Source organism: Anoplopoma fimbria, chromosome 7, assembly GCF_027596085.1.
Source record: "Anoplopoma fimbria isolate UVic2021 breed Golden Eagle Sablefish chromosome 7, Afim_UVic_2022, whole genome shotgun sequence".
Taxonomy (NCBI): Eukaryota; Metazoa; Chordata; class Actinopteri; order Perciformes; family Anoplopomatidae; genus Anoplopoma; species Anoplopoma fimbria.
Genome location: NC_072455.1, coordinates 9,332,330 through 9,447,330, shown reverse-complemented (window position 1 = coordinate 9,447,330; position 115,001 = coordinate 9,332,330). Strand labels below are relative to the sequence as shown.

Sequence of the window (115,001 nt, the reverse complement as noted above, 5' to 3'; positions counted from 1 at the left end):
GTGCATAGTGACACTGGGCCTTGACTCCTGCCATGCTGTTCATGTGGGAAGGAAACAAAGCAAACATCCGCATGACAACACAATGACAACGTTAATGCCCCAAAACACACCAGGAAGCGGCAACCGCAACTTCTTTTGCAAAGTAAATCAACACGTCACGGGACTCTGGTTTTATTCACTGTCTCATTCGGCTCCAAAAGGAAAACTATCCCCAACTTTTAGTTTGGCTGCAGAACCAAAACGCCAGCAGCTCGATGAGCTTGGAGCGGCTGCCGCAGCTCTCCATAGACATCGAGTGGAAGCTCTCCGCGAACCGCACTTTGCCGCTGCTCTGGTGTGTTTTTCGGCGCACAAATAGGCCAGACACTTAATCAATAATCCTTTTTATTTGGGCTTCCACTATTGCACTTTTGTTTACTTGTGTCCTGTGTATAATTGTTTAAAGTATGTTTGAATTTACAAATGGTTTGGTTTCCAAGAGATGGGGATGTCAGGAAATGTGTCTTTGTTAGGAACACTTTGCCGCTTTGACATGGACAATTTTCAAGTCTAAATGTCAGTTTTTCTCACGTATTTCATCTCAGAATATAACTACAATTCGTAGGTTATTTTTTCATCCGATTCCACACAAGAATTTTATTATGTTAGTTCCACTTTGACAACGGATATGAGTCCAGCTTCAGTCTTAAGCCACAATCAGATATTGTCACTATTTTGTGTTTGGTAAATCCTGTGTATCAGTATCCTCTCAAGGCATGGATTCAGTAAGGTGCTGGAAACCTTCCCGGGAGATTTGATCCGTGTTGACTCATTAGTATCGTACCGTTACTGCAGTCTTTTCAGCTGTTCGTGCTACTCATGTCTGAATGTTCTGCTGTGCATTTCCATGTGCTTGTGTACACCACTGTTGAGCTGTTAGCCTGTTAACCACACGGAATGAGCTTCTCTGCTAATCACTAGACTCTGTATTTCTGTGTATCTCACCATTCTATTAACCCTTTACACTTTGGCGCATGAATCCATCATGAGATACTGGAATCCATGTTCGGCACCAGCTAACGTAGATCCTCCTTTCCCCCTAGAGAATAATTTTGGTTTACAACAACAAATTGACGTAGTTATGTGGACGTCACCCATTGGTTTGTGCTCTTCCATTTTGAAATCTCGAGATAGGCGTTTTTGCCGCCGCCATCTTGTTTTTTTGGTCATTGCCATCTTGTTTTTTAGAAACCAGAAGTGATGCGACCGAAATGTTAAAGCAAACTTTCTTGAACTAAAAATACACCCCCCAAAAAAAACCTGACAACTACCAGACCGGGCAATGCCGTGGTAGCGACCTGTCAATCACAAGGTAGCCCCGCCCTAAAGCATACCCTGCTTTATGGTCTATTTGACTCTAAATGGAGCATAATTTACTAAATGAACATCATGCTGTATTGAAGAAGACTTGACACGAGAGATTAACTCAAGTTTACAATGTTTACTGAGGTAATCAGTGAAAATTATTTTCTCATAGACTTCTATACAATCAGACTTCTTTTTGCAACCAGAGGGGTGAGGTTTAATGCAGGTTTAAGACACTAAAGCATTTCACTTTTCAGAACCCGGAGGTTGCCACCTGTTCGTTTCATAGTTTGAACAATTTCTAATCACTGTGTCACTTTGGTTTTTTTCTGGTTGAAATCTGACTTGAGATTGGAGTGATATTGAGCGGGTCATCCTGGAGGGGCTTCCAGCGGAGGGAACTACAACAACAGTGGGAAGCACCCCACTGCTCCTAACTGCTTAGGATGGGTTAAAATGCAAATCAAATTTCATGTATTGTATACATTGTATACATTTCATGCATACAATACATTTATGAAATTTGATTTGCATGTTATTCTATCCTAAGCAGTTAAGGAGCAGTTAACAAAAATGTTAAAATAAAGGCTGCAACATATTATTAGAAAGATGTCTCACCAATAATATACGTTCAATGTATTAACCCTAAACCATGACTGCAATAATAACTTACACTTTTTATACAATTCTTTCCTAACAAAACCAGGTTTTTGTGCCTGTGCGCTTTTTTCTATCTCATGGACCATGCTGTCATGTGATACAAGATGAGCTTGTTACGCCAGTCAAACTTTAAGAAAAATATACAGGAAATATACAGTATGTAAAGAAAAAGGCAAACAACATAGAAAAAATCATACTGTTTGATATTGAATAAAAAATTTGAGAACACGTGTCATTAACGTCTGTGACTCATATTTTACAAACATTACACAAAGATCACGTTTTAAAGTTGAAGAAATATCCCAAAATAATTCTAGATTAACTGGTACAGATGTACACTGATGTCAGTATGACTGGCATGACAGCATCGCTATTGAATTACGCTATGTAGCACGACTACCGATAAAATGGTAGTGAAAATATTCACACATTTCAAATGTTACATCGTGTCATGACTGGTGAGTACAGGCAAAAAGTTAAGGACTTAAATGTAGATGTGGCACTTGGTGATTGAGAAGACAGGGAAATATTAATATTTCATGTTTCAACAGGTAAACTGACTATAAACAGAACCCTGGTACAATATAAGTACACTTGAGTAAAGCCGTAGTAAATGTAACATGCAGATACATTGAATTTGATTGTAGCCGGGAATGAGTTTTGCTGAGCTTCTGTTTTCAAAATGGCGGCGCTGATTGAAATAATTCTGCTAACTGAGCTAAAAGACAGTCCGGTTCTGTGTGAGCTACAGTTAGTTATACGTTTTAAATATTTATCTTTTGTAATGACTGTGAAAAATGTAACTGAATTGAGGGATTGTTTATAGCAACGTAGCTTAGGAGAGAGCCATTGTCAAGCAGGCTGGAGAGCTAATTACATGTACAGCTATGCTAATGCTAATCCCTGCCAGCATGCTAATGTTATAGCTTATGCTATTACTAGCTGTATGCTATCCCTCCAAACTCACTGGGTGAGACAATGTGACTTTTAAGTTGTTAACATCTGTCTGACAGCATTAAATGTCTACGTTTAAGCAGTTTACCAGTAAATGTCTGTACGGGTAGTCGCAGGGAACTACAACGTGCTTAATGACGCAACACAAAAAGGAGTTGCACTTTGTCAGTGCGGTCAGCTGGTAAAGTCAGCGTTGATCTAGACTCACTGTTGGAGAGTTTAACCCAATTCTGCTCACTACTAATGTGTTTTAGATGGCACCTAATATGGCGACCCGCCACACGAACGCACTGGCAGAATGGAAGTAGAACAGAGAGGGTGTAGGGGCCGGACAGGAACCGGGCCCGTGTCTAGACCTTGGTTTAATAGCTTTAGTAGCCATAAAGCAGAGAAGGTTGTGTTTCCCATAACCCTTAAAGTGCATGTGTAGAGGTGTGAGTGTCATTCATCCCAAGAAGCCCCTTCCTCACTGACGAGACGGCGCAGGTGCTCATCCAGGCTCTGGTCATCTCCCGCCTGGACTACTGCAACTCACTACTTGCCGGAGCCCCGGCGTCGGCCATCAGACCTCTGGAGCTTGTCCAGAAAGCTGCAGCTCGTCTGGTGTTCAATCGCCCCAAGTTCTCCCACACAACTTCCCTTTCCGTAAGAGCTCGCATCCAGTTTAAGACTCTGGTGCTAGCCTACAGGGCAGTGAAAGGAACAGCTCCTTCCTATCTCCAGGCCATGGTCAAGCCCTACACCCCCGCCCGACCACTTCGCTCTGCTGCCTCGGGGCGATTGGTTGCCCCGTCGCTCAGAGGTCCCTGCGGCCGATCGACCCGGTCACAGCTTTTTTCTGTCCTGGCCCCACAGTGGTGGAATGAACTCCCCACTGACCTCAGGACAGCAGAGTCACTGCCCATCTTTCGGCGCAGGCTGAAAACTCACCTCTTCAAGAAGTACTACCCTGAGCCTTTCTCGTAGCACTTATTGCATTCGAAATAGTTTGTTGCACTTATTGTATTCGTACCAGTTCGTTGCACTTATTGTATTCGTATTAGTTTGTTGCACTTATTGTTTTCGTAGTAATTTGCTTCTGCACTATACTTTTGCTCTGGTTTATGCTTTTAGATGCTTGTTTAAGAAAGGAGATGCACTTATGACTTCTGGTGACTAGTAGTTCTCTTGAATACCTATGTTGAATACACTTCCTGTAAGTCGCTTTGGATAAAAACGTCTGCTAAATGACTGTAATGTAATGTAATGTAAAAGAAGTGTGTATGCTGCAAGGAAAGACTTAACTGTTGGTGCATACAGTTGATGTCTATTTTGGACTGGAAGCAATACCGTATTAAGTTTTTATGCAATGTGACAATTTAATTCTGTTAATGTTTGGCATCTGTCAGCAGCTGTGATGGCCGACATTTAATTATGGGAGAGTTAGACAGTTGAGAGAAGTAATGTTCACTTTTGAAGGGAAAGAGTGATCTCAGATGGTTTCCCCTGAGACCGCCCACTGACCAAAAGTATGTACCAAGAATGGAAGAATACTAAAACCGTTAAACGTGGATTTCATCAGCAAAATCTCTTTCACACTGTGTGGCATTTAATTCATAGCCACACAAACATCGGAAAGGAGCTAAACATAACGTAGAGAGAAAAAGGTCCGTCCACTATCCTATCTATTTTATCAGATCACTGATCCAGAGATTCAGTTAGGTAAGAGCACCCTCTAATGGTTTAAATATTCCTCTGATCTGAGAGGCACAATATTAACCAGAGTGGACTCACAGTCTTCAGTCTGCATAATGTCCTAGTTTTATAGTCATTATAGTTCACCTGTTTCTGTCTTGGTCAGGATTTGGAAGGTGGAAGAGCACATTGCTACATCTGAGACACTTAACGGAAGGGGCACTACGCCCATCTTTGAAATAAATCCTGTTATTCCTGTGGTCGAAGACAGTCCAAAAATATGAATAGACATGAACAGCTAGTGGATAGCATTGTCATCTCACATATAGAGGGGCCCGGGTTCGATCCTGGACTGGACGGCCCCCTTCTGTGTGGAGTTTGTCTGTGTCTGCGGGGCTTCCTCACACAGTCCAAAAACATGCAGCTTAGGCTAATTGAAGACTCAAAACTCAGACTGAAGATAAATTGTCTCTCTATGTGGCCCAGTGATAGTCTGTCGACCTGTCAAGGGTGTACACTGTCTTCACCCAATGTCAGCTGTGATCGGCTCCACCCCCCCTCCACCCTGAAAAGGATAAGCCGTAACAGATAGTGGGTGGATGGATGAACAACTCTCTCCCAAATACATTAGTAAATGTAATAATAGTAGAATAATAACAGTACTTTTGAAAGGAACCCTTGGTGTCCCCTTCAAGAGTTGAGATTTCTTCTAATGGTTATTGTTCATTGAGCCACTGGAGGGCAGTCAACCCCCACATTCACACTCCCACCACCATGCTGAAGTATTAAAACTCTTTGACTTTACACCAAAACTAAAGTCATGGCTATCAACAATACAATACATTCTGGACATGGAAAAACGATTGGAGACCATTTAACGAAATGTAATTAGATTTGTCCCAAAGATAGTCTCTGTAAAATAATATTTTTATTATTATTTTTATTCTTATAATTTATTTAAATTATTATTATTATTATTATTAGAGATTTGGTTGAGTTTTGTATGTATTTATAAATGTAACTAATAATAAATGTAAAAATTAAAATGTGCAATGGAAATAAACAACTGTCTGGAAGATGTTGAATGTAACAATACATAAAGTAAAAGGTTGAGATGTACACAGTTTGTGGTTATGTTGAGACTTATCACAGGATGTTCCACCTCTTTCCAGAGTCCCTTCCAAGATTCCCCGTCTGTTTCCACACCAGCTCTACTTGCAGGATCATCTGTGGAGAAGAATAACATTGATGAACGATGAAGTTGTGATTAAATCTGGGCTATACATCTTTGTTTCTTCATAATAAAAAAATGTTTCACTACCAAAACAGTTCGGTCACGCACAATTAAAACATTAAACATGTTTTTCTGGGTTGACATTAACTTGGCTGAAAAACCATTTGATAAACTTTTTGTGTTAAGTTTTAACTTCTTACCAAGAATGTTCGTAGGGCAAATGAGCAGTTAGCCTGCAGCATTTTGCTGTATTTTGAACTGTTTTGGAATGGAAATATTGGAGGTTGGCATCACTTAATTTCCCTGAAATTCTACAAGGCATATTGGGTCAACTCATTCTCGCTCTGGCTTTTTTCATACAGCGTTCCAATCTTTGCCTATGAAAAATGAATGCACGGTAATTCGTAGATATCCCACGAAAGCATATCATATGAAGACTCCGTGATTGTTAACCAGTAAGTATTAAACAATATTATTCTAAACCTAACCAAGTTGTTTCCTGTGAAGACAGAAATTTATTTTTGAAAAACCGCATGCAAGTAACAAGAAGAAATTGACATGTTGCTGGACTTTTGTAGGAAAACACAATAAAGAGCAGTAACATTTTGTAAGATATCGTACGGACCGTTGTATGTGGATACGTCGTCACATACCCAACTCGTCAAACACCGACTCTTGGTCAGTGCTCCTCAGCGTCTGATACCAACGCATCAAGGCACCTTTTAGTGTCTGTATGAGACACAACAGGTTTTCAATCAGGCGGTTGTAAACATGAGTTTATGGTCCCAATATCTAGTTTCAAGTCTTCATAAATACAGCATGATGTTCATTTAGTAAATTATGGTCCATTTAGAATAAAATACACCATAAACTGGAGTATGTTTTAGTGCGGGCTTATTGTGATCGACAGGTTGCTGCCACTACCAGAGGCGTCTCAATGTCACTCCTCCTGGTAACTTCAGTTCATCGGTTGAGTAAAAGACAATATGCCAACAGTCGTAATCCATGATGATGAAATCACCAAACTCGAGGCTTCAAAACGGCAGTCCACAAACCAATGGGTGACGTCACAATGTCTACTTCTTATGTACAGTTTATGCTTTCAACCAACTCCAATGTAAACCCAACCACGTCCTTGTTAGACATCCAGAGTCCCCAGAGGGGTGGTTGGGTCAAACAAACATGGGGTGCCCCTTTCACCCAGGAGACTGATTTTTGTGTCCCGTGTGAAACCATGTCTACTTTGACTTGCTTTACCTCACATTTGTTATGTAACGTACGTACGTATCTAACGCTAAATACATCAGTTAAATAATAAACATACCTATTTTAAACCAAAACCACATCAGATCTCTGTGGGGTACAACAACATATTAAAGCATGTTAATATGTTGAACCTGAAAGTGAACATGATATGTCCCCTTTAAATCAGCTCCCTTGTTGGAGGGAATAGAGAGAGAGGAGCAAAAACAATAGCAGGGTGTCAGGAAGACATGAGCAGAGGAGCCCTGACGATGCCTTCTGAACCACAGGACGCAGTCATTATACTTCTCAGAATAAAAAAAAGGTAAATAAATTATTGAGGAGTTGATGCCCTCGCAGTGAAAAGCAACTAATTAGCTAGTCATCATTAGTGGAAGTGGTCAGTGTGTGACAGTTGCGAAGCCCATTGATTGCACCCGGCGATTTGGTTCGACAATCCCTGGAGGTTAATCATTGACAGGATGGAGGGGTCAACCTCTCCATGGCTCAAGGCGCACAGGGTCGGTCAATAACCCTTCATCTGGAACCGGTTGAGAATTTGTCTCAAGAGCCGCCACTCCTCAAAATCGCCAATAGTTCCCAACTTTATGAAGAGATTAAAAACATGGAAGGTGTGGGTTCAGGAGAGCGATGCGCTGTCTGAAAACTATTGAGAAAATAAAAACAATAGAATACAGGATATCCTGACTAGACATGTCTGTCATCTTCTTTAAGATACAAATGTGTAATCCCTAGGCACCTGCTCCAAAGAAACGATATGAAATTTACAGTCATCAGTAATAAAAAAAATTCCACAAAAAGCTCAACAGCTAGGCCAGAGTAATTTGAACAAACTGCTAAAACTCTGAGCCGCTCAAAAAGAAAAACAACTGCTATTTTATAATCTTCATGTTGCCCTATTGAGTATCATTGTATTAGTGTCGGTTAGAATTGTTATTGAAATGCTTAATTTATGTTCTGCATTTTCTCCATGCTTAAAAAGGGCATCTTTAATGTTAAAGATTTATACAGTGACGCTATGTTTTCAAACTTTGATGATCAAAATGTAGCTCAAATCTATTCTAATATTTCCAGGTTTGCCACTTTGCTCCGCCCAATAACCCTGATTTATCCAAGGTTCCTGCAAGATCAAATCTGTCCTAGAAAAACTCCTTACTCTGGCTCCACAAATGTAGTGCTCAATTGATTAAGTGTTCTTCAAATTTAGTACTCCACCAATTTAGTGCTCCACCAATTTACTACTCCACCAATTTAGTGCTCCACCGATTTAGTACTCCACCAATTTAGTGCTCCACCGATTTAGTGCTCCACCGATTTAGTGCTCCACCGATTTAGTACTCCACCAATTTAGTGCTCCACCGATTTAGTACTCCACCAATTTTTCCACCGATTTAGTACTCCACCGATTTAGTGCTCCACCGATTTAGTACTCCACCAATTTAGTGCTCCACCGATTTAGACTCCACCAATTTAGTACTCCACCGATTTAGTACTCCACCAATTTAGTGCTCCACCGATTTAGTGCTCCACCGATTTAGTACTCCAGCAATTTAGTACTCCAGCAATTTAGGACTCCACCGATTTAATGAAGAACAACTGACCACTGAATTAGACAGTGACCAAAATGGGTTTTCTGTGATGGAGTAAAGAGATCTGAGTTTTGATGAGTTAAGCAACGCAATATATATTTTGTTATTATCATCTCCGCCAGGAGAATCATGCGATGGTCGCATGTTAGCGTTCGTCCGTGAGTGGGAGTGTACCTCTGTGTCTGTCCGCGATAACACAGCTGAGTGCATTGCCGACCCCCAGGCGCTATGCTGCAACCAGAGACACTGTAGGGAGAAAAAAAATGTCTCCCTCTTTTTACGGTGCGCTTGGCTAACAGTTAACGGAACTACCAGAACACACACTGCTGAGTTCTTCTCAGCCGCTGCTCTGCAGCCAGAGACACAGTATGGGAAAACAGTCGGCTCATTGCTATCTTTTTGTTTTGGCAGTTTGTTTGGATAACCGCTAACAGCCATTCGATTTACCAGTACACACTCTGCTTTACCTCTTCGCAACTCAGCCGGTGTGAAGAGGGCAGACAGCTTGCTGAGCTTAATTTTGTTTTTGGCAAGATTGAATGAAGTGTATTTTGTGACGACTTGGAGCCGATTGCTTGCATACATTGCTGCTTGTCCTTGAGTTTGAATGAAGTGTGTCTTACGACGCCTTACTGCGCATTGGTGTAGACCGGGGGTTAGAATATTGTAGGTTCTATTCATTCAATCACACGATACATCAGTTGTCGATGCAGACACACCTGGCTGAGATCTACACTCTTCTGAGGGCACCTTTCTAGATTCTTCAGTATTCACTGTAATTGTTTCTTTGATTAAAAAACATTTTCAAAAAAAAAAGAGAAAGAAAGGCATGATGTCTTAATTTATAATCTATGGTTCGCACAAGAAAATGGGACAGGGCCATGAGTCAGAAGGCACTTGTCTTCCCTGCCCATCCCATCTACCAGCCCAGTGTTTTTATGTTTCCATTTCCAAGTAGCTGGTCAATATCACTGATCATTATTGACCTTCACATCTGCTCTGCTTTTTCTTCCTCTTGTATACATCTTCCTTTCTCCCCCCCACGCCGATAAATCCATTCACTCAAAGCCATGTGTTCGACTGAATGTTTATGCGGTTTCTTTATTGTCTTATTGAGGTAGTGCTATGCACAATGTATAATGTTCACCAACCTAAGTACCGCAGAGAAAGGTGTAGGGCAAAAAACCCCGGAAATATTATGTCAATACAACTTTCTCATAATGCACAGCGGGTCTCACCTTCAGGTCTGTATGTAACTGTGACAGGCAGCACCTCAGTCTGTACCATCAGCTGCTCCAGTGAAGCCCTCTGAACCTCCACTAGGTGAAGCTGTTCTCCAGCACACTGTCATTGTATGCCTGCTTACATGCACTCCAGGGCTACTCCAAACCTTCAAGTTAACCAACTATGTATAGAGTTAGATTGACTGTTAGCAATTAAACTTACTAATGACCATTTGTGCAGAGCAGAGGGTTTTACAAAGTCTGACAATGTGGGCCTTTCATCAGACAAACCTTGGAAAACATGCTTAGTTACTCTCAATTCTTGGATGCCTCTGATTATAATATTTGATTGATCCCATTGGCAAACACTCCAAGATAGCCTAATATTGCCGTTTCACACAACTTCAGACAACACCAAATACATAAAAATTGTTGTATGGCATTTTTTTATTTCTGAATCTGCAGGATAAAAAATACAATTCCCCCAAACTACTGTATCTCTTTAATCAAATCACGCACATTTAGACTATTATATGTGATCTTCTTTTAATAACTAATTTATTACTAATGTAATAAAAATAGAATCCCTTTAACAAATAAAAAGATGGCACCTTTTGGTGCATGCCTGGAAATATGTGTTGTATGTTTTATAGGGAGTTAATGGACAACCCATTTATTCCTCATCAGCTGACCAAGTACAAGTCTCACCGCTCTACCTCACCCTTTTTATTATTAAAACTTTGCTCCTACAATAGGCTACCATCATACCAATACTCAAAGTCTGTTACAGTACAAAGCAAGGATACGGTCCCTCAACTGATGAGACGGACTGCAATGCTTGATGGTCATGTCGAGGTTCAAACTTAGACACATTCAATTCAGTCAACCCCATAATAGTTTCCCCCCAAAACGTCCTGATTTTAAAGTAACTTAAAAAACCACGGAAAAAAAATAAGAATAAATTAACTTGCAAAGATCATCACAGTGTCCCTCTATTGTGAAGGACAAATAAATTACAAACAACTTACTGAAGATCACATTCCTTAGATTAACATTCAACATAAAACTGAATATGGAGGCCTTTATTGATGTAATTTTGAGTCTTTACAGAGAGGGAAAAGATCACTTTTGCATGAATGATGAAAAGTTTCTCGAGACCCACTTGTCCTAATGTTCTACCCAGACCCTTATAATCACATCATAATGCATTATGATGTGACTCTTTACTGAAGAAGACTTTTATTCTGAGACTGAAAGAACACTTAGATTAAATACTTTCGGACAAATATTCAGTTGTGTGTACTCAAAGAAGGGAGAGGCTCTGTCACTGAAAGCACAAAGCTGTAGGTAAAACTCTTCTTATTGTCATTATTCTTCTATTAGTACTAGTAGTTGTCAAACAAACGCCTATAGCTCAGGTTAATGTTGGAAAACCCTTTAAAATGGAGCTCAGACTGCTTCTTTGACGTGAGAGAACCAGTGCTGACCCTGCTGAATGATAATTGATTTGCTTCAGACAAATGATATATCCTACTTCACAGTAAGCCTTAATTGTAGGGTCACTGTGGTAAAAGGCAGCCAATTGTAGGGTTCCAAGAAATTGTGTTTACGCTGCAGCTCCGACATGGACATGGTTATTCACTTAAAAACATTTTCAAAAGTGAATATGTGATTTAAAGTGCTTTGCTTTGGGATACCATTAGGGTTCACAAAAACAACAGTGGAAAGAGGTGTTGTATGGAGTCATTGTATGGACATAATAAAGAATAATGCTGTAAAAGAATGAGAAAATGAATGTGGTAATATAAAGAGAGTTAATAAAATGTAATATAAGCACATCAATAAATATGGTAAGATTGAGAAGAATAAATAACAATAAATAAAAGTTTGGAAATATAAAGAGAAAAAATAAAAGAATAAATAAATGTTGAAATATAAAAAAAATAAACAATAAAAGAATAATTACAGTATAAGCTTTTCCCTCATTTTCAGATTTATTTGTACATTTGTTTTTGTCTTTATATATTTACATATTTAAAAAAATACATTAAATGTTTTTCAATTATTTTTGCTTTTTCCTTATTACCTTTGCTATTCCTTCAACTGCTGTCAATCAACTGCTGTTTGAGAAGGATCTTTCTGCAGTCTTGCAGGCTTGTCTTGCACACGCCCACTTTACTACACGACCCGCCACCTGAGGTTACTTCTGGGACTCACATACATACTTTGGCTCAAACCATGATGTTTACCTAAACCCAACCAAATAGGTTTGTCGCCCAATAGTTATGGTGCGTAAACCTCACTGAACTGTAGCCGTTTCGAGGGGCGTCTCACTTAGGAGGTGTGTCCTGTAGTACTGTGGAACCGCGGATAGCCTTACTTGGATGCTTTGGTGCAAGCTTTTAAGCTCTGATAACAGGAAGTAAATGCGACACGGACTTCAAGTTATTATGAGTTCTTCTTTCAACACAGGCGTATTTCCGTGGTGACAATTTGAATCACTTGAGCAGGCCTGTTCACATTCCGACAACTTTTTAGAGTTGTACATGTAAAAGGTCCGTAGAGTGTAAAACCTGAAGTCCACTCCTAAAAGGAGTTACCCTCCCCCTTAGAATCACTGCTCCTGAGCTGCCTGAAACGGCTCCATTGAATTCTCTCCTTCACTTCTGTAACTTTATGAGGTCATAATGTTACAGAAGTGACGTAAAACTCCTTCCGGCTAATTTGGCCCTCAAACAACAAAAGAGAGAGATGGAGCTGAAGCTCCGGAGGAAGAGTTTTTTGAAAAGTGAAATGTTGACCATTCACAACACAGCGGGCTAGCTGACCAATCAGGGCAGACTTTGCTTTCTGGAGGGAGGAGCAAGCGCTACAACGGAGCGTTTCAGAGAGAGGGTGAGAAGAGGTGCTGCAGGACAGCCAGGATGAGAAAAACAAGGAGGATTATGAACATTAACGCATGTAAACATGTTGTAACTGTAACTTGAGATAAAAATATGCACCCAATAAAGAACATAATAGGGCCTGTTTAAGTATTAGATATATATTTTACGATGGACCTGACAGCAGCAAAGCTGGCTGTGCAGTAGTGGGTGTAATCTCAGCTATGCAGAAACTGTGGCTGTGTGACAGTCAGCGGGGGACAGGTGTCCTTTTTCTCTCCATCTGAAACCATACATGAAACGTAACATGAGGCGTCTCTCTACCCTCCGAGGTCAAGATAGCGCCCCCGAACATAACAAAATACAGGTGAAAGGTTCCAGTGGGGTCGACTGGAATTCAAACACAAAATTTGGCAACCATTAATTATCCGTACTGTTTTATACAGAGGTTGGTTGATTGTTGATATCTCTGGGGGCGGCAGAGCATTGTGTTTAATGCTGCAAATCAATGAGCCAGACTGCTACATGCCAATATTGGATATTTATATGATTTTGCATCAGTGTGATAAAGAAGCCTGCATGATTTCAGATAAGATGGAACTTTATTTATCGCAAAGGAAATCCTTGAATTTCTGTTATTTCTCAGGCAGGATTAGGCAGAAACAGACATGACGCCCATGTGTATAATGCACAATAAACAAATTGATATACTTCATATCTGCTTGTCACTCACTGACATTGTGTTCGCTCTTAAAGGATCATATAACATTATAATTCCTATAGTTTTAATGAAAACTTATTGTTTAATCAATGCAAAAAGAACGCACAAAAGTTGTTAATTTAATGGTCGACCAAACGATCACTTACAGTGACTTATAATCACATCATAATGCATTATTAGATCGATTATGATGCATTACATAAAGATTGTAATGTATAGCAACTATAGGAATGATAATACAGTGCAAAATAATATCAGTGTGTGAACAGAAATTAAGAAATATTATGATACTTGAATTTATAATATAATTGTAATAATATAATGCTTTATAATGCGTTAAGATTATGCACTGAAGCATTTTGAATGTTTATAAGAATATTTATACAGTCCCATGAACAGATTTTAACACATTATAAGTACGTTTATAATGCATTGGGGTCACTGATGTTTTTAAGAACTCCCTATAAATAAAAATAAAGCTAACCAAATGACATTTTTATTATTTGTTATTATCATTATTATTATTATATTATGATAAAAATCGATTAATGGTTCTCAAATGACTTTACAGGACATTTACTTTATTACTGTAGATGTATACTGTAATGACATATACCATGATAGGGAAATATACTCCTGTTTACATTATGATATACATATGTAGCTGTAATGTTATGCCATTAAGAAGTTTCTATTTTTTTATTTATTTTTACATAACTATAAGTTAGGTCTCGTCCACTTCAACCAAAGCAGCGTGTATATGAAGACAGTCCCGCGGTCCGGTCGTCGTTTACTGTCGGACGTTGAGCGTCTCCCCCGCCGGCTCTCTCACTGTATTCCTCCGTATTGACGTGTTGTTAGCAGATGGAGCAGGAGGGGTGGGGGTGTGGGTGTCGGGGGCTGATCTCTGCCTCCAGAGGTCATTCTCACTACAGTTGCCACTTGTTGCCAAAGCGGCGCGGGGCTCCACCATACAACACCCGAAAAAACCCCCATTTCAAGTCATTTTAATTCCGCCAGCTATCGGAAGACCTACATGTCTGGATGTTGAATGCGGAACGTTACCAGGACTGAAGGAAGACTCGCGTGTGATCCGGTTGACAGATACTTTCGGCGCATCTTGACGGAGAGAAGCATGGTTGATAACGCGAGTATAGCTACTAAATCTGCTTTGGTAAGCCTCCAGTGGATGTTTTATTATTATTTATTTACTTTACAGTGAGGGTTGTTCTCTTTCTTAAACACTTTTAACATTTTTCTCACAATGTCGCAAACTTAGAAACTTCGTATTTGGACAGTTTAACCGGGTTTTAGGCATTTCGCGCAAGTTTCTCACGCTAGCTTCTTGGCTATATTTGAAATATTTAACACTATTTATTTAGCGCTAAAAGTCAGACGCCGAGTGTGTGTGTAATGAGGCTAATTGGTAAAGCGTGTGTTTAATCTCATAACGTGCCGGTGATAACCACTACCCAACCATCCTCTCGCTCCCCTTCGCAGCAAGGTTCGTTCTCGTCCGCCGGCAGCCTTCTCCCCCTCCAGGCTCCCTCCGCCTCCTCCCACAGCCCGTTCCCCGGCGCACAGTCCCAGCAGCAGCAGCAGCAGCCAGCCAGCGGCGGCATGAAGCTCGAAGCCGTCATGGAGAACCTGCAGCGGCAACAGGCGGCGCGGCTGGCCCTGGAGGAGAAGCTCCGGCAGGCGGAGACGGAGAAGGACCTCCGCTCCATGGTGGAGTCCCAGATACACCAACAGGCGCTGGCTTTCCGCCACTACCAGGCGGCGATGCGCGGCGCCCTAGCCGCCGGAGTCGCCAACTCGTCCGAGGTCCGCAGAGCCGACGAGGACGGGAGCTCCCCCGGACCGGGCGGCGGCGACGACAGGGAGCGGTACGAGGAGGCGGACGACATGGAGGAGCAGGAGATGGTGGACGAAGAAGACGAGGAGGAGGGCGAAGACGACGTTGGGTTGAACCACTACCAGGACCGGCAGCTCCACGGAGCCTGTCTGCCTCCGAAGGGCACCCCGGTGCATCTCCTGGCCAGGGTCCCGGCGGCCTTCACCCCGGCCCGCCGCGCAGACTCCCCCTCGGCGCACCCTCAGCCCCAGCACCACGACTGGACCTACGAGGAGCAGTTCAAACAGGTAAGACAGCACTTTTTGTCCACCGGGAGTTGACGTCCCATAAAAACAAAAGCTCTTTATTTGAAACTTTTTTGTTGTTGTTGTGTTGTTGCCATATTCACATTTTGACATTGCCTACATTGGTGACAACATCACCTGATATATAGCGGAATTGTGGGATACTTTCTGTCCACGAAGACTCTGTCCCTGTGCCTTTCCTGTCAGTGGACACACATTTATTTGCATAAATGAGGAGTTTTTTTAAGATGCTGCAGTAAAAAGTTGAAAATGGACTGGAACTTGGGTGCAAGTTAAAATGAGGCAGTATAAACTGTAACTAATAGCTGTATTAATCAATAATAGGTCATTTAGGAAAGCTATAAGATTAATAAGAAACTTACAAACACTTTACCTTCTAAAGGATCAGCAGAGGATCTGGATCAAAGTCCATTATTAACAAGCTTTCTTTGACGGGGTTACAAATACTTGCAACTGCATTACTATGGACGAGAAAGCAAATCTATACCATATTTAAAAACACATTTCTTGATGCCTGGTTGTTAAAAATAGGCTTTGGCTTGTGCCCATCTTTTCAATATGTTAATAATGCAGTTATAAATGTAGTAAAAAGTTATTAATGAATGGATTTGCTTCTAACCCATTTCAAGAATCATCAGTTGGGATTTTTTTCTCTCACAAAAGTTGTTTCTATTAATGGTTTATATCTAGAAAGCTATAGTTAGTTATATGTTAATTAAGCCTTTATAAACCCTTAACAACGGGATCCTTATCTGCTCCATTCCTTAATGACAGCATTGTTTGATTGATGCTGTCTGTATGTTTCCAGCCTGCAAGCAGGCGGATCCATATAGTCTCTACTGTGGATGTCATCTCTTATTTATGATGGATCATTTGCAGACTCCCCCAAATGCAATGTGTACATTAGTGACTGCATTAGCGCCGCACATTAAGAAGCAACCCGATGCATGGAAATGCAATTTAAATGGGGGGGGGGGGGGGGGGGGGATGAAACCCGTAGGCTCGACACAGAGACAGAGACGCTGTCCAATTATGTGTTTTTCTCTCTGATTCGTTTATGATGGCGTTTTGGGGAATTATTGTTGTGCGTGTCAGCTCGCGTGGCGTCTTCCACCATGGGATGTGATGCAAGTGTTCCTCGCTCAAGTTAATAGATCTTATGAGCGACGGGAAAAGCTTCAGTGGATGGATTTAAAATCCATCATTTTCGGGAAAAAAAAGCCTTTACGTGTTACTCAAAACTCTTTTCAATTATGACAAAATTCTCCCGTGGCCCGTACACGCAACATCATGGCTGCACGCTTCAAAGATTCCTCAGGATGTCCATTTATCGTGTGTGTGTGTGTGTGTGTGTGTGTGTGTGTGTTTGGGGGGGGGGGGGTCATTTGTATGTAGCCATTCAGCGTAATGGTCACGGGGACAATAAAAGGATGCTTATGGCTGCTAGGCAGACAGAGTGGAGCCGGCATGCTAAGCGTGCTCAGAGCTGCAAAACAAAACCACATTTGAGGGCAGTAAATGCATCTTTGGAAAATAGGAACAAGATGTGGGCTAAATATATATAAAAAAGGGGCCTCACCGGGGCGGAGGAGTCCTTAATCTGATCTGGACCAAGTGGGACCGGCCGGTGTTTACAGTTGCTCCTAAATCATTTCTGTGGACCTCAGGGACAACAGGGGAGGGCATATATATATATATATATATATATATATATATATATATATATATATATCAATAATAATAATACGTCAGATTTATATAGAGAGCTTTTCAAAGCTCTCAAAGACACTTTACATACTGTAGAAAAAAAGATTGAATAAAAACAAGCAGAAAAACTCTTTAATTCAGATGGAAAAAATGTAAAATATAAGCTGATATCAAAATGGTGGCGACTAGGAAATAAAAGCATGTGAAGGAGGGTGGATTTAGCCGGGGTATTACATACAATATATATGTATAAATCATAACAAAAAAAACCACTTTTGAATTCCTAAATGGAATTAAAAGGTAGCCGTGACCCAAATATTTAGTGCAAAGAATGATGACAGGCAGCTGGTGGAACTCATTGTCCTTGACCCGGCAGGAGGAAACAACGCACGGTGGAATCTGAAGAGATGAGAGTGTAAAACATTGGAAAGAAATTCTTGGCGGTGACAGAAAAAAGATGCTGAGCGTACAGGATGAAAGAAAGACCCTAGGCGGAGAGAGAGTGAAGTAAAGAGAGAGAGAGATGGAGGCAGAGAGAGAGAGATGGAGGCAGAGAGAGAGGGAGGGAGGGAGGAGCGGTTGCGTGTAGTTCTGGCAGCGGCTCAGGAAACGCAGGAAACTGGATCTGGTGGCATTCCCGCCTGGCTCACACCCAAAAAAATGCTGGGATCTCCCCGTCTGGCAGCGTGTGTGTGTGTGTGTGTGTGTGTGTGTGTGTGTGTGTGTGTGTGTGTGTGTGTGTGTGTGTGTGTGTGTGTGTTTGTGGCTGGGAGTCGGCTCGGTGCCAAACTATTACGAAACAGAATTCGTGCGCCACGCCACGCCTCCTCCGTTACACACACACACACACACACACACACACACACACACACACACACACACACACACACACACACACACTGTTTTACAGTAGTGTTGGCACGGATACAAGAGCCTGCAGGCATTAGCATAAACAGACGTGATAGTAAACTGGAAGAGAATTATCTGTAGGAGGAAGAAAACCACATGAAAATGGATATGTGCATTAGCTCTGGTCTGCTGTTTAAAGGACACTACAGAACATTCTTTGAATTGCTTTTAGTGTCGTCAAAGTTCTGTTGCCGGATGTGAAGACGGATCAGAAAAGTCTGCAAAGCTTTACCGCAGAACAGATCAGCCAAAGCAGACACAGCGTTAGCAGTGGTGGATTACTTTTCAAGTCCCTGCAAGTTGATTTCCAAAGTGTAACCCGAATAGAAAAAACGCTGTGCTTCAAATAAAAGGTTCTGCGGGGATCCGTACATGTGTTCAGACGTAGAAGGTCTGGTAGAACGTGCACAAACTGCTGCCTAGTTTTTGTTTTATCATTTTTAAAAGCGTTGCATTGATCCACTGAAATATGAAAGGATCCTTAGTGGACTAGAACTGCAGTTGAAGGGACTTTTTTTCTTTAATCTGCACAATCTTTTTTTTTTATATAAAAAAATGCATACAGGACAAAACACTACAAATCCAGTAAACAATGCATACACAAGAGTGAAAACACAGATAATCCATAGATAAATTGGGTTCTACATAAACATTTACAAAATGTAAAGTCCTGATCATTGTCCCTGGTGTTTTCACTGTACACCAGCTTTTTTTATCACGACAGAGACACAAGTGGCAATTCCAGTTTCCCACACAAAGAAACCGGCTTCAAGTATTCCCTGCAGTCGAGTGTTATTCCCTTAATTATAGTGCAGTGCTCTCACTCTGTTGTTTCAAGATACAGACATTTAGCTTCCTGTAATTATGGGCTGTATGTGAGAGGTGTTGATGTCAGCATGTGGAACACTACAGGTGAATAGGTAGAATATTTAACTACTAGATATCACTATGAAACTTCATCAGTTGATTGCTTGCATTAAGACAATATTGTTGAGGATTTTTACAAATGATGCAATGTCTATTAAATATAGGCTAATTTGCATCCATTTCGTAGAACATAAATGTGAACATTGAATAAAGTCAGGTTCAATATTCTTGTTTTATTTTGTTGACATTGATATTAGACTCAAAGGTTTTTACAGAGGGCCCTTTTAGAAAAAAAATGTTGTATGAATCAGTCCTATGAATGAAAAAAACCTCCAGAATATAGATAGAAATTAAACTGTAAAGTTTGGTGTATGTAAGGGCTACTGAAGTGGAGATTTGTGGCTCAGAGTCTGAGAAAAAACTCATTTAGAGGAAACGGCCTTTAAAGATATTTTTGTAAAGTTGTATACATTTTGAAGACACTACAGATGAAAAGGGTGAAAAAAAGATTTTATAGATATCATCATGTGACCTCCCCAGTTGATTACTTACATTAAGACAATATTCTTTTGCAATACAAGTTTTATGAAATGTTGTGTTTAAATATGCAAATGATGCATCATCTAATGGTAACTTTTTGTGAACTGAAGAGAAAACTTGGAGTGTCTCATCTTAAAACAGTGAAATTCAAAGCGACTCTAAAGATTTGTTTCATTGCTCAAAAACCTTCAAGCCAAGCTGATTCTGAGGCATTCCACGTGACATTTCCCTGAGTGAATAATGTCATGTAATGAACATGTCAGTATATGGAGCCACTCCTCGCTGTGGATTGTACCTCTTCCAGCTTGTTTTTTCAACGACTATAGAAAAGCGGTGGAGGGAGGAGGAGGGAGCTCCAGCTGTACTGGTGTATGATTTCACTCCCCCCCTCTCCCCGTCACTCAAATCATCCACACAGCAGAAATATTCATCTTCACATGTCATGTAGTATACTAGTGTGTATTTATTGGCACATTTTCTCCAAAAATAGATGACCACTTGAATGTTTTTAGAATGTTCTTTCTACATAAAGATGAATCTCAGTTGTTTCAAAGAAATCAGATTTTAATACGTTTTACAGTTTAGAAATGAACTTGAACTCGGTGCTCTCTGATGTCCAAACAACGTCATGGAGACGCTTTTTCTAAACGGTCTTAAACACCTCATTTGTGTATTGGCATTTCTTGCTACGTATCAGTCTACATATATGTGATACTGATAAATCTAAGAGATAACACGATAAAACGCCAATCAAAGTCAATTAATCGGTTGAGCTCTTGTATCCATAGCACATACTGTTGGAACCAATATCCAAAACACATAAATGTTAAAAACAATGATTTGAAAGAATTTTTTGACCAAGATCTCCTAACAGCGCAGTACACGGTGCCGCCACGCAATGTGTTGGGACTTTCACCCAGGGGGCCTGTGTTTGTGTCCTGTAGGAAACCTAAAGTCAACGTTGAGTTATGGTAAATTACAATGGTGGCGGAAGAAGTTAACCAAAACCACTACTCTTTTTTTTTTCTTTTTTTTATGAACCGTGGCGGTTTACACAATACATGCCGCCACCAAATAAGGCATCATCAAGAGGTCGTGGTCATTTTGCGTATTTCTGTGATATCATGTTGCACGAATTTCCCTTGTGAGTTTTCTTTTCATGTATCCGGGCATCAATGGAGTCCCCGAGCTCGAGCAGCGATTCTAATATTTTGCATTTCACACCTCTTACCAAATAAAATAAAACATTATGTTCACTCAATCTTAGCGAGAGGACATTGACTTTGACCAACCAGCAATGTGTCGACTAAGAATCTTTGTTTCCATGAGTGAAAAGAAGATTCGCTCCTCTATCTGACGGCTCCCGGGAGCCGATTAATCCAAGCTAGCTCCGAGCAGCTGCTGGTTTTCCATTCTCTACGTCGGAAAATCAATTAACACACTCTGTGAACCTGCTTAATTTATTACAGCAAAACATCAAGTCTACATCAAGCTGATTTCAAGACTCTGCCACCGGACTTTCATATCACACAGAAAGGAATGGGAGCAAATGTATCAATGGAGAGTTCAACAAAACCCTAACCCATTTCTACAGGAGGCATTGTGTGCAGCTGTGTTGTACAGTACACAGTTCAGTAAATGTGGTAAGAGGGCTTAACCCCTGGTGTGGTTCTTTGGTTGTGAACTCCCTATTTTTCAGCCATGTATCAAAGGGCCTGTCTTGAAAAACAATCAGCCCTCCGATCTGACCCCTCCCCCCCTCCAACAACCCCTCGCACCACCCACTTTAATGTGACCATAAAACCTGATCAGGGAGAGGCTTTGAAAGACTCCTGTGTCAACATTCTGTCAGGGACGTGAAAAAAAACAACCTTGTCAGGTCTCATGAAGCTACTGTCAAAATAACACACAACTTCCAATCATCCGCCTGGCAAAGAGCTAGATTTGTTTTATATATATTGTTTTGTATCAGGCAGTAACCCCCCCAGCTTCCCGCCAGGATCTCAGGCACCACATATTCATCTAACAGCTGTAGCTGGCTTTAAAAATGTGCTCCGTCACTGGAAATGCTTTAATGGCATTCCTTACGGTTATACGGTGGTTTTCTGCCACATGGGCGGGAGGGGTTGGGGGTGGGGAAACAGAAGAAGTGATAGAGGGAAGGGAGCATCTGAAGTGGGTGTGGGTTGTCTGGGTCTCCGTAAGGGCCTGGACAAGTCTTCAGCTCCAGTGCTAGCACCAGGTTTAAGGGGAAAGGCCCCGGACTTACTCCGCGTCTATTGCCAATTTTCTTATAATTGCAACTTCGGCACAAAAACAACCGCATCAACCAAACCTAGCTCCTGATCATGTGGTGCCGTTTTGCAGAGGGGGCCCTGTGTCAGGATCTATTTTAAGCGCTTGATTATCAGAATCAGCTTTACTGGACAAATGTGTGTACACATAGAAGGGACCTGACACCGGTTCTTAGGTTGCTATCAATAATGTGCTTTAACACAGAGAAAATAAAGAAATAGATACGCAGGTTAAAGCAATATATATATGTGTATATACTATTATGTACATACGAGTAGGTGAAATATGTAAATAGCTTGGGGAATATGAACATGTCTGTATTCTTTTCTTTGTTGAGATGAAGAATCTTGCCCAAATACAAAGTTAATAATGTTTTCAAAAAGTTTGAGTTATATTTAAGTATTATATATATGAGTATTTTTGGGGCATATTTTTTACGGAGTAGAGAGAAGACAGGAAACAGTGAAGAGAAAGAGAAAACAAAGATCTGCCGACTCAAAGTTAAGTCATTAAATGGTCATGAATAGAATTTATTTTATTTTATTTGGTTTCATCATTTCCTCAGTGCTGCAGTGTTTTTGGTAAATAATTGGATATTTAAGCATCTCTTTAAGCACCCCGATCTGATAGATCTCATCTCAAGTTCAGTAAAGAAATATTATTTCCACCAGAGCTTCATTGATTTATTGATTCATTTTCAATAAAAAAATGAAACTAATTGTTTTAACGTTCAAAATGTACATTTGTTTCCATTCGCCGTTTGCATTTAAAGCCTCTTGAAACATCTTAATTCTAAGTCAATGAAACTCTTAGGAACCCTGGTATCAGTAGGACATTGATCAATTTGCTCCCCCCTCCCTCCTAATACACACTAATACACACACACACACACACACACACACACACACACACACACACACACACACACACACACACACACACACACACACACACACAACCACAACCTGGTTCCTTTGCAGAGCTTTGAGTGTGCAGAGAAAGACTTTTCATTCTGTATTCTGAAAAGTGGGCTTTGCCTCAACGCGCCATTGAGACGCACTTGTTTTCACTGCAAATGTCTCCCTTCTTTTCATTAAAACAGAGGCAGGGTTGGTTTGTTCAAACAGCCCCCCCACCCACCTTCAATGTGGGTGTTACTTTTTAATCGCAGCAGCCTGGAATTTCTGCAGCTGCTTGCAAAAGCCCCCCTCTCTGTTTACGAGACCCGACCGTTGGGCAAACATTGCCTCACCTCTGCCGTCTCTGACTGGCTTTTTCCATCCTGCCATTGTTGGGAAGGCCCTCAAGTATCGCCATGGCAACGTAGTATCTCTTGATTGAATGCGTGTGCACATCAGCTTTTAGACGCTGCTAACGTTGTGATAGTGGCAATATACCGATGCAGTGCTTTACGTCGTTAGTTATGGGGCCCCGAGAGGCCCTTAAGGGTTCAGTTATTGGGTTTGGAGCAGGAGCTACGACAGGAGACGACGTCACACAAACAAAAGGCCAAAAATATATGTGATGAAGAGGTTGTGAAGTACAACTGAGAGTGATGAAATTAGATATACATGTACATATTTAAGTAAGCGGTGATTCAATGGAATGATGATTTGATAGCAAAGCAAAAACATTTGCATCAGCTGTCACATTTGCATCAGCTGTCACTAAAAAAGCAGATCTACTCAATGATTATAACTCACTCTTGGGAGGGACATTTAAAATTGACTTGATACATTTAAGCCTTTTGGATCAAAAACAACTTTACCCACATTAAAGCAATGCAGTAGAACTCATATTACCTGTTAATCTTGAGCCGATACAGGTGATGTCGTATAAAGTCAGCGTAGAGAGGAGGTTGCAGTGGATGGGTTTGTGTAAAAACAACAGGAGACTTTCACCCAGGAGGCCGTTGTTCGTGTCCCGTTTGAGCCAGAAGTCAACATTGACTTATTTCAACACAAACATTTATATATCTGTCAAGCAACTTCTGCACTTAAGTAAGGCCACTTTCGTACTTAACCCAAACGTTGACTTATTTGTCACGTAACTTTCATGCTTTAGTACGCCAATGCCTTAGTTATTTTACCACAAACCCAATCGTTTCCTTAACCTAACCAAGTAGTTTTGTTGCCTAAACAGCGCAGCGGCTTGCACAGGTGCACTGATTGCTCGTGTTGCAAACTTTTTTGTAAGATGTCATACGAACGAGGGGGTACAGCTCTGAGGTAGAGCATTTTGCCTGCAGATCAACTGGTCTCCAGTCCAGCTCTGGGTGCCCTCTGTGAAAGCATACAGCATGTTGGCTGCACGGTGGCTTGCACTATTGCCTCACAGGGGCCGGGTTCGCCTCCCGGGCTGGACGGACCTTCTGTGTAGAGTTTCATGTTCTCCCCGTGTCAGCGTGGGTTCTCTCCGGGTTCTCCGGCTTCCTCCCACAGTCCAAAGACATGCAGGTTAAATGATGACTCTAAACTGCCCCTAGGTGTGGATGTGAGCGTGAATGGTTGTCGGTCTCTATGTGTCGGCCCTGTGATAGTCTGGTGACCTGTGAACCCGGCCTTCTCCCATTGTCAGCTTAGATCGGCTCCAGCCCCCCCGCGGTCCTGAACAGGATAATCTGCATTTAACATTAATGTATTTGTTGTTGCCAAAGTTGTGCTAATAGCCCTGACCACATAATCCCAGAGAAACTAAACAAGGGAACTAAAAGTCACTCAATCCTGTTCAGCCCATCTGAAGAACAATTAAGACCAAACAACAACATTATGAAAAGTACCACCCACAGAGCGGGGATCTTTTTGGGGCCAGGCACTAAATTTAGACCCTGGTTCCTTTCGTCAAGGTTACTGTTTTCCCAAAATGGCTCCTGTGTCTCTGGAAAAGGTTCCTACTTAGTGCAGTCTTCACTAATCATTCTAAACCACATACTAATGTAATTTGGATGTCACGAAAATGAATGAATGTTAGAGTTTTATTTAATACATATTTGAATTTAGGTACTTATTATTAGCTGTTTTTAGCTTCTCCACAGTGAGAATTTTCTTCTATAATTGACTTTTGTTACGCTGGTATTAACCGATACATTTTCTTTTTAAAATAATTTTTGTAATTAATAATTCCTAGAAAACCCTAAGACACGATTAATTGTTCTAAAACACTGCAGTTAAATGAACCCTGGAAACTTTCAGGTAAAAAGTTATATCATATTAATGATTTGTTTTTAAATAAGCAGGTTAGTACGGCTGTGAAACACATTAATAGGCATGAAAACTTTTTTTTCTTAATTTTGTTATTTACGTTTCTGTGTTATTTTATCCCCTAAAGACTGGATGTAAGAGCCGCCACAACGTGCACACAGATCAGTCCCCCGCCTGCAGTGGCCACAGATAACAAACCCAGGGCAGAGAATTCACTGATTCTTCAATATACGCGACCTTCAGCCTCATCTGCATTCTCTATAATGGCCCGTTCAGCATTTTTTCCTGACCCAATGTATGTAATCAAAAGCCGTGTAGTCGATGGCTGTAGATTTGCATGTGCCACCAGGGCGGCCGCTCTGCTGCTAACGAGATTGAGTAATCATTGATAGTCAAACGCCAAGCTAGCAGATTAGATTGCCCCGCATAAAAGTCTGTGTTTGTGTGTCAAGGTCTCCGCGGTGCACCGAGGCCGCTGATTGATTCTTGTATGATGAGCCCCTTTGAGGCGTTCACTTCTGTCCTGTCAGTGCGTCCAAAATAAGCTAATTTTCGCTGAATGCTCCCTCGAATAGCTTCAACGTTTCATATATATGATGTGTGCTTGATCTGACGCTTTAAGCTACTTAGGGAGCGTTTGTCAGGTCACCTAAAAACATTCCCATGCAACATTGTTAATGACGTTTGGAGAGAAACATATTATTTCCTAGATTACTTTTTACCTTACTTATCCATGTTGTTTTACTAACCCTATCCAAGTTAGTTTTTTGGCATTTTTGTTTTGTTTCAAATTCACGCCGTTTACCACTTATTTAAAACTGGGACCCTAATCAAAGCCTAATTAAGAATGCAGTTTAATTAAGTTCCTCTCAATGTTACACAGTTTCAACAACTTACTGGAGGATAGAAATACCCATGTATACAGCTCAAGGTGGGTGAAAAACAGGTTTACATATATCGCCAATATATATATATATCTGTAAATTGCTAGTAGGAATATTGCAATGAAATGTATAAATGTGTATATATATATATATATATATATATATATATATATGTGTGTGCAGTATGTATACATGTCTATATAGAGATTTCTATTTGACAGTGATGGATGATTAGTACATGTGAGTAAATATATCATGTATCATGTGTATTTACTTGTATTACCATGTTTCTGGGGTTTACTGTCCAGACTGTTAGTTAAATGAATATTGTGCTCAAAATTGCTATTTGAAGCCATTATGGATTTAACAACAGCTATAAACTACAGTTCCCATCAAGTTGTACTTGCGTGGCTGTGTGTGTACGTCATTAGAACTTTTTTATCTTTTTGTGTCAAACTTTCTACATCACATCGGTGTGGTTTTGAATGAGTTTTCATTTCTAGCTTACATCGGGTCAAAGGAACCCCCGTCCCGGGTCTGGGTGGCTCCCCCAGCCCAAAACCACAATAGTTAGAAGTGTTTGCCAGTCACCCTCGAACCTCCCCTCTCTTACTCTGCCTCTCTTATTATTGTCTCCGGGCTGTTCTCGCATCCTTGGCAACCGGAGCAGAATAGCGCGGAGAGTATTTAAAGAGCGAATGCTGGTTAATGAATATCCGTGTTTAGTACCCGGATGGACGGAAGATGCCGGAGGTGATTTGAACCCCGTTTGAAGCATTGAAACACGAACCGGTGCAGCGTGTATTTTGGAGATGGGGGGAGCTGACGTAAATGCAAAAACGGCAACTAGCTGACGGACACAGAAAGAGATACACACACCCGCTCCATCTGTTGTACCCCCCTGTCATAGATTAATGTGTTTGTGCAGGTGTGTGTGTGAGTGAATGCTCGCCCATAATGCATGCTATTACATTCCTATTGAAGCCTGAGGGGCCCCCGGCTCTGTATCAGCGCTCACCCATACACTCACATGTCAGATAGCAGATGCAGACGTGTGCGCGCTTGTTTAGCAGTCTGGTCTAAGTGTCTTTCACCAGATTGAGGGTAATCTGGACCTGTCCGGTCTGATCGCCAAACAGAGATCAGGGCGTAACATAAGTTAATTAACCTCTCTGTTAATCCCGCTCACCAGGGGACTCTGCTTTTCATAATGCTTTCCAACACAAACTCAACACAAGCATCACACCGCGATGTGCTGGACAGCGCGCACATGTCAGAAGAATTAGGCGGATTTCAGAGGAAAAAATATTGACGCGGTGGAGAAAGCCCCTTGGGGTTGGGTTGGGTTGGGTTGGGTTGGGGTGGGGGGATTTCGATGGAGGTTGAATTTGTAAATGTTTTGTTCGTCATCTCATTGGCGTCAATCAACAGGAAGGGTCCTTTGCATGTGCTTTGCGTGGAGTACTGCGAAGAGATTTTTGCATTCATTTTGTATTTTAGTACCCTTGCATGGGCATATCTGTGGTGTGTATATATAGAGTCCCACCCCCCTTTCCTTAGAAAATCATGGGCCCACTGTCCAAGCTTCATTGGAGCTGGACCTGTTGAGTGATAAGAAAGACGGTCCCCCTAAAAATTTTGCCAAGATGCCAATAGAAGATAACATTTTTTTTAGTTAAATTAATTCATAGTTTCTCTAATGTTTTCCCTAAGCTATCATAACAAGTTTCAAACCTTTCTCTACAATGCCATAAATAATGAATCAACACCAATCTTTACTGTTTATTGATATAGATTCTATTCTGGATTGTATGATGGAACCTTTGGGCCAATAATGGGAAAAAAACAAACAAAGAAAGTTATGTGCCGGGCCGGGATAAAAAAGATTTACAAGAAAATAACTTGAATATTCTCTGAGATTATAAAATCTGGAAAAAAATTGTGGGTTATTTTTTGTTTATGTCAAAAAAGCCCCATTGCTTCATTCCCATTGGTGGGACTTGTAGATCAGATAGTTTTTTTATTTATCAAAATTAAGGCTCAAAATGTATGTATGGTTGATTGTAATCAGCATTTAACATTTCGAAAACGAGGTGATCTATAGTTAATGGAGGAAATGTTGTTGTTTTTTTATCAAAAAAGCATCATTATGGCTATGGAATTGGGTTGGGGGAAAGAAAGGAAAATGAGGATTTTCACTCACTAAAGAAAAACAAGGAGGCAAAATTTGTAAATATTTTGTTCGTCATCTTCTTGACGTCAGTCAATCGTTTGGTATCGATACCAAATCTCAAGTATTGTACACCCACAATTGGTCAGGCTGAATTTGGGGGAAGTGGGTGTAAAATGTTGCATGGGGCGTCTACAATAATTCTATTTGACATATTTGCTGCAGCCTTTTTTTTTTTTTTTAAACATTTGCACAATTGATGTAGCACATCTAATACCAATCGAATATTTGAGTTTCTACATGAACATTTTTGTCTCAAACAAATACTTAGTTGTTAGTCGTTGAGCGTATTTAAACCTTTTCAGCAGATAGACAGATGCAAATTTGTGAATGTATCATTCATATAATCTAGGAAGATATGTCAAGTGATCCCCCTCAATTCATGATTTACAGTTATCATATACATTTACCCGACACCAGCCATTGTTGATGTTGCTGCCGCCTCCACTATCAAAAAAGATATAACCAAGTGTTCCCTTTAAAGTCAGAGCCAGTGGGCTGACACGCAGGAAGCTGGGAAATTCAAGTGGCCCTGGCGGTTCAGAGCCTCACTACCTCCACCCCCCATCACTAATCATTATCTCCCCCATACACACAGACGTGCTATCTCAGATACCAACACAGCCCCGTCGACCCCCCCTCTCACTCATTTGGCTGAGAGTGACATCAGCCTAACAATAGCTGCCTGGTCATGTTTCCTGCTCTCCTCTCGCACCACTGCAGTCCGATGGAAAGACAATACCCTTTCTGGCTGATAGAGAAGTGTGAGGTGACACTCTACTGAGAGAGCTTCCCCCAGTCAGTCCACTAATCAAGAGAAGCCATAAAGGGGAGGCAGGAGCGTAGCGTCAGGTTACGGGTCACTGACAGAAAGTTCTATGTCTACAGTACCGCATGACATTTTAATGGCAAAAAACTTTCATGAAACTCAAACTGCACACAGACACAGTTCGACTAGACTGGACCAGCTGGTGAACACAGTGCAGAAATTTAGCAGCTCTTTGTAGTTGGTGGAGACCAAAAACGGAGCTTAAAGAGTGTGAATATTGGACTAACATTAAGCAGTCATAAAACATTAAACCGGTCATAATTCCCTCTCTAATTTCTGTTTTATATTGCTGGGAAAATTGCTGGCCAAAAACTACATTTTACAAGATGCATACATTTGAACACCTCATGATGAAGTAATAATTTACCATCACCCAATAATCATTTTGACCGAGAAGAGCTCTGTTATTCAGCCAAGCAGTACTGCGTAGTCCAACGTTAGCTAGCTCTGCTGCTGATTTTAACACAGCTAAAACATTGCTTTCTTTTCTGCAGACTAAGGCTTAGGGATTTGACTGAAAGCTCTTTAAGTAGCTGCAATTTGTAGTTAACATGCAAACAAGGCCAATCAACTGACGAGAGCTTATTGTGCTTTAAGCAAAGTTAAAGAAATAGTCAACATCTCTAATGATTGTCCACTTTCATCCGTTAAGATGGAGGCAGCGTCTGACGCGGGCTGGTCATTGTGTTATAAAATCGAAGCAAATTCACATGGAAATCAGTGAGAGCTCATTTGCATGAACCTTGAGATGTTTATGCAGGAGACTTCCTGGTCGCCAGGCAGTGTATCTGCTCCGGTGTATTTAAGATATCTGAAGGGATAACTCAAGCTTGTTCTGTGCCTCCACTCAATGACCTGTGTTGTGCTTGTGATCCTTTACTTCCAGTTGCTGATAAATACTTGCAATGTACACAATTTCTGAACATCTCTTTATCGCTGTCAAAACTATATAAAACTTTACACATAAACACCAAATAAATAGCTCTTTCCACATGCCAACTGCACACTGATGTGCTGAGTATAAAACACTATTCTTTGTCTTTGGCATTTTCCATTGTAGCATGCTTTATACATTACTTCCTCTAACTGTTACTTCAAATTTGTCCTCCATTGTTGTATGCACCAAAGAGCAAACCAGAACCCTGTTTATAGTGTTCGAGCTCTAATTTATAAGTGATATAATTGGTCACAGGTGTTTTCCCAGGTGCATTCTGGGTGCAGGTTATTTATTATTGAGTGTGATATTTCTATAGCATTCAACACACAGGCTTTTATTTTTGAATGACGTGTGTTTTTAGAATTTGTATGTGATTTAAGAATGTGCTTATTTTTCAGCCTAATTGTCAATAGATAGGCTACAAGACTTAGTGCTAGTACCAGTTTTTTAATTTAGGCAATAGTCCCTTTGCTAAGCCCCACCCCTCAAACGCTCAAAAATGTCATTGTCTTCTGTATTGATCTCCAGGTGATGTGGTGGTTCACTTTTACACTGTGCTCTGTAGATTTAGCTTCTACCTTTATCTTTTAAAATAGTTTTCAATGCTAAATCAGTTTGATATCCTGGATATATCCTTTTAAACACATATTGTAGAACCCTCTGTCTGCTTTGTTTGTCTTTCCAAAGATTAGATAATGTTTCTTCACGGAGTGCAGTTAGTGACAGTGTGGTCTCCACGGTAGCTCTGTCAGCTTAACAGAGAAGCAAGGGGCGTTGGCTTAGCGAAGGGTCAATTGCTAAAATTGCTGAGCGGGGTTCCCCTCTCCATTAGAAGCAGCAGACGGAGTTCTCCAGTATGCTATTGGTAATTCTTCTCCATCCATCCATTCCCTCAGTGAGAACTGTCACGCTAATGTGGCAGCTTCATTTATCAACTCCACCAACCAACCATGACTACACATTAAGATGGTAAGCAGTAGATCCTACTGATAACACCAATGCAGACAGATCTGCTGTCATGTGAGTGTAACATGTTTTTTTCACTCAATACAATATATTGATATTGAACTGTTTGGATAAGATTTGTTCAGTGAAGTTTTTTAAACAATTCATGCAACTATCAGAGGCAAATATCTACAAACCTGTACAAATGAATCACAAACTATCATCATGGATAGATGCTACCAGCGGTAATTGATTCAAATAAATATTTTTTGTAATTTGGGTGAAGTGACTGTTTAAATCAACCAGAAGAAGACAGAACGTGTTGTATTTGATGGGAACTAAATGTCAAATCCATGAAGCACAAAAGTCCCAAAACACCACAAAAAATAATAGACAACACCTCAGATATGTAGCCAATGGCAGAGAACAATTAGACAATTTTCTTATAGTTGAATATATGACTTTAAAAACACTGAAATTTCAATCATGTGTAATGATTGGCCTATTTATTCTATAGCGAGACACACGTTGAAGTGAATATCTAAAGGGCGATTGGCGGTTATTATAATTGTATATGATAGAAAAAATACAATGAATATGCTCTCCCCACAGTCACCAGACCGACAAGTCATTTTACCTTGCTGATCATCGGAAAAACACTTCATTTCGAATTAGATAGAAACTGAATAGGAGGGAACCATCTTTGTTAGTCTTTCCTCCATTCCAACAATCACCAACTCTGGTTTGAGAGAAAACAACTGAATAAGTAACAGATATAAAAATGGTGTAACCACCGGAACATTTTCACTGTTTACTCACCCTGTCCTGGCGCGTTCGTGATGTAAAAAGTGACCAGAAAAATAAAACCTAACTTTGACAGAAAAGGGGTTTAAATTAGTTAAATAAAAATCTATTTTCATTGTTACTTTCTGTTGCTATATTTTCTTACCATTTACTTAGAAAAGGTCCTGTTTAGTATATTGAAATGCGACTTTTGCATATACTGTGACACATTGCATTCAAGCAACAAAACTAAAAAGTCCCTGTAATAAGAAACTTGACAGGACAGAATATTGCTATAGACGCAGAGGAAGGCAGAAAAAATGTAATTAAGCATCCTGAGAACGGTTGCTTCATTCCAAATAATGTGGTTGGATAAACCTTGACTTAACATCTTACCTCTCCTATAAGTCCAAAATGGGGCTGGTGTCCTGTGTGCAGAGGAAGCCTGTACATTTCATAGTATTTTTCACCAAGGTGTGGCTTTTTGTGTGATTTCTTTGGGCAGTGTGAGAGAATCACTAGTAGGCTCCCGGTCGAGAACTGCTGTGATAAATGAAGCACGAGTGGAAATGAGATGTGACGGATGCTGAGTAATTAGCCGCATGTGTTAACGGGAGCTTGTGGTCAGTGATCTGCTCCGTCTGTCAAATGGAGTTTTTTCTCAGATGGTCAAGCGGACGGAGTTGTTGGAACATGCTTTTCACACCAGGAATACAGGACTTCTTATGAGCTGAGAGCTTGCCATGAAGTTTTGCAAGTTCAAGTTGCTAAAGACCAGCCTCGTCTTTTAAAAATGACGTTCCCTTACATCTGGTTCTTAAAGTGAAGCCAATGTGGAAGTGTCTTAAACTTGCATTCTCTCTACTGACCAATGGTCTATGCTCTCAATCTATATATTCAAGTTCAATACAGCATGATGTTCATTGAGTAAATGATGGTCCATTTAGAGTCAAAAAGACCATAAAGCAGGGTATTCTTTAGGGGCTAGGCTACCTTGTGATTGACAGGACACCCTACCATGGCGTTGTTCGGTCCAGGAGTTATCCTTGTTTTTTTGTTTTAGGATTTTAACCCTTTCCCAGTGTGTTTTATTTTTCATTAAAAGCTAATTGTTATCATTTTGGTCGCCTAAACATTGATTATTCAGGGTTTGGTTGTACTTGGCTCCACCATCTGGTTTAAAAAAACCAAGATGTCGACGTCCAAAAGGCAGAACTCAAGGCTTCAAAAAAGTAGTCCACAAACCAATGGGTTCACTATGTCTCTGACAGGACACTACCAGAGCCGTATATGGCGTGATTAATCACTCCTCTGCAGTCCAAATTTGATCACTTCTATTAACTGGTAGCATGAAAACAAGTTGGCGACGGCCAAAATTCAACCACACACCAATAGATGATGTCATAACATATAGGTCCACCTCTTATAAACAGTCTATGGTTCCTATACAGCCAAACTGCAATGTCAATTGTGATTTAGGTAAACATGAATATTTTCTCTAGGATTATGTATGTTTTTGACGTACCACAAATAGGTTACTATGAAAAATCTACATAGGTAGGAGGTCGCGGTGGATGGATGGGTCAAACAAAAACAGGACTTTGGGCGGTGGCGTAGTGGAGAGCAAGGTAGTTCTCCAATCAGAGGATCGGTGGTTCGATACCCGGCTTCGGCAGTCGATGTGTCCTTGGGCAAGACACTTAACCCCAAGTTGCTCCCGAAGGCTTGCCATCGGTGTGGACTGGATGATGAATGTTAGTTAGAGTCTGATGGTGGCACCTTGATGGTAGCCTGTCATCAGTGTGTGAATGGGTGAATGATATGTAATATACTACTGATTGTAAGTCGCTTTGGATAAAAGCGTCTGCTAAATGACTGTAATGTAATGACTTTCATCAAGGAAACTACTGTTTATGTGCAATGTGAAACTAAAAGTCAGTGTTTCCCTCTTTTAATTTACAACAACGACTTAAATAACGTAGCAAACATACTTATTTTAATCCAAACATAATATTTTTTTGATTTGTTTTTTTGATTGTTCAAATCAAGATGATTTGTTGCGTTTTTGTTTGTTTTGATCTACAATGTTAAATACGTGTTCAAAACTGCGACTGTTATCTGGAAATACATTTCCATTGAAACATTATTGAGAATGCAGTTTAGTATTATGGGAACGCCATTTTGCAGGAGACAGAGTTGTTTTGACACATGTGATCACATTTTCATTTCAAGTGTGTTTACGTGCGGCCCAAACACTTCCCGTTTGTCATATTGTCAACTGCCACAGTATCCAATGCATGTGTAACCTGACCTTCATACCACCATGAGCTGAAAGGCTGAGTCGGCCTCAGTTGATGAAAGCAACATTACTCCAGAGTGACCTTCACCTGTAGAAACTGTATTATTTGATTGTGTTCATCAAACCATTGCTCTAGCTGTTTTTGTCCAAACAACAGCATTCTTGGTTCACTGTGCTCTGTCAACTTCCCGTTTTGTTCACTATAATGGCTTCCTGTCATAATGGCATCATAGAGACTAGACTTACTAAGAGGCTTCATTCCTTCAGAAACATTTGATTAAAAGCTTTTCTTTCTTTTTATAAAATGGACGGGACAAAGCCCTTTTCTCATTTTTTCAGGTTTTTTGGGGGGTTAGCTGTGTTGACTGAAATTCAGACCAAAAACAGCTGTGGAATGTGTGCTTACATGTATTTTATGCCCTGCCGGATGACATTGCATTGTTTTGCCAGAGTCCCCTGTGTTGGCATCTCCTCAGTCTGGCTCCATTTAAACGCACGGAAATGTCTCTGTCCCCAGCCTTCGACAGTCACCATCAGTGAAAAAAGGAAATACAATCCAGTAGAGCTGAAACAATTATTTGATTCAGGGAAGAGTCGATAGACAGAAACATAACCAGTTAAAACCTTCGTTTAAGTCATTTTTCCACCAGAATTGACCTTCTTCAGCCACTACATCATGAAGATTTTCAGATTGAAGTAGAAAGTGCAGGAGGTTGGATATGACTTGGAATTGTACCAAGGTTGGGTAGCCGGTTGTTAATTTGACATAAAACAAGTTCACGAATCTCGCCGTCTCTCCAGTTAGACATTTTTGTTGGCGTCCTCGTGTAACTAACCCTACTCCCTCTATCTTTGGTGTTTGTTTGATTTCGGTTTGATTCTGGCAGCGTGATAGAAACATAATCAAAAAGCCCATCAGCTCGACGTGAGCTCTCTGAATAAAATTCAAACAATCGCTCAATTGGGTATTGCCCGGACTTTAAACTAGGGAGCCGGCAGGTCCGAATGATTCAGACATCTTTGAGGCTGAGTTCAGGGTTGCAGTGCATGTGTGAAAGGGGCTCGAGTTTACACATTTTTTTTGGGTCAAGGTGGTTGACCATTTGTTTTTGAGGGTTCTAGAAATGCCTTCAAAACAGTGTTAAGTGTGTCCCAGATTCATCTTTCAGAAGTGACTCAGATATTAGCCCTATGCACGCCATGTACTGAAGATGAGATTATACATTGCTTCCTGTGTGTCCTCTTTGTTTATGGAGAGGTCCCCTAGGAATTCCACAGCCTATTGGCACATTGGAAATTGCTTCCAAGGGTCTTTGTCCAGGCTTGCTCTAAACACCTTAATACAAAAGACTTAGTGGCAGGACGAAAGGCGGGCAACGGCATGGAGGGAAGAAAAAGCGACGTGGACTCACAGACACTGGGTGATAAATACCATATAAAAGACACTTCCCATGTTGTTTTTAATTGTGACAAAGAGAAACCCAGCCAGAAGCATGGTCTTTGTGCACAGGGTCAGGGGAAAGCAATCAGTAAATTCAAGCCGAAGTGTGGCTGGAATCAATACAAACCAGATATAGTTCCTAATGTGCTTATGGATTCCTCAGTGCGAAAAAAAAAAAGGAAGCAGTTGGTACATCCCGTCTTTGTTTCCTCCTGTCGAGATTGCTTGAGAAAACACGTTGTACAAACAGAGGAAGGCCAGCAGCACAGCGAGAGGAGCTTTAATTTATGGGGAGCTCGGCGGGGAGGCCATGGGGAAATAAACGGGTCACTTTGACTCACCAACAACTACGACGCTCAGGAAAACAGACAGTCCTTATTAATAATGTCCCAAGAAAATCCAGGTTTATTCACCACAAGCACCATTCACGGCACTTCCCAAAGACAGCCAGCAACATATGTGACGTTATTCTATTTTGACTTAATCATGTTAAAAAGATGTCTTGTTTGTCTCACCAATTTTATCTTCTCCCGACAAATGTCTCAGCGTAGTAAGAAAAGGACGTGGAAAAGATTATTCAGTGCTGCTCGCATGGGAATGAAAAATCAATATTGACCTTGTTGGGGGGAAGAAAGAATAAAAAGCCAAAGGAGACCTATATAATTTGTGAGGCAGTCAGCAGTTGAAAAAAAAAAAGTGCTCCTGTTTTGTTGGAGTTAAGCCGGCCTCCCATGCGATTGTGTGAGGAAGGATGTAGGGACGTCTTCAGGGAGCCATCTCTACAAATACTCAGTAAAAACACATGAGAAGGGTGAGGTGGAGCCGCAGCATGCTTTGTTGTCCACCACCACCTATCTGACACGACGCGTCGCAACTCACAGAGAGGGATATTGATTTAAATTCTTTTGATGGAGAAGTTATTACCATCCATCACAAGCAGCCCAGCGTCCGTCCGAGCAAGTTATTTCCTTTGTTATTTAGTCCTAAAATCAAAGATAATCAATACTTTTGATAAATGTGTTTATGATTAATCAAAGTAAAAAAGAAACAAAAAAAACTACACTAAATATGTGGAATTGAATATACGTCTGTTTTTTCAACCTTACTCAGTGTCATCAGGCCGAGGTTACCATAACAACAACCGTTGTCAGATGGAGCAGAATGACAGAAAGTCTTTATATTTACTCACATAGGTTGAACAATTTAACTAATATGTATCACCATGAAACTTCCTCACAGGATTACTTACGTTCAAACAAATGTTTTTTTGTTCAACAAGTTTTCTAAAAATGAAGGTTTGAATATGCAAGCGAGACACCATCTTCATCAAATATGTGCAAATTTTCATACATTTCCAGAACAAAAATCAGTACACTGGATAAAGCCGGGTTCAAAATGATTGCTTCAATTTGTTTACATTAGAGACAAAGGTTTTTATAGATGGAATTTGGATATCAGTTTGCATCACTCTATAAATAAGAAAATTGTTTTTGGTAATAAAATGTGTAAATAAGCCTATGAATGATATATGAACTATCCCTCTGTAAAAAACGTCAGAATATAGATAGAAATGAAACTGGAAAGTTTGGTTTAAAAGTGCTATTTTCCCTTTATTTTGTAAATTTATTGCTGTAAATACTAGTACTAGACATTTTTGAATATTGAATGTAAAATTGTTGATACAAGTGCAAATATCTGCATCTTCTAACAAGATCCTCATCACCAGACAATTCCTTAACCAAAAGTAGCTGCACTACAATGATCTCAGCCCATGAGGAGGCTAAACACATTTCCTTTTGACAGTTAGAGTTTCTAGGTGGTGACCTTCATTTGAGTGTGATAATTACAGAAGCGTGTCTGTGCTCTTTTGATCACAGTGTGTGTGCGCAGTGAGTCGCTGAAACCCTCTGTGACTTTAAGAATGCGGCCCCCGACGGGTAATGCGATCCCCTTTTAATCGGCGTGTTCTCCTGTGAAATCTAGCATGAGCTCGCCGACACTTTGTTGCTGTTCGGTGTAAGCTCTGTTTGACGGCCTCTGACCTACTTGCGAGGCCCGCTGCCCATCAGAAGCACTGCTGCTTAGCGCTCCTGCATACCTAAGTTGGTCAGAGATCCCCGAGAGGATCAACATCAGATTAAAACAACAGATTAGCGATTGAGCACCTAAAGCCGAGGCCATTTATGTACAGGGTGTGGTGGACATGGACAAACAAAAACATCGTCTCCAAAGCTGAAGAAAGGTTCATCTCCAGTCTTAGTGATGAAAAAGTTGACTCTAAGGTAGGATGCATGAGGCTCAGACTTTGTTTTTCATATGGATTATTATCCCCTCATGGCAGATTACCAGATTACCAAAACCCCACAGGACATGAAGCTCTGACATTCAAGGGTTTGTATTTACATGCATCACTTTATATTTAAAGGATGTCTTCAAATGTTTTGTCCGACAAAAAGTTTTCGTCATCAGAATTGTTGTTGAATATTTTTAGCTATTACAACAATATGATTTTTCTCAGTCCCGATACGGGACTATACTGGAGTTTGAAGTTAGAAGAATAGAATTGATTGGTCGGCCGATACCCATTTGAGTCAGTATAGGCCCAGTAGCTGATGTCAGTATTGGTGCATCCCTAATTATTTAAAATGAACTGATTAAATCAATAAATGCTCGTCATTTCAGCACTGATCTTTATTTTATCCTTTTCCTTTTTACTTATAGGACAAAATGTATACTTTTTAAAAATGTTTTCCTACCATGTCCAGCAACGTGAGTCAATTTTCACTTGTTGCTTGTCTTATTAATAAGCATACTGATTTGAATCGTTTTGAAAATGATAACCTGCTCAAAATGGTTGGATAGATAGCACCAACTGGGGCACAAGACGGTAAAAGTTTTAATTTCTGGTGGACTGAATGGTGGACTGATCCGGGTCGCTGCCATTCTTATGACTACACAACGACTCAAACCAGGTTTCCATCACAGCTCGTCATACAAATCCGGCCTATTGATTGGCAGGAAAGAAGATATTTATTTCAATATACGGCCGACACAGTCTCATCCAGAACACTGTGTCTTCATTTCCCCATTTTTGCTTGGGCGCTGCAGCAGCTCTTCTGCTGGTGAGATTTTAATTGGATTACCATAACCTAATTAATCTAATAGATGGACACAAATCAGACCATAAATCAAGTGACACGAAACAAGAAGCAACATGGCAGGAAATCGCTGGGCCCCAGCCATTATTTTTTTGAACAACCTTCACCGCATAACAGAACAAAATAAAAACCTTTGTGTATACATATATATATATTTATTATATATATATATACACAGCAGGCTGGGGTATTGATGAAAACATCTTGGATGGCTTTACATAGCTTATAGAAGACCCGGGTACGGAAGGGAAGTATGAGAGGGAAGGTAAGTGGATGTGAGTAAGCAGGGTGGGGGGATGGGGCGAGTTGACCAGGGGAGGAAGGGGGAGATGGGGGTGGGGGAATGGTGAATTTATGGCTCAAAGTGCCACATCATCACACAGGGCTGGTATTTCCTGTCTGGACTCCTGGCAGCTCCCGCCAGCGTTGTGTAAGCAGATGGCCGAGATACTGCCAATTATATCACACACAGAAACGCACAGTGAAGCCTGACAGAACTTTAATATATGAAAATATCTAAGTCATCTCTTTTGAACTGGGGTTAGGAACCAGTTTTGCCTCCAACCCAATGCGATCGAAGGTGGTGGTATTTAGCTCAGGGTACTCATGGAGCTCTGCCCTCCTGCAGACACACCAGCAGCAAGGATTTCTCTCATTTTTCATGTGACTATTATAGAGAAAAATCCTAAACACTTGCCAGCAACATGTAATATTATATTTGGCTTTATTTTAATGGGTCCATGGCTCTCCAAGAATTTTTCCAGAAGCTTTCCATAGACCGTTTATAAGAAGTGGACGTAGTCACAGTGATGTCGGCCTGGTTGGTGTACTACTGTTTTAAAGCTTCGACTTTGACAATTTGGCCGTCGCCATCTTGGTTTTAAGTACAAGCGAATGCAGAGTACTATATCACAAATGTCAGTGAGATATAAAAGCAGCTGGGATGGATGTCCTATCTCAAATATAGGTCAATAAATGGACACCATGTGATTTTTGCCATGTTTTTAGGAATAAAATATTGTATAAATCAGGCTATGGGTGATGTATGAACAAACCCCTCTCTAATGACTTCAAAATATAGATAGGAATGAAACTGTATTTAAGTGCTACTGAAGTGGAGAGTAGTAACATAAACACATATTTGTGTATTTTGCATGTTTCTTTCCACTAGTCTGAAAGACGACGTGTTATGGAAGGAAAATAGCACAAATTGTTGAAATTGTAGTGTCTCACATAAAACATGAACAGCTGACTACATTGCGCTTTCATACTTAAACAATAATCAAATTAAGTTTTCTTAATAATGCCACCTTGCAGGCAAATCGCTCAAAATTCCAAGTGTGGTTGTCGACGGACATCGCTGTCCCACAATGCAACACACTCCAGAATTGGAGGGGCTGCTTGAAGTGGTGCATTGGTTCAGATGATAGCTCGGTAAACAAAGAAAGAAGGAAAAAAAGAGATCTGCCCCCCCTTACTTCCCCTCTCTGCAAGGTGGGGACATTTTTCCTACACAAATTAATTTAGCTGTTTTCAACATGGAAGCACTGACTGAGTCATGACGCTCTTGAAACTACATTTTAAACACAGAACTGCTGATAATTAACCATGAAATTTTGTTTATGCTAAACATCTGATGTTGTTCTTTTGTATTTGGTTGAAGGTAAAAGAACGCAATGTATTTCTTAAAAGAAAAAAGTTTACATTCACTATTAAGTGGATTATTCTCCAAAGTATGAAACCTGTATGGTCCTTCTTCCTCATTTACTGTTATTCTTTTACTTGAGGTCAAAATACTCCACATTGTAACCTTATATCAAGGGCTGTTATTTGGTTTAACACATGTTCACTCTTTCAGTTACATTACTGTAATAAGATCAGACTTGAGTATTTGCCCGCGGCAGTTGTACAGGAGCACACGGATACACAAGTAGGTGCTAAAAATAAAGTACAGTTCTCACAGGTAGTTTTACTGGGAAAAGGTTAAGAATTACTGGAACATTACTGTTCTGAAACCCTCACAGGGCCCCTCCATAGAGGGCCCATTAAGCAGTGCCTTTATCATCTCAGTTGGTTTTATACTCTAGTGGTCCATAAGACACCAGGCATGTTACAAGATTATTTTGCCACGTCGTCCCTGTCTTGTCCAAAAAACTGAAGCTACAGGGGAATCTAGAGCGCAATAGTTTGAAGTGCAGGATCAAGCGTCGGTGTTTGATGAGTTGGCAGTTTGAATGTGTGGTACAACAGCTGAATGGAAGCCGTAAACAGCCATGTTACAAAAAAATGTAAACATCGTCATCTCAGCTTTTTTTATCTCGAGATGACAAGGTAATACATTTGTTATTACCAATTCCCTCTTCTTGTTTAAAATGTTTCAAAATAAGTCGTCAACGAGGGTCCATACAAAAATACAAATAGGGAAACACCCAAATAACAAAGCTTGTTCTTTTTTAGATAACGATATAAAAAAAATACTTGAAATATGTGCATTTAGGGCTTCCGTAGTATGAAAAAGGCAAAACTCGATAAAACTTTTTTCAAAAGTTTCTACGCTCAATTGAGATTTTTTTTTCCTTTGTGAAAAGAAAGAGTTGAAGCGGAAAATGATTATAATGGAAAAGCCTATTCTGACGTTGAAAATATTTAACTCTCATCTTTGTTTGCTGCTATCGCCGTTTAACGCACAAATGCCCGCCTCCATCCCCGGACGGCATGAAACATGGCCAATACCAGCTCATGTGAAAGATAAATCGAAAACTGAACTGAAACTCATTTCTAAAGAGCTCCATCCATATTTCTATCGTAGATGGTCAGATGTCCAAGGCTACTTGTTTTGTTACTCCGATTACAGCCTTGTGTAGCCTAAAGTGTAAACTTCTGACCAAACTACCTCGCATCTGAGTTAAACGCCTCATTTTACTTTTTTTTACTTTTTTTGAGACTTTGAAAAGTTCCCCCCAAATTAGCTTGAGCATTAAATGAAAATATGGTTAATTGTTGTTATATACACATCAACTAGTTCAGGTGTGGCTTGGGGCTTAACATGTAAACAGTACTAGCAATGTGTTTTAAAAAAAAAAGAGATCTTTTGGAATAAAAGTAAACTACCTCAGCACCATAAATGTTAAATGAAATGCTTAGCCAGGCCTCGTGAAGCCGTAGCGGGGTTATGGTTGGGGGGGGGGGATGTTTGTTGACTGCCCTGTAAAAGAAAAACAAAGGTATCATGGGAATGGCAGCCATTTGGAGTTGGCTTGTCAGGCCCTATAAAAGGCCAGCGCACACAGGGAAGAGCTGTTGATACGGCAAAGCCTCCCCTTCTACACCGCTGAGGTTAATGAGACACACACACACACACGCCCAGACACACACACACACACACACACACACACACACACACACACACACACACACACACACAAACACACACAGCAGCCCAAGTCCACATCCTCCTGCTGCAGGAAGGGGGGGGGGGGGGGGGGGTTAATGCATCGTTCTTTGTACATTGCCAATATGCCAACAAAAATTGCAAAAAATCTTGCTTACAGCATCGCAATATATTTGGGCTTGGTAATATATAGATATTATATTGATATCCTGATATGAAAAAAGATAACCTCTTAGAATCGAAATATGGCAAGTGTTTTCCTTACCTGGTTTTAAAGGCTACTCTGCAGTAAAGTGATGTTATTGTCTAAACTCACCAGACTGTTCTATTATATTCTATAATCTGCCTTTACCGGCTTAATCATTTTATCCACACTACTGATGATTATTTATCAAAAATATGTCTTTGTAGAAATCATGCATTGTCAACCCTACAATAACGTTGCAATATCGATATCGTGATGTCATCTTGTCTGCGTCCACTTCTTAAACACAGTCTATGATCACGTCATGTTGCCTTGAATTCTTAAAGAAAACACGATTTTTGGAGTGAATGGGTCACATCCACTGTCCGACTAAGTCATGGTTATTGGTTCACAGTACAAAACAGTTCATAGGGGGGTTGGGGTTTATAAGTAAAATAATATATGACTGGAAAGAGGCTGATTTTATTTAATTCATTGGTGCCCTGAATTTCTTTGATGTGATCATTTTGTTGTTTTACTACAGTAGTTTTTTTTTTTATCAAAATGGGGGGAAAAAGAGAGTAAAAGTGGGCGTCTGTGAAGTGTTCATTGGCAGTATTCAGGCTCGCCTGAGGATGAATCTCTTTCCCCCCATGCCAAATCTGAAGTTCCCTCCATTCACATCGTTGCATGCATTGTTTCAGTATAAATAGACTGATTCTCTGATGGCATGATTTACTTTTGCACCAGCTGGTCTCTAAACTCCCTCCCTACGTTAAAAAGTCCTCTTGCTTGTTACGGCGTCCGTCGGCTGTACGGTTTGGCCTCAGGCCTCGGGTCCCCCCTCTGCATGTCTCCATACTGTACAGCAGTTAAGCTATTTGGAGCTCCGTCTGCGTTCGGAGGCGACAAGGGAGCCCGGCGGTGCCCCCGGGGAAAGGGAAACCAGCAGGACCGGTCCCTGGCGGTGCGCCCTTGCATCCTCCGGCTCCTGTGTGTCTGCCAGCGCCGACGTCACATCGCACTTTGTTTGACCCTTTTTCTCGCAGCACTTACGCTGCTGACTTCTTTGCCAGAGCTCGTATTGGCCCGCATCCAGCTGGCTGACTCCCACATGGATGCCAGAGATTTACACACCCCTCAGCCATAGGAGCGTGCTTCTGTTTTTGTGGTTTCGAGTGTACGCGTGTGTGTGTGTGTGTGTGTGTGTGTGTGTGTGTATTCGTGTTTGCATCCATGCTTGTGAGGACCAGTTTGTACTTTAGACTTTCTGAATGATGTTATATTTATGGCTACAGTCCAATATTAGCTACTTGTGTGTTCTACTGAACCCTGCTTCTTATGTAATTATTTTGCCTTTATTCATTTGTTTGAATGTTGTGATTTGTAGAGAATATGGTGAAAGACTTGAAGCATCTGATTTGCTGTAAATAACATAATCATTTTCTTCAATTTTAAGATGTGAAAAGGGATAAGAAAGCTAAGCGAACACAATGAAGATTCTACAAAGACAGAGTGCATTTCGCTACTGAACACCACATTTAGCATTCACGTTAATATTATATAATAACCAATTGTCAACTGCATCAATCGTTGGATTGCCTAAAAACAGACAAAGTAGATTGCAGTTGCTTTTTACATTTTGCATTAACTTTACCGTAGACTGTATAAGTGGATGTAGTCACTGTGACGTAACCCACTGTTTTGTGGACTTCCATTTCAAAGCCTTCGAGGTTGGCACTTTGGCCATCGCCATCTTTGTTTTTTGTTTTTTTGGAACCAGAAGTGAACATATTCTGCCTTGTTTGTTATATAGTTATCAGAAAAAATGCAGATTAGATTCCTTAGAATCTCTTAATACAACAGAACGCTGAGCCATGGGGTGATAGCGACGCTGTGTTAGGGACCTGTCCCTTAAAGCTGCCACGGCCTTAATTTAGCTTAATTTTAAGCCTTAATATAATTCAAATGGTTGGGTTTTATATACATCCACTTCCCATACATTTGCCATTAGCTAAAGAGACCAAATACTTTTTTCTACTAGCTGTTAACATGTTTATTTCCGCTGTAAAGTTGGCCATTTTAATATGGAGGTTTATGGAGATTTACTTGTTTTTGCTACAGCCTTAAGTGGCCCTTTCTAGAAGCTGCAGCTTTTGGTTCTTCTTCTTTCAGACCCGGAGGTCGCCACTTGGGCCCCATATACTTCCCAAATCATAGTGCTAGAACAGCCTTATTATAGGTATTTGCATCTGGAATTCTGACAGCTGGATAGTCCAAGGACAATGTTGACAGAGATATTAGCCACATACAACTATAACTGGAGGACGGAGGGGAGGCAAAACTGTGAAGAACACCCAGAAGCACCCCCCATTCAGGGTCGGGTCATTGGTGCTGAAAGAGTTATCTCCCTTTCATCTTATGACGAGGATGTGAGGCGTCTTTCTCTCTCTCATCTTGAACGGCTCCCTCCCGTTCGGTTGAAGTGCCCTAATGTGCTTAAATGGAACACAGTGGAAACATGCTGTAGCTTGTCACAGGGGCTGAGAGAAGAGGTGTTGGGAGCAGTGGGGTTTTAATTTTTGTAGAGCGTATCAAATCCAATTCTGTGTTTCCCAAATGTTGGGATATGTAATGCTAAAACACAATATGAAGTGACACAGCAGAATCTCGCAGGACAATGCATTGGGGATACCAATTTAAATCAGGATTTTGAACATTATTAAGCTCTACCAAATAGTCCATCCAATAGCAAAATTACCCTATATATATATATATATATATATATATATAAATAGTAAATATATTTCTAAAGGTGCTATTGACATGAAATGTTCCACCAGATGTCGGTAACAACCCAAGTAATCCATACATACAAAGAAAACCAAACAAATAAGTTCAGAAATTAAGTTATATGTAATAAAATGGAATGACACAGGGAAAAAGTATTGAACACATGAAGAAAGGGAGGTGCAAAAAGGCATGGAAAGCCAAGACACCAGCTGAAATCTATCAGTAATTAGAAAGCAATCCTGCCCCTTAGCAGTGCAAATTAATATCATCTGGTTCAGTCCCAAAAGGTGTCTCATTACCAAGGTGTCACACAAGAAACATCTCATGATGGGTAAAAGCAAAGAGCTCTCTCAAGACCTTCGCAACCTTATTGTTGCAAAACATACTGATGGCATTGGTTACAGAAGGATTTCTAAACTTCTGAATGTTCCAGTGAGCACTGTTGGGGCCATAATCCGGAAGTGGAAAGAACATCATTTCACCATAAACCGGCCACGACCAGGTGCTCCTCGCAAGATTTCTGACAGAGGAGTGAAAATAATTATCAGAAGAGTTGTCCAAGAGCCAAGGACCACTTGTGGAGAGCTTCAGAAAGACCTGGAATTAGCAGGTACAGTTGTTTCAAAGAAAACAATAAGTAATGCACTCAACCGCCGTGGCCTGTATGCACGCTCACCACGCAAGACTCAGTTGCTGAAGAAAAAGCATGTTGATGCTTGTTTAAAGTTTGCTGCACAACATTTAGACAAGCCTGTGAAATACTGGGAGAATATAGTCTGGTCAGATGAGACCAAAATTGAACTCTTTGGATGCCAACATGGTGTGTATTAACACACCATGTTTGGAGGTCAAATGGCACTGCACATCACCCCAAAAACACCATACCAACAGTGAGGTTTGGAGGTGGGAACATCATGGTGTGGGGCTGTTTTTCAGCATACGGCACTGGCAAACTTCATATAATTGAAGGAAGGATTAATGTAAAAATGTACAGAGACATTCTTGATAAAAATCTGCTGCCATCTACCAGGATGATGAAGATGAAACGAGGGTGGACATTTCAGCAAGACAATGATCCCAAACACACAGCCAAGGAAACTCTCAATTGGTTTCAGAGAAAGAAAATAAAGCTGCTAGAATGGCCCAGCCAATCACCTGACTTGAATCCAATAGAAAATCTATGGAAAGAACTAAAGATCAGAGTTCATAGAAGAGGCCCATGGAACCTTCAAGATTTGAAGACTGTTTGTGTGGAAGAATGGGCCAAAATAAAAATTAAAAAACACACCTGAGCAATGCATGCGACTAGTTCTCCATACAGGAGGCGTCTTGAAGCTGTCATTACAAACAAAGGCTTTTGTACGAAGTATTAAATACATTTCAGTAAGCGTGTTCAATACTTTTTCCCTGTGTCATTCCATTTTATTACACATAACTTAGTTTCTGAACTTATTTGTTTTGTTTTCTTTGTATGTATGGATTACTTGGGTTGTTACTGACATCTGGTGAACATGTCATGTCAATAGCACCTTTAGAAATATATTTACTGAGAAAAATGGTGACGTGTTCAATACTTATTTTACCCTCTGTATATATATATATATATATATATATATATATATATATATATATATATATATATATATATATATATATATGTACCCATGTACATAAACTGCTGGTTTTGATCGCTCTGTGAATTTCTCTATTACGTATTGACTGAGATGAAAGCCACATTAGACGGGAGTGGTGGAGGCAATATAAACACGCTTATCTGATGGGAAGAGTGTTGGTTGTTATCCTCCTGTGAGCACTGTGAGACGTCAGTGAAGGGTAACCAGGCATGCCAGGCAAGTTTGTGCAACTGACTGAGGCAGCATGAGATTCTGGGCGGCGGCCCCTCTGTCTGGCTGCGTAGGTGTGGTCCTGAGGGGAGGGGGGGTTGATGTCGTAGACTAGTCCACATTTAGTGGCAGACTCCAGATTAGCACCCGCGGTTTACGGCTGCACAATTACCCGTCCTCTCATTGGGATGGCCTCTGTTCCACGTAGCCATTTGGCTGATGGAAGGCAATAACACGCAGAGAATCTCTTCCCATGAACCCCAGGCCCTTTGATTGGCTTTCCATATCTATTCTTTTGAAATTGCTCTTTACTGAACAACTTTCCAGAGTCAAATTAGGGATTTCAGGCACCTTCACTATCAACTGCATTAAACAGATTATCACAACCGCCGTGTAGTAGGTTGGAACTTGACTGAAGGGATTTGAAGCAGAGAATACAATGAGGTTGAAGCTGACTTTTCTAGATTCTTGAAGGGTAGCCTTATCGACGGCTAATTACACCGGCACCATACATGCCTCTGCTTGTCACATGACCAGGGGGCATTCTCAAATCTGAAAAAAGATTCACAGTGTGCATCCTAAAGACACCTAGCATTTTTCCTACTTCAAGTTTCTTTCGGAAGTATCTTTTTCCTGCCTCCAGTTCCCTAAATCTCAGCAATCTGATGAGCCTAACATTTTTTAATCACTATAGTAGATCATGAAAGCTACAGAATCTTAAAGTAAAGAAACATTGGTGAAAGCACAACAGCTTGAAGAATATGATGTGCAGACGGAACATGGCCTGGTTCTAGGACACACATTCCAGTGTCGACAGACTCATATATACTGGTTTCCATCTCCTGCTGCCGTGACAGTAACACTCTACAATGCCATACTTTTTTTGTCTTTGTAACCTATGTATGATAAACTGAGAGACAAGTGCAGTTGTGATAATCTGTTTAAGGCGGTTGATATTGAAGGTGCTACACCGGAACCCACTAAATATTGGTCGTCAAGCCGATAGCCAATGGGTTTTATGTTTGGGCTCCACATGAATGCTTTGCAGAAATAGACAGTGCCCTTTGCATTTGGACGTAACTTGGCCAGCATGATTATACAATGGAGGCCTGTTAAATCCCTGACTGGATACATTTTCACCTATTTTGGCCTCTTTTTTTTTTTTTTTTTTTTTTAATGGTGTGGCGGGGTACAATAAATTAAAATGGGGCCGTATCTTGAAAAACACATTGATCAGAACAATGTTGGTGCATCTTTGCTCTCAACCCCCACTATCCAAACACACACACACACACACACACACACACACACACACACACACACACACACACACACACACACACACACACACACACACACACACACACACACACACACAGTTTTCCCTACCAGTGGACACCTGGTTGGTTCCCTTCCAATCTGTCATTAGGCTGAAAGATGTCCAGTCAATTAGATTACAGGGCAGTGTGTAGTGCAGAGTGTTCGTCTGATGTCTTTCCTGGGAACAAAAGGTTGTAAATCAGCAGTAAAAAGAAATATGCAGAACATTCTTGAACTACTATATTGGCTCATACCATTCCTTACAATGTCAGTGTTTGGCTTAGAACCCAGCAAAGCATTGTGTGTGTATCAAAGCCTAATGTAACTTATTCCTCTGTGCCATAGTCCATTGTTGTCAAGAGCTATTAAAAACACAAGAATTAGCCATCCAGACCAAGTGGGCAAATAATCCAAAGCCCCCAGACCTTTAAGGCCCCAGGTCCAATATTACTCAATTACTCAACTTTATTGTTCCCCAACTGCAATTTTTTTTTAACAGCTTGCCATCAGATCAACGATACGCACACAAAAGATAATAAAAGTGAGATCAAATTCGGAGCATTAAATAAATAAATAGTACAACTATGTTGATTGTCAACTCAGTCACGGTAACGTCGTGCATTGGTTTGTGGACTGCCATTTTGAAGCCTCAAGTTTGGTATTTTGGATGTTGTCATCTTGTTTTTTTGGCAACCAGAAGTGACAGAAGAGGGTGGAGCTAAAAACAACCTGACGCTGGTTAAGACCAAAGCAGGTGAAATGATAGGGGCATCAAGGCGACGCCTGCAATATCATCACATTCTTTTAGGCTCCTTAACATAAAGGCCTATGGCAAATTTTTGTCCCCTAGGCAACAAAGCAGGTTTATCTGGTCCTGGGTTTGATGGGAATTACAGAAAGGGGAGGGGAGAGTATTGAGTGATGGACTAACACATTGTTGGTGTTGGTCTTTTCATTAAGTTTTTTTTTGACAATAAGAAACAAAGTGAACACCAGACTTATCACTTATCATTTTTCAAAACTGAAATGAATTGAAGCTAAAGCTCGCCTAGAAGTCAGAATGAGAATGTGTGGGATCCTTTGGAAAATGCCGAAAGCACAGTGGGAAACCACATTAACTGGTGAGATTAAACCACCACAGATCAGGGGCAGTTTACAGAGGGTTTTCCCCCGTAACCATTTCAACAAAAACCTTGATGTTCATTTGTTCCCGTGGGACAGCAGCTGATTTAATTCAGCCTCCACTTATACCGAGCTCTGCTCCAGATGGCCACCCAGGTGACCCGTCCAGGGCCCCGAGGCCCGCCAAAGCCCCACTAAACCAATCCAAAGCACTGGACCTGCAGGCTTTTAATCACACCTGCGTCTGTGTCATTAAAGTTAGGGGTTAATGTTTGAATGGACATATGGGCCGATCGCAGAGGTCAGCGTGGCCTCAGTCAGGCAGGAGAGTGAGTCCAGAGTGTATCAACAGGACGTTGTTAATTAAAAGTGGAGGAGGTAATGTTTTATCACTGTCCATTAAACCAAGCCTTTAACAACAGTTAAACATTACACAATTAATGGCCCCAGGAAGAGACACAAACACTTTCACAAAATTCTAATTTAAAAAACCCACACGGACACACACACAGTAGTAACTGAGAGGATATCTTTTTTTTAAAAAGGGGAGAAATTCCATTATTTCCTGAATATTTATATATCTTTATATATACACAGAAACAGCCTCATAAAGCAGTATGGTGAATTAAGTCCAGGAAACTGGAGTTGTGTGATGTGTAATTAAAAAGATGACTTTCAGGCTCAATATTACGTGGGCAAAATACGTCACACAGTGTTTTTATGATTGTATAAACACAGCTGTTCCTTGTAGAGAATTCAGTGACTTTTAACATGCGTAGACCTTTGTAGAGGTTGCTAATCTGCATTCCCACCACCCTTTCCAAACACAAATGTGTACAACAGGAACAAAGCTTTAAAAATGTCACACTGAATGCTACTGAGTTTATGTTGTAATGAATAACCACCAGGGTTTCTCTGGCTCTCTGCAAGGACTGCACTGCAAAGAACGCCCATCTTTACAAACAATTGTTTGTATTCCTGAAGGCTCACAGTAAAAAATAAAAAAATGTCTGAGTGTGATAAGTCAGGCTGTTCTCGTCCGCTGTTCATACGTATACCTACGACTGTTTGAACGTAGTCGTCAAGACGTCACCCATTGGTTTGTGGACCTAGGTTTTGAAGCCTTGAGTTTGGCGTTTTGGCCATCGCCATCGTTGATTACAGTTGTTGTAATTTTGGCCTGTTTGCAAACATTGAGTGGTAGTGAAGAGCCATTTTCTCATAGACTTCCTTACAATAGGTATTCTTTTTGAAATCAGACGGGCACCCTGATGGACATTTGAGAGAAAGTATAAGGCACTTCGGCATAAGCTTCACAAGCCAGTACTTGCTGGTCTGCTGCGAAGGAAGGCAGGTGACATAGAATAAAGAGCGAAAAGTCGGCGTAGGGAGGAGGTGGGGGAGGATAGAAGGATCAAACAAACACAGGACTCTTACCAAGGAGACCGCTGTTTGGGTCCCATGTGAAACCAAAAGTAACCTTTAACTTATTTAACCTTACTTTTGTTACTTAACAATATAAATATATTGTATAAACTATACAGTATTTAGAGCATTAATATAGAGTTAGGGTAACAACTATTTACCAATGATAGAGTAAAGTAATGTCTACCTGAGCAGAGAATGAAGTTGTTCTTCCTCTGACTGTGCGCGTTGTTATTCAAGCTGTTCCGTGCTTTGTTGGCATAGCCTGGCTGGCAGTACGTGCCTTTTAGTGCATGTTAGCATACATCACTTGCTAGCTCACTGGGCTCATACAGCGGTATGAGCCGTCCCAACCAATAGCTTCTTTGTGAAAGCGCAGAGCCCGCCCTCCAGTTCCCCCTCATGTAAACACTGTTGGCTCCGTCAGCGCTGTTGCCATTGTTTGCGCTGTTAGGATCAATCGCCGCGAGTAGGCAGGCTCAGCCATCACCATGTTGAGAGCCTGTAGGGGCAATAGATACAGTACAAGGCTTGTAGAAAATGAGAGGAGAAATATCAGGGAATGACACACAAAAGAATGATCAGCCTTGAACTCGGGATTATGTAATTACATGGTCAGCGTCTTTAACCCCAAGGACAACAAGACAACTCAGGTATTATATGGTGTCCACATAATCTTGGCATTGTAGTATATAGAGTAGATAAAGCTTTGTTTTGTGCTTCATAACTGTAATGAAAATACTCTGTTCTTTTCTCCATACTAGTGATTTTGGGACACTAACTATTCAGCTGCAGTGATAGCAGGACTGAGTTCCTTAGCTGTCCTATCACAGTTCCAGAAACACTTCCTCTGATGGTTACACAACAATCTCGCAACCGTTGAGGAATTCATTTAAAGGTTAAGCCCAGGTTTATAAAGATGTTGTTAAAGGTGACTCAGCATGATTGATCTGTCTCTGTATCTACAGGCTATAAGAGCGGATAGCAGACGCCTTAGGTAGACATTTGTGACCCATTTCAAAACTATTCTGTTGAGCAACATTTCACGGCAGCTTAGTGTGTTCCATGGTGGCGCAACAGCAATGATAGTGACTCATTATCAAACTATAAGAGGACAAATGGTAAAGATTAGCTCGATCAGGAGTGTGCTGCGTCTCCAGGTCACATATTAATATTTCTCCATCCAGTCTGTCTCACAGTTTTTGTGTTTTACGGCCAAAATGTCTTTGTGATTGGAACACACAACAGTGTGTCCACAACATATACAGCACACTTTTTTTCGTACAGAAACTTGAACTTCTGGTTGGTTTGGCAGTCAGAATGCAGTTTCAGCTTCAGCAGAACACACATTTGCTGTGAATCCAACTTATCAATTGTAGTGTAACGTGGCATTAAAAACTGATGGATGAAGATTTTTTTAATTGCAATCATGTTTCTGAGTAATGTCAGGTGTTGCAGTACCTAGACCATAATGACAAGTGTGCATGTTCTCACATTAAATGGGGCACAGTTATGAAATGTACAAAGTCAGGTGTCAAGTGTTGACATATAAAGTTCTTAATCCTACCATCCTGTTCTCCCTCCTAACTTGTCAGTTGCGCGCGGCGTCTGATACTATGAGTTATCTAAAATATCTGTATGAGACGCTACAGGCTTTAAAATAACTCCAGTTTAACCCATACTTGACAAAATAAGACACTTGTGGCAACTGATATTGTATAACAAGCTGTAAAGACCACTTTAGGAAGAAGTCGAGGTGAATAGTTGGGTCAAAAAAACACAGACATTCACCCAGGAGACCACTGTTTGTGTCCTATTTGAATCTAAGTACATTTTGTTTCCCATTTGAAACCAGGTCAACACACTTCTATTGTAATGTAACTTATGTACTTAACTAACATCTCGTACCTAAGTCCTGTAACACGTTTTTTAACCTAACCACGTAGTTTTGTTGCCTAATCCAACCAAGTAGGTTTGTTGCCTCAACCTAACCAAGTAGTTGTTGTTGAACCCAACAAAGTTATCCTAAAAACTAAGAAAACCTACGTTGGAAGTTGATTTAGAAAAGACACTGTATGCATATAAAGAGGAGAAACTGTACGTTTCTTGTGAACCAGGACATTTATTTTAAAGGACACTATGCATATAACAAGTGGAAACTGACATGCCATCCCTGAATCGTACAAAGCTTATGTTAGAGGAGTGTCAACGTTTGGAACGTAGGGCCAAGCGTCGTTATTTTACTATTTGGGAGTAAGAATGTGTTACTGTGTTCATATTCTGTGTAGTCAAAGTGAAAACTTTTTTATTGTGCATCATAATGCAGTAATTAAAAGTTTCCAATCAAGTCCTGTTTTTTATTTTTAATGTCTCCAACACAAAGTCTAAATTTGTCCTTTTCCTCTCTTTTTCATGTTGTGGTTTCTGGACTTTGTTCAACCTTTCAGGTAAGCAAATAACTTTCATCGTCATGTTTTCCACATGTTTTTGCGTTGAGTCTTCACTCAAACGGAAACAACAATCATCTGTGTCTTCAGTAGACATTCCTTACAATCCATGTATTAATTATATCAGATTACATGATACTAGATTTGATTGATTATTTCAGGGATTACAAAATATCAGGATACAACTAAGGACTAGAGGCTATGAAAAAGCTTGGAGTAAGACAGGGTTTGTTGACTATGTTTGGTGGCTAGTATATATTGACTATTATTTGTGGCTAGAGGTGCAGTGCTATTGTAGCACAGGTGGACAGTAAGAGGGATAAGAGAGCTATATGGCGCATATCAGTGGCACATACTGAAGCCAACCATACCCTTTGCTTTAAAAGCAGTGCACTTCTTCTAACCACAGCGGGCTGATACTTAACAACAAGATTACAGAGAATCTGGCGCCCATGGTTGACATTTTATAATGCAACAAATCAAAACAAAAAAACGAAAGAAAAAACCCCTACTTGAGTGGGTTTAGTTAAAACATCATGTTTTGGCTTGTTACATTACATTGTTATGTTACTATAGTTACACAACTTAAAATAAGTCAGCGTTGGCTTTTGGTTGGAAACATAGACCAGGCAGTGTAATCTACCATTACTCCCATACTCACCATTTACTTAGTTTTCTATAGACAGTGTACAGGCGGAAACCTCCGGCTGTCTTAAAACTTGCATTCTCTCTACTGACCAGCAGGGGGCGACTCCTGTGGTTGCAAAAAGAAGTCTGGTTGTATAGAAGTCTATGAGAAAATGACTTCACATCTCACCTAATTTATTACCTCAGTAAACATTGTAAACATGAGTTTATGGTCTCAATCTCTAGTTTCAAGTCTTCTTCAATACAGCATGATGTTCATTTAGTAAATTATGGTCCATTTAGCGTCACATAGACCATAAAGCAGGGTACGCTTTACGGTGGGCTTACTCTGATTGACAGAATGCTACCAGAGCCGTATACAACGTCTCTATGTCACTCTTCCACATTCCAAATATGGTAACTTCTATTCAGTGTTTTTGGGAAAAAACATGACTCTGGCCATTATTCAAGATGGCGACTGGGAAATAGCTGAACTCGAGGTTTCAAAACGGCATTCCCCAATCCAATGGGTGATGTAAAAAGGGTGAGAGTATTAAAAGACCGTAGAGTATAGGCCGTCACATTCATATTGAAATCTACAGTATATACAGAAGTTAATGACGTCTAAAATCTTTTGCAAATTCGCACACACAGAGATATTGTGCACACAGATGGAGGGAGATTATTCAGACATTCACAGAGTTAACTGACCAGTCTGTAGATGTAGATAACATGTTCAGGACAGAGAGATTGGCATTTCTAGCTAATCACAGGATAATTAGTTGTGCAACAGTAATATAGTCATTATCAAGATCGTCGTCTGACCTTTAGCACTTTACTGATCTGCCTAAATATGACTTCAAATTGGATACAAATTGTATTTGTTTTGGTTTATTTGGCTTGTAAAAAAAGACTTTAAATGATAATTCAAGCCGATATCATCTGGGCAGTGTTTCAAAGGCTGGACTTTGTGGCCAGCGCTGCTCTTTGAATCCTAATAAGTTACAATTAACATCAGCTAAGGTTTGAATGACCAACACTATCACATGCCTCTTTGTTTAAGAGCCCTAACCTCTGGCTAAATTATTGGAGCAGTAAGTAAAAACTGATCTATAAACAACATTAAGCAGCTGCCTGACATGGCGCGAAGCAGCATTTTAATATCAGATGTCTAACAGCTGCTCGTCTGACATTGATTAACACCTCTGGTCGGGGGAGCATTCCAGCTTCTGCGACAGGTCTATTTTGGAGCACAGAGATGGAGGATGGGTCTCTCACATGAGTCTAGCGCCCGCGAAGAAGGTGTTCTAGTGAGCATTGAGGAGTCAATGATTTATTCTAGTAAATGTTGTAACCTTGGGAATGTCACGTCATCCACAGTGCGGTACGGTTCAGTTGTTTGAGGACAGTGTGACATTTATAAAAAATAAACTTGTTTGTCATGCTTCAAATCCTTAGTGCACAAACCAACAGGGACATCACGTTGACCAGGTCCACTTTTTATACACAGTCTATTAAGATAACATGAGATCAGGGACTGCTGTGTCACTAAAAAGTGAGTTTAATGAATGTAACATTCAACATTTGACATTTCAAAGTACGTGTAGTCAAACGTCACATTAGTCACATATGTCCAAACTGCTTAATGAAGTCAGTCCCAGTAGCAATCAGATGTATTGGACTGGACGGTGCAACCTTAATCGTCATTGTTAGCATGTGTTAGCATGCTGTAGTTGGCATGTTGCTCTAAGAAACCCTGTGTCTCAGTATGGGACTCACTAAAAACTTGATATTTCATGGATGGACGTAGCAGTGCACACTTCAGCAAACTCCATGACCGTCTATTTCACAACTTTAACCGCACACATAGATGTCCTGAAAAGCGGTGCCCCCCAGGAGATCCTGTTTGAGATATTATAAGCCAAACCATGATTTTTTCTAAACCTCACCACATAGTTTGTTTGGTTTTAGTTTCAATTTGAACTGCTACTGTAATCCAGCGAAAATGACCTTTCCCTCAAAACATAATTTATAATGCAGTTTTGTGTATGGGAACTTAATTTGAAGGAGACAGACACAGATAATAATCTACAATAAATCAGACATCTTTCAGAGAATTCCAAAGAAATAAATTATAGTTGACTACACTGGTTATCTGTGGACTGAACGATAAACCAAGATGTTATAATAAATATAATCAAGTCAGCCTTTGTTTTTGCAGTAGCTTTTATGCAAAATAGCAATTATAGGAGGGGCTTTACATAATCCAATACAGCTACCCAAATTCCAAAAGGGTTGTTTAAATTAATTAAGGGTGTAATTAAATATAAATTGGGGATTCAGTAGCAGTTTGCAGCATGGTGAAGTGGCAGCGCTGAGGGTGATGATGGAGAGGGGCGAGCCTCTGATTAGCGGTCGGAGATTCAGTGAATCGAGCATGACCTCAGTGTGTCAGCAGGTCGTGTGACACGGAGCAGCTTCCAGCCGGCCTGTGTTGTATTGTGTTGGACACACTGCCTGCTGCTCATTGACTGTTCATGCTGAGCCTGCAGTTACACTCACCACCACTGTTTGTAAAGGGTGGGGGTCTTCTTTATCCCCTACACCTCAATCATTGTACTTTTAGTCATGGTTAACAGTATGTTTCCATCAAAAGGCTCATTTAAAGGTTATTTTGATAACATATTTATATAGGAGAATTAACAAAAATACATCCACCGAACTTTTTGAAAGGTGCCAAAAACGTAGAAGAATTATTATGATCATGCATTAGTCATTTAAAAAATGTTGACGGGTCAAAAAATTAATTATTTTTTGATCTCTGTGGAATATATCTGATGTTTGGTTCTAACAAGGCTTGTGAGCCAATAGTATCATGAGGTTGATATCGCCTGGTATCACTATGTCCTCAGTGATCAAGTTGCCAGTAAGTGTGGAAAAAAGAGGAGAAACCAAAATACGTGAATATTTACCGTGGCATAACCAATAAAAAAACACTAACAGCCAAAGTCCTTACACCCTTAACTAATGTGTTGTCCCTGGTTAGATTTAAAAAAAAAAAATGATGCTCTCTAGTTTCCAGTTGCTTCTACATCTATGTTTTTTTTGACTGATATTAAGTTACCGTCACTGGAATTCAATATTTCCTGCACAGATGTTTCACATTAAAAGTCTGCCAGTAGTTTACTTTCTTGGTAGGCTTTGAATGAGAAACATCAGCAGGAAGTTTGGAATTTCTTTGTTCCGTAACTATTCTGTAACTCTGGCACATCAACGCATTTCATCGCTGTTTTTCCCATATATGGCATTAATGTTTCCACACTTCATGTGATCTTCTCATCTGCTGCTGTCATTTTGGATTTTTTCGGCATTTCAGTAAATTGCATCCATTGGCCTTCGTCCCATTTTCTCTATTTGGTAAAAAAAGAGTAGAAACTTTATTTGCAACATTCAGGTGTTTTTCTGAAGTTTTGCCATTTTCATTCATATTTTGTTCAAAAACTGCACATTAAAGCATCTGCACAATTGTCATCCCACTCATCTCTAAGGTCGAAGCATTTAATCAGTGGCCCAGAGCTGCACAGAACTCGACCCATCAGGCATTAACGTGGAGATATTACAGTTAGTGTTTTACCGGGGAGGACTTTGTTCTAATTGGGGTAAATATGAGAGGAAAACAGGGAGACACATGGCTCAGTAATGGGACACTGGGCTGTGAAGTGGAACAGGAAGGGGCGGGGTGGTGCTGAGGGATTTGTTAACAAATGTCCCACACCTGTTTTTGGAGCTTCGGCTATTAAATCTAATTCTGAAAACAATGAAGGACACGTTGGTTTTTCATGTAGGGAGAATTAGAACAGCAGCCGACACAGAGGATAGTTTGGCACTTGGAAACTGGCCTGGGGTGAGACTGGTCCCAGTCTATATCGGAGCCGATTAGCAACAACAATTAACTACCAGCCGAGACAGCATGCTGCTGGTAATCCTTTACAGGAGCCTTGTTTACTGCCTACTTTGTGACTGTGATGTAGTTTTTATTCACATGCACATGTTTTGTTTGATAATGCGTTGGGCGTTGGCATACATGGATGAATTTACGAGCTTCCTGAAAGATAAACATATCATTTGGCCTTTAATTCTTGACTGATTCTTTCTTGATTGATTTAGATGCTATCTTGTCTTCGAAAATGTGTTGATCATTCAGTGAAATAGGCACGTTCATGAAAAAAACCGATTACACTTTAGTGACTCTTCCTTTATTATATACAGTATAAGTATATAGTAAAATATTCAGCAAAGTAAAAGTTAAGGGTATACGTGTTTGTTTTTTTTGCACTCCAGGGAATATCAGTCAAACTGTTATTGGGTTGCTTTAATATGAAAACTCAATTAAGGCATTAAGTTTTGGGGTTGTCCATCACGAAAACCCACTTGGATGAACTGATTAGAATTTGATAGTCAAAGGTCACCGTGACATCAGAAAACACATTTTGGGCCATTTTTCAAGAACTCTTATTCTGATTATGACAATACACACAAGTCTAAGAAGATCAGACTTGTGTGTATTGAGAAGTGATGGCTTTTTTGGACAGACATGAATGTAAACTGATACTTGACTGGTTGGCTAGAGGTGTAGAACCGTGAGACGGTGATTCTAGTTTAACTTTATTTTGTTGGGGTGACATCGTCCAAACACAAGGTGACAATAGACAGACAACGTTGGTGTTTTTTCCTTTTCCCCATGTCCTTTCTTATTTTTATTTTTAGTACGATTTTAACTGGACAGATTGGGAGTAAAACACAGCACTGAAAGTTACCCTCTGAAAGTGTTCTTTAAGTATTGTTTTTGTATAGATGTATTGTGTAAAACAGTACACTGTTGAGTATGATTCTTCTGTCTTACAGTCGACACTGCTCTACATCATAAATAAGATGCTGTGTGTATTCTAATCAGGCACCTTCCCTTCAGTTCTGAAAAGCGAAACCAATGCTGACACCTTAATCCTGCATTCTCTCTATTGACCACCAGGGGGGGCGACTCCTCTAGAAGTCTATGAGAAAATGACCCGACTTCTCACTTGATTTATTACCTCAATAAACATTTAGTAAATTATGGTACATTTAGAGTCAAATAGAGCATGAAGCAGAGTATGCTTTAGGGCGAGAAACATTGATAACAACCTGATATTAGAGCCGTATACAGCGTCTCTACGTCACAGCTCCACAGTCCAAATATGGTCACTTCCATTCACTTTTTGCAAAAATCAAGATGGCGACAGCCAAAATCCAAGATGGCAAAACCCCCAAATACCAAACTCGAGGCTTTAAAATAGCAGTCTTCATACATATGACTGACCTATAGACGACTACGTCCACTTAATATTTACAGTCTAGGAATCTTATGTGCTTGTTCACTTGTGCATAGAGACTGGGAGGATAGGACGTAAATTGGGGCTTTTAGCTTACTTTTGACACAGAGCCAACTTAGTGTTCCATTTGGCCAACTTGCTTGGTAAACCATTGAGCGAAGGCGGATGAAGTGACACGATAACACATTTCACAGCTAATTGCATTAAAATACCATTCGACAGCCAACTTTTGCTTTACTGTTTCATATATCACTATTGGACTGATAAACTGATTGTAAAACAATGACTGGTCGCTAAGCGCTCCCACTATATAGGGCTGGTCTTTACATATACTGAGCTCCTCTATTTAAAAAAAAGCTACGTACAGTGTACTTTTCCCTGTGAATGTCAGAGCTGTTTTCTCTCACCTTTAGGCAGAAATGGCAATGCTTCTGCTTCTGTCTTCCTTGTTTACCACGAAATATGACACCCATATTGTCTGACTGCTTGACTGTGAAATCTTATGGGATGATCTCTAAAAGGTCAGTTAGGTTACTGTTGTGTTGACTGATTTAACTACCACTCGCATTGCACTCTGAACAGTCATCAGTGCATGGAAGTTCTTGGAACTATGACACCAGTTAAAATATCAGTATTTCATATATTTGCACGGTAGAAACACAATTTTTTGTATTTTTCTTTTCTTCAAATAGCTATAAAAACACTTTGCCTGAATACAATACATTTGAGAAAATTAGCATTTAAATGAAGAATTATTTACTTCTCAAAAATGATGGAGCACATTTATGTACAAACCCTTTTTATTTTAATAGGCCAATGATCTTCCTCTGGGGCCACACACATACAGTAAACATTGCTAGGCATGCCGTAAGGAGTTACAAATAGAAAAATATATGAGCACAGAAAATACATATAATAGCTACACATAATAATAATAAGGTGCACGTCCTTCACTGAAAAAAAGAGAATTGTTAACCAAAGTAAAAGAAAATGACTTCACTTGGTAACGCAATTAATGGTAATGATGGTAATGAATTAAGTTTTTTTAACTCAATATCAAATCGGTTGCGTTAACCTCACTGGTCAGCTTGATTTGAAGAGGACAACTTAACACATCATTTAGTTTAAACCGGAATGCAAACGTGGTAGTTTTAGTTGTTTGTTTATAACTCATTAATGCATTAATTAACTGTGGGAATATACACAATGCACAGCATAAACTGAATAGTAAAGAACTTTAAAGGTCCAATATTGTATATTCATGTCTTTTTTTTATCACATAGCAGGTCTAGGTGCTTTTTAAATTCTTAAAAAGTATCAAAACGCTCAATCCACAAAGAAATACACACAGCCCGTATTCAGAAACTCGCCTTTAAACAAGTCGTTGTTACGTCACAACTTTACATCAGCAGAAGTGCCGTTAAACTCTTTTTGACAAAACCAGTGAGTCCCCGTCTGCAGTGACGCTGTGAGGACGGCGTAAGCTCAGATGCTGAAGACCGAAAACGATGTCCAATCAGAGCACACTGGGCCTTTTTTTCAGGAGGGGGATCTTGAAGAGACAGGCGGTAAAACAGAGCGTTTCAGAAATAGGGTGAACACAGGTATATTCAGACAGACATTATAAGAAAAATAAAGTGCTTTCTTTAACGTTAAACCATGTAAACGTCTTCTAGCAGTAACCTCAAATACAAGAATGAACCTGAAAATGAGCATGATATGTTTCGTTTTAACTAGATTTGTACTCCTCTAGAACAAGGGGCCTCACAATGATGTAATACAAAACCCTGATAATACAAGGGTCACCTCCAGGCTCCTTGTATTAGTCCGATTGATATATAGTTGTTCATTTTGTACACACTAAACACATTTAGTGGAATCCCATGGCATTATAGTTGCGAACATGAGTCAGCTTACATTTGTATTGTTCCCAGAAACCAGATGCACTGTCACATATTAATATTACACAGCAGAATAGATCAGAAGGAGGAGGTTGTGAGGATAAAAGGCCGGGAGGGACAGCGAGGTGATTTGGTGTATGCGGTGATTTACTGTACCTTGTATCTCTCTATTTGGCTGGAGGCCACGTTGGCCTTTGAAGTGGCCCAGATGAAGGAGAGCAGTGGTCTCTGAGACATGTGGAAGCTGCTCATAATGGCTGCGGCCATTGTTTCACAGCGCTGAAGCAGAGGTAGACATGTCGGCTCTTTTACCTCCACCTCTGCAACTGCAGGTGTTCCTCACTCGTTGTGGACTTATTATGATGTTTTCTAAACATTTTCAGGAGACAGCTGTCACCATCTTTGATGTGCACAGTTACCGTGGTTACCGACACATTCTCACTCCCAACTAGTCAAATACCAACGCTCGGTCAGTGGCCTTAAGCTTAAAACTATGACGCTCCATAGGTTCCCCTCCAGTTTGAGTTTTGGATGTGTCAGGGACATCATGCTAGTTTCTGCTCGTTACATGCATAGTGTATTTTCAAAGATGTAGGTATATTTAGTTTTTAGGTTTACTTATGCAACAATACTACTTGGTTAGTTTCAGAAGAAGATCTTGGTTTGAGTTAAGATAAGTATGCTTTTTACATAAAATAGGAACGCGTGTTACGTAACTGCCATTAGTAAAGTACGAAAGTTACGTTATAAAACTAAGGTAAAATAAGTCAACATTGAATTGGTCTCAGGGCCCCTACGCTGACTTTCTCGCTCTTTATACAATGTAATTTGCTTTGAGCGTCTCATAATAGACGATGCCTCGGTGCGGCGGTATCAAACGCCGAGGGGTAGCACCACGCATTGGTATTTGTCCGGTTGGGAGTTACAATATGCATGTAATATGTTATAATAAGTAGGTTTTCTTTAGTGTTCAATCACTTGTAAACTCACCTCTAGATGTCGCCAAATCCAACAAACTGCACTGTCAAGCCTTAACTCATCTTCCCATAAACCCTAAAAGTGATGTTAACCTTACACAGGGCTTCCAGAGGACCATAATATTCATGATTCGTCTTCTTATCAGTGGGAATTTTCTTGACTGATTATGATTTTGATTATGTAGTCTGTCAGGAGCATGATAGGAAGCTGGTTGATCGAAAAGAATGACTTTGACATGGGAGACCACGGTACATTTACTGTTTCCTTCCTTCAACAGTCAAAGTTGCCATCTTTTAACCATGGACAACGTATCCTCATGCAATGGTTTGTATCATATGTTACCAAAACATATTATAAATGTGTCATGAATATACTCTATGAATATCCAGCAATCAGAGTCCCTGCGCAAGCCCTCTGCAGTGTTGAGGCATGAATAGTACTTGGTAAGGTTTCGAAAGAGGGTTAGTATAAATCAACGTTCCCTCTGGACTTTATGTCACCTGACTACAAATGGTACAAATGGTGAATGAGAACATCCTGCCTATGGTCAGCATTATTACCCAAACTTAACCGGGCACTTCTTTTTCAACCATGATGACGAAACCTTAACAAAGAAGTCGATATTACAACCTTTATTACAATATTTCCATAACCTTTCAAAGACCCTAAGCAAATGGGTTTTGTGCCTAAACCCCTACCAAATCTTAACCATAATCATTGTAATTTTGGTAAATGGGATTTTTAACTGTTTCAAAAGGCTCTGACTAAGGATGTCGTCTTGTTGATAAGAGGTCCATCAGGAAATGCAATATAAGTCATCTTGTTATTTCATTTTGAGGGCCCATTGGAAATATGCACCAGGCTGATTTATTGTATCAGATTCATTTATAGTTATATACTGTATTTGAAATGTTATCTTCAAACTGGCTGAGAATGTGAGGTCCTGAGACAAAGACTGCATCAGTTACCAGCAGTACTTGTCACATTGAAGGAGCCTTGGGAGTCTTCAGTGTTGACGGCTCTTCTATATCCAACATGGATTTCCTTGGTGTCGGACAGACCTCAGGATTAACCCTCTGATGGCTCGGTCTCTTCGTGATTGATGGCGGGCAGTAAAGTGGACAGATCATGGGAATCCTCTGGGCCAGTTTATCTCATTGCACTAAACCCTGCTGCTTTGTCATTTATATCATCCCAATATCCAATTTACTGGGATCTGGCGGCTCAGACTGGAAGCGGTGAAGGTGGTGTCACGCTGAATCCTATCCAAGCTTATCAATGAAACTTCTGTAACATAAACGCGAGCTTGTAACCCAGCTTTAAGTCTAGTTTTTGGAGCGGTTTATGGAAGCAGTTTGGAGCCCCCCAATCATCAGATTGAATTCAGTTCTCTATTTTCTACAGCTATTTGGGGAGATTCTGCAAGTTGACACTTACTGAAATAGTATTGTGGAATGTGCCCATTTGAGTCACATCATTGTCATCCACATTCGGGACTCTGTCCTGCGGATTCTTTCCGTTGAAAGGTTTAGGGTTTCCAATGAGTCCTTATCATTGAAGCCTTTTTTTGTTACTGAAAAATATTGTTTGGAACATTCTCAGATAAAGCAGGCCTAGTTTCATTTGAAATAGATGATTTGTGCTTTCTCAGAAGTGTCTTTCTCTTCTGTTTTACAAAAGAAAAAGCTTCAAAGGTGAGCACTTAGTGCCTGGTTTAGCATATTTACAGCAGCTCCTCTCACCTTTCTGTCCTCACCTGCTCCGTTCATCTGTCCAGTCCTTCTGAATCAGCCGCTCTCACTTGTTGAGCTGCAGATTCATTTCAGCTTTATTTTTCCTCGTTGATTAATAAACTGTCCTCCTTTTCTTGCATTATGACTGTCCTCACAAAGATGGAAGTACAGCGATGTGTGTGTGTGTGTGTGTGTGTGTGTGTGTGTGTGTGTGTGTGTGTGTGTGTGTGTGTGTGTGTGTGTGTGTGTGTGTGTGTGTGTGTGTGTGTCCTTCTGTGGCCCGTGGTAAAATAACACTCAAGGCTGCCAATATGTGGTCAGCCTGTTGCCACTTAATTCTGTAGAGGCACAGAATGCCTCTTCGTATTAGCTTCCACATCTTCTGTTATTGCTGCGTGTGTGTCTGTGTGTGTGTGTGTGTGTGTGTGTGTGTGTGTGTGTGTGTGTGTGTCTCTGTCTGTCTGTCTGTCTGTTTGTTTGAGACAGAGCCAGGGAAAGGAAAGCGGTAGTGGAGCACTGTTACCAGTGGCACTTAGCCAACTGGAAGGTTGCCAGCATGACCAGGCAGCAGCATCGCCCTCTGATTAACTCTTACACACACACATACACACACACACACACGCATACATTCAACACATAGTCAGACACACACATACACACTTTTGTATCTTCACACTTACAGAAGCTCATTAAAGTAATTGTATATATATAACAAGTATTATCATTATGATCATCGAGGATTTAGACATCTCAGCAGTATGACGTAAATCAAAATAATGGCTTTGTGGGTCACAAATATATATTTTGAAGTTGCAGTCATGATACATTTGTTGCTGCCTTTTTTCAGTAAATGAAGCTTAGCGTTAGATCATGCAGGACACGGAAGCCATACGCCCCCAGCTGTAACCAGCTGACAGCCAGCCGATCGAATCATAGCTTCTAATCGGCCACACACCAATCACTGCTCACTCTCACCAAAGGCAGTCCATTTAAATATGACTCCCTTCTCACTGATCCTTGTTACACCAACGCGTTACGACCATACCGCTGGCAAAGCTTCGCCTCCTCCACCCCATTTTAGTTTAGAGCTAACCTTACATAACAATTGTTGAAATGGAATTTAAATTCTAACCTCAGGCTCTATGTATGGTGCTCCCTGTTTTGGCTTAGTAGCTGCTTGGCCATCCAGGGAGCATGTCAATAGCGGAGTCCCAGTGCCAAGTATAACTGTATTTCCATTGTTGCAATAAATGGATCAAATCTATGACACAAGTGTTCCTGACTGAATATACATTAAATGTGTCTACCTTCAGTAATTCCCTCACTATAGTAGTTCTCATGGTCACTGGTGGAGTCTCCCTTTCCCTTCGTGGGACTCAAACTGCATACCGATGCATAAGGGATTCACAGGATATGATGCATGTATGTGCACTCAGCCAAAATATCAACGCTTTTGTTTCTGCTTTTGTTTTTCATCTGAGACTTCTCTGATTCGCACAAAAGTCTAATTTATCTCAGATTTGTTAAAATCCTCATTATTGAAAACTTTTTGCCACCTTTTGCCCCAACAGTCCATCCACGTGACAGGTAACCAAGGAGCTCAACACCCGGCTTGTTCACCTGCAAGATGGTCTGAGACCAGCTTATGATGGTTCACATAAGCTGTGTGTGTTTTGAATTTTGAACCAAGTTCACAGTCTCAAAAAATAAAGGCAGTAGCTCATGTTCGTGCTGCTGCAATTATTGGTCCAATACTTCTTTTCCTGCACTATTTTATGTCACAGACTCTCATTTTGCATTTACTTTACATATTTAATGAGCATTGTTGATGAGAGCCTGAGATTCAAGACTTTCATTGCCAACAACTGCTCCGTCATTTCATTGTGCTGCAGCTGATAATAAAGAACTTGAGAACTAGTTTCAAAACCCGCCCACATAAAGATAACGTGCATACCATAGACTGTATATAAGAAGTGGACATAGTCATCGTGATGGCACCCATTGGCTTGTGGACTGCCATCTTGGAATACGGCCATCTCCATGTTGTTTTTTTGGCAACCAATGAACAGAAGTTACCATATTTGGAATGCAGAGGAGTGACGTAGAGACGCCGTACATGTCTCTGGTAGGTACCAGTCAATCACTGTAGGGCTGCCCTAAAGAATAGGTGGTCTGTTTGACTATAAATTATCATAATTTACCAAATGAACATCATGCTGTATTGAAGAAGACTTGAAACTAGAGATTGAGACCATAAAGTCATGTCTACAATGTTTACTGAGGGAATAAATCAAGAGAGAAGTAGAATCATTTTCTCATAGACTTCTATACAACCAAAGGAGTTGCCCCCTGATGGACAGTAGAGAGAATGCAACTTTTAAGACACTTCCGCATTGGCTTCACTCTGCAGAATTGGAGGTTGCCGCCTGGTGTATACACGTGATACAATCGCACAGAACAGTACCGTTAGCAGAAAAGCATGCTCGCTAGGGAGCCGTTCTACAGCCCACGAGCACAATGCTATAATGAGTGCGAGCGCGAACCCCCGTAAAATCTCAGAATATTTGCTCAGTGGTCAAGTTGACTTCTTAGATGTTGGAGGCTGGGATAGAATAGATAGTGACCGATGTCCCAGCTCCATTGCTGTTGCCGACCAAAAATATATTGACGCTCGTGTTCACAGATTCAGTTCCCCTGTTTAATCAGCACAATGATAAGCCACACCTTTAAAATTGATGGATTATCATGGTAAATGAGCAAAGTGCTCACTAACATGTATTTAAACAAATCTGTGCACAAAATCTTAGTGTGGTAAGTCTTTGAGGGGCGTAGAAAAAGTATTCAATATTTTTATTCCAGCTCATGAGAAATGGGAGCAAAAACAAAAGTGTTGCGTTTATATTTTTAGTCATTGTGACCACAGCAGCCACTTCAGCTTTCACAGCGCGTGTCTAGACTCTGAGTAGCAGGTAAAGCTCCGGTGAGAGGAGAAAAGGCCGGCAGGCTTTTCAAAGTTCAATGTCAGCCGCCTTCCCTCAGCTGACCCCGGTGACTGAGAGCCTCCAGGTTCAGCTGAACCCGGTGTCCTTCAGCCTGCCTCAGCCTGTCTGTCTGTTCGTTTACTTCCCACACCGAGGGGGGGAAACAAAAAACAAAGTGGTGTTCAAACAGACAGGAATGTTGCCCGGCGGTTTCTCTCTCTCCACTTATTTATTTATCTACCACTCTACCGTTGAGCCGGCGACCGAGGACAACTTGACAAAATGAATTTGTGCAAGAAACTGTGTATAATAATGATTATAGCAAATTACAGCAGGGTGTAGATTAAATGTTATTGGAGAAATCCACTGCTAATTCCTTGGATTTTCAGTCTGTGCAGGCAGTCCATTAGGAATACAGAAGTCAGTCCTTCTGTGCGAGATGTGATTCGCCCAAAGTATGATACAGTCTGCTGTAGCAGAATGCGAGATCAGCCGTGGACGGACACAGATGTGCACGCTCATGCAAGCACGCGACCGGCCTCATGATCTTCCTGGCAGGGATTATAATTTGAAGTCACTGTCCCTTTGTATAAATGGTGCTATGCCGTATGTATTGAAGCCAATTTGGGGAATTAAAGGTTTGAGATCAGAAAATGTTAGATTTGCTTTTTCAAGCTTGTTGAAGCGCGTTTTGTGTGCATGTTATTGTGCGTGTGTGTGTGTCATCGCCTCTATGAGCACACGCTCATCATTGTCTCTGCATATATGCCTCCTCGCTCCATGGGCCTCACAATTGATCCCGCGGCATTGTCATCCGCTGTGCATTTGTGCACTTAACATTTTTGCAATGGCTTGCTGTTCCTTTACCTTTCGATATTCCCTCCACCACGGACCGCCTGCAGTGCAACACTCACAATGCACTCACAAACCCTCCCCCCTCCCTCCCCCAACACAAACACACACATACACACAGCCTCCCACCTCCGGAACCCTCCCCTTTAACAACCCCCCCCCCCCCCACGGTTTCCTCCTGAGTGCTGACCTGCTCTGGTCCTTTAATATTGGTGACAGCTAATACACTTCTAAATGATCAGTTATTATCTCTGGGGCCTCGTCCACAGGGCCCCACTGATTCCAAAGGTCATCCCTCTGTCTTCCAGTATTGATTAAGTGGGCCTGTTAATGTGGCTCTGGGCCTTACTGAAAGTGAACATTGCCACTAACATATTTCCATCAGCTGTATCTGGCTGGAGAGGCCCATTTAAAAGCCCCTTTGACACCGCCGCCGCCCCAGTGAATAGGGCAGGATGAGGAGCATAATGGGTATGCCAATAAGGAAACTAGTGCTACTAAAATATACTGAAGGGCCACAGGCAAGACAGACACAAGGAGACATCCTGCTGAGATATTATACAGTCCGTTTGTTTCCTCAGTCGTTATATTTATATTTCAAATAAAGAAAAGATGACTATACAGTGGCCAAAAGAGCTCAACACACTGCAACTTAATAGTAAATAAAGAAAAGGTCGTCACCACTTTAACAACTAATGTATTATTTTCAACAAATTAGTATTTCATTCCATAAGAAATGTACATAATTGTAATTATGTAATGGAAAAAGGAAAACCAAAATACAACAATACTTGGCTAAATAACCGAGTTACATTGTGATGTAAAAACAATTATTGGATGCAGGTAAATCATAACCTGATGTAAATAAAATGTGTTTTTGGAGAGAAACTCCAGGTGGATCATGAGGGATTAATAATACATTTGCAAATAAACATATGCAAACCTAAATAAACGAGTGTGTGTTGAAGTGCATGGGATTGATTGTTTTGGGGGTTTCACCACGGTATCAAATAGGTTTAAAAAAATATGTGAAACATAAACTCATGTTTACAATGTTTACTGAGGGAATAAATCAAGTGAGAAGTAGAGTCATTTTCTCATAGACTTCTCATAGAGAAGACGTGGACACAGTTTTAAAAACACCTCACACATGGCTTTGAATGAATGAATTTCACTATATTGTATTTTTGTGCTCAGTGACTGTGCGTCTGCACAGCTTCTTGAAGGGGTTAACTATGAAAAGCTGATGTGACATACAAAGACATTCCCCTCTAAGGTGCCCCAGATGTGAGAAAGCTATTCACGGCCAAAGCATTTTCCTGATATTGTTCCAGCACCAGTGTGCCACTATGTGTGCCAGGCTATCTGTGCTGCTGATCAGTGGCTGCTGTGTGATACACTCGCTGTGCTCAAGGTTACTCCGAGATTGTCTCAAAGGGAACTCATTGTCCTCGTCCACGTTGGTCATAACCTTGAACAACATCACTATACGGGAGACTCAAAGGCCTCCCAACCTAATGCTGGAATTTCCTTTGGTGAAAATGTTTAACACTTCATTAATTGATTTCTTTCTTTTCTTTTTCAGTTGTATGAATTGGATGATGATGAAAAGCGCAAAGAGTTTCTCGATGACCTTTTCAGTTTCATGCAGAAACGGGGTAAGTTCTTCCCTCTTAAGTACAAGAATACGCTTCTACCCTTACAAAACTTCTTGTTGCAGAATTCTCCCATTAAAATGTTTACATTGTTTTTGTCAGAATACTCAACATATTGATTGATGTTAATAATATTAACATCAATCAATTGGTTATAAAAAATGTACACTACATGCATATGTTCTCCAGTGTAAGGCTGGGTATCGGTACTCAACACCTTTAAGTAGTGGTGCAACGGGCGGCTGTGGCGTAGTGGAGAGCAAGGTAGTTCTCCAATCAGAGGGTCGGTGGTTCGATACCCAAACACATCGACTTCGGCAGTCGATGTGTCCTTGGGCAAGACACTTAACCCCAAGTTGCTCCCGAAGGCTTGCCATCGGTGTGGACTGGATGATGAATGTTAGTTAGAGTCTGATGGTGGCACCTTGCATGGTAGCCTGTCATCAGTGTGTGAATGGGTGAATGATATGTAACATACTACTGATTGTAAGTCGCTTCGGATAAAAGCGTCTGCTAAATGACTGTAATGTAATGTAATGTAATGGATCATAAAACTCCCCGTCGGATTGGATCACGGATTGGATCAGCAAAAAATAAAATAGGGAGCATATATAACTTTTAGAGTTCTCCAATCACATTTGTTTGCCGCCGATACCAATTGCCGTTCATTGATGATCAATATTGGCAGATACAGATGTTTTTTGCTGTTTTGGTTTATTAGAGCAGCTGGTCTGCAAGACTTGAGACTCCCAAAAATAATTTCAACTGCTCTGAAGTCAGTGTCAACCATCAACAATTCTAAATGTTATCCTTTACATTTATTTGAGTCATCTATAATGTTTTTGCTTAAAAATGCAAAAAAGATTGTATTTATATTAATAAAACAAATATTATCATTAGGAGTTTTAATGATGTAGGGTAAGCTGCTTGGTTATAACCTGCGGGGTAAGATGACTTTAATGTTCTTTTCACAGACCTTCCTAAATATCTCCAAAACTAGGCAAGTCCCACCAAAACAATCTAGATTGATAAATATTGTTTTGAACATTCCCTTTAATACATGTGAGTAATTAGTAACTATTAACAGTCACTTTGTGTGTTGAAGGTTTTGATTTTACTCCATTTATCGAAAAACAAGTTTCAAGGCCAGCGAGATTCAGTAGAAACCTCTAGAAAAAGCTAATATGTGGAGCTTTTATTTTATTTTAATTTTTATCTTTTTAAGAATCCAGGAACTGATTATTGTGATTCAATGTTGCCAAGTGTGAGAGGGGAGAGAGGAGAGGAAGGGCTAGTGGGGGAGGGTGGTGGGAACTAAGTCAAATGGGAGAGAAAAGGGTTGGACACACCCATCTGTGCAGGTGATTGAAGAAGTCAGGCACCCTATTTGCGAGTTCACTTTTGCAAACAGTTCAGAAAGGGAGACGAAGAGGACGGCAACACCCCAGAATTCTCCTCACAACATGACAAATCGTCCACTTTTATTGGCAAGTGACAGTGTGATGGTGTTTTTTTTTTTCCCAACCTGAGGATTCTGCTGGCAGCGGCTATTTATTTTTTTGTCGGGGAAATAGATCTGTGTTTAGACCCTTCCATAATATGAGGAAGTTCACCACCCAGAAGAGAATTAAAGGCACTACCAGTCACAATGACTGTGTCTATTTTAGGAGCACAAGGCACAATTTTTTCTAGTATGTGCTGTATGTTTGTTGTAAACATTCATGCTACTTCGTCACATTCTCATGTTTACAAATTTGTTAAACTGAATGCTATTAACAATTTTGTTTCATTTCATTTCAAATGTGAGAGTTAAATTTTAGATTTGTCTTCAGTCGCTCCTATTTTAATATAAAATGTATATTGCCAGCTGCAGTATACAATGTACACTTAAATGTAATTAAAGTGTTTCAGAGCTTTGACACATGAGGGTTATGAGAATATCCCCAAAATTAACATTTTTGGACCATTTGACCACAGTCCAGCTGTGTGCTGTGACAGCTGTAGGAAAGCGCAAGTTGATGAAGTAATGATGAAGTCGGGTGGTCACTTGGGTTTAGAGACAGTATGGATTGTTGTTGGAGCGTTCAATTAGAGATTGATTTTGGACTTAGTGTAGGGAGACATTGTCAGTGGCGAGCAGATCAGCAGCCGCCTATCTCCACCGCTCGCCTTTGACAACTGTGATCAGAGTGGACTGCTCCAAATATCCCAATCAATGTTTCTTGAAAACATCACTGTCATTTTGCACTGACAAAGAAATGCCAGCCAGGCCGACTCGCCAAGCAGAGATCCTATTGAAAAGTGTCAAAAACGCAGCGCTCCTATAACGCTGTTGATGTATTGGCCGGATAAATCCAGACCACAATAAAACAAGGCTTTCCTCTCTGAGCTGGACTGTGGTAGTCTGTCTTGGTCAGCGTTGAGCGTTTTTTTATTGGGTGTTTTGGATTGCGAGAAGTGAACCAAGTCTTCCAAACTACAGGTCAAAACACATCTTCATCTGTCATGGCCTTCCAAAATGACACATATGAGTGTTTTCTTGGGGATGGGAGGTGCTGGACCTCTGCCCTTATAGGCCGACTCATTGTTGTTGTAATGTCAACCACAGTTGTGTCATCTGCAAACTTGGTAATGGTATTGGAACCATGTAAAGGCAGGCAGTCATAGGCAAAGAAGGAGCAGAAGACCCAGCACACAGCCCTGTGGGACACCGGTGTTCAGGGTGAGGGTGGAGGAGGTGTAGTTTTCTAATATACTGGGATCTGTTGGCTGAGGAAGTCCTGTATCGAGTAGCAGAGTAATGTGTTGATGCCAATCCAAGACACCTGTATTATCTTTCCACCTTTGGTCTAAATCTGAATTGTAATTTGCTTGTGTTACAAATGATAGGCCACAGGTGGTGAAAACCACGCAAATCTGTCCGTGCAACAGAGGGGAATTTGTTGATCAGTATGTATAATTGATTATAGTTGCGCCACGCTAACCTGGTTGTGGGGGACTTGCACGATAAATTGAGTAGATGGACTAATGGCAAATGGTTTGTTTCCTCAAACTAACACAGAACACAGCTTATGTTACTTATCATGATTAATTAATTGAGGGTTTACATAGTGTAAATGTGAGTGTGTCGGTTTAAAGAGATTGTTCTTTTCCTGTCTGGTGTTGTTAAGGGATGCACCAATCTAATCCCCCGTATATATCATCAATATTAATTAGGATTTCTATGTCAAAATGATTATAAAGTTTAGTGTTTTCACTATCCCTGGACTTATGTTACCTTACATGAAAATGAATCCAATCCAATGAGTTCCCCTGCAGTGAGGTATACAATTGTAATACGGGGGGAAAAGAAAGAATTGGTGTCACATCAGTAAGAATGTTGAATTTATGAGCTATTGAATCTCAACTGCTGAATTCAGTACACTCAGGGCTTTTTGCTTAGGCTTTGTTTCATGACGCAGGCAGCTGTGATAGCAATGCGGCGCAGTATTTCTCCGACACATTTTCTCTTGTCAGGTGAAACGTTAATGGCTTGAAACATGCAGCAGATGATTCAGAACACCTTTGTGCTGGTTTACAGTCTTGGAAGCTGAGACATAGAATCCTCGTTGAGAGATTCCATCAACAGTAGAGCAGACAATGGCGGTGATGGCCTCCTTTGTGTGTTGATAAATACCCAGGGTGATTTACTGTTGCCCCCGGGGCTGTGGTTATTAATCGATTATTATCTCTAAGGACTACCATCAGCACTTTTTCTCAAATAAGTCAACTTTTGTCCCCCACCTAATTACTTAAGAATACTATGTGGCAGAAGAAAAGGCTACTTGAGAGTTGCTTAAAAAATGTCAGAGTCTTCGATCGCTGTGACACTAAATATTCCTCTTTACTTTGCTGCTGCATCCTGCTTTCACCTTTGAGTTGACTGTCGTTATTTTTACGTTTTCCTCTGTTCTTTAGTGGAGTCTTCATACAGCTAGCGCAGGGGAAAACAAAAGTTGCTTTAGATTCTGCAAGAAGTCTGTGTTAATTTTAAGTAAATGATCTTGTGTTTCTATGTTTGAAGTTTCCACAAGTTTTTAGACTTTTATTTCAACAATGTTCTTGTACAGCTGCTTGTGTTCCGGTAACAGCTAACATTTGAAAACCTAAGTTGTTACCTGTAATATTAACATAAACAGAAAACATGCTACCCAGCATTAGTTTTGTACAGGGCCGTTTCTAGGTAAAATAAATGGTTGGGCAACAACTTCTTTGGAAGGATGCAAAACATCTTTAAAAAAAAAAAATCAATTTGCACAATGCACTGTTTCACATTTCCCACACAGTGTAATACAGGTGATAAATCGGCATGGCATTTATCTGTTTTCCTAAACTTGTTGTTATGCTACTCAGGTAAAAGTAAGAGAGTTAACAATAGTACCTGGGCTTTTGGAATCAGCTAATACCAAGTACAAATCAGATACCAGTGTTGAATTAATAAACTCTATACCACACTTAATGTGTTGAGTGTGGTACACACATTGCTACATACAGTACCAGTCAAAAGTTTGGACACACCTTCTCATTCAACTACTTTGAAGAATCTAAAATATAAAACATATTCTGGTTTGTTGAGCATTTGTTTGTTTATCACATAATTCCATATGTGTTCCTTCATAGTTTGGATGTCTTCAATATTAATCTACAATGTAGAAAAAAATTAAAATAAAGAAAAACCATTGAATGGTTAATATCCACCTGCTACATGCATACAGTCTTTTCAAAATAAACGTACCTTTTTACAAGAAACAACTTAGGTTAAAGCAACAAACCTACTTACTTAGGTTTTGGAGAAGTTATTTTTTTTGGAAAAGATCGCCATTAAGCTTAGGTTTAGTCAACAAACCTATCAAGTTAGGTTTCGGAAAAGATCGCCCTTTGGTCTAGAAGACCAAAAAAAAGACGTAAAAATACAAAATGATTTTGTAGGACACCTATGCGCTACGGCGCATTAGTTTTCTAAGGTATATCTACAAATGCTGGATGAGACCTGCCTACACTGATACCCGATCTAGCTATTTTAGTCATAATCAGACTGATATCCGATATCAGTATTTGGTAGTGGTGCACCTCTACCAACTAACTTTAAAAGTAATAACATAAGCCTCAGCTTTAGTTTGTGTTTAGTGCCAATTAGCAAATCTTAGCATGCTAATACACTTCATCATGAGATCAATATGAACATGGGAAACATTATAGCTGCTAACCCTCTATCAGTTTTGACATTATAAGGTATATCAGGCTCTGATATATACACACTACTAAATTCATTATTGGTTTGGGTCTTTTATTGGATTCTTTGACCAGAATCAAAACGTTGATGTCCGACTGCTTGTGTTCCACCCTCCTCCTCCTCCTCCTTGTCTTCATTTTAGAAGTTGAACAGAGTTAGATAAACAGTCTGTTTCCCCTGTGACGCTGCATTAATCGTTCATTTCATGGGTTAAAAGAGCGAAGTCAATGAGGAGGAGAAATTCTCATCCCATTATCGGCTCGGAGGTGCAAAGTGAGCGCATCAGCAATGAAGCCAAGCATAAAGATGATTACTGCACTACCAGAGCCCCCGATGCTCCACACTGTTCCAATTACAAACTCCCCTGCTCTTTGTTTCTGAGGGATTAGCAGAAGACGACTGTTAGACTCCGTGCAAAGTGGATTTCTTCCACCTTGTCCACCATTGCTCATTGTCATAATGATACATGGCCTGATGAGATAGTTTGTGCTGACAAAAGGCCTCCATCCTCACTCTTTTATTCCTTATATCTCTTTCAGGGAATCAGAGAGCCAAATACATCACCCTCGGTATTGAAAGCACATAAATCTTGTTTTAAGAGGCTTGTCTCTCCTCAGATTCTGTCAGACAAAGGCTGAGGCTTTTATTTATTGCTCAATCCTTGTTTGGTTGGCTATTGTGTCTCCAACAAAATAATAGTTTTACAGATCAGCACAGACGCACATTATAATCAGTGGTCATAAAGATGAAGCTGAAGGAGGAGGGTGGAGGCTGAGGATCTCTCGTGCTGGTGTTGTTTTGTATCACACTATAGTACTGTAGAACTCCATTTTCCCAGCCATTAACAGCACTTCATATATACCCTATGAAAACCACAAAGGTCTTTTTCAAAACCCATTATAAGTGTATGCTCTCAGATTATTTATTTTTAAAGCAGACAATACAAATACATCTGTTAAATACAATACATGTAGACAGTTTTTAGCTAAAGTCTGGCTCAGTGTAAAGATAAGGGTACCTTTAATTTATATTATTACAATTTTAGTTAACAGCATGAAGACAACAAAAACAGAATGTGATGGTAGTTTTTAGTCCCGCCCCTCGAACACAGACTTTGCAAATCGCAGCATAGCTTTGACCAGCTCTGACCAGGGTTCAACAACTATCCCGCTATGCTCCATAGACATCCATCCATCCGTAGTTTACATTAACTGTGAGTTATATAAACATTAACAGTACAGTTGTCGAATGGGACTTAGCTATAGGGAACAAACAAGTTTTTTGTAAAAGGCTGTTAACATGTTTTTTTCTGCTGAAAAGTTCGGTATTTAAACATGGGGGTCTATTTGACTTACACCATAGACTGTATATAAGACGTGGACGTAGTTGTCGTGACGTTATGAAGTCTCCTGTTGGGCATCTTGGCCGTTGCCATCTTGGATTACAGCCGAAGCCGTATTGACTTTTTGCAACCATAATTTACTAAATGAACATCATGCCATATTGAAGAAGACTTGAAACTAGAGATTGAGACCATAAACTCATGTTTACAATGTTTACTGAGGTAATTAATCATAAAAAAACAAGTGAGAAGTATGATCATTTTCTTATAGACAATCAGACTTCTTTTTGCAACCAGACGACCAGACATGCTTTCTCTCTAATGGCTATCAGAGGGTGACCTCTGATAGCCATTAGCCATTAGAGAGAAAGTATGTTTAAGACACTTCACTCTTCAGAACCAGAAGTTGACGCCTAGGATTGACTCCCTTGTGAATCCAGCCTAAACGTGCAATTTGGGGAACTGAAGTTTTTTGGCACTTTGCTTTATTATTCATTATCAGAGATTGATCATAACTGAGTTTGAAAAAAGCTGTGAGGACATTTAGAGATTTGGGCCAAAACTGGCGTTATGTATTTTAAAAGATATTGTCAGGGTGTAACCTTTTCTTTCTGTAAAAAAAAAAAAGAAACACTCAGCATTTACTCGTAATGCTTGTGACAAAAGATTACAATTATTATCTTATGATAAGTTTCAATTTCTCACAAGATTAGATTTGTTATGTCTCCTCTTTGGACCACCTCATAAACCTCATGTTTGTGAAGGTTAATTCATTACCTTTTTTTTTTTTTTTTTTGTCTCAAATCAAGCCTCCCCTGCACTTTGTTCACCAAAGAGCGACGTCGATGCAGCAGCAGCTTCACATTTACCGCTGGCATTGTCTAGTGAGGAGAGGGGGAACATCAATCTTTTGTTTTAATAGTGTCTCATCCGTCCACATGCCAGCGCCGCGAAATGAAGCCGTAATTACTGGCCTTAATTGATGTGGTTTTACCACCTCAGACGATACTTCAGAGCTCTCCTCCCCTGCCCCCTTCCCCCCGCACTGTACGGGCCCCACTGCTGTTGTTTGCACTATATTTCTGCAGCTATCGATCGCTATTATGGTAAATCCGATGGGCACAATGGAACTCTATCAGCAAAATGCAGGTTAATTATCTCAGGGTCAACCACTTTGGAATCCTCACAAAGAGCCGGCCGTTCTCTCTTTACTGCCCGACATTAAATTGCAAATGAAAATGATTGTCTGACTCCCTTTATTTTGCTAATAAGGGGGCGGGCAGTCATTAATCGAAGATTACCTCCCATTGTTTTTAAAGATTGTATTTGTGAGTTTTAAACAGGTCCAGACTCATTTATCTGCGGTTATGTTGTTATTGCATTCCCGTGTTAATTACCTTTGACTTTATTTAATGCCTCATATGTATATTTTGTGTTGTTTTCTTATATAATACAAGTTTCCCTTAAGATATAATTTCCCTTGTCATAAAAAGAATAGCTTTACAATCAATGAGGCAGTTTCCAGTGGATAAGACATTCAAAACTTTTTTCTTTTCTCTTTTTTGGAAGTTATATTTCCTGCCGTTAACAGAGCTGTCAGACATTTGACCGGCTCGAGATAAATTGGCCTCATAAGACGGCGCAGCAGCCCATCGACGGGAGGAACCAAAGTTAATGGGATTGATTGCGGATATTGTGTTTGCTTTTCTGCAGGGACTCCGGTGAATCGGATTCCTATCATGGCCAAGCAGGTGTTGGATCTCTACATGCTCTACAAGCTCGTCACGGAAAAGGGCGGCTTAGTGGAGGTCATCAATAAGAAAATATGGCGCGAGATCACCAAAGGCCTTAACCTCCCTACCTCCATCACCAGTGCAGCTTTCACTCTCCGAACGCAGTGAGTACGAGCACAGGAGATAACCCCTTAGATGACTGATAACCCTGCACTCCTCCTCCTCCTCCTCCTCCTCCTCCTCCTCCTCCTCCTCCTCCTCCTCCTAACACCAGGGCCGCCACAAGTGTTCCATGAGTGTTTGCTTTTTTCTAAGGTGAATGAGACTTTTTGGGTCAGGCCTTCTGTTGCTTTGTCTCACCCGTTATGATTAAAATATGATTGTTTCTTTTTTTATGCCATATTGACGGCTTATTTGATTATACGTGCCCGGGCGGGTGAAAAACACACTCATCTTCATTTCCTGCAGCAGCAGGTAGACGTGTGGTCCTCGCTGTGATTCATGGTAATTATCGCCTTAAAGATGGCTCTGCATTAAATCTGGAGTCTCAGTGTTTCCACATGATTTCTCACCTCACAATCCCCTCTCTTAAAAACAAAGTGGAAAAAAGTACTGTTATTTAATGACATTGTTTTGGAATACGTTGAAATGTTTTAACCCTGATCAAAGAGATACAAACATTTCTGGATCTTAAGGAATTAGTGTTATTTGATCTGAATGATAATACATTTTTGGCAAGTTTATGTGCCAGAGGGACTGAAAAACTGTCCTAAACCTCAGAGGAGCTGTTTCTTCAAATGATTTGAGGGGAGACACGGCAGGCAAAAACATCCCAAATACACATTTATGTGTTTATTTTACTACTTTGTCTATTTCAGTCTGTAGATTTCTCCTTAATTCACCAAAAGTTACCATTACATGATGGCTAATTTGCATATTTAAATTTGTATTAATGTCAGTAATCAACCTGGAAAATTTCATGGTGATATCTATTAGTTTATTTATACCCTTTTCACCTGTGGTGCCTAAAAAACATATGTATTTTTTCATAATATACCTTAAAAGGTCATTTTCTCAAATTTTTCTCAGACTGAATCAGAAATCTTACATACACCAGACTTTACAGTTTCATTCCTATCTATATTCTGATTTAGATTTTTTATCCTAAATTCCCTCTATATAAACCTTTGACTCTAATATGTCAGCAAATTAAATAAGAATATTGAACCTGGCTTTATCCAATGTTCAAATTATTTATTTTCTGGAAATTAATGAATTTATACTGATAAGATAACTAAGGGTTACATAGGTAACTTCCATAGGTAATAGTTATTTTAAACCAAACCTCAATGTTTTTCCAAAACCTAACCAAATTATTTCCTGTGAAAACGGAAGTTTATTTTGAAAAGTCTGTACACATGTAACGAGCTCAGGTTGCCTCATGTTGCTGGACTTTGGCAGAAAATGTGTAATAACATTTTTGTATGATATCATAGTAACAGTCATATGCACTGTGGTCCATGATTCCTAACATGTGACGTGTCACTCCAGAGGACCAGTACATGCAGCACATCAGTAATCAGACCTTATTTGGAGACACGGCTTACTGATTTTAAGTTCTGGTTATAGAGGGAGCTGTGTTGGTCGTGACTTTGCAATATTTTATTTGTGTGTGTATATGTGTGTGTGTTTCAGAGCATACCAACAGTGCAGTGAATAAACAGAAGGACAGAGCAGACAAAGCTTTTCACGCAGAACTAATGTGTCTCAATTCAACAAATACTAAGATGATCAGCAGTGAAAACTAATTTATTCAGACTTCTAGAGGCTTATTTGTGTTAGCTTCACTTTCCATCACACTTCAGATCATTTTAAATTCGAGGACCAATGTTAATGCTCCCATCTTTCACCCTCCAGTTTCAGTGTTACTCCCTGCATCAGCCTGCTTTTGTTGTATAAAGACATTTAGAAACCTGGTTTACTGGCACAGATGTGTATGTTCTCCAGGAGAAATCTAGCTGGTTTGACTAATTCCTTTCCCCGATTATTGAACACTTTTCTCATTTTCACTACATTTAAGAAATCAGCTCACTGGAGACAGCTGACTGGTTAAATGCATGTTATTGCACAGATTGCAGCCATCGCAGAGTGACATGCTACACATCCTATTTATAATTAAAGGGAAGAAGACATGCAGTTGTCACGCTGTTAGAAGCCCTGTGGTTTGATGATGGTATGATAATGTCGACAGAGGAACTATCTGACATTTTTTTATCATTTGTAAATTGTGCCCAGTGCTTGACACCAAAATAATTTAAAACGAATTAAAACCGTCTTTTCAGGTAAACCCATTCAATTGTTTCACAGTTGTAGTTTAGGTGGTCATGGTTTCATTGTAGGACTTTTTTTTTTTTAAATCCCAGTCCCACCCTGCAAAAAAGGATTGATTTGATTGATTGACAATATGGGTCAAAAAGCCTCGTAAATCGTTGTCGTCTTCTTCCCCTGCAGGTATATGAAGTACCTCTACCCGTATGAATGTGAAAAGCGGGGACTGAGCTCCCCCGGTGAGCTCCAGGCAGCTATCGATAGCAACCGGCGGGAAGGCCGCCGGCAGAGCTACGGCTCAGCCATCTTCAACTACTCTCCTGTGGGCACCCCCTCCCTCCTGTCCTCACCAAAGATGCATATGTCCCACGTATCTATGCCCACTCACAACAGTGGCCATATCTCCCAGGTGCCTGTGATCAAGAAAGGTAACATAAGACACAATGATAATAATAATAAATACAATATATGACACATGAGAGAATGAATCAAGACGATACTCACCACTCTGCTGATCTCGCTTTCTCTTCTTAACAAAAAGTAGTTTTCATTTAATAATTGATTTCACCTGGTTCTACTTTGCCATTTTTTTCCAAGGAGTTAACGCTCTTTCTACAAAACTTCCTGTGCAGATATTTCACATTAAAAGATATATAACATGGTTAAATTGATATTTTGCCCCCTTTTCCTGGTGGGCTTTTGATCAGACTGTATATATGAAGTGGACAGAGTCACTGTGAGGTCAATCATTGGTTTGTGGACTACTGAGTTGAGTTTTGTCATTTTTGGTGTCGCCATCTTGGTTTCTTGCAACCAGATCTGTTGAACAAAACTGGCTCTGTAAATGTACTAATGGAATAATGCTGTGTAATTGTGCATTTTACTGAATTTACCATGACATTATTTGCCATTTTAAAACTGGCCTTTATGTTTGAATTTATAGCAAATGATGAAAAATACTCTTAGAGGAAAATAAGAAAATTATTAACAACCAACTCTTCAACAAACATTGCGCATTATACCATTATGCAAACAATTCTGGTACAAAAGCATGCATGGTCTGTGAGATAATAATAGAAACAAGTTATTTTGGTCATGATGCGAACAGTGGGCCTGATCCTAAATAAACTAAATATTTTTCTGTCACTCCGAACGATGATTCATTTCCTCCTCACAAATACTTTGTCACAGAAAAGGTTCCACACGATGTATTACAGAGATTATTGCGTGATTATTACCCAGCTACTTAAGAAGAAGTCAGTGTGTTTACATGTCAGAAATATATGTCACAATAGCTGTTCATTCATACTCATGCAACTTGCGGGTAGTATGGTCATTTCCCCCAAAGAGGAAACATCTTGCAGGATTTCCTCATATCTTCTGACACACACCAACGCACCACGAAGAGCATGGGAGCACTTTGAGTACAGGGAGAAAAAGTCAGAGCGGACTAACCCGTGTAGCGTGCCATGGAGACATTAGCCATGTTATCTTTTTTGCAAGTTTTTTTAGTGTTGCCGGTGTAGTTAATCTGCACTGTTAAGATATTGAATAAGATCTATTATTTCAACTACACAACACAAATTTAATAATTTAAATCTGCCAGCATCACAAGGCCCAAACCAGCAACACTAAAATAAAAGTGTTGTATAAACACACTTTGCTTCACCATATTTACCCCACGTGGTAACCTGAAGATGCGGGGCCCGCATCTGTATGGATCCTTGGTTACGTTTTCAACAGGCAGTCTAGTTCAGTCCAGTCCATCTCAGTTCAGTTACGTTAGTTATACACGGTTATTTTCGTGGATGGTACCACTAGAACCACTCCATTGTTGATACCACTAAGCAAGCTGATCCGATAACACAAGTAAAAACATTATTTACACAAGATATATATATATATATATATATATATATATATATATATAAGATATATTTCAAAATGTCAATGAGAGCAAAGATAAAATACTAGATGTGAAAGCTTACTGATAGATCATCATCTACATTATCAGACACTATTCATCAGACATGTGTTGAGAGACAGATATCACCTCCTTAATAGTCTTTTTCTCCCCAGAAGAGCCCCTCTTGGGCAGCTGCCTCCCCAGCCGGTTGACCCACCCCATGTCACCCAGCGGCCACCACGCGGCGGTCATGGCCGCCCAGGCACAGGCGGCGGCGGCTGTCCAGGCAGCGGCTCTGGAACAGCTCCGAGAGAAGCTGGAGAGCGGCGAACCGCCTGAGAAGAAGATGATGATGACGGTGGCGGAGGAGCAGCAGAGGATCATGCAGCACGCCCTGCAGCAGAACCTGCTGGCGATGGCCACCCAGCTGCCCCTCAACATCAAACTCAACAACAGAGGTGAGACACTCACGGGGTGTTAGAGTACACCGATCTGTGAGCAAGCCCTCTGAAAGAAGTTAGAGAAAGTCTGTACATTTCCTTCATTTCACTTTAAATCCCATTAAATGTGATTGAGTGTATTTTCAGAATGTTAACTTAGAACTATCTATCAGTGTGCATGGCTTTGGCAAAGTTTGAAATAGCAGACATCACATCAAAGGCATAAGAAAATGTAGCTTCAGATGGAGAATCTTCAGGTTTGAAGTTCAGTATGCTAATGTTTATTGGCAACAAATCTCATGGAAATACCCAAACAAACAACGAATGTATCTGACTTGGATGGCTGGACGGATGGACAGACAGATGGACGGATAGATAGATAGATAGAGAGAGAGAGACAGACAGACAGAGACAGACAGACAGACAGACAGACAGACAGACAGACAGATAGATTTACAACTACAGTGACCAACTGTTTCAGGAAATGATTAGCCTTTTTTCATTTTTTCATTTTTTTCAGAAACTCTTTATTTACGAGTTCCATCTTCAGTAGGAACCAATGAGTCATAGACAGAGTAGTGGAGTCCCAAAGTATGTAGAGACAGACTTGTTGGTTTTTGATCTTTTCATGGGATTTGTTCTAATCTATCTTGTCATCCTTGCACTCTCATATTTTCCCATATCACATTTTTCTGTATGTTCTGTGCTGCATGCCCATATGTGTTGACAGATAGCTTCTTGGACTCTTCGTAGTCAAATTTTTAATTATCCTTATGTATTTATCTCAATTTAGATGCGCATCTGATATAAAACCGCGGTGTCTGAGATGAAACACGTCGTTCAGTATATGTCCAAGCATTCATTAAGCATGAGCCCCATTTGAATGTATCATCTTAAACCCGGCGTTACCGTAATGTTGAGGTTGCTGGCTGCCTCCCATCAGACTTTAAATGACAGTGTGTCTACCTCGGTGGGTGGCGTGTAAAAAAAAAACAGCTAATGGCCCTCGCCGGGGAGGCTGTCTGAAATCCAGCTGTGCGACCGCCTCGACCGCTAACGTGCACATAGCTCATCATATCACACGTGTAATTTGAAGGCTCGGGCCCCACAAGATAGTCATGAAGAAATAGTTCTCCTCCAGCTCGTCATGAGTAAAAGAAAATGCCCCGTCCAGCCGAGGGGCCAGCAGCCATCGCGGCCCATGACACCGCCATAAGTCACACAGGACTTAATGATAGAGGCTTAAGGAAGAATAAGGGGCCTATCTGTTCAAGTGTGATATCATTTCTGTCTGCATCAGCGCCTCTCTCGTATTAGTCATAATAGCGGGCTTTGCGCTTGATGCGTTATGGAAGAGAAACGAGTGAGAATCTCTCCCAGGTTAATTCCCACGCTGGTCGTCTGGCTCCGGCCCTCACATATAAACACTGTCATTTAAAGATTACAATCCAAACACTGTTATTTGTCTCCACCCAGATGCACTTCTCAGACGGATCAAATTTGTGTGGAAAATACGGGTTTTGATCTGACATTTCTGTTTATTTCACAACCAGTCGCATTTATTTGAGACATGTTATATTTTTTTTCAACTGCGCGCCGCCGTCGCTGCCAGCCAGCGGGATTCATCTATAACTGACATGTGCAAATGGCTGTAACATCTTTTGACAGTTCTTTCTTTCCCCAGAACTTAATAAAGCTCTCCTTATCCTGTCACTCTCTGAATTATCACCAATACTCCAGCGGGCGCTCCTCCCGCTCCTTCTGTTCCCTTTCTAAATGCTCATATTGAGTTTTTTTCTCTCTCCCGTTCTCTGCCTCCTCTCCTGACAGATGATAGACAAGAGACCGCATTGAACCTGTCTACCAACGGCATTAGCAGCATCAACATGTCAATAGAAATAAATGGAGTTGTCTACACAGGTAAATAGAGGGGCCGTTTGCTGATGTAATTGCAGGCAGGAAATTCAATAAGTTATAGCAGCACCCTGGTGCTTAGTCCTCTGCGCAATTTGATGTCTTTGCTATAAAATCCATCGTAATGAAGTGGCAGTCCAATAGAGTTAAAAAAGTTAAATATCTCAAAATTGGGCCTGTGGATTTGAGGTCGATGGGGCTTATTGTCTTATGTGCCTGCAGAGTGAGCGTGTGTGTGTGTGTGTTTGTGTGTAAACGGAGGTAGCTTGTGTCTTGAGGTAATTACTGCCTCTCAGCTTTAACATCGGCCATTCATGTCAGGGTGAAAGCCTGGTGGCCGTCGCATCACATCCAAGCCGGTGTTCAGCAGCAGAGAGTGTTGACCTGATCGTGTTCATCTTCAGCATCAGCCTGCACTCTGTCTGTGGATGTCTTCATCATTTAAATTATTCCTAAATCCCCCCCTAAAAAAGGCTCCAATTCAAAAGGGCATCAGTCATTTAGAGGCTTTAACTTCACATTTACCCATTTAAATCGTTGTCTTTTTGTCATAATTATTTTCCCAGAAGTTATGAGTAAAACATATACAAATACATAGTCGTGTCAAGCCAGGCAACCTTTATTTACGTAGCAATTATCACAAATTTGTCTCACAAAAGAGAGAATACCTCAGCAGGTTGATCTCTCTAACCAGAACAACTGGTCAAATACTGATGCTTCCTCAGTGTCTCTCGGCGCCTGATACCAACGCACTGAGGCATCCTTTAGCGTCTGCATGGGACACTTTCAACTTACCCATCCACAGCCTAGTTTGACACTCAGAGCAACCCATGAGTCTAAAGAGCGAGGAATACTGCTGGGTAGTTGGCAGGAAGGGAAGAAAACTTGATGCCAGTTTGAAGCTTAGGGGCAACGAATCAACTGTCGGTATTTGAGGGATTTTTGAGGGAGAACGAGTTGCATATGCAAAGTAGACAGTAGTAGAGCTTGAAAGAATGCTGAATGATATTAAGTAATTGAAGTACAAACAAAAAAATTATCTATTCCCTCAATGTTAAACTTAAATCTGGAGTAGGGAGTTCATTTTTGGCGTCATCGGGCAAAAATTCCATTATAACTATCGTCCTGTGTTTTTTTTCAAACTTGTGGTTCTGTTAAGCTCTTTGAAATTACACACTGGGATTTGAAGCCAAGCTACAATATTGGCCAAGTGTTTCAGAGATAGAAAAAAAAGTTTCTAATAGTTTAGCCTTTTGCTCACCAGGGTGCAGCTGTAAGATAAGATAAGATAATCCTTTATTAGTCCCGCAGCGGGGAAATTTGCAGAGCACTGTGAGCACAAAGCTAAACTATTTCCAATCCATCTCTGAAACTCCTCACTGATACTGTTTTGGGTTTTACCCCTTTGCAGTGTCGGCAGTTTTCACCAATGCTGGAGTAGAAACTTTTCCTGCAGTAGATTATGCCGTTGATTCAGGCTTTCACTGTCGGAAGGGACGCGCACAAACCTGCATTTGTAGAACAGCCAATGGGAACGCCCCCCTTGTCTGAAATGACCTGTGATTGGCCAAAGTCTCCTGTCACTGGCTAGACTTTCTGAGGCATGAAAACAGATCCAAGAGGATGTGCAGAAGTCTAGTTTTCTGTCAGACAACTTCAATTACGATATTCTGAAAGGTTATTATTGATTTTTTTTGCTCATTGACACCCAAAAATAAACTGCCTAACCCAGCTTTAATTATACATTATACTGACCTGCTAAACATACTTGTAGAGGAAAGGCCTGATCTGTATATTAGTATTGATTCTCTTACATTTAAAACACAATATAAGTCTTTTGAACTGCACCTCAGATCTATGGGGGGGTTAAGAGCAAAGAAGTGGCTTTAGTGTTGAATTCAACACTATTAGAAAAGCAAAGAAGTGGCTTTAGTGTTGAATTCAACACTAAAGCCACTTCTTTGCTTTTCTAAATTCTATGTACAGTCTCTTTAACAGACTTTGAACTGGTTCTGGTCCCAGTCAATTCCCTGCCTTTTCTCTTAGAAAATCCAGTATTCTGATGTCTGGATAAAAAAAATCTGTAAAAACTTTAGGATTTCATTTTACACCTCTAAGTTACAAGTCCATGTCCTGTTGACTCTGAAGAGATCGGTTTCATTCATCCTGAAGCCCACAGATGTGATGCTTACAGTCTCTGGAGATCTGTCAGAATTCATGGAACCATACTTTGCATATGTAACTCATTTGGAGTTGTAATTTCAAAAGAACTCAGGCAACATTATTTTGGGCACAGTTATATGAGTGTGAAACACAAAACGCTGAGGCACAGCTGATTAAATGTGAGGTTGAGACGCTTCCTCTGTAGAATTAAGAGGTAGGATAAAGAACTGTGAGGGAGTGGGAACGTTGGTGATTACGGCGGAGATAATCGCAGTATGGGGGTCCTGTTTTTTTTATATGTGGAAGTGGTGTGAAAAAGAGTATTAAAAAAAATTGCCCTTGAGGTATTGATTATTTTTAAAAGGACTGCACTTCATTACCATGAAACTGTAACACAATAAATGCAGACCAAGCGGATTATTACTAAGATTTCAGTTTCTCTGCAAGTGGGTTTAAGCTTTGAAAAACACAATAGTGGGCAGTGCTGTTATGCCATTTGTACGGTGGCTGACAAGGGCCAAAACATTTCCAATCGGAGAATCCATGCTGCAGGTTTAGAAACGATGCCAATTCCAAAACAACAATGGCGACGTGCTGCAGAGAGCCAAAACCAATACATTAACGGAAAAAAATCGCTGCAAATACAGAAATGATCTAAAGTCAAAAACACACAAACGTCAACATGGTTTGTGTTTGTTTCACTTTACAATCTTTCCGTTTTTGCAGGATAATTTGCACCACTTTTTCACTGTTGTATCTGCCTTGAATATTCATATGTTTTTGGGTTTTGGCATCATCTCTGAAGCTGCAGCTAGTTTCTGGAAACGTTTCTGGCGGTGCGTTTGCCCTCGTCGTCCACCGTACCGGCCCTTTAAGAACTGTACCACGTGAAGTCGGAGGATGTCTAATACTTGACGTTTGCTCCTCAGGCGTCCTTTTCGCTCGGCAGTCGGCCATAGCAGCGATGACGGGACATCGCGGGAGACACGGCAACTGTCAGACTCAGGGAAAGACCAGTCCCACACAGTTCCAGCCCCACTGCTCCTCCTCTTCTTCCACAACCTCCTCCTCTTCCTCACTCCACGGACACAGAAACTCCTCCCCCTGAGTTTCCTGTCCGCCCATCACCTCCCTCCTCACCCCTCTGGGGGGAGATCATTTCTCTTCTCAAAGACACCAAGCAGTTGGAGACATAATAAGCAGAGAAAACCACATTCAAGTTGTTTTTGAAGGTGGTTTTCTCTCCAACCACGCAATCAGATTCCTTGTAGGTCAGCTATTTACAGGCCAGAAATCTTCCTGTCCCCCTTTGTCCCCCCTCTCTTCCTGCTCAGTGTGTTTCGAGGACATTTAACCCTTGTGTGTTGTCAAAGACATCCGTTCCGTGTGGAAAACTTCAAAAGCACGGTCGCCCGTCAGCTCAAGGTGCGACCCGGATGAAGCCACACCAAGACTCCCTCTTGTGCACCATTTCAATCAAAAGACGAGGCGACCGAGCAGCAAGCCTTCAGCAAGAAATGACGGACCTCAGAAACTCTTACAGCTGATACCAAAGAAGGAAACTGATCTATCCTGGCTCAACACATCAAGCATTTAAAGTGAGTTTTAGCACCATTGATCAAACCTGAAGAGTACCAAGCACATCCGAAGAGGAAATCATATGTAAAGTTTGTAGATACACCATGGTCTTATGTTCAATTAGACCATTACCGTAACTGGCTAGAAAGAGTGATGTGCACATCCCTCGTAGTTACATTAGAAGTTTGAGTGAAGAGTCTCATGATTTATTTTCCGACACAGTCAGCTCAGTTCAAAGACAATCAGCAACTCATTAGCTCGCTAACTAGCTAGCAGGCAAAAGGAACCAAGCAGATACGTAGCTCTGTCCTCTGGTGACAATGGTACCAATCACATATTGTTAAATCAGTTTGAGCTATTAAGGGGCCGCCCAGGGCAGAAATGAGCTGTCAGTCAGCAAGCGTTGGACTGGAACATCACCCTTGCTGTGTCAGATAGATTGTTATGATTTAATTGAGCTCATTTACTTAAGGATTTTCACCACATAAGCATTATATGAACTCAAATATGTAATGAAACAACTTCTTCTCACTCCCAACTCATTAAATGACGACATTTGGTCAGGTCTGGATGGACAGGTCAAACAAACACAAGACTTTCACCCAGGAGACCTCTGTGTGTGTCCTGTGTGAAATGTTAATCAATATTATTTCTTTTACCTCAGTTTTGTTATGTAACTTATGCACTTAGCTAGCGGCGTACATGTACATTTATAATAAACATTTATTTTAGTAGTTTGAAGTTTAGGGCCACTGACCAAGTTTAGGACCACTGACCAAGCGTCGGTATTTGACCAGTTGGGAGTGAGAATGTGTTGATTAAAACTACATTTTGACACATTTGTTTTTATTGGGCTTTAGTGTTGCACAGTACTAATTATATAATGATAATCAAATAACTCTAAACTAGTTGGCAAATAGATAACCTGGGACCCCTGAGGGCCTTGAGGCCCGGGGCAGTTGCCAGCTCTAGCCCACTAAAAAGACATTGAAGAAAATGAGGAAATGCACACATGTACAGTCAATTTATCTGACATAAGAACATCATTGGACAATTCAAATTAGAAAATCTGACCAAAGATTTACCACTTGGATGATTTACTATGATAAGATCATGTCTCAGACACCCATTCATTCTTAAATTTAACATTCAGATGATGTCACGCACTAAAAAAAGGGTTTGTAGGCTCTGGTAAGGCTTTACAAATATAACATTATTATGGTGGGATTTCTTTAAAGCGATGTTTTAATCGACCCTCAACTATTACCATCTCTTTTATAACGGCGGTCTCTGAGGAAAATGCTTTTTGGGCCACAGTACTGAGGTTGACCCCTGGGACAAATTGGAAGCGAGGCTTCCTGCCTCAACTTATCTGTAATGTTCTGTATTGCATTCTGGGACATAAACCCCACATTCAACAACACTGGAACACAGTTAGGAGTTTATAATATGTGTTTTTTGACACAGTTTTTTGCTCTTAGTAGGTTAGCTAGAGTACTAATGACATTTTTTGTCAACGGCTACAATAGTTGACCAGATCGTTGGCTAAACAGATATTCCTTCACATATATCTGCGATGAAATCATCATGTCTGTTCAGTTCTGTTGAGACAGCCATGGTGCTGATCACAGCTTCTGTATGAGGACCTCTAATATGGCCACTAAAAGGAGTACATGGCCGATCACATGTAGCGTAAAAAACATGTGGAAAACGCCAATGTTTAGGGTGGGGGAGTTGTGCTACTGTCACGCATGCCATTACTTAGCAACCAAAACCTGACCCCTGCAACAACTATACACTTTAGCCATTTTAGAAGTAAGCTTAACTGACCTAACTAAACAATCAAAACAAAGATAAATTGATTTTCGGTACCATAAATCCCTCACAGTGGCTTAACTGCTCGATCTCTCTGTGTCAATTTGGCTGACATTTTAAACCAATGTTATAACAGAAAGGGTGAATAAAGTAGTCCATGTGACAGACCGTGAAGCTTTAGGTATTCCTACACTAAAACGATGAACTTCTTCTCTCTGTATTTGCATAGACTCATATTTATAGAAGAAGGAAAATAAATTAGCCAGCTGTGATTGGTTGTACCAAGTCACATGACATTCGGGTGCATGCTGCAGCGTTCAAAAAACTTGTTGAACTATTTATTTCTTGGGGTGAATCCGACTCGCTATGAAAAATGGGTGCGTGGGAACGTTTCGCACCGCGACAGTGCAAAAGAACGCAACATTTGAACGGCCGCTATCACATCAAAGCCCTTTACTTTTGAAGCCTGCTGACAACAGTAGTCTGTTCTTTTTGTTTTCCAACCACCTGTGATCACAAAATGGGTGTCAGTTGATTTTGACATGCCCGATCACAAGGAAACATCGATTTTGATGACAGAATACTTTTTTTTTTTACATAAAATAGTTTTTTCAACAAGCATCGTTGGTCAAGACCACAAAATGATTTTTCTCATGATGAAAAGGAAAGTACACGATCAAAATTCCTGTCCTCTCTGGCCTTCCAGAGTGCACAGAGACGGCCGACAGCTTGAATTGATGTGATGGCAAGCGCCTCTGTGGTCCAACGCTTTCCTCATCCATTACAGTAAATATTGCGAACGACATCATTGCTCCACCGTCGTGGTCAGAAACGCTCACACACAAAAAAAGAAATCTCTGGTGAGGCCGGGCGCAGTAGGACTGCAGCACACCAGGTTGTGTCGTTTCTTTAAAGAAATATCCTGCAACACACACTGAGTTAAGCCAGGACCACTACCACGTAGAGAACTAATGAGGATGTTTGTTAACGTGATAAGACCCACAATAAGCACAAAGCTGACGTGACGGAGCCTCGGGGACGGCATTGAGATCACTGCAGAAACGAGGGTGACGGGAAAGAGCAGAGCACTTCAGCCTCAGAGGCAGCAAGTGAGCAGAAATACAGGAAGTGATACGACGACATGTGGTCTGTAGGAGACTGTCATCAGTCACTCAGTAGTTTTATAATTCTTTTTTTTAGTAATGCACTTGTGTCTAACATCAGAGAGCTTCTCCCTCATTTTTTTCTCTTTCTTTCTTTCTCAGCTTTCGTAAATATATAAAAAATATTTTCTTTATCGTGAAGGGCAAATGGGAACCGGTTTGAAGATATATGGGTTTTTATCTGAGTCTGTTCAAGCATTTAATTGCAGATTTTATTTATTGTGTTTTTTCTATTCGACACTGCAAACGTCACATTTGGGCTCCACCACATTGTTTGCAAACCCTTTTTAAGAGTCTTCTTGAATGCAGATACCTCACCAATCTACCTGTATATAGTCATAGTATAGTATGAATACAAGATTTACCTCATGAATTTCTTTTATTTTGTATTGTACAGCCACCTGAAAACCAATGTTTTACTTCAACAGATCACTGGATTATTTTGATTTTTTTTCTTGATTTGTCTTTTCATATTTTGTATGATTATACCAAAGAAGGGAATATTTTATTGACACACATCTACCTCATTTGTTATAGACTGTGCCAACAATCATGTCCACAATCTCGATTGCCAGTGTATTCATGGTCCTTCATATCCATGTATTTGTGTGAACACAAAATGCTTTTTAGTCGAATGTAGAAAAAAAGAAAACATATATAGAAAAGACTAAAGAATTAAGCAACATGTTCAAAGTGCTTTTTATGTTGGGTGTTGTGCCGGCGCAACAAAACAGCCTTTTTGTGGGACACGGTAGGGACGCCAGTCAAAACAAGTTCAATCTGCATGAAAAATATAAATGTGCAGTACGGAGGAAGACAGCACCTTGTAGAAATGGGCCTGAGGATGGAGGTGTCAGTCGGTCGGTCGGACGTCACATTCATTGTGATATAAATAAGCACATTTGCTTATGTAGGAATTTCTGTGGCAGATTACGAACATTTGTGGACATTTGAATTGAGATTATGCTGTTCATATATTCAAGGTTAAAGCCCATCAGACAGATTGTCGGCCCAATGTATCAGTGGAATATATCTTAACTGATAGCCCAGCATATCATATCGGCTGATAAGTAACAGAAATGTCAAAAATATGTTTCTGTTCTTTCCATTCAATTGCCAAGTGCATTTTAAGGGAACTTTTAAAATGTAATGAGAAAAAAAATTCGGAACTTTTCCATCAACTGGTTTGGAGCGAATAAACTGGGCTACAGTGCAGTTTGTTAGAGCAGAAGAAGTAGAGGTTGGAAACCAGAGACAAAAGTTGGCTTGGACAATCTACAATAGAAAAATAGAGACAGGTCTTCGGGAATTGGTTTCAATTTGGCAAGTTTCAATCGTTCTTTAAACTTTTGGGCGCAAATTAGGTTTTCACCAAATTAAAGGATCCTTAAATATTTAAGTGTTTATTTATAAACAAAGATAGGCCAATATATTGGATTTATTTAATCTATCAAACATTTATATCACTATCTACCTCAAAAATTCAGTATCACCCGATTTATATAATCAGGAATGAACTTCAAGCTCAAGTCCACTACTGATGAAGCTCTATTACCAGTTGCTGTCTTCCCCGTCCGACTTTTCACACAGATTGTTCAAAGTTCTCGATTTAAAAAATGCCACGACTAGTTCAGTGTCACCACGACAATGCAACGCCCCCAAGGGCTGTTCTTGTGGTGATGAAGCTAATAATATATTGTGTGACTGTGTATAGGTGGTGACGTTGAAATTGTATAAACACAATCGTGCACAGAGGACAATCCTCAGCCAACGGGACGAGCCGACTGTTCGGCGGTCCGTTGAGCTGTCGAAGGTGGTTGCGCTTTATGATTCTCATGTTTACTTGAAATGTGTTCTTTAGCAATCAGACAACTCTGCAGGTGGACACGGCAAAGGTCCGAGGAAAGAATCCCTTCCTCGCTCTCAAACACTGGAACAATGACATCAGCTCACTATAGATGGACTTGAGTACTCGTTTCTCAAAAGCAGCTGGACTACAAAGATGTTTATCCCCTGTTAGCAGTGTTGTCAAGTGGGAGAAGTATTATTTTAAGTAAAAAGCCCAGTTTATTTTCATAGACAATGTTTGTATGTACATGAAACTTTCCGGGTTGAAACACCAGTCCCAACAAAATCAACAATTCTGTTAGAAAATCTCTTCTTTTTTTTACGTCCCTGTCCTCCACCTGTCCACCTTTATTATACCCAACAATCATCTGAGAATTTCTCAGATGGCTCTAGGAAAGGACTTTGGAAAGTTTTGAAAAGAAAAAGATTATATAAAACAGATATAAATACTAGCTGCTTCTCCCACTTCACAACTCTGTGTCACATGGCTGATGTTCAGATTCTGTAGGATTGTCTTGGGTCCATTACACCATTTTGTGAATCAAAACACGGTCCTGGATCAGGAACCTGGAAACTTCAGTCACTCAGAGGCTCCGAATATTGAAAATACAAACTCATTCTGTGGTGGTCATCTTGGAGACTTTAATGGTGGAAAAAAGACATGAAGAAAATCATGATTTATTTCAACAGATTTATAAAATGTCCATTTGTTATCAGCCGACTGTCAGACAATTATCACTATCATTCTAATGCTTCAAACAGGCCAAAGTGCAACTACCATGTTGCAAAAGTTAAACTAAACATTGTGAATTGACACAAAACAACTTTTGCAACAAAATTACTTGGTTAGGTTTAGGATAAGATTGTATATAACTAAATTTGTTACGTAAAACAACCACATTTGTTACATAACTTGCAAGGCCGGCGTTAAGTTTGTAACTAACGTAACAAAAATCTGAAATATGTCTAGATTTGCTTTTGGTTTCACACAGGACATGAACAGCGGTTTCCTGGGTGAAAGTCCTGTCTTCCTGCTTTGCTCCCGCCATAATTACTACAGCCACTAGAGGGCGAAGTTGTCTTCTTGTATTCTTAGCGGCCAATGTGAATAGATGCTAACGGCCTGCTAGCAGGTGTAGCAGGCCTCTTCTGACCCATAGCTATGAGGTCGATGACGCCCATTCAATCGGCTGATAACATCCAAATCGGTTGCACGACTTCCATAACAGTCAATGCAAACAAAAGTTCAGTCAATTAGTGGCGATGAACAATTTTATGTATGTATGTATTTACACACTTAAAATTTGCGAAAGAAAAATTGACCACCACCAGGTGAGTTTGTATTTTCAACATCCCCTCCCAAAGAATAATCTGAGAAAATCGGAGCAACTCAAATGTACATGAGGTGGCTATTTAAGGGGATGCACGGGATGGCGCTCCAGGATCGGGGCTCATTCAGGCCAGTATACATTTCCTACTTCCTTGATACTCAGAGGACAGCCTGTAAACGGAGCCCCCCGACAGCAGAACCCTCAGCCCCCCTCCTCCTATATATACTATATACGATGCCAATCGCCGAACACTTTCTGATGACTGTTAGAACCGTGGCACGGAATCACTGGCATTCTTCTCACCAAAGAGTTTATTTCAAGTTGTGACCAAGCTCACGTGAAATTTTTTATTTTTTGGGGGGGTCATAACCAACAGCAGAGCAAATGAGCGAAGAGAAAGCGACAGCTCTGCATGCAAAAAAGAAAAGAAGAAAATAATTGACTTATGTAATCAAATAACATGTTGTTTACTTTGTATTATGCTATGCTGGTAGTTTTTAGACACTAATCGCTTTATTAGCTGTGTATTAAAGCTTTAAATGTTTCTTTTATTTCCCTTTTCGTTCATCTTGGATAAATCCAGTGCATTATGGGAATGCTGGATTGTGGTGCTCAGGGGTTCAAAATTTACAAAAAAAAGAGGTGAAAGAGATTTTCCCGTTTTGACTTGTAGCGTTTAGAAATAAAAATGATGCTTTTAACTTCAGTGGAACGCCTCCTGCGTTTTTTCTTGTTCTTGTCATTTCACTCCTGTGAATCCTAATAAAAGAAACACTGTGAGTAGTTAAAGACCTTTTTCATCCTAAAAGTAGACTACACATTTGTATCACTGCAGCAGGCTACACCACATATCATTTCAGCAGATCAAATTGGGAAGACATTTTTTTCACGAAACAGGCAACTTCTGAATATTCTTAACACTCTCACAGCAGAGTTTGTAGTATTATGGAAGCTGAGAAGGCCTTCGACAGGGTGGAATAAGGAGAGCTTTTGCTCTACATAACTTTGGTTTAAGAATAATAATATACTGGGCCAGAGGCCTCTGTGCAGACGATTGCCATACATTCACCTGTATTTTAAACTGTCGTGGCGGAGAACTACTCCTAGCTAATGTTGACCTTTGTAAACCTTTTTTTTTAAGATGTTCTTACTATTGAAATTCAGACAGTTATCAAAAAAACAAAAACGTTTTTGGATCATCCTAATAACAAAGAAACATATCTTCTCACTTCCTTCATGTGGTATCTTTCAACACAGATCTATCTGTCCGGGTTTGGAGATCTGTCTTGAAGGATTCTCCCTCCACCTTAATAGAATGGAGGTGACTGGAAATTTAAAATTTAAACTAAAATATGAATTATAATTTAAGATTCAACAGCACCATGTCTTTACAGTAAAAGTGTCTCCGATACTTTAGTTAACCTCCATCGTATCGGGATGGCAGCAGAAATAATAACCAATAACTCAAAACATGGACAAATATGACCCAAACTACCTTCTGCACAGATGTGTTTTTTAGTTATTTTTTGGTTATTTGGGTGAACCAACCCCTCAGTGATTGAGCTTAGTGTGTATATAAACCAACTGGCTCCTTTAACTGGGTCTGCCAATATACAGTCATGTTGTGTACCACACTCACCAGGTCCACATTCATTTTTTAAAATCTATTGGAGATTCCAAAGTAATCAATCACAACTCATTTTTATGACTTCATTTGGGGAAAATGTGTCTAAAGGTATGCAATAGATATTTTCAATATTTCCTTTAGATGCAGTTGGTTTGACAAGTTCACAGTAACTATCAGATAGCTTCAATGAGTACAGACACATGCAGATACAAAACATATTTTATATATTCTATTTAACAGCATGTCATTTTTTTATTATTTTATTTGAAGAAGTTTGTGGACCCCTGAGATGTGACTGTATGCTGCAAAGACAGAATAACACATTCAAAAAAATTAGATAATAATTTAAAAGACAATTAAAAAAAAAAGACAAGAGATTTTAAACCCAACTCATACAGTTGAAGGACATTTGCTTGCGAGAATTGGAAGCTCTCATTCAGCAGACGGACGCAGACGGACGCAGTCGAACGAGTGCAGTTTGGTTGAGCGCAGCATTAAGCAGGTAAAATGGGGTAAAGATTGGTTAATTAAGGTTGAGAATCCTCATGTAATTAGGAGCGGCAAAAGATTAGTGTCTGTCGATGGCGCGGGCGAGCATTCGCAGGTAATAGACTTATTATTGGGGCTGGCTGAATGTTACTTTATTCCTCTGAATAAACAAAAACAAATTAGCAGCGGTCGTCCAATAATGGGTTATCTTGTCAAGGGCTGACAGAAATCCATGCCCCTATAACACAGTGTTAATTTTATGCATCACTGACAAGCACGGCGCCAATCAATAACACTACTATAAAATAAGGTGAGGCATCAATCTGCAGTGAAGGTGTTGGATGGAGCTGAGAGCGGACGGAGAGAAAAAGTGTCAGCGGTGTTTTTTGGAGAAAAATTTACTAGTTGCTCCAAACGTAATGAAGGTTGTGCACGGATTGTTACATCCAGAAAGACTGACACAGCAGGAAGGGAGCTGACTGTTGAGATGATGTTTTTTTGGTTCAGCTGGGAGATCAGCAGTTTGGCAGAAAAGTAATCAGATTACATTTCCAAACAGTCACATTACACACACCGCATTGGCTTGTACAGACTACGGCCTGACATCGTAAATGATATGGTCTCTGAATTCTTTCAACATTAAAAAATATATTTGCCCTTGCTAGGTATCACTATCACCAAATGGGAATATCAGTCACAGGTAAATTTGATCTCATCCAATCAGGGGAGATTAATAAGGTTGAAGTTTCCAGCTAACCTGGTAAATATGTATGCACAATACAGAGACTTGAGCTACCTTGTTGAACTGAGCAACCGTGAGTGGTTGGCAGAGCTCACTTTTGTTAGTTCAGATCATCAGAACACATTGGAAAAAAAGCGTGAGAGGAAATGACCGGGGCTTTGACTCTTTAAAGGCAAATCTATGACAGCCAGGCTGTAGGAAATTATCTCCAGTTTCAGTACAAAAATATGGAAATTAGTGAGATCAAGTCACTGATCTCAGAGTTTAACTAAAAAACTTTAAAAAGAAATAACAAAGTTTTATCTTAAAAACTAAACTGTATTACAGTCATATACAGTACATGCTAGTAGATATATGAAAGTTGAAGTTGCAATTTCAGTGTCTCTCTCAATGGGCATTTCGAGATTTCGACAATTAAAACTACAAGGCTCATGTCTGACCAGACAGCAGTTCTTAAGTCCAAGGCCCAGCATCTCTGTTCCCATTAGGAATGATATTCACTGCTGAGTCAAATGTAATATTGAGCTTACTGCAAATTCATGTACACTGCAAATTGCCTAAAACCTAACACATTAAAACACTATCTTAAATTAAAAGCCACATGGCCCAGGACTAGAGTTAAGTGTGGACAGCCCTGAACAGTATAGCTATTTTCCTACACTCACTAACATCTGGCTTTTGTCTTCAGAGGGAAAGGTTACAATGGAAATTATTCCAGGGATAAATGACTCAGCAGTAGTCTTACGGTATTTATTGGCTCCAGCTCTGATCAACAGTGATGGAAACATGACGCCCAGGTGGACACGTTTATTTTCACCCCTTTTCCAGGTGTCAAGAGGGATTTGGACAATTATTTCAATTTATTAACGTACAAGAGATCAGAGGAAGTATTGCAGGCATTTCATTTTTATTTTTCAATATATATATAATATTCTATTATCTAATACGTCTTCATAATTTGCAACTTGAAGCTAACGTGTAGCGTCACGTTACATAACCTTGTCAGTAAAAATAATGGTAAAAACACGGAACACGAACTTGGGTCCCCTGGGTGCTAGTCCTATGTTTGTTTGTCCAATTGATTAGGATGGGAATGAGTTTACATTGGAGTCATTTAAAAGCCTAATTCGACTAGTACGGACGCTAAAGGGGGCCTTGTGTGTTGGTAGCAACCCTGGTAGTGTGTTCTTTAGGAATTTGTTTTTGCCAAATAAAATCAATTAGCCAGTCAATGCTGTTACAGCCATGTAAACCAAGTGACATGTAACAATGTTAATTTGTTTTTCTACCAGGACATCAAATCATTTAAAGTCAAGCCTTAGCGGCACAATAACAGTTTTAGCCAATACATATTTGGAAGGATCCACTTCCCACAGGGACAGGCAGTTCATTCTCATATGTGAACGTCTTTGTCAGACATCAGCTGCCTCTTGTTTTTTAGTAATAACCCATCGATATCAGTACCGCCTCTCCTATCTGCTTCCTCAGTGGCCATTGATTCTGATGGTGACCTTTGACCCGGGCAGTGGAATCCTGGCTGAATGAAATCACCTCATCCGTCAGGGAGGGATTTGCACTAGTAATCTGAACTACTGGATGCTGCACTGTCAATACCAATTAGCAACTACTGCACAAAGGCAGCTCCTGACACATGTCTTAGCCTAGCTTAGCACAACAACTGGTGGCAGCGGGGAAACTGTTTGCTACTGTATATCATTGATATTAAAAATGAATTGCATTTCTATTTGACAAGATAATCTTTAAGTCAAGACCCAACAACGAACTAGCCTATTCTGGAGCTTTTAACTTCATCACATGGTCTTCATTTTTAAACCTCCTGGATGATGTTAAAACAAACATACAACAGCTAAATTGCTCTCATTCTAAGGGCTTACCTGATCATGCTTTTCTTGTATTCATTCCAACTTTGAGTTTCACTGAGAGCGATGCAACATGATCTCACAGAATGAGGTGAAATGACCACCATCACTTTGCACTTTGCCCATTTGCATATGTAAACTTTGACATAGCTAGCATTAATAATGCTTCATATTTAAACATAAACTTTCAGAGAAGTTGTTGTACCAAAAAATGTTTGTCTTAATCTAAGTAACAAGCTGTGGAAGTTTCATGGTGATATCTATCAGGTAATTTTTTTACCCTATTCACCTGTTATGTCTTCAAAATGTATGTTATTTTACAAAACATATCTATGAAAGACGTTTCACTAAATTAGTTTTTTCTCAGACTCTTATCCAGAAATCTCCACTTCAGTAGCTCATACATACACCAAACTTTACAGTTTCATTCCTCTCTATAATCTGAAGGTTATTGCAGAGGGGTTTGTTCATTTATCATTCAGAGCCTGAATTATACATTTTATTCCTAAAAACAGGGCGAAAACTGGAATGTAATTTCGAATGATACAGAGAGATATCGAAAATTCCCTCTGTAAAAACATGCATGTTCACGCCCTACTGGCCAGCTCATGGTTACCGCTGTGCACTGCTCTCATTGGTCGGTTACAGCTGAAACGCCGTCCGGACCAACTCAGTCATCAGGGAAGCGTATCACCCACCATTCAGTTCTGCCTCAGTTTAACACTGTTATCTCTGTTTCACTTTTGCCGCCTTTCGCACCGTTAGCTGTGAGCCGCTTGCTCAGCCGTTGCCACCTTGAGAGCCGTGTGGAGGTAATAGAAATGCTCCCAATCTCTTAGGTAGCTTATTTAAACATGACTTTTCAGAAAACTTCAAATGCAAAGAAATGATTGTCTTGAGTAATCAACTGGTGAAGTTTCATGGGGATATCTAATAGTTAATATTTACCCCCTTCACCAGTAGGGTCTCCCCTTAAAGACCATGGCTTTGGGAAATCCCAGTTCATCCAGGGGTCGACTAAAAGAGAGAGGGTTGAGGAGAAGTTTCTTGTCCAAAATGTATTTCCCTTAATCAGTTCAAGGTCATATTGCGATTTTTTGTAAAACAAAACATATAAAAAAACATATCTGGTATGGACATTTGATTAAAGGAGGATGAGATATAAATGAATGCTGTCAATACTAAAGGCTGTGACAGACAGTTGTGTTCTGTCAGATAACACTCTAACCATTGTGACCGACTGAATGAGTGTTTCCTCAATACTGTGAAGACAGAAAGAGAATGATGTAACCTTCTTCTCATCATCATACTGTTTCAATGTGCTCCAAAAGAAGCCAGTTGAATATTTATTTAGACATTAAAGGAACGCTTCGCTGAATGGATCAGTTGCTAAGCGATAGTTATATACATAGATTTTTTTAATAGAGTGATTTGTGTAGATGTACAGTATTTGTGTATTTATGTGTAGATTAAAATGTGTCCTCAATAAACACCCCTCACTTTCACATTAACCAGATCACACATAAGATGGACACACACAGGCTCAAACACACAAACATACACACACAGGCTCACACACAACATCAAACGCACACAAACATACTCCTCAGTCTAAACTCGTGTTTTTCTCCTCAGTTTGCTTTTTTCAATGTATTACTTTGTATAATCTTTCCGGTCTTATATGTGTGTATGAACTCTACTTGTTTTGTACTCACTTTTTTACTCAGATTTTTTTATTAATCATGATTAAAATAAAGTATGAAAAAAAGATTAAATAACAATAAAACATTGGATACAACATGAGGCACTGCACACGTTAACATGTTTTGGCCTGGAAAACTCAATTATATGAAATATTTTGAATTAATATTTTTTTATCTGGATTTCACAGGATGAAAATGTCTCTTCTGGCAGCTACTGTTTTAAGTCAGCTCTGAACATCACAAGGCCGACACTCCGTTCGATCATTGAGCGTCTCAAGTCTCAAACATATTGTCATATGAGCATTATATTTAACATTCTTATTTCTTGCTTTGCATTACAAATGTTAAAAACCAGCCCTCACCACACCCTCAAGGGGATTGTTCGTGGACGAGGCAGAGCCCTTGAACGCAGCACTCATTCTGCCATGCACCTGCCAAGTGCGTCTACCGGACTGAGGGATACGGAACATTAAATATGCAAATATGGTAAAAGAGAAGAGAAAAAAAACGCAGAGAGGCAACATGGGCCTGATAGTGATGACAAGTCTGTTGACAGCCTAACAAACACAGCTGTGGGTCTGCTTTGCCTGACAAATAAATGGAGTCAGAGCCTGGTCATGGTCGCTGCAACGCCACAGAACTACAACAGACACTAAGGGAGAGGACAAACAGTCCATCCTAATCCTCTCTGTGCTGGTCCGGGGTTCACTGTACTGGCTGAGACCAAACACCGTCAACAACAGACAACATATATCAACAACTTTGTTTAATGAGACGGACATGGTCATTAACTTGGTGATGAAGATGGACAGCAGTGTTTCACTGACCTCCGCTGGTTGAATGTCTGTTGCAAAAAGACAATGTGTTCTCGGCATCTTCAGCCACACCCAACGGTGACATCACAGCGTACTGACACAAGTAAAGTACACTTCTCCATCACTGCAGTAAGATGAGAATGTCAACCACAGGATGTGAGCAAAAACTAGATTTCAGCCGAAGTCATTCTTAAGAGGGATAGCTTTGATGTCTCATTCATAGTCAGTGTATTACCAATAGAATGTATATAAGAAGAGGACGTAGTCATCGGGACGTCACCCATTGGTTTGTGGTTTGATTACGGCCTTTGCCATCTGGTTTTTCCGCCACCAATGAGCAGAAGCTGCCAATATTTGGAAAATGTGGAGGAGTAACGAAAAGACGCCGTATACATCTCTGGTAACGGCAGAGAACTGTCAATTACAGTTAGTCCACCCTAAAGTACACTCAACTTTATGGTCTATTTGACTCTAAATGGAGGGCTGCACGGTGGTGTAGTGGTTAGCACTGTCGCCTCAGAGAGGGTCCTGGGTTCAATTCCCGGGCTAGACAACCTTCTGTGTGGAGTTTGCATGTTGTCAGCATGGGTTCTCTCCGGGTTCTCCAGCTTTCTCCCACAGTCCAAAGACAGCTAAGGTTCATTGAAGAAGTGTGAATGGTTGTCTGTCTATATATGTCAGCCCTGTGACAGACTGGCGACCTGGTGTACCCATTGACAGCTGAGATCGGCTCCAGCACCCCTGCGACCCTTAACTGGATAAGCAGGTTACGGAAAATGAATGACTCTAAATGGACCATCATTTTACTAAATGAACATCATGCTGTATTAAAGAAGACTTGAAACTAGAGATTGAGGGAATAATTCAAGAGAGAAGTAGAGTCATTTTCTCATAGACTTCTTTACAATTAGAGGACCGCCCCCTGATGGACAGCAGAGAGAATGCAAGTTTCAAGACACTTCTTCATTGGCTTCACTTGGCAGAACCGGAGGTTGCTGCCTGGGATACCTAAAGTAGATGGCAGTCAGCACGTGCCCCACACTGGAGAAGCAGACAGGAGTACCAGCAAATCTTGCTTTAGCCACCTAAATGAAAGGCCCACTTAAAAAAAGTGTACGCTTAATTAAGAATATAAGAATATAACAGGGAACTTTACAGAAAGTGAAACTTATCTATGCTGTTTTGTCAGCTGAGTTTGGTGCAGCCTGGTCTCATTCCCCAGGAGTCAAATACCGATTCCAACTCCAGTGTCAAAAAACATTTATATATATATATATATATATATATATATATATATATATATATATATAGATGTAAATTAGCAAAATTATCCCGCCTGTTACTCTGCTGTGTATTGCTTAACCCGTAATGGTCTGTGGTGTTGAATTAGCAGACATATTTGTAATTGCTGATCTTCTCTAAACTATACCATACTAACTATATGAAGAGCTGACTTTGTAGCCTATATGCCCTATAGAGTAGACTACTCTTTAGAGTAGTGTCGCCTTCATGGTCAAAGGGTAAAGTAGTAATGTGTAGTCGCTGGAGAGCGAGATATTTATATATATATATATATATATATCACCTGTACCATTAACAAAACATTATATATATATATATATATATATATATATATAGTGGGAATTGGAATCACAAGAATCCCCCCGATACAATTGCATTAACACTTTTTCAACTGCAAATTATGCAAATTAACTAATAAGATCAAGTTTCCACTCATTTTTTTTGCAACACAATGGGTTTCTCATGTCCTGTCCACACCATAAAAAGACTCAGCACTAAAAGGTTAAATTTGTATTTTTCAATATTAATAGTTTATACAATAAAAAATACAATACATTCATACAACACAATAATGCCAGGCAAAACATTGCAATTCTATAATTAATGGATTTTTTCCTTCAACCCTTTATACTATTGGTAGTTGTTATATAAGGCATGCAAACAAAGTTGTTGCAGTTTTTTCTAGCAACAGTGACTGGCTTTTAACCCAGAACCAGATTTACTTACTTTCAAAAAGCATCCCGACTCTGTCAGAAGGCATATCTCGTTGATAGTTGTGCTGAAGTATTGACAGAAAGCTTTTCATATACAGTAGATGTCTTCATATATGGATCACATGAAGAACAGGTACACCGAGGACTAAATAATGGTACTTGTAACACAGGCCAGGGGGAAAGGCTTTGGCAAAAATAAGGATAACAGACATTGGCATGAAGCTGTTGGACTATGGCCAATAGAGGAAAGGTGAAAGAACAATATTCATTTATAGATAAAGAAGGATTTAAAGAGGAAATTAACTAATCTCTGGGGTCCTTTTAGCTACCTTTAAGTGAAGTGTTGAATGTTTTCTTTTTATTACTGTCTGGGAAACCTGGCATTGGTATTTATGTATAATGCTAATATGTTTAGGTTATAGGAAAACAAAGTTAAATGACAAAAAAGAGAACCAGTTCGATGTGGTTCGATTAGATGGTAGATGTGAAAAAACAACATCAGTAGCATCTCGCTTTGATGCAAAAAATAAATATTATAGCTTTCACAAATTTGAAATTGGGTTTCAGACAGCGTACAGACGTGACCTAAAGCATCTTACACCCTTTTCACAACAGAAAGAGGTGCAAAAAATAACAAAAACAAAAAGTTGTATAACCAGTAACGTCACGTTACTACTTCCGGTTCAAAGGTCACGGGCCGGGTCGTCAGTTGATACGGTAGGATTAAATCCATTAAAATCCTAGTCAACGGATAAAGTGAACGTTACATATTTACAAAACGTTCACGCTGCTTCCGTAGCTCATCAAAAAAAGAGCTAGCTATCGTTTTATTTGGTATTGCTAGCAAATTGTGAGCAATGTCCAATAGAATGTCGTGTTTAGAACTTGAAATTTACGACATATGTATCTTATGTCGCAAACAATAAAGCTGATATCATGTATTTGGTCTTTTTGGTACAGTAACTCAAGCAATATATATAATATTTATTAATAAAATATTAGTAAACTTTTTTTTCGACGCCAATTTAAGTTATTGTTGCAAGGTGCGCTAACATGTCATAAAGAAGTGAAACGCCATTAATTAATGTTACATTAGTGAATGCAGTTTTTGGCAACACTGGCTCACTTAAGCTACAGAGCTAACTGGTATAACCAGCTCAGTGTTTTAAGTGTTACTAACTAAAATAAACAACATGGAAACTTTTGTATTTTTCCCGTAGAGTCCAGTAACGTGACACACTGAGTGTGAGACTACAGTCCAAATGTTACTGCCTCTGCATTGAATGTGTAAGGAGAGAGAGTGTTGGCAGAAATCTGTGATTCTAACGTGCATCACTGTTGACAGCGAATCTCAAAGAGCCACATGAAAGCACGGCTGTAGGAGACGGAGGTTTAGAATACAACCTCACTACATCTGGATGATGTTACCTGTGAAGGACAGCACATCTCTTACAGGTAGACACACACACACAGCACACACACACTGTAACATGTAGAGTATCAGTTACACGTATCAGTTTTTCCACCTTATTCATTCAGTCATGGTGGCCCTACATTTACAGCCACATGGTAAGGCCCTGTGCTTATGTATCTGTATTTGTCAGCAGTGATTCTATCACTCAAACAGCATTTCCCTTTAGCAGCACTAGCGCTTATACTAAGTGTTAGTGCCTTGAAGTGAATGCATCTAACAACTTTTTGTTATAGTTTTCTCCCCCGATATAGTTTCCAACAGCTAAACAGAGTATAGAGTACAAATCCTAAACAAGTGCTTTTTTTATAAATCAATTGAAAAGTTATTTTACTATGTGACAGGTCGGATGTCACTTCTTCAATGTAGTGACGTTCATTCACCAACATGCGTTGTACAAGTTAACAAGTTCGATTTTTCTGAGCTTTTTACACCGCGAATAAAGGCATCAACCAATCACGTTGTGCAGAACAGACGTTGTTGCTACCTGTGATTCCCTGTTTGTACCAAAAAAATGAATTTCTTGTTTACTAATTGTAAAAACTGTGCACTCTCACGATCAGCGCCAAGATTACCTTTTAATTGTTAGTATATTCTATGAAACTGGGACACACTTCAACAGAGGCTAACAGAAGAATCTCATATAGCAGATGTATTCAGTGGAAGCTTTGTGTCCAAACACCGACACAGAGGTTGTGTTGTCTGTTGTATCAAACCACAGACTGTAGCGTCAACAAGAGGAATAGTGTCTAATCATAATGCTGTGTTTATATGTGATGAACCTACATCTAACACTCAGACAGTCGTCTCTTTTTCTGTCTTTTGATACATTTGGTGCTGATCAATCATAAAACTCCAGGATATTTGGAGAGTCTTAAGCACTGTTGCCAGAGAAAGGCTCAACTTTGGACTTAAGTAAACCTGAAGTTTACATCTGTAGATCAAAACCCTGTTGGTGCTTGTTGGATTTGTGGGATACAGAAGTTAAACTGAATATAAATGATACTGTTACGTCCTTTACAGATGGTTATAGTTATGGTGATGAAAACTGATACAACAGCCAAAGACGATTTATCATCCAGGAAGAAATTGATGAAGTTCAGGTTTTTTTGGAATGAAATAAGATAATCCTTTATTAGTCCCGCAGCGGGGAAATTTGCAAATATGGTATGATATTAATAGGTTGCCTGAAAATTAACCTAAAAGTAATTGCTGTAGCAGTGTGAGGGGTATTGATTGAAAGTATGATGGCTAAAACATAGGTTGGTTGAATGCATGGTCTGAATGTGTACAACATGGTTCAGCCTGAAATCCATCCATTTCCATCCATTTTCCGTAACCTGCTTATCCAGTTAAGGGTCGCAGGGGTGCTGGAGCTGATCTCAGCTGTCAATGGGCGAAGGCAGGGTTCACCCTGGACAGGTCGCCAGTCTGTCGCAGGTCTGACATATAGAGACAAACAACCATTCACACTCACATCCACACCTACGGGCAATTTAGAGTCTTCAATGAACCTAAGCTGCATGTCTTTGGACTGTGGGAGGAAGCCGGAGAACCCGGAGAGAACCCACGCTGACACAGGGGAACATGCAAACTCCACACAGAAGGTTGTCCAGTCCGGGAATTGAACCCCGGCCCCTCTTGCTGTGAGGCGACAGTGCTAACCACTGAAATGCAACTCAAAATTATGATGACTTTATTTATTTTGTTTCATCATACAGACGGTTGCAGGTGGACTGGTGACTACACGGTCTATGGGAAGTATGGAAGGGTCTTCAGGTTTGGCCAAGTCGTGAGTATTTTTGTCATTTGTCATTTTTGCCATTGTCATCATGAAAAATATGCGGCTCTCCACTCTCCAGTACCATCTTCTACTTCTCTGTGTTCTTTGGTGGATTGCCATGCCAACTTTTAGTTGCATACTGCCACCTTTTGTCCTTGACTATGTAGTAACATAAAAAATAAATAAACAGTATAGTTTGTTTAAAAGTCATAAATAAGCAAAGTATGCAAAACAAAGTCATTATTAACTCATAGTTTAGTATGACCTATAAAGTCAAAAAAAGTAATAGTATGTCAAAAAAAGTATTTTGTGTCGTGAAAATACATAAAATGACATCATATAGTATCAATAATGTCGATAATGGTCATAAAAAGTAATAGTAAATTATGTCGAAAAAAGTCATAGTGTAGTATGTTAGAAAAAGTCGTAGTATAGTATGTTGATAAAAGTCATTAAACGTCATAGTACAGAATGGCGGAACAAGTCATAAAATAGTCATACTGTAGTATGTCCAAGAAATAGCCATAGCATAATACCCCCCCCAAAAAAAAGTAATTAAAAAGTCGTTGGCAGTATATTGAAAAAAGTCAAAGGATAGAATGCTATAGAACAAAAACTCCCGCACACTGGCTTCTTCACTTGCGTATAAATGTATTTTAGTCACGACGTTTCGGTGCGTAGACCTTCATCAGGTTACTTTACATGGAAGTGAGGATGCATGCATTTAAATAGCATTTGGGGTTCATAAATGGGTTGGTAGACCAATCCGATTGCCCCAATCACATGACATCAATAAGTCATCCACAAATCGGAACCATCGACAAACAAACAATCAATTTACATCATATGTGGCACTAAAAGCCTACAAACATCATGAAAACATACACATAATACATAATATACATGAGGTATGTCTTCAATCAAAAACCACATAAAGAAGATAAATATAGAAATTGTAGAAAGGCTATAATGCCAAGATCAATACTTTCCTATTTCTTTTGTAGGACAGGATTTTTAGGAGTTTGCATAGGTTATCTTCTAAAGTCTGTCCCTAGAAAAGAAAAGAAAAGAAAAGAAAGGACAAAATATGTCACATTACATGTCACAAAGAACGAGTGTTATACGTTTGAAATAAGTACAAATAAAATGAAATGAAATCGAATAGAGCATCGGAAAAATTATTTCACAACATTATGTTTAAGACAAGGTTTGTAGGGTGAATATCCAGAAGGATAGAATGCTGAAGAAAGTTGTGAAAAATCGAAATATAATTTGTTGAAAAAATTCACAATTAAGTCATAGTATAGTATGTCCAAGAAGATCATTAAAAAGTAATTTTATATCATGTCAATAAAGTTATAAAAAGTCATGGTATATGAAAAGACATGATAGTGTAGTATGTTTCAAAAGAAGTCATGAACAGTCATAGTATAACACATCTAAAAAGATCATAGTATAGTTTGTCGAAAAAAAGGCACAGTACAGTAGTTTAAAAATAGATATAATTTTGTTTAAAAAAAATCATGGCATAGTATTTTGAAAAAACAAATTGAAATCATAGTATGGTATGTAGAATATACTCTAAGTATAGTATGTTGAAAAAGTCATTAAAAAGTCCTAGTGTGTCATTACTATATGTATAACTATGTATATTACTTTACATTCATAAGTAGTCATAAAGTCATACTTTATTATATTAAAAACAAGCCAAAGTATAGTTTGTCAAATAAAGACTTACAAATCATACTATAGCATATGAAGAAAAAAGTCATAATGTAGTATGTCTAATAAAGTCAAAGTAGTAAAGTAGTAAAAAAAGTCATTGTAGTAAAAGTTTTACTAGCAGTTGTTGTAGTAGTTGTATATAATGTGGTAGTAGCAGTAGTAGGCACAAATGTATGTGAATGTCATGACATTTCTTAGTCGCTCTCCTCTTCTCCCTAAAGTGAGTGCAGAGTCTCTGAACTACAGTTTCTTCAGCCAGTCTTTAAACAGTTGATCATCACCATGAGACATCTCATCTATCTATACAAAACTATACAATAAAAAACATGTAATTCATCCCCTGAATAACAATTTGCACTTTTATCGACATACTATACTATGACTTTATTTTACTCTATCCGACAAACTATGCTTTGACTTCTTTCGACTTACCATACTATGATCTTTTTTAACTTTTTTTGACATACCATGCTATTACTTTTTTCGACAAACCATACACTATGGTTTTTTCGACACACAATTCTACGATTTTTCTTAACTTTGTCTTTTTTTGACATAGTTTACTTTAACTTTTTTATATTTTATATAGGAGGATTTTATTTAGCTTTTTCCTACATACTATGTTATGACTTTTTTTCTACATACTTAACTATGATTTTGTTTTACATTTTTCCACATTCTGTACTTTTAATTTTTGTACATTTGTCGTTATGCTATACTGATGCTTTTTTCGACACTATACTATGAGTCTTTTTAACATACTATGCTATGACTTTTTTCGACATGTTATGGTATGACTTATTTTCTAACTATTTTGAACACAGTATACTTTGACTGTTTTCAACATACTATACTATGACTTTTTTTCACTTCTTACCACATACTATATTATGAGTCTTAAAATAGTCTTATATTCTTTTGACTTTTTTTGACACACTATGTTTTGACTTTTTTCCAAATATTATACTATGACTTTTTCTGACTACTTCCGGAATACTATGCTATGACTTTTTTCGACCTAATATAATATCACTTTTTTGACAAGCTATACTGTTCTGAACTCTACTATGACTTTTGTCAAACTATGCAATGACTACTTCTGTGAACCCCGAACTGCTAAAGTAATATTTGCTACAACTGCCCAATTTGTTCAACACTCTTGCCACTCTCTAAGAGAACTGGTGCGCGTACTTTTGCTTTCTCTGGTCTCATTAACGGTTCGACAGTGTCACACAGCCGGTAAAAGGATGCCCTACTCATGCCGAAATTTTCCCTCCACTCAGAATCAGTGAACTACTTCATGACAACTTTATCCGACCAGTCATGGCTGTGAATCTCCATCCACAGCTTCCTCGTCTTAAACGGTGGCAGCGAAAGGAGTTGTTGGAATAAATTAATTCCAAAACTGTCTAATCAGTTTTGACAGAGCTATCTGTTAAACTAGGTCACACTCATCCTAGACCTATTTTTGGACCCAACGTCCTCATCTTCTGATTTAACTGTGCTTTAATGCCAAAATGTTGGACAGAGTTTCTGCTAAACTGGTTAAAAGAACTCTTGCAACATCATTTCAGGTTTTCTTAATTAACTTTATGCAATTCCAGACTTTATCTGGTTGTTTGTGTGCTGCAAACACAACAGTCCCAAATAGCTTGGTGGGATTACCTCTGTTGGATTCTCACAGTCAGTATCACAGTCGGAAGTGATTCTTGTAATGGACAATAGCCTACAAACTGTGTAAGTGATGCAATTACAGCACAGTACAGAACCCCAGTGAACACATACCAGAGAAAACGTAAAATAAAAATAAAAACACAGCAAGTCAAAGCTCCATAATATTGGCTTACTGGTTTCCAGCATAACTGTTAATTTAGCAGAGCTGTGTTGAGGACAGAGGCTGACCGGGTAACAAGGCTCCCAGACTGACGTGAAAGGCTCCCAGAGGAGGAGCTCCCTCAGCAACAGAACACCTAACAAGCCTCTCCCAGCCACCTCACCCAGAGCACCAGCAAGCTGTTCATTCCAACAATAATTGGGATCTTGCCTCTGTCTGCTGTCCACTGCCAGTCAGCACCATGCCACACTTAATAAAGGCTTGCTGCTCTGGCTTGTGTGTGTGTGTGTGTGTGTGTGTGTGTGTGTGTGTGTGTGTGTGTGTGTGTGTGTGTGTGTGTGTGTGTGTGTGTGTGTGTGTGTGTGTGTGTGTGTGTGTGTTTGTGTTACTTCTTCTGCTTCCGTCTTTTGGAGAACCTATTACAGTTGTGAAAGGGCTTTGTTGTTGTTGTGAAAATTAGAAGCATTTTGGTCGATCAAGAGGCTTAGGATTTGGACTTGGCTAATGGGTGAGGGTTAAAAACTGGGATCAGGCCGAAGTCTAAGTGAGGGTTTAAAATGTGTCCTCAGGAATGGAAACACATGATGTACGCGTGTGTGTGTCTGTTACTCATTCATTCATTTTCCGTAACTGCTTATCCAGTTAAGGGTCGCGGGGGGCTGTCATTGGGTGAAGGCAGGGTTCACCTGGACAGGTCTCCAGACTATCACAGGGCTGACACATAGAGACAGACAACCATTCACACTCACATCCACACCTACGGGCAAGTTAGATTCTTCAGTCAACCTAACCTGCATGTCTTTGGACTGTGGGAGGAAGCCGGAGAACCCGGAGAGAACCCACGCTGACACAGGGAGAACATGCAAACTCCACATAGAAGGCAGTCCAGCCCGGGAATTGAACCTGGGCCCTTGAGGCGACAGTGCTAACCACCACACCACCGTGCAGCCCTGTGTGTGTTACTAAAATAACAAATCAGTAAATCCAAATCTCAGTTTTTATTTTTTACTATTTTGTTAGGAAAGCAATGTTTAAGTCAAGCCTGATGTTGCCCTACACATAAATAATGATTCCAGTCACTTCCACACAGTGAGGGATATAACTTATTAATGAAACACTGGTGTTGGCTCGGTACTCGGCATCGGCTGATATACAATGCCCAGGTTTCACTTCCGGTATCAGACTACTACTCACTAGTTGTACTGTAGTGACGTTGTTAAACACACATTTAACATTTCAAATCAAAGTCCTAGATTTCTTATAGTAGCTACATCATTATGTATAGTTTGACACAAACAAAATAGTTTGCACATAAAATGCAGTGCAAAAATGACACAAATTCCCAAATCGAAAAAAAGTGTGCACACTTGGTTGAGATATAAAAGTTGCCTAATCGAAAATACTGACCCTGACCTTCTGCAGCCTTCTTTGAAGCTCTACATGAGCTGACACCTGGTTATCTCTCTTCATTGATCACGATACGGTACGATAAGACTTTACAATACAATACGATAAGATAAGATACAATACCATACCTTACGGTAAGGCACCACTGTACGATATCCCACAATAATATAGTTTACGATACGATACAATACGATACATACAATATGCACAATACACCAGGATACGATACGATTCAATACGGCAGGATACGATACGATACTATACGATACGCCAGGATACGATATGATACGATACGATGCGATACGCCAGGATACGATACTATATGATACTATCCGATACTATATGATACTATCCGATACTATATGATACTATGCGATGCGATACGATACGATACGATATACTATTGACCGCATAAGGACATTTTTCTTGGACTCAAATGCTGCACAAGTAATATGACACATAACATATTGTCTTAACATTATAGCTGCCTCCATAGTAGTAAATAAAAAAAAGACTAACTTTTGAAACGTTTAGGTTTACATCTGGGTACTGTATACAGCCTACCAGAGGACAAGAGCTTGTACTCCATGTGGAGAATATGGAAAGAATCCGACAATAACTCTTTCCCCAATCTGCTTGCCTAAGAACAGACTTTTTATGACATTATATAGATTGTGTTCCCAAATGGCTTATATTACCTAATACATACATAATTGACATGGACTTCTACCAGTAAATGAGGGGGGACAAAGGCAGAAGCAGTGTGACATCACCATGACTACTCCCTTATCTTAACCAAGTATTTTATTTTCTCTTTCCCCAATCTTAAAGTGTCCAACACACTGAACCACAATGGCCAGGCCAACATACTGCATCAAAGCACACTGCCATTGGTGTGGAAGTGTATGTATGTGACTTAGAGGCAAAATGTAAAGTGCTTTGGATCAACACTATGTAAACGCAGTCCATTTGAAGGTGAGGGGAACATTCACAATGTACGATGGTCAATTGAAGCCAACAACTCATTGCTGCCGCTGGGTCCCCAAGCAGTTAAAGCAGCCATGACGGTAATCACATCTATACATGTTAGAAATTAAAGCCAAATTGTGTTTTTGTAGTGCCCTGCTGTTTGACAGCCAGCAAACAAACACCTGAGGATGTCTCTGACCTTAACTCAACCTCAGCCTTCACAGAGTTCAGGTCTGATAGTAGAATCTGATTTCCCAAGCTGACTTTCCCCCCATTTTTGCCTCTGCTTTCCCCGTATTTCCTGCCCCACGGTCCCATGGCCTGCTCTCTGGTTGTCATCTGACCTGACATGTTGAGTGTACGATGATTAATTTGGCCCCGTGGCCCCTGACCATATCACAAAGATTAAAAACAGCACTTCCCCACAGTTGACAGGGGGTCATTGTGTGGATATTAGTATAACATTTTCTCTCAGATTTGAGGCCTTGCTGAATTTTAAGAAGAAATTGAGTTTGCAAGAGAAGTTCTAAGTCATTGATTATTTTCTTCAAACAACCTGTAAACTTTTTGGGGGTTGGAAAAAACTTTTCATGGTGTTTTAACCGCTAGTGGTGCTTTTGCAGTTCCTAACTTCATTAGGTTATTTTTTTAGGCAACAAAATACTTTAAGATCACGTTTTTTGGTTAAAATAGCTTTTGGTTTTACACGGGACACGAACACAGGTGTCCTGGGTCAAAGTCGCGTGTTGTAAAACTCCCAAAACAGCGATTTTGCTAGTGATTCAACTTTGAATCACTCCAGCCAAGTGAAATACCTCACGAATATTGCTTAGAAATTAGATATAGAATACCAATATTAAATATATACATATAATGTAAATATACAGTGGGTACGGAAAGTATTCAGACACCTTTAAATTTTTCACCCTTTGTTTCATTGCAGCCATTTGCTAAAATCGAAAAAGTTCTTTTTTTTTCGCATTAATGTACACTCAGCAACCCATCTTGACAGAAAAAAACAGAAATGTAGAAATTTTTGCAAATTTATTAAAAAAGAAAAACTGAAATATCACATGGTCATAAGTATTCAGACCCTTTGCTCAGTATTGAGTAGAAGCACCCTTTTGAGCTAGTACAGCCATGAGTCTTCTTGGGAATGATGCAACAAGTTTCTCACACCTGGATTTGGGGATCCTCTGCCATTCTTCCTTGCAGATCCTCTCCAGTTCTGTCAGGTTGGATGGTGAACGTTGGTGGACAGCCATTTTCAGGTCTCTCCAGAGATGCTCAATTGGGTTTAGGTCAGGGCTCTGGCTGGGCCAGTCAAGAATGGTCACAGACTTGTTCCAAAGCCACTCCTTTGTTATTTTAGCTGTGTGCTTCGGGTCATTGTCTTGTTGGAAGGTGAACCTTCGGCCCAGTCTGAGGTCCTGAGCACTCTGGAGGAGGTTTTCTTCCAGGATATCTCTGGCCGCATTCATCTTTCCTTCAATTGCAACCAGTCGTCCTGTCCCTGCAGCTGAAAAACACCCCCATAGCATGATGCTGCCACCACCATGTTTCACTGTTGGGATTGTATTGGGCAGGTGATGAGCAGTGCCTGGTTTTCTCCACACATACCGCTTAGAATTAACGCCAAAAAGTTCAATCTTGGTCTCATCAGACCAGAGAATCTTATTTCTCATAGTTTGGGAGTCCTCCATGTGTTTTTTGGCAAACTCTATGCGGGCTTTCATATGTCTTGCACTGAGGAGAGGCTTCCGTCAGGCCACTCTGCCATAAAGCCCCGACTGGTGGAGGGCTGCAGTGATAGTTGACTTTGTGGAACTTTCTCCCATCTCCCTACTGCATCTCTGGAGCTCAGCCACAGTGATCTTTGGGTTCTTCTTTACCTCTCTCACCAAGGCTCTTCTCCCACGATTGCTCAGTTTGGCTGGACGGCCAGGTCTAGGAAGAGTTCTGGTCATCCCATACTTCTTCCATTTAAGGATTATGGAGGCCACTGTGCTCTTAGGAACCTTGAGTGCTGCAGAAATTCTTTTGTAACCTTGGCCAGATCTGTGCCTTGCCACAATTCTGTCTCTGAGCTCCTTGGGCAGTTCCTTCGACCTCATGATTCTCATTTGTTCTAACATGCGCTGTGAGCTGTAAGGTCTTATATAGACAGGTGTGTGCCTTTCCTAATCAAGTCCAATCAGTTTAATTAAACACAGCTGGACTCCAATGAAGGAGTAGAACCATCTCAAGGAGGATCAGAAGAAATGGACAGCATGTGAGTTAAATATGAGTGTCACAGCTAAGGGTCTGAATACTTATGACCATGTGATATTTCAGTTTTTCTTTTTTAATAAATTTGCA

General features: G+C 40.1%; 1 protein-coding gene across 1 annotated transcript; it reads left to right on the top strand.

Moving 5' to 3' along the window:
• Positions 1-14,576: 14,576 nt before the first annotated feature.
• arid3c (AT rich interactive domain 3C (BRIGHT-like)) lies at positions 14,577-88,082 on the top strand. Its single transcript, XM_054601685.1, has 8 exons — positions 14,577-14,718; positions 15,045-15,686; positions 69,281-69,353; positions 77,678-77,861; positions 80,209-80,453; positions 82,105-82,389; positions 84,202-84,291; positions 87,378-88,082. The coding sequence occupies exons 1-8, from the start codon at positions 14,596-14,598 to the stop codon at positions 87,554-87,556; spliced, it is 1,821 nt and encodes a 606-aa protein (XP_054457660.1). The 5' UTR covers positions 14,577-14,595; the 3' UTR covers positions 87,557-88,082.
• Positions 88,083-115,001: the final 26,919 nt, after the last annotated feature.

Bases quoted from the DNA above. Each gene is read 5' to 3' on its own strand.
- arid3c (XM_054601685.1), top strand. From the start codon at position 14,596: ATGCGGAACGTTACCAGGACTGAAGGAAGACTCGCGTGTGATCCGGTT. The intron at 82,390-84,201 runs GTGAGACACTCA...CTCTCCTGACAG, and splicing joins CATCAAACTCAACAACAGAG to ATGATAGACAAGAGACCGCA. The intron at 84,292-87,377 runs GTAAATAGAGGG...TTTGCTCCTCAG, and splicing joins AAATGGAGTTGTCTACACAG to GCGTCCTTTTCGCTCGGCAG.